The sequence below is a fragment of the Phaseolus vulgaris genome, chromosome 7 (assembly GCF_051622355.1).
Source record: "Phaseolus vulgaris cultivar YP4 chromosome 7, ASM5162235v1, whole genome shotgun sequence".
In the NCBI taxonomy this organism is placed as follows: domain Eukaryota; kingdom Viridiplantae; phylum Streptophyta; class Magnoliopsida; order Fabales; family Fabaceae; genus Phaseolus; species Phaseolus vulgaris.
The window spans coordinates 41476696-41609173 of NC_143504.1; the positions used below are offsets into that span (position 1 = coordinate 41476696).

Consider the following 132478-nt stretch of genomic DNA (forward strand, 5'->3'; position numbering starts at 1 on the left):
CTGTGGGGATTTTTGAGTCTTGAATTTCAAATTGTGTGGAACTTTTATAAGTAAAATTTATATGTTTATGATGTGTATTGAATTGAGTCTTGATTACTTTTCTCTTTCAATATTAAGGGTCAATAGCAAATTTGATCTAGTGATTTTTAAAAAAGTCATTTTCGTTCTAAGTTTTCTTGTAATTGTGTTTGGTATCTTCTGATAAATTGGCATGAACAATGTTAAGTGGTGATGATGTGACACATAGAGTAACATTGTTATACACACATGGACTATAGAGTTAGGTATAGATGGAATGTACACGTAGGTTAGGTAATGGTTAGGTTTTAGGGTGAAATTTGCCCTTTTTATGTATGTTATGCGGTGTTGTTCTCTGCATTGAGCGTTTCTTAAAGGTTGATTTGTGGAGGGGGTGAAAGCTTTGTTTCAGTGCACATGAATGTCTAGGTATCAGTCTTTATCATTGTGTAGCTGTAATAGATGGTGTCTGCAAAAGCACAGTAAATTTGGTCATGGTGGTGCGAGCAGGAGTGTCTTTGTGGCATCCATTTGCCATTGTGAAGATTTTGTTGTTCTAAGAATAAAAACTATAAAAAAAATGTTGGGAATCAATTTTTGGAGTTGTCTTAAGTACGAGGTGAGATTTATTAAACTTTGTTTCTTACAAACATATGCATCTTTTGTCCAAGTTATTGATTCGTTTGGTTTTATGGTTTTGTTGAAAAATAGAGTATGAGTTGCATAGTGTTGCGTTGTAATTTCTTCAAATGGTGCATTGAAGAAATTGGTGATGAAAGGAATGCAATTATTTCTAAACAAAGAAATTAAGATATGTAATTTAGAAAAACGTTTGAAGGTGTCTACAAAATGGATTCAGATGTTGTTAATGGTAGTGTGTTTTATTGTTACAATGTTGTCAATGTTGTTAAAATTTCCATGAGAAATGTTTTTGTCTTTTTTGGTACTATGATGTAATGACTTTATATAATCTTCAGTTCAAGTAATGAATATTTGAGGTTGTTGTCATATTTGATTTTAGCATAATGTAAATTGTATTAATCGACGTTAAGGTTGTTGCCATATTTCATTTCAATATAATGTAAATTGTATTAATTAAAAGGTGGGTTTGTGTTGTGCTAAAAAGCAAAGTAATTTACCATACACTGCAAAACACTAAATATTAATTACAATTGTACTTAAGAAGATATTGTCATAATTAAGTCATTCGTAATTGTACTGAAATAAGACATTGTCATAATTAAAAGAATAATAATTGTACTTCCAAAATACAATCATAATTAAAAATAATAATAATTGTACTTCAAAATACAATGTCATTTGAAATCATTCAGGGTTTCCAAATGTGCCCCTCCTATTTTGCAATTTAAGTCTAGTGTTGGGTTTGGACAAGGTTGAAGTTGATCTTATTGTCCTTTAAATGTTATGAGAAGGTGATTCTTGTCCTGGTTGAGATGTTGGGTGAATGAGGTGGTGTAGCTAGATTAGTTGAGGTTATTGGTTGAGTAAGTGAGGATGGTGGATGTGGTATAGTTGGATTAGCTGAAGTTGTTGCCTGAAGTGGTTGGGTTGGAATGGTTGAGGTTGATGATTAAGAAGATAGTTGAGTTGGAAGTTGAGGAAATCACTTCCTGTTGTGCCCAAGCCTTTGACATATACCACAATTTTTACGTAATCCAAATTGGCCTAATTGGGTCTTGTTCTTCATTAATTCTTGTGATTCCAACCTTATTTTCTTCTTAGGTATTCCATGCAACCTCTTCTTCAATGGTGGGAGTACATCAAGTCATTAGTTGTCTCCCACAAATGTTGACTACTAATGGGAACTAACCACAATAACTAACCCCTCAGACTTTCCTTGGGCTTCGGTACACTTAACCCTAACTTTCCTATTATCATTCTTGATGATTCTTTTTAATTTTTCCCTGAATAGACAACGTATGTTATTATTGTTGAACAAGATGTTTTGATGCCTCCAAATCTGTGTGAAAAGCTTGAAGACCCTACTGCTATGTGTTTGTGTGTGTTGTCTAGTAGTTTTTGACTTGTTAATTCACTCCATGTATTGATTCAAGCTCACATGATTCTTTATCTCTTTTAAAAGAAGTGTTTTTTCAAGAGCTATAAAATTTCAACCTATTGAATTGTCGAAACAACCTATTGTTCACTTAGTGGTTTTCAAAAAGATTTGGAAAAGTTTTGCTTTGTTTTGTCTTTTTCTATCAAACTGAAACAATCGGTTATTTCGATAAAACAACCTAATGTTTTTATGAAATCCTTAACAGAAAATTTATTTCAATCTATTGTTTAGGAAAATAATATGTTGTCTTTATAACAAAATTATTAAGTGTTTGAAACTATTTTTAAATGATTCCAACTTATTTTAATTAATGATCTAACGACTTTGACCACTTGGTTGAGTCTATATAAAGGATTATTGATATTCTTTTCAAGAAACTAAGAAAGAAAGATTATTAAAAACGTTTTTTTAAGAAATCAAGAGCTTTGGATCATCACTTGTGTGTGGAATATGATTGGGTGTTTGTATACTTCTGTACTATAGCTCTGTAAAGCACAGGTGTATCATATTCTCTTCTCTTTGAACATTGTATTTTTGTGTGTTATTGTTTGTATAAGGCAATTTTAGAAAAGTGATTTTGAAAATTGTGGTGTTGTCAAGGAGTGGTGTGTGTTCTTAAAGGGTTCAAGATCATCACTCTTGGTGTGTGTTTTGTAATCTAGGTTTGATTACATAGTGAATTCTCAGTGGTTAGCTGAGAACTAGATGTAGCTCTTGGTTAAGAGTGAACCAATATAAACCTTTGTGTGTGAATCTCTTTATCCCTTCTCTTTTACACTATTTTAATCATTGTTCTTTCTCTACTAGTATAAACAACCTGTTTTTTCGAGAAAACAATCGGTTGAATTTCTGTAAAGAACATTAAAACTAAACTTGTATCTAGTTGAACAGAAAATCAATTGGTTCATTTTTTAGATCCTTTCACTCTACTTCCAAACTTTACGAAAATCTTGTGAAAATAATTTACCCCCTCTTATTTAGGGCGCTAATTCTAACAATTATTGCATCTTTGAAAGCTTCATTGTTTATGAAATAGGTACCTAAGTCCCAAAGGAAATTTGTCATGTTATTAGGCATTGTAAAAGAGGGAAATTGACCACCACTACTTCCTGACCCATCATCACCTTTTTCACTTTCATCCAATTGTCCAATTCCTTTGATTACCATTCATGGCAATCCTCTATCATTCACATGTATATCTTTAGTTGGGTTATCATCATCACCCAATGATTGTAAATCATCTGCAGAATTGGGTTCACAACCTTCCATGGGATTGTTTGCATCCCCTTTACTTTTCTACCTCTTCGTTTTTGAAGTAGCCCTAACTGCATCAACATCTTCAACCTTAACAAACCCATCAACTAATCCCTCACATGTTGCTTTCTCAACCTCACTCTCAACTTCAACTTCCATAAATTCAGCATTGGGCTCCCTTAACGATGAAGAATTGTGTGACACATGGTCAATATCATAATCCACCACATCATCACCCTCCCCAACATCACCCTCCTCAACAAGATAAGCTTCTTCAACATGACCATCTCAATAGAAGCCTCCTCTACATCAACTTCCTAACCATGACCCTCATCAACATGACCTTCTGCCCACTCACCATATGCATCATCACCATCACCCTCATCAACATCAGACTGATCACCTTCGTCCTCTTAACCCTCACCTTCACCCTCATCACCATCATTGTGATAGTTAGGCTTGCTTTGTACCCCTTTATCATTACCACTTTCAACCCTTTATTTTATGAAAATTTCATCCACAACATGGGCCTCTGACACATTGTATACAACAAATAAATGTACTTCACCATATATGTTTGCAATGTTCATAATAACAATTGCACCACTATCATTAAACAATAGGTGCAACTTTTCTTCCAACACACAACACCCTCCACGTGAATACCACAACTCCTTAACTGTTAATTTCCTTTAAAGTATCTTCTTCCTCTTTGGGGTCTATCATAGGCCACTTCTAGCCTTTGGAGTCTCTCCTCCATTTGCCTCATCTCTTCATCCTTTTGTGCTATAGATCTTTTTGCTGCTGCCAATTCACCCATAAGGAATGTCTTTAGAGGAGATTGGGGTTTAAAAGATTCTCCACTTGAAATATGAGCCACAAAAACAAAAAACAAAAACACAAGTGACAAACAATTGGAGAAAAGAAGTTAGTAAAAAACAAATTGAAGGTTGCGTCACTTGTATAAACTCACTCCAACACTCAAAACAAAAAATTTCCTCCCTTAGCAAAGTCTTTCTTGTGGATGAAAAAACTCTCAAATAAAAAGGTCAAAGCCTTCAACACTTGATCTCAAAGGAAAACCACCACAAAACTTGAAGGAAAGAAAAAGAAAAGACAAACAAGAAAAAAGCTAAACCAAAATATTGAGAAAGAGATGTAAGACAAAACTTGAAAAGGAAGACAAACAAGAAAAGACACACAAAAAGACTCTAAGAGACTTACTAAACTTTTAACTATGAAACTTTTTCTTTAGAATTTGTTAAAGCAAAAGGATAAAAAATTCCAGAAGGTTGAAAACAATTTGCCAATCAAGTTGAGTCCATATTTGGAAAATGAATTGTCTTTGCAATTGAAACCTATAGATGCGTTTTCTTTGAAATTTCTTTGCTGTTTTTTTTATACTAATTGTGACCTATGGAAAGAAATGACCATAGTTTGCATCATGCATATTTTTCAAGAACTTTCAATTTGCACAATTTTTTTTTTGGTTCAATTTAAATTGAACACTTGAAATCATGTGGTTGAAACTTTAAATCTACTTCTACTAAAAACAAGTTTCTAATTACTTTGCAAACTTCAAAATTAAAAGCAAGTAAGTAGAATCAAAACAAGGACTCCTAGAACACTAATGAACATAAGACTCAAAGTAAAAGGCAAGATCAACAAAAGACATAACAAGAAACATATTCAAAAGCGAAATAAGCTATGAATATAAAATGGTCGAAGAAAAATATTTGCAAGAATTAAAGGGTTGGAAAATAAAATGCAAGAAAATAAAGAGAAGAATGTAAAGGTACTTGAATTTAAAGACAAGAAAGTAAATGTACTTGAATTTAAAGACAAGAATTAAAGGTGCTAGAATGTAAAGAAATTGTAAAGTGTCAAATCAACTCAAGCAAATTAGACATAAGAACCTAAGCTCTGATAAACACATGATGTGAGTTGATTTTAGGATTGTTCATTTAGGTGACACTTTAGATTTATGATTGAGATTTTTAGGCAATTAAGAGTGAAAACCTAAGGAAAATTTCCACTGGACATTAACTTAACCTAGTGGTTAAGTAGATGTGAAGGTTCATTTCACAAAGGCAAAAGGAAAAAGACAATTATAATGTGAAGATGATGACAAGAATATGGTGCAAAATTTAAGCATGGAAAGTAATGACAAAGACAATAACTGAATGAACAAAAGGAAACCAAAAGAAGAACATATTTATGAATTGAATGGAAGGAAAAGATGAAGGAAAAAGGAAGCTTATGAGAAATGGAGTTTGAGATGATGAGCACGCCACTTGGATGATGAAATAACTCCAAGATAAGTGTTGGAAGTCGCCACTTGAGAGCTCTCAAATTCTCACAAGATAAGACTAAAGACTAAGAGGAACAAGCCTCACTAGCATCTCACACAAAATGTGCAGAATAACTTCTCTATTTCATTCAACTTGTCAATACAGTGAGGGCACATAGGGTCGGTTCACTCATTTTGAGCTAGCTGAAGCACAAGCTTGTTTTCTTTCCAGTTGAAGCCTCACAATACGCCACGTGTAAAACATACTTCTTTATGTAAATTTGATTTTTTGATTTTTTTTTCAAAAAAATCGGGAGAGTGACACGTGGCAAGTATTACTATTTTTGTTCCCTTCAATTGTTATATATATATATGTTGATGGATCATTGAAGATTTCTTACTTAAACCATGCCATGGAAGGTATATTATGCTACATAAAAATTGAAACAAACCAATTTATTAATTTTTAAAACACATATAATATAATTTTATTAGAAAAACTAGCAAATACAAAATTTTCAAATAGTCAAATTTTATTTTTTTAATCAAGTTTTTTATTATTTGTATTTAAATAATAATTTATTTTTCTTTCATTATAATAGCGTTCTTGCTAGTAGAGAAATCCCAGTAAAGAAAATATTAGAATTGGTAAATAAAAATAGCAATATAAGAATGAATTGTTAAAAAATGCAAAATGAGCCAAACCGTGGGTTGATTCAGATTTTATATTACATTCAAATCATATCAATTTGATATCCTTTTAACCTAAAACGAACCCAAATCGTTATGTATCTCATTCTAGAATGTATGTATTTTTTATATTCTAAAATATCCATTTCATATGACTCATTCTGAAATGATAATTGAAAAGGGGACAATAAGAAATCCGCCAGATAAGAAGAATATTAACATTCATGAGATCTTACTAATTTAGAAATAACAGGTAAGAAATGTGTAAGAAAGAGAGAGTTAGAAATAGATGGCATTTAATTTGTATTAACATGTGACAGTGACACCTCGAAAATGGCTTCTTCACTAACCAAAAAAGGAAAACAGTAAAAACTGGAAGAGTATTTTTTGGCATATTTATGGGATGTTGTTGGTTTGATCCATTCTAAAGCTAAGAGAATTGTTTGTTTCACTACTTCAACCATGTCAAGTTAAAACCGAAAGGCCAAGGTTGTCACAGTAATACGTGACTAATCACATTGTTAATAATTTAAGGATATAATATGCCATATTATTATCACGTACCTTAACCTTTGAACAATATAATAATATTATGTTCCTTGGTCCAAATGCCGGCAGGCACAGCTACTTCAAACCTTGTTCAACTTGTATATCGACCATGTACATACGCAAATAGTCTTCTCAGAACTTTCCTCTTGTTCTCGTTGGAGACTTTCTTCCCTACATGGCTTGAACATCTTGGCACATTCCTCATGTCCATCTCACAGACGCTTCTTCTTTCATCAAAACTCAAGTCAAAGCCTATTGTCAAACAGTTTTCGTTTCATCAGAATTTGAGTTGTTATGCAGCCACGCACACGTGCTAACTTCTCTTTGTGCACTGCTGTCACCTGCTAGAGCCTTACCATAACCCCATCTCTGGAAAATTTGCAGTGTGGTTGAAGGAAAGAAGGGAAAGAGGAACTAAGGTCAAAGGTGTAATATTTTGGAAAATTTTAATCTGGGGTTATCGTGATCAGGGTTATGCTTTGATTCTTGTTACCTTTTAGATGTTGACTTGATATGTGGTTATTTATTGAGTGATATTCGAAGTGGTGGGTTAAGTTTGTTGGGTATGTGTACTTTTCTGCCGTTTTCTTAGTTGGTCAACCTACATGCACAAATGTATATTTCTTGATGGGATATTCAGTTGTGTATGACACAACTACTTGATTCAAAAGGATGGTAGAAATGTTAAACTTTTTTCTTAATCATTTTCCGTGAGGGATTCCTCGTTAATCTTTGACCATTCTTATGCTCTAGTTGTGCTTAAAATTATGCATGTATTGATTTAGAAATACCGGTTGAGGTTAAAATTTTAGATTTATTTTGCAAATCGAATCGGTGGTTAGTTAAATCCCAGTGTACCTAAATGATGGCCTATGCTGAATATTGACTTCACCTTGATAGGTTCGTTGTTTTTCCTGCAATTGTTTGGTTGTAAATCTTATCAGACTATTCTTGTACTTTCCAATTGTCAACAGATTATGGTTTTGGTTCCTTATATGTTAAGTTGTATTGCTTCCGATAAAATTCCATTTAAGCTTTCTTTGTTGTGATTGCACCTGACAGATGGCAGGGAACTTCAGATTCACAATGGATCAGAAGGACATTGTTAGATTCTTGACTACAACTATTGATAGTTTCATTCAAGATAGGTTAATCAACAAAGAGCAAAGAGCTCAGCACAAAGAACAGTGTGCAGAGAGGTTAGCAGCTGAAGAAGGAAGTTGTGATAAGGACACTGAGGTGGAATACTCTGATCAAGCAGTATTAGCAAATCTGGATTGGGGTATTGAAGCCCTTGAAGAAGCTATCAATACCTATAACATGGAAACTAAGCTTGCCAGGCTAGATTATGCTGAGAAGATGTTGCAAGTGTGTGCAATGTTGAATCCTAAGCAAAAGACTGCTGGAGTGCCAAACTACTACCTCTCAGCTTGGGCACACCTCAATCTATCCTACTTATGGAAGTTGAGGAGCAACATTCAAAGTTGTGTTCTCCATGCTCTTGAGATGTTCACAGTTGACCCTTTTTTTTCACGGATTGATTTTGCTCCTGAACTCTGGAAAAACCTGTTTCTTCCACACATGAGCTCAATTGTGGGTTGGTATTCTGAAGAGAGGCATAGGCTTATGATGGAAGTGATGCCGGACTCTAGTGATTTGTCCTTTACAGCTGATTTTGATCGATTTTTTAACGAGTCTTTGATATTTTCTATGCGGCCACATGAGTTAGACAAATTGCAAAAGCTGGAGCAGCTTTATGCAGAATCATTGGATGAAAACACACGACTATACGCAAAATATTATAAGGATTGCATGAATTCTGATTCCACTTCATCAGGCAAGAAGGCAGCTCATATGTTGCCCATTGCTGAGCCACCAAGGACTCCTTTGCATGAGTTGAGTCGGTCTGTTCCTGATTTTGTAAAATTTGGTCCTATTTTGCCCAAGAGTGCGGGGTTCTCTTTGACAACAAGATCTAAAGATGGTGTAAATGAAACAATCAGGTTCGATTTCAAACACAGATTTTAATTTCTTTGAATCTGTGTTCACGTGTCTGTTTGTGTTTTACAATTCAGTACCAAAATGTTTGTTATATTGGTCAACTCTTTAGCTAAAGAGAATTCGACTTACAGTTTATATCGTTTGATTTGAGCCTCATAATATCTTTTCTTTCTGGATTTTGAATTTCAGCAGAGAGAACTCAACTTCCAGCCAATCAAAGGTGGAGAAACCATCCATATGGGGTGCTAAGGTGATGCAAAGATATCCATATGCTTGTTGTTAATAATATAGTTCTTGTGTTTAGATTTTAGAGTAGCATAGTGTATAGGCCTTATGATAAATTATTACATGCAGGAGAGTATCAATGAGGAGGATGAGAATGAAGATGATTCAGATTCTGAGTTTGATGATGCTTCTGTGAATTCAGAAAGAAAAAACAATATTTTATCACAAGGAACGAAGACGGTCAAGGATGAGGATATTGAGCCAAAGGTGCCTCTATCAAACCGTAAGAGTCAGATTCATTCTCCTGATATCTTCTCTCCCTTGGATTCTCCAAAAGCAGGTCCAAATAATTCATCCACAAATCCTGATACAAACCGTAAAAGAGAACCCAAATATCTTCGCTTACTGTCTACTCGTTTGAGGGACTCAACTACTTCTGACTCTTTATCATCATCTCTGGAATTGAGCACTGATCACATTCTCAACTCTGATAAAGAAATAATGGTATGCCGGATAAGATCTATACAATCCCGTTTGTTATTTAGTACTTGTATTGCTCTAGTTCAACTATGTAATGGTTCCTTGGAATATAGGGCTTGAAGAATATTAAGAGGAAAAACAATAACCAAACACCAAGTATGAATAATGACAGTGGGAATAGCCTAGGACTAAATGACAGGTAATCACCATTTTTTGCATTTAAGCTATATTCTGTGATGCTCTTGTGCTAATATATTTGGTTTGCTGTTCCCTTTGTGAAAGTGATGACGAGGAAAATCAAAGCTTCACTACGTTGCCTAAGTTAGAGAAGCTGGCAATTGGATCAAAACCACCTAAAGATTTTGTTTGCCCAATCACAGGTCAGATATTTTGTGATCCTGTGACCCTTGAAACAGGGCAGACATATGAAAGAAAAGCAATTCAAGAATGGCTCAGAACAGGTAACACGACATGCCCCATCACACGACAGCCTCTATCAGCAAATATATTGCCCAAAACAAACTATGTTTTGAAGAGATTGATAACATCATGGAAAGAACAGAATCCCGAACTGGCGCAAGAACTCTCGAATTCTAACACTCCAAGGGGTTCTTCCTGTTCTCCATCTGCAAAAGACTTCCAAATGCTCTCCATTACACAGAGAACAACTGATTCACCAGGTCTGAAGAACAAAGAAAATTATATTAGACAAAGGAGCAACAGATTTATGCGAGTTTCTGTTGCAACATCTCCAACTAGTGTGCTATCTCAAGCTGCAGTAGAAACAATTTTGAATTCCTTGAAACCTTACATTTCAAGTCTTTGTACATCAGAAAACTTGCAAGAATGTGAAGAAGCTGTATTGGAAATAGCAAGATTATGGAAAGATTCAAAGACTGATCCTCAGATTCATGCTTATTTATCAAAGCCAACAATCATAAGTGGTTTGGTGGAAATACTTTCAGCTTCTATGAATAGAGAAGTTTTGAGAACATCAATTTATATACTTTCTGAACTGATTTTTTTAGATGAAAGTGTTGGAGAAACACTTAACAGTGTTGATTCTGATTTTGATTGCTTGGCTACTCTGCTTAAGAACGGTTTAGCTGAGGCTGCTCTTCTTATTTACCAACTAAGGCCAGTTTTTGCTCAGCTTTCGGCACATGAACTTGTACCATCTCTTGTGCAAGTGATTCAGAATGAAAACGAGGCATCAGATGATTTTCAGTTAGTTATAGACCCCAAAGATGCAGCGATAGCAATTCTTGAGCAAATTTTAATTGGAGGGGATGAATATGGCAGGTCCCTTAATGCTTTGAGTGTTATTTCTGAAAATGGAATTCCATGCTTAGCGAAGTATCTAGAGAGGATGGAGGGAAGGAGGTGTGTTGTTTCCATACTTTTGTGTTGTATGCAAGCTGAAAAAGGTTGTAAGAGTTTGATAGCCAACACAATTGAATTGTCTCCTGTCCTTGAATTATTTCACGCTGGAAATGATAGTGTGCGAGGCATCTGCGTGGAGTTTCTCTCAGAACTGGTTCAACTGAATAGGTGAGGTAGAAGCTTGTTTATCACAAGCCAAATCTTCTTTTCTCTTCAGCTATTTACTCTCAAACGAAAATGCCATTGTTTTTATCTTGTTCAGTATTTTTATATGCATAACTAGAGTCCAGTCCCTATATTCTATCCCTTACAAAATAATAGAAACATGTATTATAGAAACTAGAGTAATGTTCACTATGCATTTAACGAAAGAGGTTAAAGGACGAAAAAAGACTATTTAACCTATTATTTTTTATGGCATTACAGAAGGACAGTCTGCAACCAGATATTACAGACAATCAAGGATGAAGGAGCATTTAGTACGATGCATACGTTTCTTGTATATCTTCAGATGGCTCCAATGGAGCATCAACTTGCTGTTGCTAGTCTTCTTCTTCAGATTGATCTTCTGGTTAACCTTTTGAGATTACTTCTTGTTACTAAGATGTAATTCTCCTGTTTACTTCCTATATTTATTTTGTTGTCAAATCTTCAGGTTGAGCCACGGAAGATGAGCATTTACAGGGAAGAAGCGATAGAGATACTTATAGAAGCACTATGGCAAAAGGATTTCTCAAATACTCAAATGAAGGCTTTGGATGCTTTACTATTTCTTATTGGACAAGTAACCACCTCTGGAAAGTCGTACACTGAAGCTTGGTTACTCAAGATTGCAGGATTTGATCAACCTTACAATGCTTTACTTAAGCCTGGCCAGTTGGGACAGTATGACAATGAATCAATGGAAACAATGGTTTGGGACTACGTGGCATTGATTGATGTTTGGGTTTTATTGATTATTGATCTCTCTCCATTCTAACAGATTTTTATTATGTAGGAGGATGAAAAAGATGCTATGAACTCTTGGCAGAAAAGGGTAGCTTTTGTACTTTGCAACCATGAAAATGGTTCAATATTTCAAGCTTTGGAAGAATGCCTAAGGAGTAATTCTTTAAAGATGGCAAAATCGTGCCTTGTTCTTGTCGCATGGCTCACACACATGCTCAATACTCTTCCTGATACCGGCATAAAGAATGTTGCTCGCAAATCCTTGCTTGAAGAACTTATGAATGTCCTGCTATCATCTAAGAACCTGGAGGAGATGATATTGGCTAGCCTAGCCTTGAAAACTTTCATTGGTGATCCAAGTAGGTTTATTTACTCTTAGTCGTAGACATTATCTTTTAGTTCTATACAAAGGATTACTAAATGGGAAAACGGTCAATGTTTCAGTTACTCAAGAAGCACTTAGAGCTTATGCTAAAAGAATCTATAGAACCATGAGGAAGCTAAAGAGATATTCAACAGTAGCAGTTGATATTACGAAAGCTTTACTAAACTTAAACTCTATTGATGTGGTGAGTAGAATGGTAATTTGGAATATAGTTCAATTCTTTTAATATAAATCTGTTTAGAAAAATAACTATTTTAATTCTCTATTTTATAGACAGAGTTGTGGAGTTGTAAGGAAGTTGTGGAGTTAGATTTGAGTTCAAATGGAGAGGTGCTTTCTTTGCACTACATGAATGGTCAGGTCTTGAGTGGACACTCTGATGGAACTATCAAGGTAGATTGTCCTAACAATTAGAAACGATGTGGTTGTGTTGTGTGCCTATGTCTCGCTATTTGTCTTAACAATGTCACTTGGTACCGTCTTACTAGGTATGGGATGCAAGAAAGAGAATACCAAGAGTGATTCAAGAAACTCATGAGCACACAAAAGCTGTAACATCTCTATGTTCTTCAGATGATAGACTATACAGTGGTTCCTTAGACAAAACCATCCGGGTAATCTATCTTACTATCACAAGAAAAACTGGTCTGATACTTGGTTACCCAATATTTTATTTTGTTGCACACACGAATTAAAAATGTAGCTAAGATTTGAGGTGATGAGTGGCTCTTTTGTTTGGCATGTTTACATCTTTCAACATTTCTTCACTTCAAATCAAACTTGTTGATAAGCAGCTAAGAGTAAAGTGTACTATCCCAAACTAAGATTGTGAGTGAAGTTTAATAGAATAAGTAAACATAAATGAATGTCCTTGACATAGGAAAAGCCCTGAATTCGTTTGTGTTGAAAACTGTAGAAGAGAGATGCCATTAACATCTTGAATGAACAGATTTTATGATCAACTACATAATGCATCTTTTTGTTGACCCTAGCTTAATTATAGTATCGAATATGCACCACTGAATGATACTGCTGAAGTACAGGTTTGGACAATCAAACCAGATGAGATTAAATGTATAGATGTTCATGACGTAAAGGAGCCGGTGTATGAGCTGACAGCCAATGCCAAATTGGCATGCTATGTATCTCAAGGAAGTGGAGTTAAGGCAAGCCTAATATGTTTCTTGAACAGCTCAAATTGAAATGTAGTTCCATCATAAGATAAAATTAATAAAATTTGAGATGTTACAGGTTTTTAATTGGTCAGAGGCTCCAAAGCTCATCAATTTCAACAAATATGTGAAATGCCTAGCTCTTGCTGGGGACAAACTGTATTGTGGCTGCTCTGGTTACAGCATCCAGGTAAGAATCTTCTTACATTACTTCATATTCTTGTTGTGTCTTTACCTGAAACAAACCAACCGACAAACAAAGAAAGCTTAAGCATTGACATCCATGTGCTGTTTTCGTCTATAAAGCAAGCCACTTTGGCTACACATGAAAAAAACTTCTCTTCAATTTATTGCCCATCTTAAATATTGTGGGGGTGAATAATGGCAGGAGGTTGACTTGTCCAAGAATACGTCAAACTCATTCTTCTCCGGAACAAGAAAGTTGTTGGGAAAACAAACCATATACACCCTTCGAATTCATGATGATTTCCTCTTTGCTTGTGGTTCTTCTGTTGATGCAACTGCTGGAAAGGTAAATGCCAATTCTACAGTTCTGTGTGCCACCAAAGTTGTTGCCATTCATTATAGACATGCATCCTTGCTTGTTTCACTTACTTTTCCATCAATTGATGTCAGATATTTTCACTTTCCTCCAAAATGGTGGTGGGATCACTCTCAACAGGACTTGATATCCATCGTGTAGCTATTAACAGTGACTTCATATTTGCTGGTACAAAATTTGGCACCATCGAGGTTTGGCTAAGAGATAAGCTCACCCGGGTTGCTTCAATCAAAATGGCTGGTGGTCACACAAAGATCACATCATTAGTATCAGATGCAGATGGTATGATGCTTTTTGTTGGTTCTTCTGATGGCAAGATCCAGGTTAGGCCATAATCATTAGAACAATCATGATATCATAAAAAGAAGTTGCTTCTTTTCCACTAACCCATTCCCTCCATGGATTCTTGCTGCAGGTTTGGGCTTTGGATTAAGCACAGTTAATGAACAAGTATAATATCCCTTTCTCCACATGTAAATCAATTGTTGATGAGTTTTTCATATTTGGGATCCTAACAGATTTTATAGGTTGGCTAGTAAAGAAAGAGTTTTTGTTAGATTATATCATCCAAATAAGATGTTCTACTTCCATGGTCCATGTACAAATTGAATTGAATTACAGTAAGTAAAACATCAACTTGCACAACACACAAGCATCTCCTAGTTGTTAACCCAACTATGAAACCAAAAACAGAGACTTTTGAAGTAAAAGTTTAATAGGAGATCTATGGGTTCTAAATATAGGTTAAGGTTACTGCTTCGTTTTTTCTAACTGGGTTCTCATTATTTTATTTTAGTTATTTTGTTTAATCTTTTGTATTGTATTTGTTTGGATGTTTATTTTTCTGCTTTTCATTATTTCTATTTTCTGACTTTTTTAACTTATATAATACGAAAATATTACTTGACTACTCAAAATTTCTAAAACAAAGTGAATTCGACTCCACCAAATTACATTTCATTGGAATGGATTTTAATATAAACAATAACATGTAAAAGAGATAAAGTTCTTCAATTATAACTTTATTCATTTTATAAAAAAAAAACTTTATCCACTAAAGTGTATTTCTAAGTATTATATTTAATATAAATGTTGAAAAATGAGTTGATTTCGTTCGGTTTGATTTATATTCACAAATCTCAAACCAACTTTTATTTATTTTGAAATATTGTCTCAACATGTTTATCAATTTTTCTTAATAAATTTGATCTCAAACTTTAGCTGAATTCTTTAACTCCAAACAAAAAAAAAAGTAAAAAAATTAGTTGTTGATTTTAGTTCATAAAATTGTGATAATCTAGACAAAAAAATTGATTTAGTCCTTAAAAGCACAAATTAATCTATAACCTTTATAAGTCAAGTTAATTACTAGAAAATACAATTTAGTATCAAATTAAACTTTAAACATTACATTATAATGAAAACAATTGTCCAACAAAACATAATAATAGAAAGTAAATATCTTTCTATTTATTCAAAATTTTACAAATTAACCAGAATTTCTTAATTTCTAAAACACTCAAATTGAATTAATTTCTTTTTTTTATATTGTTACATTTTTTAAATATTTTCTTTGAATAAAACAATTCAAATTTACTAAATTTTAATTTTTCTCGTTTAAATAAAATATTTCAATTACTACCAAATACAAAAAATATTTAAATATGTTAATAATTTAAAAATATCAATATTGATAACCATTTTAGTTAATCTTGGTCGATATTAATTTTTTAATCCATATTTGTCGAAAAAATTCAATTGATATTGAAAATTAAAATTTTAATTAATTTCAATGGAAATTATTTTCAGTAGATGTTTAGTCACGAGGGTTAGCTAGGAAGTGAATTAACTAGCAATTCTCATCTTTTTTTCATCTTGTGTTTGCATTTTTTTTTCAATGAAAGTTGTTTCTTCCAGCACCGCCAACAAATTTCTCTGCAACCCCATTAAAATTAATTTTGGAAAAGACTGTTTTACTTATATTAAAAATGACTTCGGAATTATTTTTCCATAATGATTTTAGAACATACTTTCTAGAATTCATGAAATATAATTTTGAAAAACATTTTTCAGAACAAAATTTTCAGAATAAACCTTCCATAACGTATTATATATTATTTATGCTTCAGAATGTGTTTTTAGAATAAACTTTCGAGAGTATACTCTGGAAAGAGCTATCCAAAAAATAGACAAATTAGATGGGACATTTTTATCATTTCACTCAAGTAATGGAGTAGAGGAAGAAATTTGACGGAGTGCAAGAAGAAACACCTAAAAACCAAGGAATAACATTTAATCTCTTAACACACTTTATTTTTCTTTTCTCCACTTCATGTGTTTCCAAAATTTCATATCATATGTAATCAATCATGTTTTTCCTCAACGTTTCTGATAATTCATGGGCTACTTTTTTCTTGTCTGCACTTAGTTTATATGCAATTTGCATTGCTTCTCTGTCTCTCACCGTTGTTTGGTGGACAACAAGTAGTTGAATCCACATGAGTTTATGCTATTTCAGGTGACAAGTTGCTCAAAGAAGTGGACATGACAGAGCCAAAAAAATGTCTGCATATCCATTTTATATCAGGCATGCAGATAATATAATTTGGTTTGAATTTTTACTACACTGTTCAACAATGAATAGTCAAGACCAAAACACCCAACCTTCAATTTTGAAACTTTAGAAAATGAAATGAAATTTTGAATACCTCAAACACTGACTTTGAAATTTCATCTGAAACCTTCATTTTATCTTTCAAAGTTTCAAAATTGAGTGAGGATTAAAAAAATAACTCATAAGAAGCTCACTCACATTAAAACAGACAGTACACATAGGTATTATAATTTAATCCTCCCTTAAAAGAGAGACTTGTAATTTATCCCAAAAAATTATACACTAAGCTAAAAGTTGAAAAGAGTGGGAGATCTGGGTGTTACCCCGTAGGCCGTGATTAGTGAATTTATTATGTAGGAATGAATGGCACTATAAATCAAAATACCATATTAGAAAGAAGAGAGCCCTGCAAATTTCCTAAACTTCTCATAGGAAACCCAGAACACAAATTGCCATGGGCCAAGCCTTGCCCAAGTGGGGAAAAATCCTTTCCACAATGCTCTTGTTCCTTCAACTTTTACTGTCTTTACCAAGCAATCATAAGAGCTATTATATAAAACTTTCCCTTCCTTTTTGGCTGCTTGATTCATCATTCTAGTCTTCACAACATCAGCTGGACAACTTAAAGAAGTTGCAGCTAAACCGGATATGATGGAAGCTAATGTGTGGGCATAAACATTATCATCGGCTATCCTACTTCTAATAACAAATTGTTTAGCATGGTCATAACAGGCAAGTTCTCCCATGTTCACTAGGAAGGCTCTTTGGATATTAGGGAAAACACCCTTCCACAGTCCTCTAAATCCTTCAGCTCGGACAATTTTGTTCAGAGCATCAAATGGCCCCGAATACCGAGGTTGATGACCTTGGTTCATCCTTTGGCCATCAGCTTGCATCCTCACCTTGACAAGATCGGCAGGGCTGGCTATAATCTATAATAATGAGAGCAAACAGCAGAACATTGTAATTTTGAAACAAAAATAGCCTTAAAGGTGAGCAGTTCATTAAACCATGTGGCTAAAATAAGTACTATTCAAAAACTTTTCCACGTTACTGTTGTTGGATAATATCATTGTAAAATGGTAGTTTATCACAATGCTAAGGTGATAATTCTTCGTTTTTATTTGACCTTTTCTCATCCTTTATATCTAATGGTTACTAACCTAACTGATAAAATCATCCTATTTCTTCACTTCTGTCTTTCCTGAATGATAGGGTGGGTAATTCGGAATGCATCTTTCTATTAGTTCAATATGTGAACCCTACACCTTTAAGCTCTTTGGTTGAGTTTGGCTGTGTTATTTGTGTTACATTTGTGTATTGGTACTATTGACAAGCTCTAAAGCTTAGTAAGCTTAAACTTGACTAAGCTTTAAGCTTGAGGAGAGTGTCAATATAAAGGTAAACCCAGAAACACGTAAAAAGTCCCCCTATAGATGGAATGACTTGGACCGGGATCAAGACAAGGCAGATGATGTTATGTATAACACTGAATGCACTACATAATTTCCATTTATGCTAATCCTTCTGGTAACTAAAAAATAAGCATCCATCAGAACAACAAAAGCCATGCAATGCCAAATCAATCATTAATTTAAAACTGAGAAATGGATTACAGGACTATATGTGCTATACTATGTTCATTAAATCTTTCAGATGTTGCTCTTGGAACTTGGAAGCATAATATCTGCTCTTCAATCTCTCAACAACAGAATTCAAAATCAAGAAGCTGAAACTTTTCTACTTTTCCTTCCACACTGACACCTGTATATTATATTCTTTGATTATTATCTCCATGCTCAACATTTTCAAATGAAAAGGTAAAAAAAATCCAATTACAAATATTCACTGAGAGAAATACTAAATCAACAAGAACTATGATGAAATACATAACACATTCCAGACCAAACAGTTCTCACCTGAGCCACGACACCAGAGGCTCCACCGACTACAGCCTTGCCAACAACAGAGAATGAACCATTATCAGCAGAAACCACACTTCTCAGGTGCTCATACCCAACAATTCGAATAGGCGTGTAGAACAGGTGTCTAATAATTGCTGGAGACAGGCCACTGTAAAGGCCAACAACACCTTGTTCACGGACAATGCCCAAGCCTACTCGAAATGCGCTAGCGGGAGAACTCGATGAAAGTGATTCACCATGCAGTTGGAGTCTTGTTTTGATCAAGTCTACGGGGAAAGTCGTGGTTTCAGCCACCATAGCTGAGAATGATGTTACTAAGACCTTTGTTTGAGCACTATCAACTCCAACATTTTGATGGCCTGGTTTCATTTGGGTACATTCAAGAAATACCTAAGTCACCACAAGGCTATTCAAGGAAACCAGTGACTGTTATTAAAAATGGAATCTTTTGACTGCAATGCTTCTTCCTGTACCTATGAAACATAAATTCAGATTGCATTGTCACAACATATGAAACAGTTGTTTTTCTTTCCACCAGTATTCTCCTGTTGACATAATCTTATTCAAATATGAACACCTCTTTCAGAAACAATTCTAACCCTAGTAAAACATATAACCGACCTAAACGCTAAACCAAAGAAGAAGAAAACGTATTAGTAATTCTGTTGATGCCATAGACAATTGGGGAGTAGCAAGAACTATGAAGCCCTGAAATTGTTATCAATTCAGAACTATGAACTAAGAAAGAATGATTTGTTATCAATTCAGAACTAGAAATAACAATACGATCAATGAAAGGTTTTTGAATAAATGACCAAAACGCAGAACAAACGCAACTTACGTAACCTACTCATCAGACATCGACGGTTAGATTCTAATTTTCCTCAGCCATTCGGAGCAGTGGATGATGACACGGTTCTGCTCTATCAGCACCCAGAAAAACCCACAGGTAATTGAAAGAAAATACATGTACATGTACATCAACAATAACCTATACATCTATACGTATTTATGCCCTTATACATCTAGGTACCATACAAATAATCTTTTATATGATTTAGAATGAAGTAATATTAGGGTATAGTTGTGATTGTTCAAAAGCTACAATCTTAATTTGTTGGTAGAAAAACAATGCATACTTATGGAGGTGGGATTTGGATCTTTATTTGTATAGAAACATTTTAATAGCTGTACCGGTCCGCACCGGACGACCGCAGGATATTCATGGTAAAATCATCACAAAACTCTGCGTCTTATACGACTCTTCGTCCTTCCATGACCTCTAGCCGGACGAACGAGTGGTTTATGTCGAATAAATCTAATTTAATCCAGAACGTGGTTACACGTGTAGAAAAGAGCAGTTATAACAACCATTGACGAAGTAAAAACACGTCCTCTAGACCACTCCCCTGGTTTTCAGGAAACCACCAGGCACGACCCAAAGACCACTAAGCATGTCTCTAACCATCAACTGATTGGCCCACATGGCCAAGGCCCAGGTCAACCTACTAAAGGGACTTCTGAAAAGGGGGGAAAGGTACGTTTTCCATACTATCAGAGAATTCTCACTTGAGCACCATCGCTGACTTGAGCGTCGGAGTGCAATCGCAGGTACCCCCGCCGGCCGACCGAAGCACGCAAAGAGAAAGAAGACTTGAAGAATAGGACAACCAAGAGTGAAGAAGACACCTTGTATCGACGTGGATCAACATTACTCAGTCCCCAATATCCATACAGGTACAATTGGCGCCCACCGTGGGGCCCGAGTAATCATTATTCCCAGACCCAAGGATCCCAACGCTTGAAGATGGACTCAACGGCAAACAACAACAATGATATCTCCGAAGAGCATAGGACCATACTCCAAACCCTCCAGATTCAGATGCAGGAGTTACTCCAAAAAGGAGTCATCGATCAACTTCGCCAGGATGAAGAAAGGAAAAGACGAGAAGAAGAGCGTCAACAACACGCAGAGGAGATAGCACAATTGAAAGAACAGAACAAGAGATTGTTGGATACACTTGAGCAATCTGAACGCGAAGGGCATTCACGTGCACCTTCTCCATCACCGTTCCAATCAGGAACAAGAACAATAGCCCAGGCTATACCTCACACGTCACTCGTTCAACACACCCGTCAGAGTGCAAAGCCAGTAACCCCAAACGAGGTAGCAAACCCGAAAGGCCATCCGTTCACTGATGACATCATAGCCACTCCTCTCCCTGACAAGTGGAGGGGCCTAACGATAAACCTTTATGACGGTTCCACAGACCCAGACGAACATCTGAATATATTTAGAACTCAAATGACCCTTTACACAACCGACCGAACGGTATGGTGTAAAGTCTTCCCCACCTCTCTCAGGGAAGGCCCCCTTGGATGGTTTTCGGACCTTCCACCCAATTCCATTGCAAGCTTCGACGCTTTGGAATTGAAGTTCACCACGCAATACGCCACAAGTAGACCTCATCGGACATCCTCCATGTCTCTTCTAAATGTCAAACAAGAAAGGGGAGAATCATTGAGAACATTCATGAACAGATTTAGCAAAGTGTGTATGAACATTCGTAATCTTAATCCAGAAATAGCCATGCATCATTTGGTCTCGGCCATACTACCAGGAAGGTTCACTGAAAGCCTTATCAAACGACCTCCGTGCAATATGGATGAATTAAGAACAAGAGCAACAAAGTTCATGCAGATAGAAGAACATATTGACTACCATCGAAAAACTTATGCTGAGAACACGGACAATAGCAAAGGAATTCGTCCCCCCACAATACCGACCGACCGAGAACGACATCGCCCCAATAGGGGACCCCGTTTCCACAACTACACTCCCTTGATTGTACCAAGGGGTAAGGTTCTCGACGAAGCACTGCAGATTGAATTGATTCCGACATTGAGGCCATCACAAACCCCTCCCAATGCCGACACCAGTAAACGTTGCCAATACCATCGTAACTATGGCCACACGACCGAAGGATGCCAAGCACTGAAAGATAAAATTGAAGAGCTCGTCCAGGCCGGTCATCTGCGCAAGTTCGTGAAAACCACCATCACTGCACCCAGGTCACCCCAGCGTGATCATGATCCCCGCGAACGTTCGGGACGAAGAGACGACCGGACCCGTGACAACCACTATCGTTCAAGCAGAAGAAAAAGAAGCGAAAGTCCGATCAGACGAACGAGGCCTAAAAGCGAAAGCCCTGAACGTAGAAGTCGAACTAAACAAAAAGTTCGCACAGTCATCAATACAATCGCTGGACCGGTGTCGCTCGGTCAGCCCCCTCAAGAAATTAATTACATTGCAGGCGGCTTTGCGGGTGGAGGATGCTCTAATTCGGCAAGGAAAAAACATTTGAGAGCAATTCAATCCGTTCATTCGACTCCCACACAACGCCGACCGCATATACCACCAATCACTTTCACTGACGAAGACTTCACAGCAATCGATCCATCTCAAGATGACCCCATGGTAATAACTGTGGAGATAGATAAATTTGCAATTGCAAAAGTTTTGGTAGATCAGGGTAGCTCGGTCGACATCCTATATTGGGAAACGTTTAAGAAGATGAAGATTCCAGAAGCAGAGATACAACCCTACAACGAGCAGATAGTTGGTTTCTCAGGGGAAAGAGTGGATACGAAAGGATTTATCGATCTATACACCACGTTCGGGGATGATTACCTCAGCAAGACCATCAACATACGATATCTACTCGTTAATGCCAATACATCGTACAATATTTTGCTCGGTCGACCATCTATCAACAGATTGAAAGCCATTGTCTCAACTCCTCATTTAGCTATGAAGTTCCCCTCGGTCAATGGAGACATAGCAACCGTACATATAGACCAGAAGACAGCACGAGAGTGTTATGTAGCTAGCCTGAAGGTGGAGCCGACCCGAAGGCTTTATACCACGTCAGCCGAACGGACCACAGAGCGAAGAGGTCGGTCAACAGAAAGACGCTCCAGAGGAAGAGAATCTAGAAGACACTTGGTCGCTTTAGTCGATCTAGATCCTCGACTGGATGATCCCCGAATGGAAGCAGGAGAAGATCTTCAACCCATATTCCTTCGGGACAAAGACCGGAAAACATACATGGGAACATCCCTCAAACCAGACGACCGAGAGACGATCGGTAAAACATTAACAAAGAACGCTGATCTTTTCGCCTGGACGGCTGCAGACATGCCAGGGGTAAAATCAGATGTGATTACCCATCGATTGTCTGTTTATACAGAGGCCAGGCCGATCGCTCAAAAGAAAAGGAAACTAGGTGAAGAACGGCGGAAAGCCGCACGAGAAGAAACCGACAAGCTAATTCAAGCTGGTTTTATTCAAAAGGCCCACTATACGACATGGCTAGCCAATGTAGTGATGGTAAAAAAGACGAATGGAAAATGGAGAATGTGCGTAGACTACACAGACCTTAACAAAGCGTGCCCAAAGGACTCATATCCTCTACCTACTATCGACCGGCTGGTCGACGGTGCAGCCGGTCATCAAATCCTAAGTTTCCTTGATGCTTATTCAGGTTACAATCAAATACAAATGTACCACCGTGATCGAGAAAAAACCGCGTTTAGAACAGATTCTGATAATTTCTTCTATGAAGTCATGCCGTTCGGCCTCAAGAATGCAGGAGCCACATACCAACGACTCATGGATCACGTATTCCACGACATGATCGGTCGGAATGTAGAAGTATACGTTGACGACATCGTCGTCAAATCAGACTCTTGCGAACAACATGTTTCTGACTTAAAAGAGGTTTTTCAAGCCTTGCGTCAATACCGCATGCGTTTAAACCCGGAGAAGTGCGCGTTCGGCGTAGAAGGGGGGAAGTTCTTAGGCTTCATGCTCACACATCGGGGTATAGAGGCTAATCCAGAAAAATGCAAGGCAATCACCGAAATGCGAAGTCCCAACGGACTCAAAGAGATCCAGAGACTAGTCGGCCGTCTCACTTCGTTGTCTCGATTCGTACCTAAGCTTGCCGAACGAACGAGACCCATCATAAAACTTCTGAAGAAGACAAGTAAATTTGAATGGACAGATGAATGTGAACAAAATTTCCAACAGTTAAAAGCATTTCTGGCATCTCCACCGGTCATCCAGAAACCGAACGCACGGGAACCCATTGTGGTCTACCTCGCCGTCTCCAATGAAGCGGTGAGTTCCGCTCTGGTACAAGAAATTGAAGCGGAAGAACGACCGGTATATTTTGTAAGTCGAGTCTTACATGACGCAGAAACCCGGTACCAAATGGTCGAAAAAGTTGCCTTCGCTTTGGTCATCACCGCACGACGGATGCGGATGTATTTCCAAAATCACAAGGTCATTGTTAGGACTAACTATCCCATTATGAAGATTCTCACCAAACCTGACCTCGCCGGACGAATGATAGGTTGGGCAGTCGAACTGTCAGAATTCCACATCGAATACCAACCCAGGGGAGCCATCAAGTCCCAAGCCCTCGCCGACTTCACAGCAGAACTCACTCCCTATCTGACCGAACGGACTCCCCGATGGACACTATACGTAGATGGGTCATCTAACAGTCGTTCGTCCGGAGCAGGAGTTGTACTTGAAGGACCAGGGGAGATTGTTGTCGAACAAGCCATGAAATTTGAATTTAAAACTTCCAATAATCAAGCCGAATACGAAGCTATAATCGCAGGTTTGCATCTGGCGATTGAATTGGAGGTAACAAATATAACTTGTAAAAGCGACTCCCGTCTAGTCGTCGGACAGCTTACAGGGGAGTATGAGGTAAGAGAAACATTACTCCAACAGTATTTTCATTTCGTAAAAAATCTTCTAAACAGGTTCAAAGAAATCTCCTTCCAACACGTACGGAGGGAAAATAATACTAGGGCGGACGCTCTATCGAGATTGGCTACCCTAAAAAAGAAAGGCGCCCACCGGTCGGCCATACACGTGACCCTGGCTAAACCAAGTGTTGGTACCGAAGAATGCATGGCGACTGACACCCAACCTAACTGGATGACTCCCATAAAACAATATCTTACCGATGGTGTATGCGATCCACATTTGGAGAAAACGATGAAGTTACAAGCCGCCCGATACATACTGATTGGCGAAGATCTTTACAGGAGAGGGTATTCCCGTCCCCTCCTAAAATGCCTTGGTCCAGAACAAGTCACTTATGTAATGACCGAGTTACACGAAGGGATATGCGGAACCCATTCAGGAGCGCGGACTATGTCCGCCAAAATTCTAAGAGCAGGATACTACTGGCCGACCTTACAAGGAGACTGCACTGAATACGTTCAAAAGTGCGTGAAATGTCAAGAGTTCGGCACCCTATTGCACCAAAAACCAGAGCATTTGCACTACATCCTATCCCCTTGGCCGTTCGTGAAATGGGGAATGGATATTATCGGACCTTTCACACCCGGAAAAGGGCAATGCAAGTTCCTACTGGTGGGTATAGATTACTTTACCAAATGGATTGAGGCTGAACCACTAACAGCCATCACCGCCCGGAACGTACAAAGCTTTGTGTGGAAAAACATTGTCTGCAGGTTCGGCCTACCTCAGATCATTATCACAGACAACGGTCGACAGTTCACCGACCGTGGGCTAGCTGAATTCTATGAGAAACTTCACATCAAACATATAACGAGTTCGGTCGAACACCCTCAAACCAACGGTCAGGCGGAAGCCGCCAACAAAGTTATTCTCAATGAGTTAAAGAAGAGACTTGGCCCGTCCAAGGGAAATTGGACTGAAGAATTGTTAGAGGTTCTGTGGGCTTATCGTTGTACTCCCCAGTCAACAACTCAAGAAACACCTTATAGCCTGACGTACGGCACAGAAGCCATGATTCCGGTCGAAATCGGCGAGCCTTCACTACGCCGACAGACGTTAGACCTAGACTTAAACAAGGAAAGTCTACTAGTCGGCCTCGACCTCATCAATGAATTAAGGGACAAATGCAAGATAAGGGAAGAAGCATGCAAGATACGAGCAGCACGAAGGTACAACTCCAAAGTGAAGCCACGAAGCTATCAGAAAGGAGATCTAGTTTGGCGCATGCGCAGCGACGCCCGGAAGGACGGAGGAAAGTTTTCAAGCAATTGGGAAGGTCCGTTCCGCATCTCCGACACAGCAACAGGAGGAGCTTATTACTTAGAATATTTGTCAGGAAAATCTGCACCGAGAACGTGGAATGCCACGCATCTCAAATTTTATTACAGTTGATGAATAAACTTAGTGCACTCTTTCCTCGCTCGGTAGTTTTATCCCTAAGGAGGGTTTTCTACCGAGAAGGTTTTAACGAGGCACTTTAAATCACCAATCTTGGTCAGAAATTCAGTTAATTCACCGTTCATTCGGTCAGAATACATAACGAAAGTTATCCGAATTATAACTTAAACGTTATTCACCAATCTTGGTCAGAAATTCAATTAATTCACCGTTCATTCGGTCGGAATACATAACGAAAGTTATCCGAATTATAACTTAAACGTTATTCACCAACCTTGGTCAGAAATCGAAATTATTTATGCCTCGTTCGGCATCAGAATTATTCAGAATTATTTATGCCTCGTCCGGCATCAGAATTATCTTATTACTTTAATGTAATCAGAATTATTTATGCCTCGTCCGGCATCAGAATTATCTTATTACTTTAAGGTAATCCGAATTATTTATGCCTCGTCCGGCATCCGAATTATCTATTAATTCATTAACCGTGCGTTCGGCCAGAATATATAACGAATTATAACTTCAACGTTATTCACCAACCTTGGTCAGAAATCGAAATTATTTATTAATTAACCGTTCATTCGGTCGAGATTATATAACTACGGCTATCCGAATCATATACTTCTTCAAAACCCGGATCTATGCTCACAACAATCTCTGCAACATAAACACGAAAGTAAGAAACAGATACGCTATTAGCCGAACGACCGCAAGAAGAAGGTGCTCACCTTTTAGTTCCGCCTACTGCTTGGACGACCCATAAAGAGCTATCAGTTCCCACGTAGGGAGCCTACACGGTAGTTGATTCACGACCATCAAAATTTCTTGGTCGATGGGAGACAAAGATTCCCAAAGCCGATGGTCAAGAGAGGTGGGATTCTCCGTCCAATAGAATGGAAATTTTGTGCCTCCAGCAGCATTATAGAATAGATTTCGTGCACCGGACGACCGCAGGGTACTCATGGTAAAATTATCACAAAAACCCCTGCGTCTCATACGACTCTTCGTCCTTCCATGACCTCGAGCCTGAGGGGCAAGTGTACCGGTCCGCACCGGACGACCGCAGGATATTCATGGTAAAATCATCACAAAATCCTGCGTCTTATACGACTCTTCGTCCTTCCATGACCTCTAGCCGGACGAACGAGTGGTTTATGTCGAATAAATCTAATTTAATCCAGAACGTGGTTACACGTGTAGAAAAGAGCAGTTATAACAACCATTGACGAAGTAAAAACACGTCCTCTAGACCACTCCCCTGGTTTTCAGGAAACCACCAGGCACGACCCAAAGACCACTAAGCATGTCTCTAACCATCAACTGATTGGCCCACATGGCCAAGGCCCAGGTCAACCTACTAAAGGGACTTCTGAAAAGGGGGGAAAGGTACGTTTTCCATACTATCAGAGAATTCTCACTTGAGCACCATCGCTGACTTGAGCGTCGGAGTGCAATCGCAGGTACCCCCGCCGGCCGACCGAAGCACGCGAAGAGAAAGAAGACTTGAAGAATAGGACAACCAAGAGTGAAGAAGACACCTTGTATCGACGTGGATCAACATTACTCAGTCCCCAATATCCATACAGGTACAATAGCCATTATCAATTTTTCACGAGAATCATAAAATATACATATATTTTTTTAATTTTATTATAAGTAATTTTTTATTATAATTAAAAAACAGTTATAGAATAAAGAAGATAAAATAATAAAATAAAATATATTAATAAAGATAAAATTGGTATATCAATACGATTTATTTTACTATTTTATCCTCTATTATAATTTTTTAAAATTTAATTAACTATTTACAATAAATAATCACATGTAATAAGATTAGAAAAATATTTATTTTATTTTTTACATTATAAAAGTTTTTTACTTAATAAGTCTACTAAGAATGGATTTTTTTATATTAAAATAAGAAAAAAAGTGGACATATAGCCCATGTGTTGTCAGTAGTTATAGACTAAATAATAATAATAACAATAATTTAATTTGTTTTGAGTTTAAGAAGTATTTGTTCTTGCAATATATACCTGTATATACCTTTTTTTTTCTGTTTCTCTCTCTACCCTTAAAACCCTACTTTCCACTCAGCATTTGCTCCTTGGCTCTCTCATTCCCCAATCCCAAGCCATGGCCACCCAAGAGAAAGATAAGGGATACGAAGGGACAGTAGGAGCAGGAGGCAAGTTTCGCAAACGTCCCTTCCGCGGCAGGACCCAAACGACGCCGTATGATCGCCCCCCAACCTCACTCAGAAACCATAATAGGAACACCACAAACAACAATGGTTGGTTCTCCAAGCTTCTGGATCCCGCTCACAGGTTAATTACTTACAGCGCTCACACTCTCTTCTCCTCCCTTTTCCGCAAGCGCCTTCCTCCTCCACCTCCTCCAGGTTTCCACCATTTCTTCCTTTCTCGGTTGTTAGGGCTTATCGGAAGCTTCACTTGTCGGCATTATGTTAATTACTTGTAAATTTTGTCGTTAGTGCTTCATATTTATGGCAGAAGGCTGGAGTTAGATTGTTTAACTAATATTATTGTTATTTAGATGGAATGCTCAGTGAACCAATTGAGAATTTTTTTATACATGCTATCTTTTTTCTTTGCGAACGAATTACCATTGACATGCATGTTGGATTTTTTTATGTGGGTGCAGAGACGGAACATAAAGTGAAGAAAAGTAATCAGCAAGAGGCTGCCTTTGTAAGTGTGCACATTTACTGTCAATTGTTTACTTGTGGGTTTATACCCTTTTGCATTACTTGTGGATTTATATCCTTGTGGGTGTCATTTTTTATATTTTATGTCAACAAATATATTATGGGTTGATTCATAGTTTGATCCAGATATAATTCCTACATTCATTTGCATTAAAGCATTCAAATTGATGCCTACGCCTCTATTTTTTCCCATTCTTATCTTTATATGTGTTCAATTGTAATCCAGAATGTACGTAGTTAGGAGGAGGATTAACAAATTAGGGCCCCGTTAATGTTTGTTGTCTGATGTTCTCCAAATTGTGGTTGGCAACATGGTAATCGTAGAATAGTACGACGATATGATTCCGAGTGTCCACGATACGAATTGCAAGAATAATCGTTTTTGCTCAGTTGTATCGTGATACGAATCGCATGTATCGTGACTTGCTTTTAAAAAAATCCTAATTTTAGTTTGAATTATTTTATAAAAACCCTAATTTTAAATTAAAAGCTTTTATAAATAAAACCCTAATTTTAATTTACCCACGAAGCCGTGCATCATTTCAAATGTTCTTCTCTGTCCTTCTTCCCTACGTTCTTCTTCGACCAACAACAACCAAGTCGCGACGGCGATGACTGCGACGACGACTGCGACAACAACTACGACTACGACTGCGAACGGAAACTACGACGTCCTTCTTCTCTCAAACAACGACTGAGCTTGAAGGTGTGAACGACAACAACGACAGCGGCAAAACTCACGGCGACAACAACGAACAAAACCAGTTGTCGAAGGCAGAAAAAACCTTAGAGGAGGTTTAGGGGAGGTTTTTTTGCTGCTGTCTTCATTTATTAAGATGAGTAAAACAAAAAAGGGAGTCAGACATTTCATGGAAGTATTGTGAAAGTCTTCCAACAAATAAACTACAAGTAAAATGTAAGTTTTGCTCTCATACTTGTTGGGGTGGAATAGCAAGGATGAAACATCATCTTGTTGGAACAAAGAAAGACGTTATCCCCTGTTGCAGTATTCCATATGAGGTGAAGACAATCTTTTTGAAGTTGCTGGAAGATAAAGGAAAAAAGAAAGAGAAGATGAACTTGGATTGTGGAGAAGTTACAAGAGAAGTAAGAAAGAATGATTTGCACCAAATGACAATCAATGCATCTTACAAGAACATAGAAGATGTAATTCAAGAAATTTGCAATTGTATTTATGGTAATGCATTGCCATTTAATCTTGTTAGGAGCCCTCTTTTCATCTAGATGCTAAAGGCGGTTGGAGACTATGGGAAAGGTTTAAAACCTCCTTATCATGAGGTAAGGGTATCCTATCTGAAAAAAAGTAGTGGATAAGGTACAAAAATGTCTAGAAAAATATACAAGTGATTGGGAGAAATGGGGATGCATACTGATGTGTGATGGTTGGACTGATAGAAAAGGAAGATCACTCACTAATTTTCTTGTTAACCGTCCAAGTGGTACTGTTTTTTTTGAAATCCATTGACACTAGTGATGTGATAAAGGATGGGAAAAAAATGTACAAATTATTGGACAACATAGTGGATGAAATTGGAGAAGAGCATGTTGTCCAAGTAGTTACAGATGGTGTTTCTAACCTTGTGACAACTAGAAGAATATTAATGGAAAAAAGAACCAAATTATTTTGGTCCCCGTATGCAGCTCATTGGCTTGATCTAATTCTTGAGGATATTGGAGATCTTTCGGTATTTTACAATACCATTGGCAATGCAAACAAAGTTACCACTTACATATATAGGCACACACGAGTTCTTAATTTGTATAGGAAGCATTCTAATAGAAGGGAATTAGCAAGACCAATTGTCACACGTTTTGCTACTGCTTATCTTACATTAAATTGTATTAAGCAACAAAAAAATGCTCTTAGATCAATGTTTGCTTTAGAGGAATGGGCTACTTGTCCACATGCTACCAAAAATGAGGCCAAACAAGTCATGAATCTAGTGTTAAGTGATGGAAGATTTTGGAGATCTATCACATATTGCCTTAAATGTGTAAATCCACTCGTAAAAGTGTTGAGGCTTGTAGATGGTGATGCAAAACTAGCCATGCGATATATTTATAAAGCAATGGACAGAGCTAAAGAGAAAATTGCTGAAAATTTCCAAAAGCAAGAAACAAGATATAAAAAAGTTTGGAACTAGGTGGAATTTACAACTACATAGGCCTCTCCATGTAGCTGCCTATTACCTCAATCCTAGGTAAGCTAAATTACTTCTAAACTTCTCCTACTAAGTAACAATATATTCTTTGCTCTCATTAACTTATTTTTCATTGTGTTAGATATCACCATGACAAAAATTTCAATCCGGATAGTGAGGTATTGGTTGGTTTATATGAGACATTTCAAATAATGGTTTTAGATGCAAGAATAAGAGTTGCAATAGATCAACAACTTGAGAAGTCTAAGGGAGCTAAAAGGCTTTTTGGAATGGACATGGCAATAGATTCTAGAAATATGAAACAACCCAGTAATTAAATTACTCATTACAATTCTTATATGATTTATAAACCTTTAATTATATTATAGTTAAATACATGTTTGTTTTGACATCTCTTTGGTGGGAGAGTTATGGGGGAGAAGGTAAAGAGTTACAAAAGGTAGCCATGAAAATTTTGAGCCTCACATGTAGTGCAACATGATGTGAAAGGAATTGGAGCACATTTGACCAAGGGCATACTAAGAGAAGAAATAGATTGGAACAACAAAAATTAAATGCTCTTGTGTATGTGAAGTACAATCCTCAACTTGAGATGAGACAAAAGAGTAGAGAAAGAGAAGGGGGAAACTTATGATCCCATATGCTTGTCAGATATTGAATCAGATGATGAATGAATCACTGAAAAAGAAAATCCTTGTTTGTCTATTGATTCCTCTTGGATGGATATACATGAGTGTTTTGATGTTAAGGAGGGAGCTCCAAGCAAGAAAAGGAAGAGAGGTAATTATATTTTTTAGAACTATAACTTGAAATGAAAGTTCAACTAACTATAACTAATTCAAATTTATTTGTTTTTCTTTTGCTAATATAGGTCCTAGAAATTTAAATACCAAGATCAATAAAAATGGAAAATCCATAGTAGAAGATGAGGAAGAAATTGAAGACTTTCAAGAAGTTTTAATGGAAGATGAAGATGACTTGAGTGATGTACATGTTGATTAAGAGTTCAAAACCTACTTAAAATTAGGTTTTTTTGCCCTATTTTTTGCCCATTTAAAACATTATACTTATTGCAATCCATAATACATATTTTTTTTTATCTCTAGCACATCACCTTTCGCCATAACCCGTTATGGTTTCCGTTATAACTTTATAAAGGATTTATGGGGTCTCCGATATGATCCGTTATCCGATATTGATAACACTGATATATGTAGATACAACACTCAAAATGAAATGAGGTTGTTTTGTTATTAATTGCATCTTTGCATTTCTACATATCTTATATATTTAATTATATCACATTTTTTAATGTTTATGAATCTTACGATTCACGATACGAAACGATACACGATTCAGAAAATCAGCTCTCCAATATACTACTTGTATCTCGATTCAACTAGCATGGTTGGCAATGACATTAGTTATATACCTTGGACATATAAGGACATGTGATTGGTGGCATCACTTGTAGGCTAGAACTAGCAAACCTTTTTCCTGAAAAATAATTTGTCCCTCTTTGACCAAGGTGATGTAGGGAAATGCTTGTTGACATCAATCATTATGCACCTTGCTTCTTAAGGAGTCCATTTCTCGATTGTTTAAACTTAAAAAATGTAATTTTGCAATCCAGGGTGTTTAGAGGTTTTGCCAGAGGCTATTATTTTTAGTTTGTGTGAAAGCAAAAATAAAACAACTATTTTTATTTTTTTCTTTCAGGAACACATAATACAATTACCTTCTAATTGTTAAACACTTTTCCTTTAGAAAAAGCTAAAACAAATGAACACTAAGGTTTTCAGTTGTGCTACTCATGTATTATTCCAGTATGTTGAATGATTTTGTAGTATATCTGATTTTTTATTCCTGTAATGCTTTGTCCGAGAGATTAAGGGAATTTGACTTGTATTTATTTGGAATGATAGAGGTAAAAATCTGATGATGACATGCTTTAAACTTGTTTTATCATGACAACTGTCATTGATATTCGATTATGAATTTAACTAGTTTTATATACTATAGAGTCTATAGAATATTTAAAAAGTTTTAATTATTGGTAGATTTGTGCTCTAGAGAAAATGCTGCATGCTATTTTTTTAACTAACCTGCATGAAAATATATTTGTCCTTTTTGTAAATTTATGCAATTCTGTATTTTGCATAGCTTAGGCAAGTCACACTGGGAAGTTATTTTGAATTTGAAATTTTAAAACTTCTCTTTACTCTGCCAATTTTCTAAATAATTATTAAGATTATCATTAATGAATAGTTATTAAAAGCTTCAAAGAATTCTTTTGATTGCTAAAAATAACAGTGCATGCTGTGATATGATTACTAGTAATCATACATTTTTACCTGATGGGTGATTTATATTATTCACTGCTAGTTCCTGTACTGTTTATTTTATTTGGGGGTAGCACCTTTCTTCTGTGATTGACTGAATCTGTTACTGGTATTTTTATGCTTGATACTCCCCTACTATTACATTTTCCTCGTGTATCGGGGGTGGTTAATTTATTTCATGAAATGATCTACTTTGAGTATGTAGCGGTATGCTTGAAGTGTTTTGTAGAGAATCATTAAAGTAATATTGGTAAAAATTGCCTATTTCATCGAGTTGCTTCCAGTGCCTGATAATCAATTTTCATTTCTATTGACTATAGAGCATTCCAGATGCAATGCTCTGATTTGGTTGGTGAAATAGTTTTCTTATTGTTGTCTCCATTTTGCTTTGTCATCATGTTACTTGACAAACAGGTTGCAAACAATTCCTCTGGCATGCAACAAGTACCTGTTGGTGAAAGTGATACTCAAATTAATTGTTCTGATGAGGATGGATTAACTGAACTTGAGAAACTATTAAAACAGAAGACTTTCAGCAGGTTTGAGTTTGTCATGTGTGTTAGCATAAATAGAAATAAGATATGTAACACTATTAATATCTGTAGGATTTGATTGTGATTGGACTTCGTTTGTATACACTATCATATATTATATAGTTATTAATGCATGTGTTTGTTGTATCAAGACACAATTGTCTTAAGGTTTTGGGTTGTAGATGGTGTCAGGTCTTTTATATGGGTGAACTCATGACTCATTAAATCCAAATCTCCGTAATATTTCTACTTAAAGAACCCAACTCCGGTCTTTTAGGTTAAAATTGGTACTTTTATTGAGTGTTGAGGTACAAAATTGTCTGCTTAATGCTTATAGGTTAGATTATGGTGCAATACAAAATACAGTTGAAGTTGTCAAAGAGAGAAGGACTACTATCAGGTCAATGTTGATATTTTGGATTCTGCTCTTGTAATTACTCCTGATATAATACTTTTTTGCTCAAAGGCAACATTGCAGAGTCCTGTGACAAAAGCAGGAGACTATTAAAACAGAACTGAACTTGAGAAACTATTAAAACACTATTAAAACAGAAGACTTTCAGCAGGTTTGAGTTCGTCATGTGTTTTAGTATGTAGCACTAAATAGAAATAAGACACAATTACCCAAATCATAACATGTTGTGCTACCATTGTCTGATAGATGTTCCACTTCAAGGTATTCTGTGCAGAAGTAAGAAGCATAATATATTTGCTAGATGCAGTGCAGAAGTTGAATGATGAGCAATGGAAGCTGCAATATGTGAAATGAAATGGCTTAAGCAATTACTTAAAATATTTAAAACTAGGAGTTGTTTGGGATGATAAAATTTATTTGTGGCAACCAAGCTGCTCTTCACATTACCTGTAATCCACTTTCTCGTATATTTATTGTTGCTTTGTGATATTTTTCTTAATATGTTAACTTTTATGTTTTGTGAAGTTCATGTTGCTATCAATTTTTATTTTAGTTCTTCCTGTTGTCTGTAACCAGTTCATGTCATTCTGAGTTACTTTGATAATAGTATACCTCCTGTGATATTTTTTTTTTTATCTTTGACTATGTACTGATATTGGCTGTTATTCCACAGATCTGAGATTGATCATTTGACGGCACTTATGCGTTCAAGAACTGTGGATGCACCTGTTAGGGAAGAAGAGAAGGGGACAGACGTGGTTCCCTCAGAATCAATGCTGCTGAGTGGGCAAAAGGAATATCCTAAAACTCCTGCACTAGAAAATGGGATTGAAAATACTGTTATTGTAACCCCACATGATATTTCAAGTGTATGAGAACATGCCTTCATAGTCTTTACATCTATGTTTGGTTGTATTCGTGGATTGGAAATTACTGTTCTCTTTGTGCTCTATCTCACAGATTGTTTTGTATGTCCCTAGTTTCCTATCGAAGATGTTGCTTCACCTGCGGAGCTTGCAAAGTCTTACATGGGTAGCAGGCATTACAAGGTATCCTCTTCAGTTTTAGGTGTGCAAACATCTGCACTTTGGGAGGATCCAACTCTTGTAAACAGGGAAAATTTTCCTCTTAACACCCCTATTATGACCATTGTACCAAGGACAACTAAATATGCTGCAGTTCATGAAAATGGTTTTATTACCTCAAGATCTCGTGGAAGATCTGCAATATATAATATGGCTCGAACACCATATGCCAGAATTTATCCAGCATCCACACTCAAGGTTTGTTCTGAATAACATTTTGGATAATAAGTTTTTGGGATCCATTTTATGACATGGTTTCTGCTTGACAGGGTGGTGAGCATGCTGTTGAAGGTGAGCCATCTTCTTCAAGTCAGTCTGCATTGAATCACGATGTGCTTTCTGGGTCTAATCCTGGGGTATGAGTACTTGTGGATTATATGTCTTGTCTTTCAGTGTTTTTTTAGATATTAATAGATTTTTGTGTTGTGTTTTTCTTATTTTTGCAGGCAGTAAAACGCAGAAGTTCAGTTTTGGATAATGATATAGGATCTGTTGGTCCTGTTCGTCGTATTCGTCAGAAGTCTAATCTTTTATATTCTAAAGGCCCAAGCTCACTTATTTCTGGTAGCTCTTTGTACGCAGATAGGAATCAAATGGTTGTGGATACTTCAAAGCAAGGGTCTTCCATGCAGAAGCCGATTCTACTGAATGAAGTTAAGCATAGCCATGTGAAATTATCCAAAGAAAATGTGGACGACACTATACCTAGTTTGAGCTCCCCCCCTTTGCCCTCAAAATCCAGTGAAATGGCTTCAAAAATACTGCAGCAACTGGATAAGTTGGTTTATCCAAAAGAAAAATCATCTGAATCAAGGGTAACAATTGTGAATGATAATTCACCAACAAAGTTGTCGCCTTCCATGCTACGTGGGCAGGCTCTTCGAAGCATGGAAATTGTAGATTCATCAAAATTGCTGGACAATATGCATGGTAATAACTTAGATGGCCCATTTGGAAATTTGTCAGGTAGTGCCCAGAATCAGAAGTTAAATTCTCAGAGAGACAAGGTAGAAAATGGTCCATTGAAGCTTGTTGCTCCTACTGATGGATTACTTCCACTCGTAACAACTGCAGATGCTACAAACCCACGTAATCAAGCCCTGTGTAGTGCAAAATCTGGGGATTCTTTTATGATAAAATCTGTTTCTGATCTGCCACGAAAGAAGAGGGCATTCCATATGAGTGCCCATGAGGTATGAGACTTTTTTTTAGTTATCCGTTTGACTGGTGTCTGTAGTTATGGTTTACAACGTTATTTTTTGTGTAGTTTTTACATTAGCTAAGCAGGAATAGCCCATGACTAACCTCTTTGCAGGCATGTTGCCTATAGCAATCTGCTGCTTCCATTTACAGCAATTTGTATCCTAGATAATATTTAATTTGTTTCTTTTCTTTTTCTCTTATTATAAAAGGATTTTCTGGATCTGGACGATGATGCTTATCCAAATGGATCTGTCTCTTCTTTTTCTCCTCTTGAGAAAGAAATGATAAGCTCCACTGCTGTGATGGGGGAAACTAATTCTGGTACTGAAGCAAATGTACAGGAGAATCCATCAGCAATATCTCTAATAATGCCACCTAAAACTTCTATAATAGATGGTAAGGCTCACATTGGAACTGCCTATAAATCTAAGGTTGGTGAGAAAGTTGATGCATCTATCTTTACGACATCATCTATCCTTGATCCAACCTACAAGCCAGTTACAGCTACACCAAATGGATCAATTGCTAAACCTCCTTTGTTTATTTCCGGGAATAAAGTGGTTTCATCAAGAGAGTTCACAGCTCCTATTGCTCCACCAAAGGAGATAACCAAATCAGGTCCTACATTTGGGTTGGCAAAGGTTGTTTCATCAAAGGATCTTGTTGCTGATGCTCCATTGGTGGAATTTGGCTCCAATAAAAATGTCAAAAAGGTTTCACCAATTCCCTTCACGGCTTCATCATCAGTTGGTGCTGAACCCTCTTTTCTGAAATTTGGTGCTTCTGACTCAAACCTGGGAAGTTCAATCAGGTTAGTATATAATTTAATGTGCTTTTGAACAAATCTCAACATAATTCTTTACACATCTAGGCTGTTTTTTGGGGTTTGTTTGTTCTTCCTTTACTTTTCTCTCATGGTTTTTTCGGCAAGGGTATCAACAGCTATAGATACTATTACCTTTCGAGTTATAGATATTATTTAAATGGGTTTTTTCCTCAACTTTTTTTCTGCCTTTTGACTTTAGTATAATTTGTATCATATGACTTTTGAATATTGTCAACTCCTTTTGTTTTGACTATGGGGATGACATTTCTATTTTATGATTTTATTCTCGCCAAAATTCTGGATTTCTTTGGTTTCCTTTGAAATAGTAGTCAGGTCAATATACAGAAAAACAGAAAGGGAAAAACTTAGCTTTAGTTCCCAGCCATGTAGAAACTTGTGCGTGTTCCCCTTAGTTGAACCATCCCCCTTTACATTTGAATCATTATATTCTTATTCCTCTCCTTAACTCACTTGCATCACCTCATAAGCCATTCCCCCTTTACAGCCTTTAACCAGTGAGAATGTTCTTGTTTGATTTCTGGGATGTACCATAATTGTTGTTATTGCTCTTTTTTTTGCATTGGACAATTGAAACTGGAGAAATATTTGGTATCATACAGTATTACGGTGGTTAATGTGCAGGACAACTACCGTTGATGGAGCAACTGATTCTATACCAAAAGCTCGTCAATCTGATAATGGTAATGCTGAGACTACTAACGCTACTAGAACTTCTGTTGGGGCATCAGAACTTGCTAATTTATCTCCAGCATCAACATCATTTTTGACATCATCCAAGAGTATATTCAATTTTGGCAACAATTCAAATCAAAATAATGGGTCTCTTGCAAGCCCTTCACTTTCTTCTTTTCCACCCCCTGTAGCTGGTACTTTTACCAGTCAGAATATATTATCCGCTGCCAAAATCAGTGGCATTAGTGCCATCGCAGATTCTAATGGCAGTAGCATGGCAACTATGACGCCTGCCACAATTGCATCAAGTAATAGCAGTTTTTCTTCTACCCCAGTGGTGGCATCTTCATATCCAACAACTTCCATTTTCAAATTTGGATCCTCTCCTGTTCCACCAGCAGGTTTACCTGTATCATCTTCTGGTTTAGAACCGCTGGAAACTAAAAGCAGTCAGGATGCAGGAGTTGGTAGTCTTAGCAGCCCTGCCTTTGGTAATACATCTGCAGGGTATGGTATTTTTGGCTTCAGCTCTTCGGCAACCAAAACTGTAAATAGCCAGTCGAGTTCTGTTGGTGCTTGCAGTGGTTCTGTGCTTGGTGCCCAGGCTTCTACCCCCAGTGGGTTAGAAGCATGTAATCAGACTCAGTCAGTTCCATTTGGTTCATCTGCATCTTCCCTGTCATATGGGTTAACTGGGAACACAACTTTTTCTTTGAGCAGTTTTTCATCTCCTTCATCCAGCCCTGCTTTTTCTTCTGGGAGTTCATTGTTTCCTTCCAGTCCTGCCACTGATGTTTTCAATTCTGGCACAACTTTTGGACTTATCAACTCGGCTTCCTGTTCAGCAGTAAACTCCTTTAGCTCCAATACTAGTACAAGTTCTCCAATTTTTGGGTCTAGTTGGCAGCCCAGCAAGTCTCCATTTGGTTCCATATTTAGTTCGTCGTCTTTATCTTCTTCTGGATCTTCCCTTGGAACATCCACTGCATGTGCCAGTTCACCAGCAATGTTTTTATCTACCTCCAGTGCATCAACTCCTCAATTTTCATTCACTTCAGCTGCAGGATCTACCTCTACGCAGCATGCTTTTGGAAGTCCTACTCCCACCTTTGCATTTGGCTCAGCTCCTGTTAATAATCAGATGAGCATGGAAGTTGGTATGACTGAGGATACAGTTAAAGGAACTCCACCAGCCACTTCTGTATTTGCTCAGCAACCTGCCCCACTTCAATCAAATTTTGTATTTGGAGCATCAACTCCCCCAGGAGCCAGTCCTTTCCAGTTTGGTAGTCAACAGAATATTGCTCCACAGAACCCTTCGTTTCAGACTTCTGCCAGTCTAGGAGGGAGTTTCTCATTGGGCACAGGTGGTGGTGACAAATCTGGTAGAAAAATTGTGAAAGTTAAAAGCAAACAACGAAAGAAGTAGGAACATTGTTTATGAAAATGGTTGCCTTCTATCAGTGCTCGGGGCTACGCATGTTGTGCAAGAAGTAAATTCTGAAAGAGTGATTGCTGGTTATTGCTGCTCAGTTGGCAGTCTGGACAATATTTGCTATTGCTAATCAGCAAATACAAGCTTGTCAGTCTTCTTTGTCCTTCCATACTCAATTTTGTAATACTATATGATATGAAGAAACGTGCTGTACTAGTTATGGCTTTAGATCAGAGTCCATAATTTGGCCAGTTGTGATGATATTCACAGAGATCGCTGTATCCTTGCTACTTGTAATATATAGCCAGAATTAGTCAATGTATAGCTTAGATGGTTGTACATTCACAATTCCAGTGAGCAATCTGTGAAATGATTATTACCGATATTCTGTTTCCTGTTTGCCATATATTTTAATAAAATGTTTTTTTTTTGTTTAGAAACCCATAAAATTCAAGACAGTGAGTGTACTGCTTGTGGCACAAGTAAACAAGATAAAAATCCGTGCTAATGAGAAACATTCAGAAATGCAAGCCGTCTTGTTGCAGAGTTACAGGTGTTTGTGACCAGTGCGACCTTGTGTCGAATCCTGAATGACAGTTTGCAAGCCGTCTTTTTTTTACATATTTTATTTTCATTCTAAAATTTTGCATAAATTGTGAAAAATATGTTTTACTATTTTGTATTTAAAAAAGGTAAATGTAAATATATAATAAAAATAATTTAATCAAACAAACCTTTTATATTTGTTAACAACAATAATAGATGTAGTATAATTTTATTATTTAAGCAGTTTATAAAGTGACACGATGCTTTGCGACTTTTCTTCAGGCCCTCCAAACAATTTATTTTCCTCTTCAATAAAATGTGAATCCTCTGTTATCGTTTGCAGCAACGTTCAGACTTCAAGCTAAAATAAAAGAAAACGGTAATGAAAAAATGCAATGATCTTGTCCAATTGCACATTAAACATTTTCTGAATAATACGAAATCATCTAGTGATGTATAAGTTTACCAATACCAAAACATGTTTTTTGTATGTTAATCTCTAGTTTTTTCGATTTAATCCCTAAATAAAAGAATTTCCAATTTAATCAAATAATTGCTTTCAATTAGGTCCCCATTATCTGTTATTAATTCTGTTGAAATTGAGTCATACAACAGATTATGAATGCTATATTCTTAGTCTCCATACATGGCAGCTACTTGCATGCAATTAGGTCCTCCTCATGTCATTTGTTTTTGTTCTAAGAATTTATTAGTCCCTATACACCATAATAAGTTGCATCCAATCCTCAAGATCTTAAAACAACAATCCCCAGCGGGATAATGTTAAAATCAATTGCATGTACATGGACTAGTTTAAAAGCCTTTTTCATATAGGAATCAAATGAAAATGAATGTTATAATGAATAAGCATGAATTTTAACCTTTTTGCACAATTAGCTACCACAGCAAGGATATTTGATCCTCACTCAAGTGAATGAGGATGGAGTAGGATTAGGAAGTTAGCAGCAGTCTCCAATCCATTAATTAGGTTTAGTTAGTGATACACAGCACTGTTATTGTAAACACGACCAGGGGGCAGAGGAACCTTTGCCTCACCTCCTCGACTTCTCCCTCTTGAAGAACGCAGGGTTCGTTCCCCATCATGCTTATACTCAATAGCACCATGGAACCTACTATCAATTGCTTCTCCATCACACAGTATTGGAGGACATACGTAGCCATAGGCATCTGCCACATTCATGTTGGGGCAGTGGTTTCTTCTACCTTCATGATGTTGATTAACTCTTGCATGTAATTCTTTCCGGAGAAACTCTTCTCGCTGAGTTGCTTGTAGAGCTCCGAGTGAGGATAGCTTTTCCTGGTACTCGGTGTTTATCTCAAGGATTCTCTGCCACAACAATATGCATTAAGTTTGAAATAGTCAGATAATATGCCACCAAGAATTTTCAAACAAGCAAAACAGCAAAGCTTGAGTTGGTTTAATAAAAAAATGGTTTACCTAACTCGATCTATGTTCACTTCATCAACTGATGATATAAACATGACAATCTTTTCATTTCATAGTGTCAAGTGGGATATGTAATAATGTATATAAACAGAATGGCCCTACGAGAAGATTCACAAGTAGTGGTGACATCACCGACAAGATCAGGGAAAAGCCAAAAACTGAAAGCTGACTCATTCAAAATAACACCATAAAAAATGTGAATGACTTTGTTCTTCACCCAATTGTATATCTTTTCTAGCTTACTTGGATTGGATAAAAAATCCATTCTATCCAATTGCTTTTTATGCCTGTTTCTCATTTATAAAATCATCATTCCTTACTAGTTTGTTGATGGTCCTCAATTATACAAATTATAAAAGTATTTTGTTTAATTTTGAATCTTCTTACCCTCCATGGAGATTCACTATGCAAAACTGTTATTCCTAAATCCTACACACAATTCAGTTAAACAAATGTTATAAAGGCAGAAAAACTTTTTAGCTTTTCTGCTCCCTGAAGAATACACATAGGCTCTGTTGCTCCACGCTAAAACGTCTCTAATAAAACTTTGGTCCCAAATTTGTCTATATTGAAATGCAAGGAAATGCTAATTATTTACGCACAAAAGAATGAAACTACTACCTGAATGAAGAAAACTGAACATGGCCTTCTGTATATGATATAATTTTCTAATTTCTAAGTCTGCTTTCTTAAAAGAACAATTTGCCTCCCCCAGAATTATTTTCTATGTTATTTTAAATCATGTGACTTCAAAGTACTGATTACGCCATCATAGTTATGAATCAGACGTTAAAATTAAAAAAAAAAAAAACACACACACACACACACAACATGAAAAATTTAAAATTACCTCCAATGTTTTAAAACTAAACAGGTCATTAAACTGTTAGAAATGACAAGTTCAGTTTAGCCCACCATAGTTGAATTGTACTCGAACTGATAACAATCAAAAATATATTTTTTAACACTATATTAAATAGGAAATTAGCATGAAATTACAATAAATTATGAAAAGCTGTAATATAATAAAATAGAAGCATAATTTGTCACAAAATGAAAAATAGCAAGTTAAATTGATAAATAAATAAATTGACATAATTCTAATATTATTTTAACATAATAAAATCTAAATTTTACAAAGAAAGCATAATGTTTAGTGAAGGCACACAAATAAATTTTATATCTAAACCATAAATTTAATACAAATTATTCCACCCGTAGTGCACACAAATACTAATTCAACTACATTCTGACCTCCTTGTGCCGAGCAAATTCTGCATCCTCAGCGTCACTTCTATCCCTAGTTAATTTCATGATTTCATCAATAAATTTATGTTCAAGACCCTCATAGGTTGCTGGTGATGTGCTTTCTTCATATCCAATTTCCTTGTCTTGCTCATGAGGCTGGTCCATTACTTCATTGGCTTGGTTCATCTGACTGTATTTCCAGTCCCAAATCATTTCATCCGGGATGTAGGATTTTATCCCATTATTCCCTTCATCTGTATCATAGAATTTGAATTGTAAACTTGTAAGACATCTATTTTGCAATCGTTTGTAAGAAATTGCTATAACCATACCACATTGAAACCTAATATAAATAATGAAAATGAATCAGAGACACAGACCCATCAATGAAACCAAGAAATTAAAGCGTCGCAAGATACAAAATATTAAAGAGGACTAGATGATTACAACTATCAAGCCGTAGTTCAAAGCAATTTATTTCTAACAATGTAAGGTAGTACAAAGTCAAGATACAAAGTTAAATTCTATAACCTTGTAATACATTTTTTAACAATGGCTACTAGTAATACTATCCGTAGTGCAAGCTATGCTTTTTGTCACAGGACTTTGCAATGTATTATATTAGGAGTAATTACAAGAGCAGAATCCAAAATATCAACATTGACCCGATAGTAGTACTTCTCTCTTTGATGACTTCAGTTATATATTGCACCTTAATCCAACCTATAAGCAATTACCTCAACTCAATGAAAGTACCAATTTTAAGGACATCTCCACTCAATGCGGACTCTCAGCTCTAAACTTGAATTCGTTACAACTAATCTATTATGTGAGAGAATCTCAGGACTCAAATACCACAAGGAGCTTCTTATTTTACCCAATGTGAAACTCCTAACATGTAACTATTCAAGGAATCTTCCAGTGTTTGTACATAATGCATTAAAAAAATCTTCTGCAAAACACACACTGCACAGTCCATTCATTCATCATAAAATATCTGGTTAGTGCATCATTACACTTCAGAAAATAAAGAAAAAGAGTGTATATTTTGAGAGCTTGAAAAGGTCTCCCTTAAGTAGTCATATTTATATGCAGATTTGTGATACAATGATGAGAAAAGAAAAAGTAAAAGACAAGTAATCTTAGGTACAGGAACAGATAGTTACTACCCAAAACAACTTTTAAATAAATCTTATTTAGCATATTCTAAACCAATTCTAACAATTACAAAACAAGCCGATAACCCTCATTAATTATTCCAGCACTACCAAATGTTTCCTAGCATTAGGTGGCATTGGCACTTACAGTCCATTCTTAAAAAGTCTATTACATCCAAAATCTATTAAACATAGCTACACATCAACAGATATTTCAAGAATCAATGAGAGAAGTTAAACACCCAGTCATAAACTATCATTATACAGAATAAAACTTCATGATCGCAAGGACGTATGGAGTAAATAAGCTGCACCAGTTAGTACTACTTGCCTTCATTATTTGCAAGGATAGGCAAACCATTCACATTTAATCCATATCCATCCCTTGGCAAATGCACCTCGGCCCTTGAAGTCTCATTCTCCGCAGAAAAGAAGTATGGCTGGATTTGGAGATAATTTCTTACAGAAGTATTCTGCATTTTTGGTGAAAATGTCCCGTACTTGAGTGGTATTCTGTATTGGTGAAGATATATTTTTTTTTTAAGTTAAGAAAAAATTGTAAAATTACATAAACAGAGATGCTAATAGCTATATGCATTATTATACTCTATTTTTTCAATTATGAAACAGAGGTTTAATGAGCATGGATCATTGAAAAGTAACAGAAACCAAAAATGGGCATGTGAGATTTGAATAATTGAAGTGGAGAATTAAAAATAGAAAATAGTAGAAGAACCTTAAAATGTTACTAAAATGAAATTGAAGTTCGTCTGGGTCGTAGCTTTTCTCGAATATTCGAATTCCGCAGTGGAATTACAGAGAAATGCGCAACAAAATGTAGAAGCCACACAGAGACAGCCTTCTAGGTTTCTATTCATCTAAGCTTATCAAGAATGGAAAGGAAAGGAAAGGAAACAGAAGAAAAACTCGATAAAATAGAAATAAAATAAAAAAAACTACACTACTGAGTGATGAAACAATTAAAAATTAAGAGCAAAGAATTTTTTATATTAAAATAAATAAACAGATTATAAAAGTATAATAATAAAAAATAATTTCACAGAAATGTTTTGTTTTTTGTATCTTTCTATCAACCTGAAATTAATTATTTATTTAATTTTTTATTATAAAAAATATTTAAAATTAATAAATAAAAATTCCCTTCCATTTCTATTAACTAAGGAGAAAATGTTTGGGTCTTCTAAAAGGAGTACTTTTATCATTACTATACTTTTTTTCTTAAGTAAATAATAAATTGGAGAAATTAAAGATATAACTTTGAAACAAAATATTTTTAGTTTAATCATAAGATTTAATCATTACTATTTATTTTTAAATATTGCATAAAAAGTTATTGTGAAATTAATTATATCTCATAAACACATAAGAGATGTAACTTTTTAAAAGACTAGATTATTTGTATATTTTAATCTTAATTATTTATCATAACAATTAACAGATTTAATTCTAATACTAGGAAAAACAAGTTTGTTACTACATATGCATCTCATATACATTCATACTTGTGTTCTAAAATTTGGACTAAAATATTCTAATCAAAATTTTGGTGAAACGATTAAGTATTTTGATCAATACTTCACCAATTAATCTAAAGAAAAAAAATGATAAAAAAATAACAAATAGTTAAAATCAGCAAAATATTTAATTGCTAATCAATATGTTTGATATCACATCCTTTTTTTAGATGAAAAAATAACTAACAAGATTATCCATTTACCTTTTTATTGTAGAAATAATTTGCAATTGTTAACCAATATCATTGTATTTTTTTTTCTAAATTTTACATCTAAAGTATTATGGTATATAATTGAATTATATTAGTTTCTGTATTATAATATTTTTCACTAAATAAAGTGATCAAACTTTTAATATGTTTTTTTTTTATCTCTATTTCATTGTATAGGAAGATTCTATAAGTATTAACTTCAGTTATATATTTCTTTAAACTAATGAGACAAAAACTATGACAGGTACTTAATCATTCATCATAATTTTAAATAGTTCCATGATTTTATTAATTGTTTATGGTTATATTGAGATTTCTCTTTTATTTTTTACTTTTTTGCAATAATGCACTTAACATGTTGTGGAAATTGAGATGTGTTGACATTAAATACAATATTGATCAACACCCATATTATAGCACCTAAAGAAAAGTTGTTATGTAGTCCATTTTGTATTTTCTTTAGTATGTTCTATTCTTTTCCTGAGTATTTCTTTTGCTATCAAACTTTAAATTTAACAATACATCTCACTTCTTTTGTTTTTGGAAATTATTTTACATTTTCCATGAAATTGATGTATGGATTGAGTGTTAAATAGAGTTGGTCAAAAGTAGTGAACTTGTTGCATTATTCTCTAATAATATTTCCTATAATTCAAGACATGATGGATTATGTGACAATTACTATGTCAAAAGTCTTTATTTAATAATATGAAAACAACATACAGAGTTTCCCAAAATTATGCATACATGTACAAGTATATAATTTAAGTTTTGGCTTGCTGCTTTTGTTTACTATTTTCTACGTGGTTAACATGTATAAGGAAGCTACATGAATATATCATTTTTAAAATTACTTTCTTCATTAGTCTGTCATGAACATTGTATCTAAAAGATTACTAATGCTTTATTTTTGCAGGTATCAAATGAATTAAACATACATATATGAAAATAACATATCCGAGCTCATTTGATTACGAAGAATGTTTAAATAAAAGGTATATTTAGTTCATGTGTTTTTATTACTTTTGTATTTTATAGATCTTATATAACTATTTCATTATTTTGATAATGAAATGATGTTCTTTTCTATGGTTGTTTATACTTATCATTTATAATCCAAAATAGTAATTTATTTAGTATAATTGTAATTTCCAAAAACTTCCATCATTTGAATACAAAGAAAATATGAACATCATTCCTATGGTGTATTTTTAGACATATAATGTGTTCTGCTGGATTGGATTTAGGTGTTGGCTCATAAAAGTTTATCATTTCACAGTAAACGTATATTCTACCTCTAATAAAAATTTAATATTATAATATTACAAATTAAGTTTATAATTTTAAAAATATGATAGTGCGATTAACTATTATTCATTTTATTTTATCGTGTTATAAGTATTTTAAAATATTATTAATCTTCAATTTTTTCTATATTGTGATTTTAATATAATAATTATATATATTTTACATTTATATTGATTCTTAATTCATTTAATTTAAACTTATAAATTATTGTATAACTAATATTATAATTTAAAATATTACATTTTAGAAAAATAAATTTATTTAAATATATGTAATTTATTAATTATTTTAAATTCTAATATTATCATTTAAATAAATATAAAATATTTAAAATATTTCCGTTGCAGAGGTGAAGATACTAGTTTGTATACATTTGGAATGTTAAATTTATAATTAAAATTAGATTTTATTATTTAGTTTTAGTGTTAAAGGTTAAGATTCTTTAATATGATTTCATGCATTATAATATACTTGTTGAACCACAATTGAATTATTGAACTTCTCGATTTAAAAATAACTATTACATAACATAAATAAATTAATTAAATATGTGTATTTTAAATTAAATAAATTTGCGTAAATAATATTTTATTAAAATCTTATTGATAAATTTTTCAAAGGATATTGTTTTTCCTAACACTACCAAAATCGAGTAAGCACTGCACTACCTCTTGAACACTCTCTATACGTAACAGTAAAAAAAAGGTTTGAAAGTGCTAATCCACTCACCTTTCTAAAATCTTCAGTCATGTTCACCACTAATTACATTTACACATGGAAGTTTGGTAGAAAATAAAGACCTGAATACTTATGTGAGAAGCAAGTTTGTCACTAATACCATTTTCAACACTCTAGGTTATGTAATTACTCCACCATTGTTTACTTTGTTAAATTTGTCAGGTATTTCTGTTTTTAACTTTTACGAGTTAGTATAAAATTTAATAGGATATAATTAGGTGAAAATTTCATCTTATAAATTATTTTTATAAGACCAAGTTAGGTTTAAAGTCAAATCTTTTAATATGATATCAGAGTTATATAAATATTAGACAGTTAGAATATGTTTCGTTTACTATAGTTGTAACTATTTCCATATATATATATACCCATGCACTATCTTATATGCAAAATATAATATCATATTTTTAACTGAATCTTTCTTTCTCTAATTCCTTTAACATGTTTTACAGAGCTTTCTCTCTTTCATGACTTTTGTTCTTTCTTCTCCCTCAGTTACCTCTTCCTCTGTTTTTTTGCAACCCAACTCACCCATGGCTTTATCCTCCTTACATCATTTTTCCACCCTGATTACACTCAAACTCACGAATGAAAACTTTTTGATCTGGAAACAACAGATCTTTGCCACCCTCTGAGGTCTAGATCTCATGCATCTTCTTGATGGCACTAATATTCCATCAAAGTTTCTTCCCTCTAACGACCAAGATCAAGAACCCACTGAAAACCCTGTTTTTCTACTTCATCATAAGCAAGACCAGTTACTTGTAACCTAGTTACTTGCCTCAATGTCATCCTCCATTTTAACAGAAATGGTAGGTTTAGACACTTTTGCTGCCATTTGGAACCGCCTGTCAACATATTACGCATCTCACACCAGGGCCACCATCAAAAAGCTGCATCTTCTTCTTCACACACCAAAGAACGACAGAAACATTACCAACTATCTTCTTGATATCAAGAAGACTGTTGACTCCCTTTCTGCTATAGGTGCCTGCATTTCCACTGCGGAACACATTGATGCAATCCTCGATGTCTCTCGGAAGAATATGATGGTTTCATCACCGCTATTCTCTCTCGATCTGAACCATACACTGCTGATGAGCTCGAGTCTCTACTCCTTGCTCAAGAAGAAAGGTTTGAAAAACACAAATTCTTGCAAAACTCCATTATTCAAGCAAAGCACGTTTCTACATCATGGTCTTCTCCTCGTCCGAACAAGAAGCCCAGTTTTCAACACAAAGCCTATCGTGGTGGTCACACACATAATCGTTCTTCACATTCCACCTCGGTGAACTCTTTCCCTGAATCACGACCCATCTTTCGTCCTCCTGCACCATGGAATTCTTCAATACCGCATTGTCAGATCTGACACAAACAAGGCCACACTACTGATACTTGTTGGCGTAGGTATGATCCTCCTATCCATTCTTCTTACACAGCCAACGTATCACAATCTTCGTTCTTAGCAGATGATGACTGTGCTCCATCCATTCTAGGTGCACCTTCCACCATTGAGGATCCTCTTTGGTACCCTGACAGTGGAGCTTCAAATCATATAACAAAAGATTCCTCAGTTTTTCACACCAAATTACCTTATCATGGATCCAAAGCAAGGCCACACTACTGATACTTGTTGGCATAGGTATGATCCTCCTATCCATTCTTCTTACACAGCTAATGTATCACAATCTTCGTTCTTAGCAGATGATGACTGTGCTCCATCCATTCTAGGTGCACCTTCCACCATTGAGGATCCTCTTTGGTACCCTGACAGTGGAGCTTCAAATCATATAACAAAAGATTCCTCAGTTTTTCACACCAAATCACCTTATCATGGATCCAAAACTTTAAAGGTTGGCAACGACCAAGGTATGCACATAATACACACTAGCTCTGCTTTCTATGTTGTACCAAAAACAAACATCAAATTTCTTCTACGTAATCTGCTTCATGTTCCTCATATCACCAAAAATCTCATTAGTGTTGCCCAATTTACAAAAGATAATAATGTTTACTTTGAATTTTACCCTCACTCATGCTTTGTTAAACATCAAGACACACACCAAATCTTACTTCAAAGATTTCTTAAGGATGGTCTATATGTTTTTCCTTCTTCCACTGCTTCATTATCTTACACTGCTCACCATGCTTCCTACAAATCGCATGTTCCTCCTTTACAACTCTAGCATAGTAGAATTGGGCACAGTAGTTTTTCTGTTGTTCAACATGTTTTAAAAACCTGTAATATACAGTATACTTCTAAGAAGCAGTTTTGTAATGCTTGTGTGATTGGTAAGTCACATCAGCTACCTTTCCATGTGTCTACTAGACATTACACTGCACCTTTACAATTGTTTTTCATTGACATTTGGGGACCCTCACCTGTTTGTGTCTCCAATGGCTCAAGATATTATATTCCGTTTCTAGATGCTTATAGTCGTTATACATGGTTGTTTCTTATTTCCCATAAATCTCATGCTTCTATTGCTTTATCCCGTTTTAAGATCTTTGCTGAAAATCAAATTGGATATAAACTAAAAGCTATACAAACTGACAACGCTAAAGAATTTCTAAGTTTCAAACAGTTCACCACTGATTTTGGCATCCATCATCGTTTCATATGCCCTCACACACATGAACAAAATGGATCTATAGAAAGAAAGCATAGAGACATTATTGATATGGGGCTCACTTTTCTCTCTGTTGCTACCTTACCTATCAAGTTCTGGGGTGAAGCTTTCATGACAGTTGCGCACATCATTAACCTTCTCCCCTCCCCTGTTCTGGGTAACAAATCCCCTCATTCTCTTCTTTTCCCCAATGCCTCTGACTATATTCTTTTACGCACCTTTGGTTGTGCTTGCTATCCTCTTCTTCGACCCTATAACAAACACAAACTAGATTTTCGCTCTTCATGTTGTATTTTTCTTAGATATAGCATACACAACCGTGGCTACATCTGTCTTTCTTCATCTGGCAAAATTTACATCTATCGTCATGTTGTTTTTCAGCAAGATTTATTTCCTTATAATCTATCACAATACAATTTTATCCAACCTCCGGTCAATGACATTCCTACTTCTCATCCACCGCCTATTCCTTTAATTCTTTCGCAACCCTCATTTGTTCTTCCTCGTCATTCTACATCTATCTCCACACCTCCACCCACTAATGATATTGATAATAATCTAACTACCATAATAGAATCTCCCTCTTCTACTTCTTCTTCCAATGATCCACACACAAATAATCATCTTATGATAACACGGTCCAAAACAGGTATTTTTAAACCCAAAGCTTTCACCACTAACATTGATATGCACTCTTTTATTCCTACCATTGTCACTGAAGCTCTTCACTCACCACACTGGATTCAAGTTATGCGTGATGAATATAATGCACTTATTCAAAACCAAACTTGGCTTTTCACGACTCTTCCCAACAGATCCAAAGTCGTTGGCTGCAAGTGGGTTTTTAAAATCAAGTATAATGCTGATGGCTCATTCCAGAGGCACAAGGCACGTCTTATTGCCAAAGGATTCAGTCAAACTACAGGTACCGACTACACTGAAATCTATAGCCCCGTTGTCAAGCCAACAACCATATGTGTTGTCCTCTCCCACGTTGTGTCTGTTGCATGGCCCATACATCAAATTGATGTTAACAATGCCTTCTTAAATGGTGATCTTCGCAAAGATGTGTACATGTAGCAGCCCCCAGGATTCGAATCTTCATCTCCCAACCTCGTGTGCAAGTTACAGAAAGCTATATACGGCCTGAAGCAAGCACCACGCTCATGGTTTGAAAAGCTACGTCCCACTTTAGAATCATTTGGTTTTATTTCTACTAAGAGTGATACATCTCTATTTGTTAAGTTTCATCAATCTTTCACTATCTTCATTTTAATTTATGCTGATGACATTGTCGTTACAGGGTCTTCACCTACTCAAATTCAAGCCTTAATACAACGACTTGGCTCCTTCTTTGCACTCAAAGACTTAGGTCATTTCCACTACTTTCTTGGCATCGAAGTTGAACACATTAAAGATGGCAATATTCTTCTTTCTCAAACCAGATATATCAATGATCTTCTTCAGTGCACTCATATGACAGATGCTCACCCTGTACCCACTCCCATGCAATTTGCACTTCGTCTCTCCAAAGATGCATCTCCTGCTGTTCAAGATCCCTCTTTATACCGTTCTGTTGTTGGTGCCCTTTAGTACATCCTCGTCACACGTCCCAAGCTCTCCTATGTTGTAAACAAAGCCTGCCAATTTATGCAAAATCCACAGGAACACCACTAGAAGGCAGTCAAACGTATCCTCAGATACCTTGCTGGAACCACTGCTCATGGGTTGCTTATCAGAAGCAGTCCATCCATGGACATTCTCGCATTCAGTGACACAGATTAGGGAAGCGACGTCGACGATCGCAAATCTACAACTGGGTATTGTGTTTATCTTGGAGCTAATCTTATTACATGACCCTCTCATAAACAGAAAGTTGTCTCAAGGAGCAGTACATAGGTAGAGTATCGAAGCATAGCAATTGTTCTCACTGAAGTCATTTGAATTCATTCTCTTCTTCATGAACTGTTCATATCCACTAGCCAAGCCAAACTGTTCTCTAATAACCTGGGTGATGTTTTACTCAGTGCAAATCCCATTATACACTCTCGTACAAAACACTTGGAACTGGATCGTCACTTTGTCAGATACTACGCTCAAACACAATTTGTCAAACTACTCCATCTTCCTGCTCGTTTTCAGGTTGCGGATGCCTTTACAAAGGCAATCTCTGGGCCTTCTTTTATTAACTTTCATCGTAAAATTATGGTTATTGTGAAACCATAACTTTAAGGGGAGGGTATTAGGCAGTTAGAATATGCTTCGGTTACTATAGTTAACTACTTCCATCTGTATATATATACCCATGCACCAGGCATCTTATATGCATAATATAATATCATATTTTTCACTGTATCTTTCTCTCTCTCTCTCTCTCTCTTTCTCTATTTCCTTTAACAATAAAGTTTCTCATAACGAAAGTTTGTTGGACTTATTCGTTCACTTCGACCACTCATAAATATATGGTTTTACGGACAAGTTAGAAGATTTCAGCTTGTGAAGTGTGTTGGAAATCTTACATGATACTTCATGCTATATATAAGTGAGTGTACACCTCATCTTCTAAACAAGTGTCAAGGTATATAAGTGAGTGCACACCTCATCTTCTAAACCGATGTAAGATTGAGTTAAATTTAAAATCCTACTTCTTAATTATGGCCTTGTCTATTGCATCAACTTTTAATTTTGTTTCAAAAAGCCTTTCTTTCTTCCTTTCTTTTGATTTGATAAAGTGAAATAAAATAGCATTTCACGTACGATATAACAGTTTCAAACTTCCATTAACCCCTCCTTTAAATTTTATTCTGTAAAAAATATGCACTATTTGTTTGTCATTTAAAAATTTAATTTCTTACTCAAGAAGGAGGCCATATGAAAAGCATAGTGTTCTCTTTTCTCCACGTGAGATAAGATTAATAAGTTTTATTTATTTAAAGGCAAAAGGAAGATTCAGTGACGATTCAAGAATCTAGACAAGTTGGATGATACCTAGATAATAATAAAAAGTGGAGAAAGTGAGTCACAGAGCCACATCAGTAGTTTCAATGGGAATCTACCTCCTCGAAATGGAATTATTGGTGTTAAAATGATGATAGAGTACAGATTTTCCACATCAGTACTTTTGTCCCCTGATGGTTTGAAAGGCCAAAAGTGTACTAAGATGGTGGCTAATGGTTGGTTCATTTCTAAATATTCAATAAATCTATGTATGAAGGCATTAAAGGGTTAATAATACATGTTGTGGTGTCGTGTTATTAAGTGGGTTTGTTTGTGTTAGGTATAAAAAAAAGAAGACAAAAGGGTTGCACTGTTCTTGGTGTCCTTCCTTGTGAACAGTGGTCTCTTTTTCCTTTTTGTTGATATATATATTCACCTTGCATTCTTCATCCCATTTTCATCAATGCATTCAGAAATTGAATGCTAACTGGTTGCCATTCTGTTACCAGTTGAAAGAAAATCATGAGTTCATCCAACCAGTCCAATCAGGGCAGCAGATTTTTAGCAGATAAGCCTAAGAATGTGGTTGATGCTAAAGAAAAAATCTTCAGAATTGATGGTAAGAACAATTATAAAGTTAATGCTGTTCCATTTTTTTGGCAACTTAAGTTTTAATGTCAAAAACCTTCTAGGATTTTAATGGAAAACTTACATAGAAATGAGATTAATCCATGATAAAATATAATAATAATGTAATTAGCAAGAATAGTGGTATAGTTAATGATCACTGATAAGATTAACTTATAGAATAGTCAGTACTAAAATATATTTGTATGATATAAGATGTAAAAGATGTAAAGTAACTTTCATTCGAAAATGGAAACTTATGCCTCTTGTGGTGACTTGTATTATTCTTTTGTTCGTTATCTGTTTCCATTATAAGTCGTTGCAGCAATTACAAAACCAACTGAAGTTAAGAATTCCGCAGGAAACACAACATTTGTGACAAATGGACGTTGGTTGGAAAAACATAACAGACTTATTTGTGAGATACGGAGTGCTTTAAATGATGAAGTTGTTGATGACAAACTAGTGTTTCTTATAGACATAGTTATGAAGCACTATTTTGAACTCTCGGAGAAGAAAACAAGTGCTGCAAATTTTGATGTCAGCATTAATGTTGCTTCTGCTGCGACTTGGTGCACAACAGCTGAACGCAGTCTATGGTGGATTGGTGGATTTCGCCCTTCTCAACTGCTTCAGGTAAAGCTTGTCTCGTAAAATTCTCATGCATGGAAAGAAAATGAGAAAAAAATGACCACAATATCTATATGCTTCATAATGTCTGCCTTGGAAACAGGTTATTTTGCCTCAACTTCAACATTCGTGTTCTCAGCAGCAACTTTCTGATATTTGGAATTTTGTACAATCAAGTGAACAAGTAGAATATGCTCTTGCACGAGGCATGGACAAACTTCACCAAATCCTTCATACTGCAACAACAACAGAAGGTGACAAAGGACTCAAACTGACGTGTGCCCCACAACACATGAGATTTCTAAAGCAGGTAATGAATGCATGCATGCATGCATGCATTGAATACAATTTTTCTATATCATAATTGTTTTTGGTATTAGTTTGATTTTAAAAAGTGGTAATAACAATTTGTTTGAAACACTTTAACATTTAACATGGTTTGTTGTTAAACAGGCGAATGATGTTCGACAGGAATTTTTGCGTCAACTATGTGGTCTGCTCACAAATAATCAGTATGCGGAATTCTTACTTGGTGTGGGGGAACGCCTCTGTAACCCTTCCAGCTCCCTTTGAACACTCCATCAAATATGAAAGTGGAAATGTTATTCTTAAGTTTATTACAAAATTATAAATAAATATTGTTGGGCACATTTTATTTGTTACATTTCCTTATTTCCACAGCTTTTATTCTCATGTTTAGAACTCAGTAGTTCATTAGTTTAACTTATAATCCACTAATCTAGTTCATGATTGAGCCAAACTGATCCAATTTTTAAAACATGAATATTAATTAAAAATGACCATAATTCCAATCATCATCTATCATACACAACACACCAAAGAAAAATAAAGCAATTTCTTTTAAAAAAATGAAAACAAATCATAATCATGCATTGTTGAATATGTCTAAATGAAAAGAAAATATATATTGAAATAAAATTTACTACAATTGATAGGTTGAAAGTGAAACTGTGACAGCCCCTCAAGTTTGTGGTTGAGTTTAGTGTTGGGTTCGACCCAACGGAGCTTTTTGAAGAACAAAACGAACCTATGTACCTGAATCAGAAACTGCATCTAAAAAGCTCATACTAATTTAGGACTTTTTTGGAGTTATTTGAAGAAAAAAAAATAGAAGAAAATTGAAATTATTTTCTTAAACATAAAAAAATAAAAAGTAAAATTAGTTTATACATAAGTTAATTTATAAAAAAATATATAATATATAAAGATTAATTATAATTTAAGAAAAAATGAATTAATTTTTTTCTTAAAAATAATTTCATATGAAATCTTAATTGTTTGGGTTTTTAAAAACATTAACTCCACCCTGTAACTCAAAGCTTTAATCCATAAGACACCATAAGCAAACAAGAGCTTGTAATCTTGTAGCTGAATCAGGATAAAAAAATGACTATGCTTAGATATAAAAGTTGAGAAAATGTTCCTACAGATGATAATCAGAAGATGTTAATGAAAACATAAGTTTCAGCAAAGACATTGGGGAAGAAAGAGATTAGAAGATGAGTTTTGTCATTTTGGTTTTGGGGTGTTACAGCAAGAGTGAATTGTAAAATTGGGAAAATGCATATAATGGTAGTTTGCTGGAACATAGGTGGAAAGAGTTTGAGTGGCGGGCCGGCACTGTGTGACTCCACTCACTCCAATTTCCAACTGTGTATGAACAACCTGTCTCTGCTGTCTACCCTTGGATTTTCAGAATCTTGCTGTCACTTTCTCACAAAAACCTTATATATTCTTTTCCAATACCGAATTCTTTGTACCTCCAAAATTTTCACCCTCAAAAAGTTTTCAACCGTTTTTCACAACCATTCCTCCCTCTCTCTCTCATTCTGTTTCAGAACCTTGTGAGTGTGAACTTTACTCAATCACTGACAACCCTTGCTGAAAAGATACAAACTTTTGCTTAACGTGTAACCCCAGAACAGACTTTTCCTTCCCATTAGTCTACACTGCAGTGCTACTCTTATTGTCTTGGTTTGAACATTGAATTTGTCCTCTTATATAATGTATATTTTGTTCATCATTGGTCTTTTTTTAAGCAGTAACAACACTACAGTGCCTTACCTAGTTCTGGTGGTGTTTCATCTCTTGATGTTCTTTGGCTACAATTGAACTTCATTTGGGTTTGGGACTAGATACGCTTGGTAGATGCTAGACTTAGAACATGAAGGAACCATGCTAAAATGCTTTTGACATTCCTTGCCTGCACATTTGTGAAGCATGATTTGAGGAATTTTTTTGAACAATTTTAGCAAAATCGTTCTTTTACTTGCACCCTTTTTGCAGAAATGGTCATTCAAAAGGAAAATGAAAATTAGTCAAAGGTAAAAAAAACCATTTAATCTAGAAGATTTTTTCATCAAGTTTGTATATGAACTTTAATAAATACAGACATAACACCATGGGTTGTCATAGCATATAGGGAAACAAGCATGTATTAGGTATTTTACCCATAATTCATTCAGAAAAATTATGCTCCTAATTAAACTTATTGGAACTAAAATATATGTAATTTTTAAGCTTATGTCATGATGTCCTATATGTTCTATTCCCTTGTACCAAATGCTATCCATTTTTATGATGCTTGGATAGACTGATTAAATAGTAGTAAATTTCAGTTTTGTTATGATAAAATATTTATTTTTATTCATAAAATATTTTATTATGATAATTCTCTATTAAAAAGTTATGGGTCTGATAACTCTTGTTTTTTTTAGAAAAAGTTCATGTCCTCTGTTTCTGTGCTCTTTTTTTACAGTGTTATTACCAATGCTGGTGCATACTCCAGTAGCATTATAGTTTGAATTTTCTCTACTCTTATTTCCACTTAGTTAGGTATCAAAGTTAGGCCCCAAAATTAGGAGCTATGTCGCTGGTGTTACATCAATAAACTTAGCTAAATACGTGCCTGCAGCTGAGGAGGATAAAGACACTAAAATTATAGTTCCTTTGAATATCCCTGGCACCAATGATACCACTAATCTCTCACTTTCTGTAAGTTCTCTTATGTTCCTCTTTTTCTTTTTTGTCATTTTAATTTTCTTTGCAATTAATTATAATATATAAATGAATATAAATTTCACTTTATAAAATTAATTGTGAAGTTGAAACTTAAAAGTCTACTCTTTATAAGATGATCAGAATTTATTTTTATCAAACCACCCGCTGAAATTAATGAAAATTTTGATATTGTATAAGTTTTAAAAGTAATTTTTATTATTTTTTATAAATTTATTGTTATAGTATAAAAAAAACTCAATTGATAATGATATTCCATAATCATATGTGTTTCTTTTCAGTTATCTCTTAGTTTGCTAAAACTGGATGCCCTTCAAGAATATTTGGATGCAGTGCAAAGATCAACAGTGTTTACTCCTTCATTACCTTGTTCTGTAGAACCTCTCTCAACAAATAAAGACGAATATACTACACTCAAAGCAGGTCTGAGAAGAGTAAAAATCTTTGTTGATTATGTATCAGCTGGAAGGGCCAAGAAGGTAAGTTCCAAAGATGAAGGAAGTGATGGTAGGAGTTCCAACAGAAGCGAGGATTTTGAATATAGGTCTACATCTGATGCAGATTCCCTGAATAACGATGCTGCAATTAACTCAGAGGAGGATTCTTGTGAGAGACATTCGTTGACCTATGAGAATCTGGCCTGTGGGAACTATGCAGGAGGATTACCATATTCAAGTTCAATTGTTAATGGTAAAGATGAGTGCTGGATCCACTACAGTAGCCAAAAATCAGATTATAGAGGTGCACGTGTTGACAACTACAATACATGTGATCAGATTGAGTATCACAACTCAAAACATCGAATCCTTTCTTGGAGGAAAAGGAAACTGCACTTTAGATCAGCCAAGGTGAAAGGGGAGCTACTTCTGAAAAAACAATATCGAGAAGAGGGTGGAGATGATATTGATTATGATCGTAAGCTGCTAAGCTCTTCTGATTATTACACTTGTGGAAAGGTATGTATCATAAGCACAACTTGTCTTTCTTGTTCCATTTTTACTTGTCTTGTATTTTAGAACAAGATTTGAAGCAATTGAAGTATACATGTTTCTTGCAGTGCCATAAAATACAAGATAGTATCACTACTAGTCAATCATTTGTTCCTGAATTCGAGGAGAAGAGTTTCAGTGTAGGGGGTTGGGAGCAGAAAGAGGTCATTAGCAGAGATGGACAGATGAAGCTCCATGCCCAAATCTTTTTCACTTCAATATATCAAAGGAGCGAACATGTTGCTGGGGAGAGTGCATGTGCTGTCCTGGTTGCTCTCGTTGCTGATTGGTTGAAAGTGAATCAAGTTTTGTTGCCTATCAAGTGTGAATTTGATACCCTGATTAGAGATGGATCATCAGAATGGAGAACACTATGTGAGAACAAGGACTTCATAAAGAGGTTTCCAGATAAACACTTTGATCTTGAAACTGTTCTACAAGCCAAAATCCGTCAAGTATCTATAGTCCCAGAAAAGTCCTTCGTTGGATTTTTCATTCCAGGGGAACCTGAGAGTGAAGGTTTTGACTTCCTTCATGGTGCAATGTCCTTTGATAGCATATGGGAGGAGATTAGCCATTCTGCATCAGAACTTCACATGGCTGGGAGCCTTTGGTGTACATAGTAAGTTGGAATGACCATTTTTTTGTTCTAAAGGTTGAGAAAGATGCTTACTACATTATTGACACTTTGGGGGAGAGACTACATGAAGGATGCAATCAGGCCTACATCTTGAAATTTGATGCAAGCACAAAAATTGAGAAACTGGCTAAGAAGGAAAAGAAAGCATTGGAGCCAAAACCTCTCAATGTTGCAGTGGAGATAAATGGTTCAGAAGAAAATGCAGTTGATGAATCTTTCATGGTCACACCAAATGAGGGCAATGATAGAAGGGAGGGGATCATATGTAGAGGCAAGGAGTCATGCAAAGAGTACATAAAAAGCTTCTTGGCTGCAATTCCCATAAGAGAGCTTCAGGTTGATGTCAAGAAAGGCTTAAAAGCATCCATGCCACTTCATCATAGACTCCAAATTGAGTTTCACTACACACATCAAGTAACCAATGACACAAGAACTAACAAATCCTGTTTTCTCAACAATGGCAGTTTCTTAATGCAATTATAGAGAGTTACTCTCTTAAGTTTGTTGTACTGTTTAACTAGTTTTAGAAACGTAATTGAAGTGATGAACCTGAGCTGAAGATTCAGTTTTTTACAAGAATTTTCATGGACTTGTTTTCTAATTAATAATGTTCTTAATTATGTTAAAAGACTTTTTTGGATTTTAACACTGATTGTCTAACAGATCACATTATGGGTATCTTTTGTCACTCTCTTCTATTTTCGGTTTTTGTACTGGTATGGACGAGACCGACACGTGGACTCCCCTGACCGAGACCCATTTGGCTGCCCGAGACCGGGTCTACCTGACCGAGACCAGGGGAATCTGGCCGAAGTCTTGGCCGAGGCGACCAATACCTAAGAGACTTGGCCGAAGCCAGGTAAGCTTGGTCGAGACGAGTAGCATCACCACGGCCGGTCGGCCGACCCATACTACTGTTAACGCTCAAACCAAGGTCAATGGAGCTAATCTGCTATTAAGAATTAGATAATACAACCCTAAGCGAGATCCACTCCGCTAATCGGGCCCAATAAGGTAAGCCCGTTAGAATAATATAAATAGCACACATCTCAAGGAGAAAGGTACGTCATTTATTACTGTTCACCTGCCAGAGTGCTGATCACCCGCTTTACTGACTTGAGCATCGGAGTGCCTTCGCAGGTACCCCCACCATCCGATGTTCACCGAGACCGAGTGCCGAAGGAGAAGCAAGAGGACGAGAAGAACCCTAGTTCATCACCCAACAACCTGACCGACTGAAGGAAGAAGTAGAAGACTTCAATAGTTCTCTAGGTCCCATCTCCCTGGTAGGAACAATTGGCGCCCACCGTGGGGCCGAGAGAAACTAGCTGAAGGAAAAAAGTAGATGGTCTCAACCAGAAGCATGGAGAGAATGAGTGAAGCCGACCAGACGATGTTGCTGTTGTCTCTCTAGAGAGAGATGGCCGAGATGAGGAGAAAGACCGAGGAGACTGCCCAGAAGAACGAGCAGGAGCTGCAGGTTCTCCGTAGGGAGAACGAAGAGATGAAAAAGAAGCTAGGGGAGGGAGGACCTTCTGTCATACCGAAGAACGTTGTCGGAAAGTCCTACATCTCTCCCCCCAACCCGGATGTGGCTGAGGGGACGAGAGGCCGACCCCTTCCCCGGGAAACCGAGATGGATGACGAATCATGCCTGATAAGGTCCGCCCGGACGACCGTGACGGCCGACTCGACCCGCCAACATCCTTTCACCAACACCATTATTGAAGTCCCACTGCCTGAGAAGTGGAAGGGTTTCAACCGAGACTGATATGATGGGTCTATTGACCCGGATGAGCATATGGACGCTTACACCATCCATATGAGCCTCTACACCTCGGATGACGCTGTGTTATGTCGAGTGTTTCCTACGTCCTTAAAGGGAGAAACCCTTAGTTGGTTCACCAAGCTCTCACCCAACTCCATTTACAACTTTGCCACACTTGTGACAAAGTTTGAAACCCAGTACGCAACCAGCCGGCCGCACCACCTGACCTCCATCGCCTTGGTAGGCATCCGCTAGGAGAAGGGAGAGTCCCTAAGAACCTTCGTTGATAGGTTCAGCAAGGTGGCAATGAGCATCCGGAACCTGAGTCTGGACGTTGCCATGCACCACATGCCGACAGCCCTATGTCCAGGCCCCTTTGCTGACAACCTCTGCATGCAGCCAGCCGACAACCTCTGCATGCAGCCAGCCGACAACCTGGACGAGCTGAGGAAGAGAGCTGCTAAATACAAGCAGCTGGAAAAACTCAGAGAGTTCCGTAACCAGGCCCGGGCAGAGGCCAGTGGAGATAAGAATAAGGAGGAGAAAGACTGTCAGGGGCGGCCGAGCCAAAGGAATGACCGACACCGAGACAACCGGGACCGACCAATCCGATTCTCGAGATACACACCCCTGATGACCGAGAGGGGAAGGATTCTGGACGAGGCCCTCAACGCCGAGTTAATCCCTCCTCCAAGGAAGGTCGCCAACCCAAACAATGTCGACCGAAGGAAGTAGTGTCAATATCACCAAATCAGCGGGCATTCGACCGAGGAGTGCTAGGCTCTGAAGGATAAGATTGAGGAACTTATCCAAGCCGGACATCTCCGCTGGTTTGTTAGAAACGGCCGAGACACACCCCGCCGGGTGGATCCACCTCGGCGGAGGAGGTCACCACAACGTGGTCGAAATGACCGAGATAACAGAGACGAACGACAGCCTGTAAGGGACGATCCTCCCCGAAGAGACGACCCTCCCAGGGAGGCCGACAGAAGAGGTAATAGGGAGGTTATCAACACCATAGTCGGCGGCTTCGCTAGGGGAGGGAGCACCAACAACGCCCGGAAGAAGCACCTGCGGGCGGTGCACCACGTAAACACGATGGCATTCCGGCCGAGGATGCCACCCATCACCTTTACGAACGAGGACTTTAAGGGCGTGGATTACCGCCAACAGGACGACCCGATGGTAATAGCGGTCGATATAGACCGATTCACCATCCGAAAGACCCTCGTGGACCAAGGAAGTTCGGTAGACATCCTCTACTGGAAAACGTTCAAGGCCATGAAGATAGCCGGAACTGAGATGATGCCCTACGACGACCATGTGGTAGGGTTCTCGAGTGAGAGGGTAGGTACCAAGGGCTACATTGAGCTCTATACCACCTTCGACGAAGGGAAGAATACTAGGACCATCAAAATCCGATACCTGGTCATCGACGCCAACACCTCCTACAATATCCTCCTCGGCCAACCGTCCATCAACCGGCTGATGGCCATCGTATCAACCCCTCACCTGACAATGAAATTCCCTTCGAGGACAGGGGACATTCTCACGGTCCACGTGGACCAGAAAGAAGCACGAGAGTGCTACGCCGAGAGCCTCCGGGTGGAACCCTTAAGGAATGACACCTCTCCCCTCAGGGTGAGAAAGTCCTCCCGAAAGGACTACTCACCCAGGAAGGACTGGTCGAGGACAGTCGAGCCAACCGTAGCGTTGGTGGACCTCGATCCCCGGGCGGCCAAGGATAGACTGGAGGCGAGAGAAGAGCTGTGGAGAGTACCCCTCCTCGATGAAGAGCACAACACCGCTGTAGGAACGGCCATGGCAGCTGTCGAAGCCGAGATCATGCACGTCGGGCTGAAAAAGAATATGGACATGTTCGCCTGGACACCGGCCGACATGCCAGGGGTGAGCCCGGATGTCATCACCCACCGAATGTCAATATTCAAAAAAGCCCGGCCGATCTTCCAGAAAAAGAGGGATCTGAGCGATGAAAAGCGCCTAGCGGCAAAGGAAGAGGTCGAGAAACTCCTATCAGTCGAATTCATAAGGGAGGCCCGATACACGACTTGGTTGCCAATGTCATCATGTTCACCAAGCCGAATGGCAACTAGAGGATGTGCGTCGACTACAGAAACATCAACCGTGCATGTCCGAAGGATACCTATCCCCTTCCAAACATTGACCGCCTGGTAGATGGGACGGCTGGACACAAAATTCTGAGCTTCCTGGACGCTTACTCTGGCTATAACCAGATAAGCATGCACCCCAGGAACAAGGAGAAGACGACCTTCATGACGGCCGAAACCAACTACTATTACGAGGTCATGCCGTTCGGCCTCAAGAATGCGGGGGTGACCTACCAGCGCCTCATGGACAAAATCTTCAAAGGCCTAATCGGCCGAGCGGTAGAGGTATACGTGGACGACATAGTCATAAAGTCTGACTCTTTCGAACAACATCTGAAGGACCTGAACAAGGTCTTCAGAGCCCTTAAAGGGGTCAACATGAAGCTCAATCCCAAAAGGTGCACATTCAGGGTTGAGGGGGGGAAGTTTTTAGGCTTCATGCTTACCCACCGGGGGATAGAGACTAACCCCGACAAATGTCAGGCCATACTTGGCATGAGAAGTCCGAATAGCATCAAGGAGATACAACAACTCCTGGGGCGCCTGACTGCCCTCTCCAGATTCGTCCCACGCCTGGCCGAGAGAACGAGACCGATGGTCCAGCTGCTCCAAAAGGGCACCAAGTTCGTTTGGGATGACCGATGTGAAGAAATCTTCAAACAGCTTAAGGAGTTCCTCACATCCCCCACCGTCATCCAGAAGCCGAGACCCGACCACCCAATCCTGGTGTATTTGGTAGTCTCGGAGGAGGCAGTCAACGCCGCTCTGGTACAGGAGTCCGAGGGCAAGGAATGGCCGGTGTACTTTGTCAGTCGGACCCTCCACTCGGTCGAGATGTGATACCATATGATCGAGAAGGTGCCCTCGCCCTAGTCCTCACGGCGAGATGGATGTGCCCCTACTTCCAAAACCACTAAAAAATTGTAAGGACCGACTATCTCATTTTTAAAATTTTATCTAAGCCGGACCTTGTAGGAAGAATGATAGGTTGGTCGGTCGAATTGTCCGAGTTCGACATACGCTATGAACCGAGGAGCGCCATCAAGTCCCAGTGCCTGGCCGATTTCTCGACCGAACTGACACCACTGCCCACCCTCCCGGGCGGGTGGACGCTATATGTGGAAAGCTCCTCAAATAAAACGGCCTGTGGAGCAGGAGTCGTCCTGGAAGGGTTGGGCGACCTCTTTCTGGAGCAAGCACTCCAATTTGGATTCCGGGCGACCAACAACCAGGCCGAATACGAGGTCTTGCTTGTTGGGCTGAACCTAGCCTACGACATGGGAGCATGCGAAGTCACATGCAAAAGCGACTCCCAGGTGATGGTTGGCTAGGTCAACGGAGAATTCGAAGTAAAGGAACCTCTGCTGCAACGATACTTCCACGCGACCAAAAACAACATTGCCTGTTTCAACAAAGCACCCTTGGAACACATACCGAGGGAAGACAATAAAAGGGCTGACATCTTGTCCAAGCTGTCGATCACCAAGAAGAAGAGCCATCAGAGATCAGTCATACAAATATGGATGAGACACCCCAGTGTGACCGAGGCTGAGGCCGAGACCGACAATTGGATGACACCCGTCATCCAGTACCTAAGGGACGGCACATGCAAACCGGAGCAGGAAAGGCGATGAAGCAACAGTGCGCCCGGTACATCATGATTAACGAAGACTTGTACCGAAGAGGATACTCGACCCCCTTGCTGAAATGCATCACCAATAAACGGGCCGAGTACATTCTGGTCGAGATCCACGAGGGAGTCTGTGTAAATCACTCTGGGGCGAGGACGATGGTCGCTAAGGTCCTGAGGGCCGGCTACTACTGGCCGACCGTCTAGGGCGACTGTGTTGAATACGTGAAGAAATATGCCAAGTGCCAGGAGTTCGGCCCTCTCCACCACACAAGGCCGGAAGAGCTGTACAACATTACCTTCCCATGGTCGTTCGCCATTTGGGGGATGGACATTATCGGCCCATTTTCGCCAGGAAAGGGCAAACCAAGTTCCTCCTGGTGGGAGTCGACTACCTCACCAAGTGGATTGAGGTCGAACCCCTTGCATCCATCTCGGTCAAAAATGTGCAAAACTTCATATAGTGGAGCATTGTCTGCCGATTTGGCGTCCCGCACACAATAATAACTGACAATGGCCAACAGTTTATTGACCGAGGCCTACAGTCCTTTTATGACGACCTGGGCATCAAGTCTGTCATGGCCTCGGTAGAACACCCGCAAACCAATGGGCAGGCCGAGGCTGCCAACAAGGTCATACTCAACGAGCTAAAAAGGGCAACCTCATCTAGAGGATGCGCAGCGATGCGAGAAAAAATGAAGGGAAATTCTCGTCCAACTGGGAGGGACCTTTCCTAGTCCGAGAAGTCGCAAAAGGAGAAGCATATCACTTAGAGTGGCTTTCAGGAAAAATTGTACCGAGGACTTGGAATGCCACGCATCTCAAGTTCTACTACAACTAAAATTAATAAATCACGCACTCTTTCCTCATCATATCAAGGAGGTTTTAATGAGGCGTTTTCATCAAAGCACTAGCACCATTCTACCAACAACCACTCGGCTCGGTCTGGATGAAGCCTTAACCAGCATACCCTGTCGAGACCGACCCATCAGGTTTGGTCTGGATGAAGCCTTAACCGACATACCCTGCCAACACCTCTCTCGACTCGTTCTGGATGAAGCCTTAACTGGCATACCCTGCCGAGACCGACCCATCAGGTTTGGTTTGGATGAAGCCTTAACCGGCACACCCTGCCAACACCTCTCTCGGCTCGGTCTGGATGAAGCCTTAACCGGCATACCCTGTCGAGACCGACCCATCAGGTTTGGTCTGGATGAAGCCTTAACCGCCATACCCTGCCAACACCTCTCTCGGCTCGGCCTGGTCGAAGTCCTAATCGGCATACCCTGCCGAGACCGACCCATCAGGTTTGGTTTGGATGAAGCCTTAACCGGCATACCTTGCCAACACCTTTCTCGGTTCGGTCTGGATGAAGCCTTAACCAGCATACCCTGTAGAGACCGACCCATCAGGTTTGGTCAGGATGAAGCCTTAACCGGCATACCCTGCCAACACCTCTCTCGACTCGGCCTGGTCGAACCCCTAACAAGCATACCCCGGTCGAGACCGATCGAAACACACTGCAGCGACCATCCTAACTTGCGCGACTTAACACTTGTAATTAATGGTCGATCGCCCAATTCAACTTGTTCGATTAAACATTCGCAATTAATGGACGACCGCCCAATTCAACTTGCTCGATTAAACATTCGCAATTAATGGCCGACCGCCCAATTCAACTTGCTCGATTAAACATTCGCAATTAATGGTTGACCGCCCAATTCAACTTACTCGATTAAACATTCGCAATTAATGATCGACCGTCCAATTTAACTCGTGCAATTAAGGCAATCACATAAAAATGGTTGACCGCCCATTTAATTAAAGACCAACTTGTTTAACTTGTGAATTTTTCACACATAACATTACGAAAGAAAAGTTGGACGATACATTAAAACAACAAAAGAAGGAAGCCACACCCCGACCTCGGAGGAAACAAAAAAACAAGAAAAGGCCACAAGCCGTCCAAGGGCAACCTAATCTTGAATCTCAACACATTCCCCCTCCTCGGCCTCCCCCTCCTGGGTCTCGGTTGTTCCAGCCTCTTGAGCAGTCAAGGGAGCCACCTCAAAACTCGGCACCAACCAACCCTGATGAACTTCGCAATCAATGTCAAATTCACCAGAGGCCGGCGGCCCCCCATAAAGAACATGGGCTTGGCGCACGGCTCGGTTGAAGCACTGCTTCAGCAGCTCCTCCGATTCCTCATAGTTCTCGTCAAGCTCAGCTTCAGCCTGATCCTTTGCAGCTTGGAGGGCGGCCAACTCAGTGACCGAGGATGAGAGCTTCTCATCCCTCTCCTCGATCATCTTCCTTACCTCGGCAAGCTCTACGGCCGCCCTCAACTTCTCAACCTCCAAGTGCTGCCTCGCCTCAACAACGTCCTTCTGTGCCAACTCCCTCTCGGCCGCCTCTTGAGCAATCCTGACCGACAGGTCATTATTGGCAGCCAAAGACTGCTTCAAGTCTTCTGTGGCTTCGGCCAGTTGATGCTCTAGCTGCGAGACATCCTCGGCCTGACAGTCTCGCCCTTGAATCCCGTTTTGGACGAGGACGAAGGAGCGGCACATTAGCTCAAAGCCGCCTCTTAGGAGGTCCGAGGGAGAGACATCTCGCAAGGACTCCCGGGTTTCATCTGGGAGCGTCACGCGAACCCTTCGCGTAAACTGATATCCGCTCCCTAAAATGTCGAAGGGTGAGGGTGAAGCCCAGGCATCGGTCTTGGATGGACCAGCCCCACGCTCTACGGGCCTGGGCGAGGGTGGCGCCACCTCGGCCGCCTCCCGACGAGGCGGAGGTGTCGGCATAGACCCGAGCGAGCGGGTGGTAGTTGCCACATTACCACCATCTCTCGGTCGTTTCTTGGACTTGTGGGAAGGCCTGGCCGTTCCTTTGGACTTCTCGGCTCTGTCGGCCTTCGGCGGCAGCACCTCTAGGCTACGACGGCCCTTGCGCTCGGCTACCTTTTGCCTGTGCTTGTCAAGGACACTCACAGCGGTCGGTCGTTCTTGAACCATGACCTCTGCAAAACAACAAAAAATAAACAAGTTAAAGAAAACCCAAAACCGACCGACAAAGCTAGGAGGACCGACCAACAAGGATAAAGCAGAACCCATACCCCTAGCGGTCGCCCATCGCGCCGTCTTGGTGTATGCACCGATCAGCCCCGACATGGAAACTTCCTCGGGAGGGCATCAAAGAGGGAAAAAAACCCCAACTCATCCTCACCCTCTGTCGGCCTTGGCCACACCTTGAAATCACAAGGCTGGTGAGTCCAATACAGAGGAAACCTCGACCGGCCGGCCGAGTCGAAGAAACAGGTCGTCGCCTCGGGCCGAATGATAACCTTCTCAAACTGCTCCTTAAAACGCTTATAGGAGAGGGCGAAGGAATCAAACAACACATTGCCCGACAGACCTTACCAAGGAATGCCAAGCAGCCTTTTTGGCAGGATGAGAAGTATAGTAAGAAAGAAAGCAAGAAAGGGTGGGGTGAAGGCGTATAATGTCGCACAACAGGCGAAAGGCCTGAAGAGACGCCCAGGTATTTGGGTGAACCTGGGTGGGAGCCACATTGAGCGCTTGAAGAACGCCCATTGTGAACTCATCAAATGGAAAGGGGACCTGGAGGTCCGTGAAAAAGCAGGCGTACATATAAAAGAATGGGGGGTCGGTTCCCGACCGCCACAAGCAAACACTCTCGGTCGCCCCGCAAGGCAAAACGCCAAAGTAACTAGAGTACTCGTCCGCCTTCAGAATCGAGTGCTTGGCCAAGAACTTGGTCACAGATGCCACGGTCCTGTAGTTGGACGAGATCTCGACAACCTTAGGGTCCACCCAACTAAGGTCCGAGAGCGGAATGGCCGACGAGGGATCATCTGACCGGTCAACAGCACCGGCCGGGTCGTCCCCCCTTAAGACCTCTATCTGGGGTGGCCCTTCGGCCACCCCAGCCGACACGGAGTCGGCGGTAGACGAAGAAGAAGATGAAGAAGAAGAAGAAGAAGAAGAAGAAGAAGAAGAGGAGGAGAAGGAAGAAGACTGCCCTAAGGGAACAGATGAGCAACCCGGGGGAGACGAAGGATGACCAGAAGAAGAAGATGTCGGCCGGGAGGGCGTCAACATAACTAACCTTGTAAAAAGGGAGAAACCGAATATAAAGAAGTGGGCGAGATGTCACTCGGATCTCAGAGCTAAGGCGAGAGACTGCTCGGCTATCACTTAACTCACAAGGAAATAAAACACAAGATATCGGCATTGTTGAACCCCTATTTATAGGGCCCATGGTCCTCGGATTCAGAAACGACGGATCAATCTCAATTGTTGGATCCAAGAGATCCAACGGTCCACAACACTTCCCACCCGAAAACCCCCCTCATTAATGACAGTCACGTCACGCCGTCTAGGGTCGCGTCACGCCGCCTGGGGTCACGTCATACCTCGAGGAATGGAACAATCGCACGACCAAGGGAGACCGACCGACACCTACCATTAAATACTCATTGGACATATCTGCCCTCGAGCCTGGGGGGCAAGTGTACCGGTGTGGACGAGACCGACACGTGGACTCCCCTGACCGAGACCCACTTGGCTGCCCGAGACCTGGTCTACCCGACCGAGACCAGAGGAATCTGGCCGAAGTCCTGAGAGTCTTGGCTGAGGCGACCGAGACCTAATAGACTTGGCCGAAGCCAGGTAAGCTTGGCCGAGACGAGTAGCATCACCACAGCCGGCCGGCCGACCCATACTACCGTTAACACTCAAAACAAGGTCAGTGGAGCTAATCCGCTATTAAGAATTAGGTAATACAACCCTAAGCGAGATTCACTCTGCTAATCGGGCCCAATAAGGTAAGCCCATTAGAATAATATAAATAGCACACATCCCAAGGAGAAAGGTACGTCATTTATTATTGTTTACCTATCAGAGTGCTGATCACCCGCTTTACTGACTTGAGCGTTGCAGTGCCTTCGCAGGTACCCCCACCATTCGGTGTTCACCCGAGACCGAGTGCCGAAGAAGAAGCAAGAGGACGAGAAGAACCTCAGTTCATCACCCAACAACCTGACCGAAGGAAGAAGAAGAAGACTTCAATAGTTCTCTAAGTCTCTTCTCCTTAGTAGGAACAGTTTTTCCCTTTTCTTTTTCAAGGCTCATAACAAAATGTAACCATTGGGTGTGAACGGGAAGCATTCATAAACAGGTAAATCAAATTGAAAACTGATCGATTGGTCTATATAAGCATAAATTTAATCTGATCAATTAATACATTTTAAGTTAGTATTTTTAAAACGTTAATTTCTAAACAAATTATATTTTATTCACTTTTTATCTTTAAAATAGTTACTAAATTTTCTTATTAAACTGTTTTACTTATTTTAGCATTTTTTTCTCTCCTCTTAGGTTGTTTATTCTGACTTGATCCATTATTCACATTATTTATTATATTGATTTAACATTAGACTTTAATATATCCCAACTGTTATATTAATCAACATTATAAAAGAATCATATCTACTTAAGTGCATGTTATTCGTATTATTTTAAACTTGTTGAAAATATTTTTAGATACAATATAAGATTAATCCGAAAATTGAAACTTAAAACTGTAATTACAAATAAAAATACACTCATCCCAATCCCAAAGTAAAAATTTATACTCATGTCTCCATTCTCATCCTCATCAAGTACAAAATTTGTGTATTATTCCTATCATCGTCGGGCAGGTATACTTGTATTACGCTGATACCCACTTTCACACCATTCCAAATATTAATTAAATAATCACATTAAAGAAAACAATATTAAGTAACAATTACGCATAACTGATATTTTATGATAAGTGCACCATCTATTATTTTTGAAAATTATTGAGAGAGAGAGAATAACATAGGAATTTGAGCAAATTTGGTGAATATCAAATGACTTAACAGTTAAAAGAAATAATGAAAATTTGTGTGACAAAAGAAGAATAGTTCTTTAAATAAAACGAAATTGAGAACGAAAAAGAAAACAAATGATAAGTTTTAACATTGTCTAATAAACTAAGGATTTACAATATTCAATTCGATAAAAAAAAAGTGAGATTTACGTTTCCTAATACATTGTTTGGAAAAATTCAAACACAAAAAAAAAATGTGTAATTGAAATTATAATGAGAGAAAGAACCTTAGAGGTTTGAGTGAATCTTATGAATATCAGATGAGTTGAACAATTGAGAGAGAATGAAAAATTGTGTCGTAAAGGGAAGGTTCTTCAAATGAAATGAAACAAAGAATCAAAGAAATAAATGAAAATAAAACTTTTTTAGGTTACATAATAAACTAATGAGTATTTTAGTAATTTTTAAATGGAGACAAATATGAGAACATGAACGGAGTGTTTATGTACATACTCATCTCTATCTCCATACCTAATTTAAAAGATCAAGTATCATCCATATTCATACTCGTGTACAATTAATATTGGGAGAAGTTTATTCCTAGTTAACATGTTCACACATGCTTAAATAAGCTACTCATACTTAACATATAGTTTTAAAAAAATATTATCCAACCGTGGGATCTTAACAGGAAAGGTTTAAAACAAGAAAAAAAATTGAATTAAGTAACAACCATCAATCAATGGTAGAGTTAAAACTCACTAACACAACACAATGACAATTGTATGCAATTCAAGTGTCCATGCCAAATCTAAGGCTAGAACCACAACTTTCACAAAAAAAAATTGCAAACACATTGACATGCCACTATAATTATTTGCTTTCTTGTTATGCATAGTATAAGACATATGATTGATTCCATGTGGTTTTGATCAATCAGAAATTCTTGGACTTAAGTGAGGGAAATATACTTAAATGCTGGACAAGGGAGAAAGAAAAGAGATTACAGAATAAAATTATTTGAATAAAGAGAGGATGTAAAGTAAAAGAAAAATTAGTGAAAACTTTGTAGTTATTTTAATTAATGTGTCAAAATAAAATAAATTAAATTAATTAGGTAATGTAATAAATTATTAAAATACCTTTGGTTACAATCATGATAGTCAAAATTGCGAGTTGCATCATAAGATTTTACGATATATAGTTATGGTGTCGATCTGTGATCACCAGAATAATATGATTTCGCCAGATCACGTGGGATCGACGTTGCAAATCGCAACTCGCGTGCAGCGCTTCTTACATCGTTGTGACGCCTCGACAACGCTTACAGTGTCGCAACGACGTGCGACACGATGGCTGAAAGGTGGGTGTGGTGTGGCAGCAATAGAAGGGATAGTTGATATTAGGGTTTCTTTCTGTTTAAGATGGAGGCAGCATCAGCAAATGGGCTCAATTAAATAAAAAGTTAAAATAAGTGAAAAGAACTCACTTATTGCACAATGAAACTTTTAATTTTTTAATGAAAATCTAACAACTTCTCCAACAAAATTAACATACATTTCCTTTCAACTTCCCCACTACAGTCATGACTCTCGCTCTTCTCTACCCTTCGCTCATCTATTTAATTTTACTATACAACATTGCATTTCAAAGTGCAATTTTCTTTCTTCCTCTATTTTTCTCACTACAACCAAAGTACAATTTTGTCTCTTCCTTTGTTTTTCTCATTGCAACCAAAGTGCAGTTTTGTTTCTTCCTCTGTTTTTTCTCACTGTAACCAAGTGCAGTTTTTTTCTCTCTATTTTTCTCACTGCAACCAAGTGCAGTTTTCTTTTTTCCTTTATTTTTTTTTTCACTGCAATCCCAAATTCCCATCACTAAAATGACTTCTATACTTGTGACGGTAACTCCCAAAAAATGCTCTAGGAAATAAGAGTGATGTTGTTTGGAAGCATTGTATCTCAATTGTTGGAGAAACTAGAAAAATTCAATGCAAATACTGTCAAAAGGTATTAATATGGGGAGTTTATCGATTGAAGCATCACTTGGCTGGTACTCAAAAGGATGTTGGAGCATGAAAGAATGCTCCCGATGAAGTTAAAAATGAGATGTTGGAAATTGTTGTTGGTTTTCAACAAAAATTAAATAAGAAATCAAGCCTTAGTATAGATGATGAGGAAATGGCAAAAGTTGGTGAGAAAAGAAAAAACAGTGAGGAGGAGTTCACTCAGTCGAGCAACAACCCCAATGGCAGAAATATTTTTAAGAATAGACAAGTTGTCATCAACATGTTTAAGAAAGGTCTTCGAGAGGAGGCATGTCAAGCAATTTTTAGGTTCTTTTATAACAATGCTATACCTTTCAATATGGCAAAGAGTGAAGAATTCACTGCTATGTTTGATTTGGTTTCAAGATATGATCTTGGATTTAAACCTTCATCCTATCATGTGATTATAGTCAAATATTTGAAGGAGGAAGTTACAAATACATCACTTGCTCTACAATCACATATGGAGGAATGGAAGAAAACGAGATGTATGATTATGACTAATGGTTGAACTAATAAGAAAGGAAGGATAATAATAAACTTCTTAGTGAATAGCTCAAAGGGAACTGAATTTCTAAAATCCATAGATCTTTTCTGGAAACATATTACCTTCGTTCATGTCTTTCATAACCCTGTCTATCTCTTTTTTCATCCTTCAAATTGGGCATTCATGTTGAAATCAACCATTAGATATTTTCTCTTTGATCCCTCGATGCAAACATCCTACAAAAGGGACAGATGGAGACACCCCTTGATGTGATCCTAGTTTGCATCTTCATTTGTAGATCTTCTTCTTCATTGTCTTGATTTGAATATCTTCTACAGATGATGAACACTATTGCGGAAGCAAGAAGAATTGTAGAAATTTTGGAAGAGATGAAAATGATAACAGTGAATCTAAGTGAGGTTAGGCCAACACTTAGTTTCTAGAGTGAGGTTGGGCCAACACTACTAGGAGGGGTCTAGAAAATTGTCTAGTATGAAGACAATTCTAGAGAGAACTTTTAACAAGTAAAAGTATCTCAAATTGGACAACATTTTGATGACTTTTTTACGACAAGTGCACCGCGTTGTCAGAAGTAATAATTTGTCCTTAAGGACGGATATCGAACCCACAAGAAACAGTTGAATAATCAAGTAAAATATTCACTGAATATAAAACAAAATAATAAAAGTTTTTTTGGGATTTGTTATGCTGGCAAGGATTAACAAGAAAACAAGTCAAAAAGTTGTTGCTTCAATTGGAAAAATAGGGATTGGGTTTCATCTTTCTCACTCTTTTGTATTTTGATTAGCATAACAATATTGTGTCCTTTGATTGATATTGATGTCCATATAAAAATCATTTATATCAATTCCTCGCATATAAAATTATTAAGATGCTTCCTAATATCGATTCCTTGCATATTTATAAAAACAACTTATCCTTAAGATTAGACGTTGATAGCAATTAACATTTCAAATTTATTCCTAACATTCAAATATGTTAAGTATTATCGTTTAGGTCAGAACCTTGAAAGTACTTTCCAGTCAAATTTAAGATTTTAGATCAGGGTAAACCAAGCATTACAAACAAAACAATAATACTGATCATCAATCAATAACAAAATATTATGTTTAGATATCACCTCAATACATAAGAGTCTGAACAAATTACTCGCTTACTCTCAATCTCAAAGGATAGAATTAGCCACACATGATGGTTGTTACAAACAGAGAGAGCAAGAAAAGAAGAATCTGGATGTTTCTCCTTGACAACTACCTCCTTTAGGATTTCTAACACCTTCTATTATTCCAATTGGATTACAATTTACTCAATGGTGTTTTCTTCTCAATCTTGCACACCTAGGATATCCTCCTATTTAACCTAAATGACTTTGGTTAAGTGGATTCTCACTCAAGTGAGATAGAGCTCGCTTGAGTGAGTAAAGCGTCGAAACACCCAATGTTGTTGGAGCAATCTCACTCAAGCGAGAATGAGGTCATTTGAGCGAGCTGCTCTAATGATGAGTTGGGCTTTTGTGAGCTTGGTGCGCGTCGAGGCTTTCCAACTTTCCTTTTTTCGCTTATATTATTCTCTTTTTGCCCGATCATCTCCATTCTTCCCTAGAATCCTGAAATTAACACAAAATTTAAGAATAAATCATTCTTATTCAAATAAAAATAACCCAATATGTAAAAAGGTATAAATTCATAAATAGGGGTTATTTTATATTTATTTTAACAATTAATACTCATAAGTGCCTATATTTTAATATGAAATATTACTGAAATTTGGAATTTATCACATTTCATCTCAAATTAAAGTTAAAAATCATGTACAAGAGGCTCTTATTTATAGGAGAAAGTCTCTCAAAACCTCTCAAATGAGAGTGTGACAAGTGTCACCACCTTATTGGTGCAAATCCTCTCCATTGGGAGAGTGACAAGTGACATTCCTTCATTGAAGTAAAATCCTCTCCATTAAGGAGAGGACATGTGGAGCCTCATGCCTTCCTTGCCTACATTGCAATTTGCACTCCTCTTTTACTATTTTACACTTTACTTTCTTTTCTATTTAAATTCTTCTCTACTTTGACCCAAAATACAAGACTCAAAACTTCCTAACTACTTTATATAATGTTTACAAGACTAAGAAGAAAAAAAAGACTTTTACAATCTCTTCAGTAAGTCTGGATCTTCGTGTATCTTCTTAGCCGAAAGTTTAAAGGTAAGATGGTTTTCATCACCCGTAAATTGTAGGAGTTGTAGTGGACTATGTTGCATCTCATGACACTTTCTATTGTAGTTTTGTTGCATCTCTTGAAATTTTGCAATGTCATTTAAATCAATACAAAGAAATGACATCAACTCACATCGATCTTCTGCTTTCGGAATGTTGTAGTGACATTACTCGCATGGGACCTAAGGCCTTCATAAAATTATGTCAACTATTAAGAGTTATTGATATGGTGCAAGATGTGTATAGGCCCAAATAGTAAAGAACTTTTACCTATTTTAGGACACTTATCGAGGAGGTGTCTCCATCTGCATCTTCTATAGGAACTTTTTCATCAAGGGAGTCAAATAGAAAAGTTCACATGATTGATTTCAACATGAATGCTCAGTTTTTAAGGATGACAATATGGATATATAAGGTTTTGGAAGCCATAAGATAAGGCATTGATAAAAAAAACTATCATAAGAGAGTAGGTGTCCATTATGAGACGAAACTCAACACTAAAATATTTCGAGTCTGATATTTTTTTTGGCTAGGTATTAACTTCGTTATGGCCTCCAGAACCATGTGTATCTCTTTTGTCATCCTTCAAATTAGCCATTCATGTTGAAATCAACCATGGGAACTGATATAAGTTGATTTGCAATTACACGTGTTTTTATAGATTTCACTTGGACTAGTATTTTTTTATTAGAAGGATAAGGTGATAAATCAGTGAGGATTGTCATTGGACACGAACTTAACCAAGTGGAGTAAGTGTAAAGGTTCTTTTCAAAGAGCAAAAAGAAAAGACACACAATGACTAATGGTACACGGAATTAAGCATAGAAATTGAAAGAGAATTGACGGAATAATGGAAGAGAAATGAAAGAGATAAAGGAAAGGAATCTTATGTAGTTGTAGATGGTAGGAAACTGATAGATATCGTTTTGCTGTCAAATTAAAATGATTCCAGCATAGACATGTCTAACGCTAAATATATGATAGGATAATTATGGTCAGATGACCTCAAGTCGTCTCCCAACGAATCCAATAGTGAAATCAGTAAATCAATATTCAGAATCTATTTGCAAGTAAGAAAAGTTAGCAATAACAATAAAGATAAAAGAGGGTTGAGATAGTTGTGTAGAAAATATAAAAGAGATTAAAATAGAAAATAAAAAAGTGGTTGATCCCCAAGTTCTTCCACCATTGAATTCTTCGCAAGTTCTCTAAAGATTAATCTTTTCTCAATCTTCCAACATAGTTAAACCAGATTGAACATGCACCAATCTTATTCAATTGAAACTCACTATTAAACCATGTGTCTACTGATTTAATCGGTACTCACTTTGTTCCATGTGTATACTTCATGAGAATGATTCTCTCTTGAACCATGCACCTAAGAAATTAATCAGTACAATGTGAACTAACTAAGAAACCAAAGTTTAAGATAAGGAAGACTCTCAATCATGCGTTCAAGTACAACCTCTCACAAAAACCAGTTTTCCAAGAGATTAGAATATTAAAACAACTGTTATAGAGAATTAAAAATTTGAAATTTTATTTATCAAAACCTCAAAAATCAATGGGGAATTACAGAGGAAACAACAAAAAAGGTTTAGTCTTCCATGCGAAGGCAAAAAAAAAGAATTACAAAGAAGAAAAGAAACTAAGAAAACTCTATGAAGCTCCCCATTTCTCCTTGATGCTTGTGTCTTTTTATAGGCTTTTCTACTCTAAGGATCTTGGGAAAATATTGTAGTTTAGATTTTGTTAAAAGTTTCAATCTTTTCATAATTCTTGTATTTTGTAGAAGATTTGCTTCCAATTCTATTTTTGAGATATTGTAGCTTTTATTTCCTCCTTCTTCTCCTCGGAATTTGTTTTTTGTTTTGATTCAAAGAAGCATCTTGGATTTTTACATATTTGGCTCATTCACAAAGGTAGACATTTCCTTCAAACCATTTACTCTAAAAACACAAAATTAACAAAAATAATAGTTAAGACTCAAATAAACCCAATTATATGAATATTAATTAAAACAATAGATTTATTTATTATTATAATCTATAATTAAAGCTATTGAGTGTGAATATGCTCATAAAAAACACACCACTTAGGAGGAAATCTCTAAGATGAGTGAGGAAAGGAGTCGTCACTTACAACATTCTCTACCAAGATAAGACTCAGAGGAAATTTAGAACACTCAGAAATTCACTCAAGCAAAGTTTCTTTACTCAAAATTCAATGTGTTTTACAAGAGAGCAAGACACTTTATTCATAGCCTAAGGTGCCTTATGGAGCAAGCGAAGCACATGGGTGGGGGGCCTGAAATGGTCGTACATGGAGAGTGCATTCTAGAAGTTAGGTTAAACAACGTGGATCACATATGGGAAACTCCTTCTAGAAAATAGGTTAAAATGTGGGCTTGGCACAACCTATTCTACCGAAATACAAAGGAGGGAAAATAACTAGTGCTCAAGGTCCAATAATTTGTGTTGTGCTCCTGGTAACCCTCTGAGATTTAATGGGCTCTGAGTCACTGGCTATAGACTGAGTCTGACCAACCCTAGGTCCTGTGTCATGCTCCTGATCATCCTTCTAGAAGATTGGGCTACCTCAATGAATGCTCTATCACTCAGGGTTTTATCAGGAACTTTGCTCTTTATCCCTCTCGACGAAGACATCCTACAAAAGGAACAAATGGAGACACCCCTAAATTGTATAAGTCTATTTGTAGTGGACTAGGTTGCATCTCATAAAAAATTGGATTATAGTATTGTTGCTTCTCTTCAAATTTTGCAATGCCATTTAAATCAATACGATGATACGACATCAACTCACATTGATCTTCCGCATTTGGAATGGTGTGGTGAGATTATTCGCATGGGACCTAAGGCATTCATACAATTATGTCAACTATTAAGAGTTATTGATATGGTGCAAGATGTGTATAGGCCACATAGTAAAAGAACTTTTACACATTTTAGGCACTTATCGGGGAGGTGTCTCCATCTGCATCTTCTATAGGAACTTTTCATCAAGGGAGTGAAATAGAAAAGTTCACATGATTGATTTCAACATGAATGCTCAGTTTGAAAGGATGACAATATGGATAGATAGGGTTGTGGAAGTCATAAGAGAAGGTAATGCATTGATTAAAAAAACTATCATAACTGAGTAGGTGCCCATTATGAGACGAAGTTCAATACTTCAATATTTCTAGTCTGTTTTTTTTTTTTTTGGCAACGTATTACCTTCGCTCATGGCCTTCATAACCCTATCTATCTCTTTTGTCATCCTTCAAATTGGGCATTCATGTTGAAATCAACCATGTGAACCTTTCTCTTTGATCTTCCTTGATGAAGAAATCCTACAAAAGGGACATATGGAGACACCCCTAAACTGTATGAGTCCATATATGGTGGACTAGGTTTCATTTCATGAAACTTTGGATTATATAGTCTTCTTGCTTCTCCTAAAATTTTGCAATGTCGTTTAGATCAATATGAAGATACGACATCAACTCACATCGATCTTTCGTATTCGAAATGGTATGGTGACATTATTCACATGGGACCTAAGACATTCATACAATTATGTCAACTATTAAGAGTTATTGATATGGTGCAAGATGTGTATAGGCCCACATAGTAAAAGAACTTTTACACATTTTAGGACACTTATCGGGGAGGTGTCTCAATCTGCATTTTCTATAGGAATTTTTCATCAAGGGGTCAAATAGAAAAGTTCACATGATTGATTTCAACATGAATGCCAAGTTTGTAAGGATGACAATATGGATAGATAGGTTGTGGAAGCCATAAGAGAAGGTATATTGATAAAAAAAAACTATCATAAGTGAGTATGTGTCCATGATGAGATGAAATTCCACACTTCAATATTTTGAGTTTGATATTTGGGATATAGTCCAATTGAATTTGTGTGATGAGAACCTTATATTACAATGCTATGGATACTTTTGCAACAACCTGCACATCTGCATAGACCTTTTTAGCATGCTAGATAAGTTACAACTTAACCATTTGATGAAGCATTATCGATGGTGTCTCCTCTTATTTTTTGTGCGTAATTTTATGTTATTTGTTATGTAATTTTATTTTATGATAGTTTATGTATATTCTTACATTGGTTTCTTTCTTTTTTTATGTTATAACTAATATTGAATAATTTAATATCGTTGGGTTTATAATGAATGTTATTTTATATTTGAATTCATGTATGTATCTTTAGAATTGAACATATACATACTATACAAAAAAAAACATTAAATTTAAATGTTTGCAAGTTTTAAGTCATGCCATCATTAAAAGTAATAGGACGAAGACAAAGAGATATCACATAAAAGAATGGTACAAATTTGATATATATTGATAAACCAACATTTCTCATAAACATGTCTTCTTTCGCCACTTAAATCACAATCATTATTTGAATACAAAAAAAAACTAATGATAAAAATCTTATAGTGGCCATGCAAGCAGACCCATTGTTCAATCAAAGGTAATAAATGGCATTTAACTTCTTTGTTATGACTTGATTTCAATTTCTTCAACACTTGTCTTTTTAGGAGTTAGATAAATTTCTATCGTCAGAGTATTTTAAACAAATCTAAAATTATTTGACAAAATATTTTAGTGACGTATGTAAGATTATGATCAAACTAGAAGATTTGGTGACTGTGGCTCATTTGAAATATTATGGCCACAAGTTTGATATTGTTGACATCCTTGAAGACCTTAACTATGACAGGAATGTCGTATTGGTCGAAATGAATAAACTAAGACTACATGGACGTACTTATAGGAATGTCAGTAGCTTGACCATTAAGAACATATTATTACATTATGGATATGTTATGTTCATATTTTGGGTGCTCACGGTGGTAAATATGGATAAGTGTTACATAATTATATTTTCATGATACAATATATGAAACATATCATTCCTATTAATTGGTCCCACCACATATCAGAAAATGCAAGAATAATAATTTTTTTTTTGTTTAATGATCATTTAATAACTTGTATTTTGTTGCATTTAGGAATTAAATTGGTTTTAGAGAGTGAGACTCTCTTGGGGTGGCCAAATTTAGAAAGAGAGATCTTTCAAAAATTTGAATATGGTAAACATTAACGGTGCATAACAACATGATAGAGGTAAGCATGTCCAACAACGTGACCTTAAGGATGAAAATTCTACAAGTAGAGATGAATATGTAGGAGTCCAAGGACAACAAACACATTTTCACCACAATATTAATATGTTAAACCAAATATGAGATATCCAAAGACAACAAACACATCTTCTCCACAATACCTAATACGTTAAACCAAATATGAAATAGTATTATGCACTAAGATATGCAAGGACTCTAACTACGTTTAAACAATTTATTTCTAAATAGGTTTGAACAATTTATTTCTAAATAGGTTTGAACAATTTATTCCTAAATTTTCATCATGGTGTAAATACTATCTAAAGGATAGATAGAGATGAAGAAAAAATTTAGAAACTATAAAACAGTGTTGAGTTTACATGTGATTTATTTTCACATGTTGTTGTTATGTATATTTTGATGCAATTTTTTACTTAGATGACTATAATCTAAATACTTATTTTTTTTATAAATCGTTAAATTTGTAACATAACATTAATTATGTACTCACATTTGATTAAATAATATAAATACCTATGTTTTTCTTTATGATGAAGTTCAAGTTGTTTAGAAACACTTCCTATAATTGATTTAAATATAATACTATTAGAGTGTATATTAGTTAAAAGTTTTGTTTTATTTTTTATATCCGTCAATTAATGTGTAGTTCCTATTTTCTACTTGTAAATTTGTTAATTATTGTTCTCGAACTAGTTTGGGGACAAGGGGAACTACCGACTCCAGATGGTACGCAGTCGATCCTCCTGTGTTTGGCTCTCCTTCAAGATTCCTCGCCGAATGGCTCCTCAGACGGGTGGGGTACCTGCAGATGGCACTCCAACGCTCAAGTCAGTGGGGTATCGTATTCGACTGTCAGAATACTGTAGACAATGACATACCTTTTTCCTTGGAATGCGTGATATTTATATTACCTTGATGAGCCCTGGTTGTTGGGCCGGATTAGGGAGTTGTTTAGTGATTAGGGTTAGATTAGGTCATTCCCTAACTATGGGTTAGCCTTTGCTAATCAGGTCAACCTTTGACTTGAGCATCTTATGTCGGTCAGCCACATATGTCACGTGGTCGACCTCGTAGCTTAGGATGAGGTTTGATCGGCTGGGTGACCGGGTGAAGGGGACCGGTCGGTCATCCCAGTACAACTATACTTTAATTTTTTTAAATTAGTATACAAAAAGAATGTGTACATGATTTGCAATTAATTATTTTAATTAATTAATTTTCAATTTATAAATATTTTTTCAAAATTATTTTCAATTTTATATAATTTCATAATTAATCATCTTTTAAATTTAATCATATTTATTTTCATTAAATTTTAAAATATACTATTTTGATAGTTCTTTATATTATCCAATTAACTTACACTTTTATTTCTATCACATTTGTTAATGAACTACAAATTTTTCACTCTTTTTTTAATTTTTTTACTTTTTTTTATTCAAACAATCTCATTTTTTTTCATCCACTTTTTTCCATCCAATCAAAACATTAGTTGGATTTCTCTTACACTAAGATCACAACACCTCGAATTGGTAAATTGACCAACAAGAATTTTGTGAAAACACTTCTCAAGATTAGAAACGCCATTAATTTAATTACTTAAAATATAAAAATGCAATCTTAATTCTTAAAACAACCAAAGATGAATCACATATTATTGTTGTAATCTTCCCTCACCCCATATTTTTGTCCTACACCCTCATTTCTTTTTAAATGTTCATTTTACTCTTTCTGTTTTACATTATAATTTAACCTCTAAAATATTCATCGTTGTCCTCCGTTGCTGTTTTTACTTTATACATTGAATTGGACAGAATATTGTTGCAGGTGAAGATCTTTTAGGTGTTCTAGTAAACTTTTTTAGGTAAGCTTTTCATTGCACTGTTTTTATTTATTTCTGAAATATATAATCTAAAAATATTCTGCAAAGAACAATTCAAATAATAACTTTATATTCAGTGGAATTATGGATCATACCATTCATAAGTTAATTGTTCATTCTAGTTAGTACAATCTTTAATGATAAAGAATTGACTTCTGGATTACACACCATACTAGAAAATTTTCTTATTTTACAATCTACAATTGAAATTTAGTTTTTAAATTATGGAATCTTAAGTTATTTTTAAAATATCCAAATTTAAAAATATAATTATAAATTTTATTTTAGATTCAAAATCTACAATCCATGATGTCAAAATGTATTTTATACTGCAATAAAAAATGTATTTCACAACACAAATGTATTTAAGATTTTAAAAATAAAAAATGTGTGGCATGGACAATTTAAACTTTTTCACAAGTCGTGGATATTTGGGAAGAACAATCATGGGATTGCATGAACAAGAGTCGATATGCAAGGAGTCAAAAAGTTTGTACTCAGTGCAAATGGTTTAACTATAACTTCATGCACTCTTACATTTTTTTGTCCTGTTTCCCTATATTTTTTTTTTGTCTACACCTCTATGTTTTAAAATTCTAAAACTAGCCTTTCTCCTTTTATTTAAAAAGGCCACCGTCGTGAATGGCTTCCATTGTCAAGTGTTGATCTTCTTTTTTATTGTTAGCACTGTGAAGGTGGATTTAAGTTGCAGGGACTAAGAATGGAGGTGTGGCTTGAGGTGCTGAAGTTTTGGTTGACTTTTACAGTTAGTTTTATTAAAGAGGGAAGGGTGGTTATGAAGTTTTGAAATTCTTGAAAATAGAGTTTCTCTGTAAAGGGATATGGTAAAAATCAAAGAAAATGAATGAAAAGGATAATTTTATTGAAAGGAAGGATTAGTTATTTAATAACCTTACAGCAATTGGAAATAAAAACGTGTAAAAGAAGCTATGCAGTTGCAATAAACTAGAATGAACAAAGGAATAGGTAGGATTATTGACTAACAGAATAATAAATATCTACATAAAACAGAATAATAAATATCTTTAACATTTTCGGGGACGAAGCCATCAGCAAGTGAAAAAATGATGTACGGAATGGTTGTTTCTAAAGTCATGTTTCTGTTTTTTTGTTTGAAAGATGTAACTTATGGATAGGTGAATTCAAAAGCATATTGTGACTTATAGATGGATTGGTGGTGAATGTTTTTACTTATAGATTAGGATATTTAGAAAGATTTTTTAACTTATGAATTTGAGAATTCAGAATACATTTTTTTGACTTAAATTGTGGAATCCCTTATCCAAAACCCTTACAACTGCATTACAGAATTGAAAATCTGTCAAAAAAACATAACAAAAAAACAACCAATCCAAAAAAAAAGTATTACTTACTTTTTTTTCTCTGAACACAGAGTTATTGCAAACACAACTGAACAGGACAATCATCACCGTATCACCACCAAGCCGCTAAAACTGAACCAACGGGAAAATCCAATGCAGTATCGCTCCTTACGTCGTTTGCTGGAATTTTCGTTTGCTCCTTGTACGTGTGCATGCAGAAAGGAAAGAAGGAAAGAGTTACCCTGGTACGTGGGTTTAGGGTTTTTAAAAAATACCAAGGATACTTTTGTAATTGCATAAGCATGAAGAAAAATGTGAAAGTGCAGAAAGAAACACCTGCTATGAGATGGACCATAACAGAAATTAAAAATCTTTGGGCTACAACTTACACCCCCAACATAAAATAAAAAGGACTATTTCTTCCTGCATCTTCGTATGTTCTTCATGTGTGGATTATGTAATCTAGATATGTATTTGAAAAAAGACTTCCGGATTACATAATTTATAAACTAAAAAAGACTTCCAGATTATGTAATCCAAAAACTAATCATGCATATGAAAAAAAAAAAAAATTCGGATTATGTAATCCAGAAACTAATTACGAATTTGAAAAAGGACTTTCAAATTACGTATTCCAAAATATTACAAAAGAATATTTTTGGATATACAAAAATTTAGGGAGGTGTGGGAAGAACATATGGAGCTGCAGGAAGAAACAGTCCACAAAAAGGGATGGTTGTTCCTACACTTCCATGGCTTCTTGTGGCACCCCATAATTCTTAAAAAAAACAAAAATACTCATTATTATTCTATTGATATTTTTCATTTTAAAATTGATGATCTGAAAAAACTCTATGACTACAGAATTTGTAAGTATTTTCATATGCAAGAATACTTTTTGGATTCTGTAATGCAGAATATATTGTTTTAAACAAGAAAAAAAAAATCAGAATTCTACTATTCGAAAAGTGTAAATAGAAAAAAATACATTTCTGAATTGTAAAATCTGAAATGTATTATTTAAAGCACAAATGGTCTTTTCGCCTGATTTATGTGTGAAAGTAGAAACTAGGTACCAAAATGTAAATCTTTACACTCCATTGTCCTCTCAATTTTTATAAAATGGATCATCCTTTTCAAACTAAAAGAAACTTGTTTTATTTCTTTAGGGTGCATTATGAAACACCCAAATCTTCGTAATCTAAGCTCTATATCATTCTATTAATTGTATTAGTGCCAACCTGGTTAGAAGTGCAACTTGTATAATGATGCAACATTATTTTTTTTATTAAAAAATAGGCCAGCAGCATATAAAATCAGTGTTTATCCCAAAGTTGACCTCACTCAATTTCTTAAACCAGATTAAGCATCTTTAACATCATAATTGAAGACATTATTACTACTATGAATCTGAGTAGTTTTTTTTTCTGATAAAATCACTCAAACCATAGTTTAGTTTAGTTACTTTCTTATGCTTATATTATTATAAAGCACCTGTATTGAGAAAAGAACACGAATGCTCATAGATAGTTTATGCAATTAACGTTTTGGTGCTCTAATTTTTTATGGAATCTGCCATATGGCTATGCACACAAAAGCACAGAAAAACCCATGGCATAAAACTGCACTGACCCTCGAAAGAAAAAAAAAATGAACTTTAAGTACCTTACATGTTTACATTATTATTATGCAATATTACGTATATTAACTATGGCCTAGCATAATTAATCATCCACTATCTCTAAGAAGGAGAAAAGTGACAAGCAACAAGTGTGACCAAGGCTTGACTAGAGAAAAATCATAGAGGGAATATATATTTGGCGAAAATGGATCATATGTTCAAAAAAACAGCTGTAGTTCCAGCAGTTACACATCTGATTGATGCCATTCTTTTGACAATATTTATAACATTATTCAGTGAAACAAAACATTTTAATGGTTGAGATTGTGAACAGTTTTCTTAAAACTATAGATAATATGAATTTGATAATGAGGAATCCTAAGATATATCAAGCAAAAAAGAATGAGACTGCTAAGAATATACCATAACTAGAAATAATCATGCACCACCACTCAACACATTTGAGAGACCAATTTGATTACTCCCCACATAGGTGCATCATTCTGCAGGTAATAATTTGCAAAGTTAGCTACCAAGTCATCCTATCCCTTCTGGTATGTTCACTTTAACTGAACATAAATTCTTAGAAATATAATAGTATCACTTAAATGCTATCAGTGAACAACATCAAAACACTGACATAAGTGTAAACAGTATTCACCTATAATCAAATGACATATGAACATACATAAATGCATTAATATAGTTTAATATAATTATATTCCTCACAGTTGCAGAGGCACTTATCAAAGTAAAAAATAACAGGATTGTTCTCATACAAAAGGACCAAAGAATCTAAAGATACTGAAGATATTCCTACCATCAGTCTAATCCACTTACCACAAAAACCACATCAAAAGCTTCTCGATAGCAGCTGAGTGAGTTCTCAATGTTGTGGTTCCTACAATACAACAATAATTTTATACAGTAGAGCATCTGTATTAGTTACACTTTTTTATACTACCTCAAGAACTAGGGATAGAAAGATGTATGTTTTTAGATAAGGCATGAAGAAGTTAAAAACTCGAGATCATGGAAGGATATGAGAGGGACATAAAAATATAATTACCATAACTGGAATACTGCAATGATAATAAGCATCAGTAGTTGCAATTACAATTTTCCAATTCCCTTCTATAGTGTATGCACTTCTTTACTTAATGATAAATTATCAAAATAATTAAAAAATAAATAAAAGCAGACACACACTTACATATGTGCCAGCAAACAGTAGCATACTCAAGTCAACTAATCCTCTTTTCTCACAAGTTCTTCAAGAAGAGAAAAATAAGAAAAAGAATTGAAATGAACTTCTTTCTAAGCTAAAGTTATCCTATGCACTAGTTAATGTGTAGAAATTTTCTAGTAAAACTTCTCTAAATTCTTGTTTTAACTAGTGTATAAGCTAATTATAGCTTATCCACAAGCTCATTTTATTTTTTTTCTTGTTATTTTTGTCTTCTAAAAGTGTTAATGGAGAAGTCTGCTCAAGCCGACCATTAATCACTTCATTGATATCCAATATCTACAAGTTACTAATTAATTTGTATTCAAAATCAAACTTTGGAAAGGACAGTTTGTTAAATTTAACATTTTTCTTGTTACAATGTCATGTCATGACTGAGTTCAACATCATTAATAAATCAATTCAAAAATGAGAAATATGACACACGACAAAATAGAGAACTGCAGAGTCAAAATGCACAACAGAACAAGGTGTGAGGGTAACAAATTTACAAGCAATATCCAATGTTCAAAATTCACCAAGGAGAATTGCTCTTCAACTTTGAACTAAATAGTAGGTGGATGCAACAAGGAAGTAAAAGTGGCAGTTACTATAGAACAAGTAACAAGAGTGAATAAAATGAATTAAACTCGGCTTACAAATGCAACAGATACTCTAGAGAATGAGAGCAAAGAAGCCAAACACCGCAACCTAAAATGCACACTGACACAAACCATGACAAAAAATATATAACAAAAAAGGGGAGCAAAATTATCAAAACCACAACAACCCAAAAATAGCTTGACAGAGAGTAAAATGCAGTGTGCAGTAATATAAAATGTGAAGGACCGAGATGCAAAAGTGGTACGACATGGTTAGAAATTGAAAAGGGCAGTTTCAATTGAGTATATGACATAGTGATATGACACGGGTACAAATGGGGGCTTCAACCCTTCAACCAAAACTGCAGTCCTGGAAAGGAAAGATATTGAGAAGAAAGGGAAATTAGGGTTCAAAATAATTAGACAGATTTTAAAATACAAAATATTTTAAAAACAAAAAACATCTTTTTTTAAACCTAAATAATCATAATTTAAAACAAAATTTTAAATATAGGAAGGAGAAAGGCATTGAACTCAAACTGTACGATCCTAAGATAGCAGGATACTTCATTTATATTGAGAAAGTATAAATCAATACAATGAATAGAGAAGATTTGATATCTTCTAATAATAAAGATATGATACAAAATAAATAAAAAAGGTTCCTATTAATACATATATAATCTAGATATTCTTTCTAATAATAAAGATATGATACGAAAATAAATAAATAAAGGTTCCTATTAATACATTTATAATCTAGATATTCTTGATTATACAGGATTTTTCCCTTATTTTTATAATTATAAATTATAATAAAAAAATAATTTAGTTAGTTAGGGATTCAGTTGCAAAAAGTGAAAATTTCCCAGCTAAATAGTAAATGGTATGACAGGCCTTCATTAAATGGAAACATAATTATTGGTCAAGAAAATAACAGTATCAAAACTCTTAAATTTACCAAATACCATCAAATTTTCTCAAAAGATTAAACAACAATCCCCTTCAAAGATGAAGATTTCCAAAGAACAAAATATGAGAGTAAAATGGGAGAATCCAATTAACAGGAGCACTTTGGTTCACATCTCAAACTTCGGGGGTGGGGGCGATGATGGAATTCCATTTTTCTTCCCCGAGATGTTCCATACAAGATACTTAAATGCAGTTCTTATTCTATTATATGTATGATTTAGTAGTATAAACAGGGGTCTTTGTATCCTATTATATGCAACTAGTGATCAAAATGGTGGATCCTCCTATACAATCTATGCATACATTTTGGTAAAAGAAATTTACTAGAAGATGGATTACAAGAGAGAAAGAGGATAGCACAATAAAAAACATGTTCCCAAAGTAATCAATAGAGAATAGCTTCTACGTAGTATCTAAGAAGCAAAAATAAAAATGAAGAATAATGATCAGTCCAAGTCTAGAAATTTAGCATTCAAAAAACAAAAACAATAGTAGTTTAGATAAGTATTTTGACAGATATTTGTTGAATGTTAAAAAACTGTCAATCTGTCAAGCTACCTAGAGAACTGGCCTCAAAATATCACCATAATATAGTAGAGATAAGTCGCATTCATAAGGACCTTTATAGACATTAGCTGAGCTCAAATTTAAATATTACCAAGACAACTAGAAGATAAGAAATTTGGCAAGGCAGATCCTAAACTTACAGGAATCCCAAGGATATTCGAGTCTCATAATTCAAACCATCAGACATTCCCAAGTCTCCAAGATGATCACCGAGAAGGAGAACATTGGTTCTCTTCTTCAATGAGGCATTGTCATCAGTAGGACCATCCATATCACCAAACCTCTCATGAACAGGAGCTGCCATATCAAGAGCATGCTCATTTTTATTTAAGCTATGAATCAATTTTCCTGTAATAGAATTTACAAGTAAAATGTAAGAACTATATTTATATCTTTAAGTCCCCCAAAATTTTATTTTATCCATAATACTCCAATCTCATTCAACGAGCACTGGAATTTGAAAAAATACTTCCAACATCGCAGCCATACGCTGCAATTGTTCCAAATCAACTCATAAGAAAACACATTCTACGTGAAAGCCAATATAAATATTTGTTTTAAATTTTAAGTTTAAGTAAAAAATAGAATTTTTCAGGACTCAGGGAACAGAGACGTTTATATTTCTGCAAGTATTTTCAGGTTTCTGTTGCTGAATTCCTTGTTAACTTCTGTGAGAGATTTGGATTTGCATAAGATAGATTTATTCGTTTTGTGGTTGTAACTCGCAAGAGCAGTATTTTATTCAATTATAGAAAGTAAATATAGAACTTCCTGATGATAAGTGTCAATTTGACCAACATTTTGAGACACTTTTCATACACTTTTGGATCAGTTACGATTAGGCGGTATCACTGATTTTATGATGAAAAAATCCAGATAGAGACTAGAAATTCTAGAATGTAATTTGCTGCCCTGCAAGAGACCAGTAATCCATGTATCCAAAAAAATTTATAATTTGGGAATCATGGGATTTCAACTACGTTGAAGAGTGTTTTGAAAACCTTTAGCTGACATTGGTATATGCAGGGTTCATATCTAGTTCACACTCAAACTAATGGTCGCATTATTTTGAGCAACCTGCCATCCTACAAATTACAACGCATAAGCTCAGCCAAGTTTTTCTGTTACAATATTAAACTCTATGATACAGCTATGAAGGTACTGAGATAAGATAAATTTCATTAGCTGTCTGTTCCCACGGGCAAGGGAACATTTATTAAAATATGATACAGTGCATATCATACACTTCCACCGAACTCAATTTGCTACGCAGACATGGTAAGAGATGCAATAAATCCTGCGCTGTTATTCTAACCAACCCACTCATCAAGGTGTAAACAGAAACAAATATATTTTCTTTTCTCTAGTGACAATGAAAAGGGCACTTAAGTAATGCCTTGGCCTCAAGAGATACATTTAGATACGAAAAATGAGATGAAAAACCAACAAATTTGTAGCTGATCAATTCAGGAAACATAAAATCACCTTTAAATGATACAAGGCTGCCATTGTCATCAAATACCATTCTGTTGGATACTATCCTCACATTCTTGAAGTATCTGTGAAGTTTCTGCCTTAGGACCTGTTATTATCAAGAAAAAACAATACATTGCAATTGAGAGGCGTCTACAAGACTAGAGAAGAAAACAAAGGGCGTATTTTGCAACCTTGCCATCATAAAACTAAATTGATTTTTCAGACCTCTTCAATGGTATCAGCGAGCCCTGCAGAGAATATTAACACAGGAATGTCTCTTTCCTGAAAATTACAAAATAGAAAATGGGAACCAGGGTGAGCAGTTCAATTTTCACATATCTATATCACATTTCATAAATTCACCTGACATATGAAGATGCAATGTAAGATCTTATATCTGCCAAAGAAGGATGGAAATATACCTCCAGAAACTCAAAAAGTTCAGGAACACCTTCCCTGAAAGCTATGTTGGCATTAGCAACAGATTGCCTTATTGATTCATATGTAAGTCCTCCCTCAACAAGCAGAGCATGTGTTTTTCCCCACCTGATACACCAAATTTAGAGTTTCAGCAAAAAGTAATAATGGCAATACTGGATGCAAATGTTCAACTTAGTGCCTGTACGTCCACCATTAATAAACTCACACACCACTCTTCCATGAGCTTCGTTTTCTCTTCAAGTCCAATAGTCGGTGAAAATTCTAATGGATGGTAATATTCATATAACTGCTGCCTCTTGGCATCATATTCCGGATTACCCTGCTGCAAAAGGCCATGACTGGCTATAGAAGCACAATGACTCTATTAGATATGATCCATAGCAAAATTCCTGATGACATTCATTTCTCTTCTTACAGCAAAGGGACCAAAAGGGGGGAAAAAATGTTGAGGGAACAACATACATTGGCCACGGGTTCCATTAACCGAAAACTTAGTTAACGTGGCATCAAAATCAGCAATCACCTGGTACCATGAATTTGTCAAAACAATCATAAAAACAGAAACACATTGTGCTGGGAAAATCTGAAAAACTAAAAAACAATTTTTCAATGGTACCCATCTATTATGTAACCAAACTACTACAGTAAGTAAATTCAATAAGCAGACAAAGAAAAGATATGCAATACACAATAAAAACACTTAAATTAATTATAAACCAAATGCATGCAGAAACCTGAAGCTTCTGGGGACCACCCAAACGAATTGCTTCAATTTTCGTCTCCATCAAAGCAGGGTCACCCACCAACAAGTCCGAAGCATCCTTCACTTCCTCCATTTCTAAATTTCTCCTGCAACAAAAACTAGAAAATGATACCCTTTAACAAAAAAAGTCAGAATTTTTAAGAAATTAAAACGAAGGAAAATAAAATATGAAAACTTAAAATATAGATATGCAATAGCAGGTTACAAGAGGGTGAAGAAAAAAAAGGGAGAAAAGATGGGGTGGGAAGAAGAAGAACCTTGAGGCTGTGTAACGGAGAAAAGAGGAGAAGTGGCGTTGGCGAAAGGAGGTGTGGACGATGGCTTGAACTTGAAATTGGAAGCTATAATTCATTATAGTGTGAGAGTAACTGAATCAAAAAATTCAATTTAAATAATTTCCAATTTTTAAATCTTAAAAATAACTTTTTATTCTTGTCAAATTTAATAATTTGTTTTTCCACTCACACTTTCTTTCTTTCTTTCTTTCTTTTTTGTTTTGTTTTGCTTTCACATAAATGTTTTTCTTGCATTAGACGCAATTTAGAAATGAATGGTTGCAATTTATTGCAGTGAGTGATTATGGATTGTGTTTTTCTAGAATTTGATGAAAACTGGTGACTGGTGCAGATGCTTTTTTGAATATGAACTGTGCCCTGTGCAGATAAATCCAAGTGGTTCACCAACTTTAAAGTGAGTTTTAATAGAGATTGGAAACTGCACACCCTGCTGGGAATCTCATCTTCTGAGTACAAATTTATAAAAACAACTACCTCTTAATAAAATTATTAATTGTATTTAGTATATATTATTAAATACTATGAAATTGAGATATGATTAGATATTTTTATTGGAATACACTTGCATATCATCTTTGCATTTTTATATTAATGGTAAAAAGTTGTTTTAATTTTTTTAGAAATTTTAAATAAATAAAATATAACCTCATATAAAATATTTGTATGTTCACTCTTTTCTAATCACAATTTTTTAGAAAACAGTTTCATCTTTTGAGATGTATATTTTATTTCATATAAATAATTTTAAACTTAGGTTTAGGTATTTTGTAGTTAGAAGTTTTATTCTCAAGTAACATCACATAAATTTTATTAAGAAAATAATTATTGTTGCATTTGCAATGGTTTCATAAAGTGGATTGTTATTGCAACCTTGAAGAAAATTGTGAACCCTTAGAACCAAAAGTTTTTTCTAAAGTGAAAAGATATTTTTTTTAAGTTTTGTACCCCATTTTTACATCTCGTTGTTTTTTCTGGGTTTTGTGTCTTATGTATTGTATGAACAAAAACACAATCATCACTAGTAAACACACCACAAAACTTACCTCAACTACTAGCCACCACTACCACTTGAAAATGAAAATGAAGGTTTTTTTACCACCATGGGCTTTTTTTCACTTTTTTAGCAAAGTGGGGCTGCTTTTACAAAAATTACAGATTTGAGCAAGTCGTGTCAACTTGGCACTACTTCATATGAAGAATTCAGCCCAACTTTTGGTCACATCGACCTAAATCGTGTCAAGTTGGCACAACTTTATCCACGTCAAAAAACTTTTTTTTTTTTTACTTTTTTTAAAGTTTTGTTGTTTTTAAATATATATTGTTAATTATTTAATTACAATTGAAATTAATTAAAATTGAGTAGTAAGTTATGTAATATTTGAAATTAATTTGATAAATAATTTTTTTAAGGGTGTTAGTTTTTAACGACAAAAAATTGGGTAATCATACATGGATCATATTTGATGGTAATGTAATATATTAATTTGGCTATTTGATTAATAAAAAATATGAAGAAAATTGTTATTGTATTTGGAAAATAAATAGAGAATTGTTGTTGTGGATTTGGAAAATAAATATCTTGGGAAGTAATGGTTTTATAGAACACGTAATGAGGAGAAGAGATTAATTATAACTATACAAATTAGTAAGATTCATTACAAGATATAAAATAAAAATAAAAATTTGAACTATTGAAAATTATTTACAGGAAGACGTGTCACAATGTGGTCTTCATATTTGTTGTTGAGGTCTTTGTGGAGAGTGATGATCAGACGACAGAGGTGGAAGTGGAAGAGGATCTTCAACGATATGTTCGTCATCGTCATTATTGACTTCATTATGAGATCCTAGTGAGGGCATTATGGGTCGATAGTGCATGGATGATGTCAAATTATATGCAGAAGGAAGGGTGAATGTTGAAGTTCCATGGAAAAAGTACCTAAATAAGAAGGTAAAAATTATACGTGTAAGGAATCAGATGGTGTGGAGAATGAAGTGATAGGTGGCGAAGATGATCCATGTGTGTGGATGTGGATGGTTGTTGAAGACCCGAATGATTGATTGACCAACACCAAAACCATGACCATAAGAAGGAAACCTCGAAGGGTGATAAGTCGGATGCGGAGGCGGTTGTGGTTGTGGTTCCATGGGCTCCTATGGTGTGTCATATTGTTCGAAAACAATTGTTAACTTCATTATAAACATGTTGATATTGTTAAAAGTAGAAGGCATGAATATGAATTAACTTACATCATCGCCAGACAATGATTCCTGAGTCGATATGTAACAAACAATATGGTAAATATACCACTGCATGTATGTTGTGGAATCATGCAAATGACCATTACCATTAAACTGAATGTCTTCTATTAGACGATTATGTTTATCAGTCCACATTACTATCCACTGCTGATGGTATTCTAGTCAGTATCTGTCTGTTCTACCCCTCATATCTTCTTTGTGCAACACATCTAAGTTTTGTGGCTCTGATGGAATACCTTGTAGAAAACCAAATTGTCGCATAACCCGGTCAGCTTGGTGAAATTCAACGGTGGCAAAACAAATAAGGGGAATAACTACCCTACTAACTGGAGAAAACTCATCAGTGATAAATACAATGACGTCTGCCTTGCTGTATGGAGTCCATAAGAACTGCAAAATACTTGACATTAGTATGGAACAAAATATATATTTAAACATTGGATTGAGAATACAAATTGATGTTTTTACAAACCTTTTTTTACTGTAAATTATCAATTGTCTTCCTTATCAAACTAATTGTCCTCATAAGTGGGTGGTACCTTTGTGAAGGTACACGAGACAACCTTGAATAAACAACAAATTTGTTAACATTGGACATCAAAGTTCATTTTTATACGTGAATTCATATATCAAAATATACATTTTTGCTAGTGGGAAACCATGTCCGACAGTAATGTCCTCAGGAGTTAATGGCTCAATTATTAGGGAAAGGGTTTTAATCCATTCCCAAGCCCAACACTGCAATAGTAGCGTACAACCTCCTATGTTGTCTTAGTGATAGTCAATTTCATGATCTAATACACGATAAAGAAACGCCAAGACAATTGAACTCCAACTATAAGTGCAGACATGGGTCAAGTCAGCTAATAATAACTGATACATTAGAAGTACTCTACTTGTTGATGTGTCTGGCATCAACAAACTCCCAATTAATGAAAGAATATGTGCTCTAGCATGTTGAGCGATAACATCATTCGTAGCATCAGTTGTTGTTGTTCAACCATGATAAGTTTATGGTATTTCCTTTAATTACATTTGGGGGGAGGGATGAACCCTAACAAGTATTGGCAAGCTTGAACCATGTCCTCACTTGTGAATCCAATGATAGGTTTACCATCAATGGAAAGACTTAACTGCAGAGTCACATCTTGTAATGTGATTGTGGACTCTCCATGTGGAAAATGAAAAGTATGGCTCTCTATTCTCCACGTCTCAACTAGTGCAATAATCAAGTGATGGTTAATGTCGATGGAGGGGATGGTTAGTAGTTGCCCAAACCCAACTACATTTATCATATGGATGATTCGGGGATCTACAAATTGGAGGTGGGTGATAACCCATATGGCATGCCATCTTGGAAGTAGTAATCGATCGTTACCCTTCCAAATGAACTTAGTCACATGCTTATTTTGAAGGCGCAATAAAGACATATTGTGAGGGAGACGATGTCCGAATGCCATAGAAAATGCTTCCATAATTATTGTAATTATTTTGAAATAATTAGTTAATTGTAAATAATTATATATATTATTAATAAGTTAAATAATATAAACATTTTCACTAGTTAATTTTTTTATCTCAACCAATAAAGAAAAATTGTATAACAAACCTCGATTTATTTTAAACCTATATTTGCTTTATTTTTTTAAATCTCATTTATATTAAAGTATAAAAAGGTATAATTATTGTAATTATTTTGAAATAATTAGTTAATTGTAAATATATATATATATATATATATATTATCAATAACTTAAATAATATAAACATTTGCACTGACGTAATTAATCACAAATGGTTAAATTTTTTATCTTAACCAATAATTTTTATTTTATCACAAACCAACTAATGTTATGTGTCATGTGCAAAGATATGACCGAGAAAATTCAGTCGTTGAAGTGCAAGACATAGTGATTACCAAACTTCGACCTACCCAACGACATACACAATTAAATTAAATGAATGGTGGTGTGATTGTGGGGAGTTTCAAGCTATATGTGTGCCTTGTTCACATATAATTGTTGTTTGTTTAATTTTGTCATTTACAACTAACGACATTTGTGGTCCTAGTGCATAGTCTCTAAAATATTTTTCAAGGCTTATGAGGTCCAATTTAATCCAGTTCGAAATCAGGATTATTGGTTTACTTACATAAGACCAAATTTGTTACATGATCCCATGTTGTGTCAACATCAATTAGGAAAACCTAGCACTCAACGTACCCGTAACAAAATTGATGATCCAATTCCAAATAAGCCAAAACAATGTTCATATTGTACAACCGAAGGTCACAATAGAAGCAATTGTCCATGCAGACAAGCTTCATAAAAAAATTCAATCCTAACTTTGATTATTAATTTCCTCATTTCTTTACCTATATATTTATGCCTTCATTTATTTTATTTAACTAACAACCTAAATTAACTAACAACAAATATTCCTCCATAAAAAAAATTATTTATCAAATTAATTTCAAATATTACATAAATTACTACTCACTTAAATAATTTATAATTTAAAAATAAGAAAATTCTAAGTCAAAAAAAGAAAAAAAAATTATGATGTGGACAAAGTTGTGCCAACTTGGCAGGACTTCAGGTTGACGTGGCAGAAGTCGTGTCAACTTGGCACGATTTAGGTGGATGTGGCCAAAATCGTATCAAGTTGGCATGACTTCTTCATATGAAGTAGTGTCAAGTTGGCACAACTTCTTCATATGAAGTAGTGTCAAGTTGGCACGACTTGGCGAAATTTGTAATTTTTTTAAAGCAGCCTCACTTTGATAAAAAGCGAAAAAAAAGAGTCCCGTGGTGGTCAAAAAACCGAAAAAGAAGGCACTACACTCCCCACCATACTCAAAAGGATATTGGCTAAATTAAAAAAAAAGTATGGAGGTGCAAGGAGAATTCGTCTATTTCTATCTATGTAATGGGCTTAACTCATATTTTCTGTATGTTTTTTTTTCTATATAAACATAACCCTATGTGTTCAATATAGGCAAGAGATTTATCCTATTCTTGTTTTCTTTTATTTTAATATTGTATCAAAGTCATATAGAGTCTATCACAACAAGAGTTGTTGGACTTATCAGATTGTTATCGAGCCGCTAATAGACCATCCATTATATAGTCTCATACATGAGTTGGTAACCTCGACGTGACGAGAGTGTTGAAGATCCCACATCGACTAAAGATAAAAACATGTATATAAGGTGAAAAACTAACTTTATAAATCGATTTTATAAAGTTGAGTTAGACTTAAAAATTCAATTTTAATATTTTTAAAAAAATAAGTAAAAAATACATAATAATGTTATAACAAAAAAATTAGAACTAATAAAAATTAAAACATTTTTAAAAATATGATAAATAAAAGAAAAGTTGTTAAAAGTGGAGTCTATGTTTAAAAATTTTGGTATACAATAATTAGGATTACAATTCAATTTAATTTATATTTGAAGGCTGTTAATATAACATAACATTGTCCATACAAGTTTTAAGTTTCACTTTTAAAAAAAAAAAATCATCTATTTTGTCTCCATAAAAAATCCCAACCATGAACCAAAAACACAAAATAATAACAATTCATCCAAAATATTAAAAAATGACATAAAAAAGTCAATCCCATAATAGGAAGGAAACATTGGCAGATCAAGAGTTTTGATTAGAAAAACTAAAAAAACCAAACATGTGAAGTAGATTAGAACAATCTTATGGTTATTATGTTCACATGCACCTCTCATCTTTACTTTTTTTTTTTCAAATATAATAACACAATAGAAGTAGATCTATGTTCAAATTTGATATATAATAAATCAGTTTAATTAAATGAACTCAATTATTAAAAAAATTTATAGAAATTTCAAATTTATTCTTGAAATTAGCAGACATAACAATAGTTAAACTCAAAACTTTAGTATTATAAGCTTGTTAGTTTTTGAACGATAAATATGAGATGAAAACTGAGATAAGGGTGTCATGAATTTATTTACATTATTATTTATAAAAAAACAAACTCGAGTAAGACATGACATAAGAAAATCCAATTAAAAAAATAACGATATTAACCTTAACAACCAAAAAAAATAATTTTTAATGTTTTTCTAACTGAATTTCCTTATTTAATTATTTTTTACTCTTTTTGTTAATTACTATATTTATAATTAAATTTATATTTATAATTAATACTACATTTATAACAAAATAGAGTACTTCCTATTAAATTTTTTAGCTAAATAAATAATAGAAGTCTAGTAAAAACAAAATAAAAAAAGAGTGTGAAAAATGAAAAATCATTAATTATGTGGAAGTATAATTTATTCGGCACAATCATTTCTTGAAAACATTATAAGTGCTACATAATTAATTATAAATATTACATAATAAACTATGTAAATGTCATTTAATTATGAGATCTATAATTTTTTTTCAAATTTTAGTTTATATTACAAAGTGCACTTCGTAATAGTTTACTATATTAATTAATAAAAAATAATTAAAATAATATTATAATAAAGTGTGTTTTATTTAAACACTATTTTTTTCCTTTTTTTTTTGTCTCTTCACCTTCCACCCTATGATGGAAGTCAAAATTGCAGTGATATAAAAAATGTGAACTGAGATATATAGTTAAAAAGAAATTAAATAAATATATCTAAAAGTATGGTATGAGAGAGCCAAATTTAAAAGTTGTTAAGAAAAGTAAACATAAAACTTAAAAAGGTGAGAAAGCAATTATATACTTTCCAAATGCTGGCCCCTCACTTAAGGAACGTTATCACACAAAAAAATAAAAGTTTATTTTTAAATTTATTTTTTTCTCATTTTCACTTTACAACTCTATTTAATAACAAAATATTATATTTAATTAATAAAAATAAATATAAATAAAATTTTAAAATAATATATCTAGTTGTCATATTTTCACTTTACAACTTTATTTAATATTATTTAAATAATAAAAATAAATAAAAATAAATAAAAATAATTTTTAAAATAAAATAATAATATATCTAGTTATCATGTGAAAGTGGAAAAAGATGATGGTGTGAAGTTATGATTACCTAAACTAATTTATTTTTTGTTTAATCAAATAAATGATTAAATGACTTTTTTCTTTTTTTAAAATAATATAATTTTTTAATATTATTTTTATAAACTATATGTATATATATTTTTAAGTTATATTATTTTTTATTAATTATTAAAAATAATAAAATTATATTTTTTAATATAATATAAATGTGAATATATGTGTATGCTTACATAAGTACACCTGATTTCATGATTTCACTAGTAATTTTCAATATTTTTAGAATCACTTAAAAATAAATAAAGATGATAAAAGATTAGTATTATAATGGTTGTTATACAATAATTATCATAATATTAAAAATAAAATCATAAAAGAAAATTTAAAAAGCAGCTATAAAAATTTAATGTTTTTCATTAATTTTTATATTATTAATATTTAAATCATTTGAAAGAAAAATAAAAACACACATGTCACGCATTGACTGGGAAGACATTTTTAAAATGCATTGAACAAAATTTATAGCCGTTGGAACTCAGTCACATCACTCTCTTTCTTACTCTGTTTCAGGAATCCAAGAAGAAGAAAATCATCATTCATTCACTCTGTTTCCACACATTATTATTCTTTAACCCAGTTTAGACAACTACATCCGTCACAATTTTCTCTGGTTACAAACAATAACTCCGTTGCAAAAGCTTACACAAAGGATGAAGGGAGTAAAAGGAAAATTTCTGAAGAAGCTCAAATCCATCAAACCAATCGGGTATCTGAAGCAAGATCGAATTCTCCAACTAAAGGCCTCAGATGGGTACGTCGATTTTCTTCCAAAGATTCCGAGTTTCAACCTGCACGCCCCATTCGTTTTCTGGGAAAACAAGCCCGAGAAAACTGTTCTGAGCTGTGAGGAAATGAAAATGCAGGAGGAACCTGAGGTCATAGACGTGGCAGAGCTGATGAAAGACCTTGAAGAAGAAGAAGAAGAAGAAATGAATTTGGAAGATTACAATAACAATAAAGAGAACATAGGGCCGTGTTTGGTAAAACCCCAGCAACAACCCAACAAGGGTGTTTTGCAGAGTGGGAAGAGAGCAAAATCAGAGTCAAAACAGAGAGGGGTTTTGGAGGAAAAAAAATGTTCACCAGCGAGAGTTGATAGTAACAGCAACAGAAAAACCAAAACCCCTTTGTTAGACTCTGACATTCCATCGTTCCGAAAACCGGACTTGAACTCTGGCAGCCTGTTTGATCCGAATCTGCTGGCGGCATTCGAGCAAGCCGTGAAGGAACATGCTAAGATGACAGAAGAACAGAGGAGAATCCGAATTGAAGAAGAGTCTTCACAGAAAGTGGAAGATGATGACCCTGATACCGACCCTAACCCTTTGATGTTCTTTGAAGAGAACTGTCCACCTGGGGGAGATGGCAATGTAATATTCTACACCACAACACTTAGGGGAATCCGGAAGACATTCGAAGACTGCAACAAAATTCGCTTCCTACTTCAGAGTTTTAAGGTTTTGTATTTTGAGAGGGACATATCAATGCACAAGGAGTTCAGGGATGAGTTGTGGTGCAGTTTGGATGGAAAATTAGTGCCTCCAAGGCTTTTTGTCAAGGGAAGGTACATTGGTGGGGCAGAAGAAGTTCTTAATTTGCATGAGCAAGGAAAGTTGAGGAAAATCTTAGAAGGGGTTCCCATGGATTACTCCAGTGGTCCTTGTGATGCATGTGGAGGGATAAGGTTTGTGCTGTGCTTCAAGTGTAATGGTAGCCATAAGGTTATGGAGGAAAATGGAGAGTGCAATCAGTGCTCTCAGTGTAATGAGAACGGGTTGATTGTGTGCCCTTATTGCTGCTAGCTGAGGAACACTACATCAGTTAACACTTCTGTGTTCTACCTAATGTGATAGAGTTCTATACTTAGTGTGTTCTATCAATTGTAATAGAGTTTGTACGTAAATTTGTGGAACTGCATTATTTTTTCTGTCTTTTTTGTAATGATCATTCTTTCAAATTGTTTTACTGGTTATAGGCGCTTGGCATCACCTGTTGCTGGTTCTTGGACCAATCTTAAAGTCCTTAGAATTTCAGATTCAATGTGCCCTTTGGATGTATTCAGTTTTATACCTTAATAAAAAGGATTCTACCACTTGAATCAGAAATCAATGGATTCTACCACTTGAATCAGAAATCAATGGATTCTACCACTTGAATCAGAAATCAATTGTAATAGAGTAATTCATTGTGTTGATGCTTGATGCTTGGATAAAAGTTGAAAATATGTTTGTAAAAGTACTTTTGTGTTTCTCTGATATTAAAGCATGCTCTTAATTGTTTGAAATACATTAATACTCCCTAATACCTAAGAAGAATTACTATAAACGTTTGATACTGTGTCCAATCTCTAGAATTGAATGAGTGTTAATTCAATTTGCTGAGTTTTATTTTATTATATTATCTTTCTTTTGTGTGGACTAGATGCATACTCAATGTACAAGAAAAAAGATAACTACCATAACATCTTCATTAGCTTAAGAAGCTAAATACGAGTATCAGCATTATTCAGCAGCGTAAGATCATGAGAAGAAACATAACAATGCTGAGGACCTTTGCTTTTTCTTAATTAGGCATTGAAAATGTTGAATCCCAGTTATCATATTAAAAACTGTAACAGAAAGTATCAACACTCGTTACCTGGTTCATTATGTCTTGGGTAGGTTTCATGTTTTGCTGTGCAGTAATCACCATAGTAAATTCATAATTCGTTTTGAAATATTAAAAGACATTAATTCAAGCAATACAGTTAGTCAAATCTCCTCTCTGTAACGTAAAATCATCAATATATATGTTAATACTCCCATCTCAACTTAAATGTGGGGTTACATCTCTGGATGGTTTAATTTGCATGCCAAACATTTCTTAATCATCTCTTTCTGCTCTCCTCGATTTTCACACTTTGTTCAAAACCTCAACATGGTGCTGCATCAAACCCCTTTTTTTCTCTCATTTTTAGCAATGTTTATAGCCTTCTTTTGTCACTGTTCTGCAACGAAATTCACAGTGGGGGATTCAGCAGGCTGGATTATTCCACCATATCCAACATACTACAATAATTGGACACACTCCCATTTCATAAGAGCAGGCGATTCTATTGGTAAAAAAGCCCAATAAGAAATGCTCTTATACTTGAAGAATTGTCTTCTGCTCTTTTTGCTTTGATGTATCTATGCTAGATAGGAACATAATAGGAAAGTTCAATTCCTTCCTTCCATAAGATCTATGATTTATTTCTCATGGCTATAAATATCCATAGCCTTTTGAATCTTTATCCTCTAACTTCATTAACCAGTTCAATGAAAAATGTTCTTTCTAGTTTTATGTATGTCATTTGACTGCTTGCAATGTGAGGATTCCTTTAATAAGCCTATATGATATATTTTGACATTTTTCTAGATATGTGTATTTTACACTTGATAAAATGACAACAAACAAGTACTTTCAAAATTATCTTATCTTTATAAGATGTACATTTGACAGTAAAATTTATTTTGGGCTAGAACACATGGATTTGGATAAATGTACCTCACACTATATAGAATGAAGAATCTGTAATCGATTTTATTGTAAATGGTTTAACAGTTCTTTTTTTTAGTTTTCTTTGTCCTCAATCATTCCAAAGGTTTGGTGGAATGATGATTGCTTGTATATATGCAAAACACGTACACTGCTCATTATTGCTAAATTTAGTATATATATATTTATATGACAGTTCTGATGACTTTTGAAATGTTAACACAGAATTCCAGTTCGATGACAAATTCTACAACCTAATTCAGGTATCACAACAAGAGTACGAGCATTGCACATCACTTCAGCCTCTAAGGATATTTAATAGTAGCCCAGTAATTCTTCCACTGAAGGAGAGAGGTGAGTTGTTCTTCACATGCAGCATCTCAAACTACTGTTGTCTAGGCCAGAAGATTATGATTTCTGTCCATGAAGGTTCTTCACAAAACCCCCCATCACCATCACCTTCACCCTCTCAAGTGCCAATCATAATCTCTCCTCCACAACTATCACCAAATGGGTCTGCTCCTCAACCTCATGGATCTAGTGGCATGAGTAGCCCTCCACCTTCTACTGGAAGCACTTCAGGAGGCAATGTTGGCAACCCTCCTGTGCCACCTTCCACTCAAAATGATGAAAACAATGCAATGGCCTTGGTAGGTGCCAGAAGTTTCACTCTGTCTCTGGGGCAAGTCTTGTCTATTATCGGTGCTTTCTTTGGCTTTTGGGTGATGTAGTAGTGCATAGGGGGTTGCAACATGCATGCAGGGTACGTGCATTTTACGCTAATTAGATTGATTTTCTAGTGGTTTGGTTTTCAATTTAGACTCTCATCATATTGTAGTTTTGTAAGGGGATATTTGGATTTTCTTGCTTGCTTTTTAATATCTCGAGTTTGGGTTCCTTCATTGGAAGTATATTAGTTTCTTTTTCTTAGATGAATATGTGGTTTTATATCGTTTTGTGGAGATACAGTTGAACTTGTTTCCATCAATACCAACGAAGATTGTGACAGTAATTTACATGTACACAGAAATAGCATAACTTAAATGATGATATTAACATATATTTAGAAGACTAAAATAATATTAAGTAATTAAGCAAGATTACTATGCATAAAACATTTTATACAAAGACTGTGGCAGTTTGAGAAGGTAAAATTTCTCATCTCAAGCTTGCTTGGATAACCGATATCATGGACAGGCATTGATCAAATTTAACATTGCAAGCACATCACAACCATTATCTTAAAACATCACATCATTTCTAGTCAAATAAATAAACCATACTTCCAAATTCCATGAAAAATCTTCTGGTTTTCTTTCCCTTCAATTAAAATCAATACTCAACATTCAAGCACCCTATATATTATCATATATAGAGTCAATTAAATAAGAAATACTTCCCTATTATTACAAAGCTTTGCTTACATCTGAGAGGGTTATTGGGGTCCTACAAACTGGACAGGTCAAATTGATTCTCAACCAAGGATCAACACACTTGACATGGAAGAAGTGACCACAGGCAGGCAGCACTCTCAAGGAATCACACTCTTTGTAATCCATCAAGCATATGGAACAGCTTGAAGAGCTACTGCTAGTGCTACTACACAATTTGGCTTTCGAAAATTGGAGACTTGGAAACCTGCAGACACTCTGATCTATGCATGGCTCAGGTGCCTCCACAGTGATTGTGGTGTGGTTGGAATGTGTCACAGCAACAGGAACAGAAGGAACAGTGCGTGGAATATCACTAGAGCACAAATAAGCAGCAAGTGTGACGACTAGGGTCAGAATAATAAAGCTCACAAGCAATAACACAGACTCCTCTGAACTATTCATCATATATGTTCATCACAGATATTGGAAAATGGTTTCTGAGGTTCAGAATGTATGTGCAATATGGATGCATTAATGTATTTATGCATGGTTTTGTTAGTGGCATAATGCTCAGGTAATTTCCGTAATGGAAATCCTGCTAGGGAGTGACCTTGAACGTTAGCTTTTAATTTTCTCATGTTTTTATGGGAAGTCTATTTTGGCATGTACCAAACATTATCATATTTCTAGTTTGTAGCAGATGCGTACCGTTGTATTAATAGTTCAAAACTATCTTCGATGCTTCCTATGATCGATTGTGACATCGATTTAATTCATAGTCAATACCATTTTTTCTCAAAATTTGGATTTTCATTTATTTATTGTGAATGAGTTAGAAGAGCAATCATGGTGGGAAAAGGAAATAGTTTGGCTATGCCAATTCACTTTTTTTACCCTCTCTTATATATCTTTAATCTAAACAATAAAATACTATATATTTAATCTTCGTTTTATCTTTCTTGGGCATTTGGGACGAGTCAACTACGTGTAATTTATGAGATATCACTCGTTTTCCTTCTTCTGAATTCTAAAGAATCTGTTCAATTTATACTTCCATAGACTTTTGGTAAAATAAAATGGTAGTACTTTTAATTGAATACTTTTTTTAATCTATACTCATGAATGTGAATTTATATGATTTTTTATAGAACCTTTAATATTTAAGAGAATCCTGATAAATTTAAACTCCAGTTAAATTATTTGAAATAGTTAAATAATAATCATCGCGACAATAACGAATAATTTGAGATGTTAACATAATTGGAAAAAAGTAAGGCAATAAAATTAAAAAAAAAATACAAGTTGTAGTTATGATTATTATTATTTTTCAATGACCAGTGCTGGATTCTGTCATGAAAGTTACCACAGTAGCTATGAGCAATTGAGCAGAAGTAGATAAGAAAAATTGATAGTATATATTCCAAAGTTTATGATCGACACAACACCCGAATATTAATTGGAGGGAGGTTGAAGAGATGATTTTCTACATATGGGACAAGTTGGATGCAACCTAAGCCATGGATCAAGGCAAGCAAGGTGGAAAACATGGTGACAGTGAGGAAGTAACCTCAACATGTCACCCTCTTTGTAGTCCCCTAAGCAGATGGAGCAGCTAGAAGAACAGATGTTGCTTGAACTTGAACCCTTCTCTACTTGGGAGTATAGAAGTTTGGGATAGCTTTCAAAACTTGTGTCAATATGATGAAGCCTTAGGGCAAGGCCTTGTTCAGCTGAGTCTTCATCTCTTGTGGGAGGAGATTGTGGAATTCCAGCCAAACTATTGAGGATGTTGGGACCTCGAGCTATGAGAAGGCGCACACATGCAAAAGCCACCGTGAGAAGTAAGACCACAGACCCAATTACAAAAGCTACTCCATATGTGAACCCACCATGCTCTTTATTGGTGGTGCTACTGTTCATCTTCAATTAAAAATTGGAATTGGATTTGTGGGATGGAATTGCTTGTTATGCTCCTTTATTTGGTGATTGATGAGGTAGGCTTCATCGTAGTTTTGGGATCAACGTTTGTATCCTTTTCATATTTCGTGTTAATTTTCTTTTAATTTATTGTTGCTCATTTGCTAGTTGGCTTCTCGTTCTGCGAGAAGTTTCCATGTGGCATAATTCGAGACTAGAAGACATAAACTAGTTAACGAGTTCTGCATGTTGACCATAAATGCATGCGTGTGTGCAAATACCAGCATTGCGTGTACGGGATTGAGGGTTACAATTTAAAGCATTCAAAATTGGTTCTGCATTCTTGGCAGCATTTTGATTGAGAATTAATTATGATGGATTCTTTGTTATTCTAAAATCACAACAATATGTAATTTGGATAACGCTTTAAAAAAAAGACCCATGTGTATATGAAATATTTTGCAGAAGATCAATAAACTTTAATCTTTCTGTTATAATTATAGATTTTGGGTATTAAAATCATTACCGGAGATAGTAGATTTGGACAAGGAAGGTGTATATATAATAAAGTAATTCCTTTTTTCCAGTCATGAGTTTCTTACAATCAAAAAGGGCGATTCCACATGGTTTATTACATGGAAAAATAGAGGACAAAGTCTATAATGGCAACATCTTTACAAGGGCCTGCTTGTGGCAGCACCAATAAAAAAGAATCTTTAACCGCGTATGGATGCCCGAGGGACAGCAGGTAAACCCAGTTCATCCTCACTCTGTCAGGGTCAAAGTCATCAATCAAGGTCAGGAATGCTATCATTTAAAACAAAATGGCAGCAAATAGAGTAACTTATTTAGTTCAGATTCTTCTAGTGAATACTGTCAACAGTCACTTCTCAGTAATCAGTTAACCAGACCAATAGATCTTCTGATATGCCTAAGCTACACAACTTTGACATGAATAATGATAAACATAAGGAAACTAAGCAGTAGTGACAGTGAGTGAGGCATGTACTTCGTACAAGTTATATCATCATGCCTAAGAATGCGACCTAACATCCCTAAATTTACCATGCTATATATAGTTGTCGCAAGAAAGGTACTCCCTACTATCGCACCAACATTAACCGAATTACATGGTCCAAAAAAATAAGCAAGTCAAATAATTTTTATGGTACTTACCTATTTTATCCTTAATAGTAAACCATTTAACCTTTGTGTGTGAATTAAAAAATATTAATTTTTATAACAATTGTACATTTTGCTAGGAGCCACGTCTGAAGTGTATTAGAAATTGTAAAACAAAAGAATTATGCCTGAGAACCTCAACGGATAAACCATATATTGAATGAGAAAACGACAGAATAAATGGTGTAATAACATTTCATTGGAAAATCCATGAATTATAGTTCAACTTGTATCTCTCCTTGTTAACGAGAAATCCGAACATAGACACTAAAAACATTTAGTAAGAACAAATATAAATGTATTATTAGAAATATAGAGTGCCTTATAAAAAGAAGCATATAGAATAAGTATGGGCTTCCCATACTACCAATAATAAAGAACCAGGGGATGATGCGTTGAAACTACCACACTAGTTTCCACTTAATGATTCAATTCAATTCAACTATAGGCAGTTGTAACAACTTCAATTTCTAGCAACCCTGCTATGCTAATTTTCAAAATTCTAATTCCAGCTTTTTTATTTCAACCTTTCAAAATTCAAATCTACAGACAAATAAGATTCAATTATCTTGGGCAGTTTTGACCAATAATTAAATAGCTATCATCTTCTAATCTGCTTTAGGAACCCAAAACCCAATCCTTTTACCAAGTCTGTGCCACAGTCAATTTTATATGAAGAAAATATTGTGCCGTCTAGACAGAGATCCTACATGCATTGAATAACAACCATTTTTCCAACATTAAAATTATCCCATGATCTTTCCCCCAATTTGTTAATTACTACACAAGGGAAACAATGCATGCAATCTACCCATAGACAACATATATGCCATGAACAATGTGCCGCCAAATGATATTCTAACAAATGGCAAAAGTCACATGTTTTAACACCAAATACTTCACAATGAGTGCATGATACATAAGGGGCAAAACATTATACCTGGGCATTAGATCTGCCAGGTGGCACTGCTGTTTGTCCTGTTGGAGCTGGTGGTAAATTTAGCTCTGCCTCCAAATCAGGTTCTTTATCAGGTTGGAGGTAGGATGGGACGCCATCAGCTTCAGTCTCATTTCCCATGTCTAATTCCAACGCATCTAGTTCTGTTTTACCGAAAAATAAAATAAGTAAACAGATAATTGAAGCCGCTTAATCATAAAAGAAAATAAAATTGGGGGAGAGGGGTTTATTCCCCTTGAAAATTTGACGGAGTGTAACAACTATCTCAGTGGCCTAACCAAATAATTTACTTACCACCCATAAGTTCATCCTCGTCAATGTCATCAGGCACGTTATAGCTTCTACCCAAAGTCTCCTGGATCTCATTACTTACATCCATGAGGTCCATCATCTCATCTTGCAAGTTCTACACATTGCATGGAGTTAAACCCTAAAATTTTCAATATAAGCTGTAAGAGAAAAGGTAAAGAGAAGAGAATACAAACATCAATGTCTTGGATCTTCACAGTTTTCATCATTCCCTTCAACTCCTTGTTAGCAGACTTCAAAGCTGTCATCTGAAAAAGGGAATGGATAAAAAAGAATAAAGGAATGTAAACAATTGAATATAAATTCTATATCAGCATGAAAAAGAAATCAAGGTCATCTGATTTTTGAAAACCAAACTATAATAGAATTTGTTATAACAAAAGTATAAGGCATAATGTAAAACATCTCTATGAAGAGACCCCTCCCAAATGACAGACGATTCATCCCCTACCTCATGACCTACCTCTCATGAGGTAGGCAGCAGGTTCCAAACAGGGTACAGACAAAGCTCCGCCTCGAACCATGCCCCTTAAAGCGCTACCAAGACAAACGAATGTTTTATAGTGAATATGGGTACCCCAAACAACTACACTTTATATAGGTACAATTGGCATTGTCAAACTTCTAGATATTTACAGATGGTGACAAACATCTAGCTAATTTTGAATTTAAATATTAAGATACAATAAAGCATACAACAAAAGAACAGCTCAGTATTGCACAAGGCTACCATTATTTTGGGGATTAGGTTCAAATAAGAACAGCCTTACCTAAATAGTGGAAAGACTGTTTTCCTGCCTAAAACATGTGACCAATATAGGTCACAAGGTAATAGTTTCCTTTGTGTGCCCGAGTTCACCCTCAGGGTAAATCATAAAACAGAACCATTAGTTTCCCCATTCAGTAAAGATACTGATAATAAGCCTCACTGCCTATAACCTTAGGCAAAGGTGCCATAGTGCAATCAATCACAGCATGGGCTTTCAAAGAGGGAAATATGAAGCTATGTCACAAATGTATTTGATTTAATTTGTAGAATTTTGTTAATTACAACTTCTATTATAAATTAAATCATCCACATATTCTTGCACAGAACAAAGAAATATCATATGCAGATGGATGCAGGATAAAGAGCTCAATATAAGGATCACAAAGAAAACTAAAAGTGCTTTAATACATACAGTTTGTTGGGCATCTTTAATGCCCTCGGAAGCAAATTGAACTTGATCAAGATTGAACGTCTGATTGTAAAGCATGTCACGCTGGCCTTCATACCTGACCAAAGGCATGAAACATTGATATATGAATACAGATACATAATATTCATTCACGGGTATTGTTATATGAATAAAATGAAAAATTATTTCCTTTGCTTAAGTCCAACTTGGGACATATTAAAAGTAAAGATGCCAAGTACTCCTAGTCATTCTTAGTCCAGGTTACAAATAGCCTTTGGAGTTAAGCAAAAACTATTACCATCACGAACATATTGCTGTCACATTCACATATATACAAGGAAGTAAAACAAGACTTCTACAACATAATAACGAAATCCTTAACATCTCACGCATATTACATAGCTATCAAATTGACACGACCCGCAGGAAGCATAACAAAGTAACCTGCAATGATAGTATAATATAACTCAACAATACAAAATACCATAACTTTCTATCTTGCAATGCTTAGTGACTGTAAAGGATAATCAAGCAAGAATTGACTGTGAAGGATAATCTCAAAACATCACTCATCTTTGGTGAGTCTAGCCAACTGAACTTAAGTTAAGATTATGCCAATTTGTATGCCATTTTATTTTTATTGGCATACATCTTTACTTTTCTGCATATATAATTATAATACAGATCATACTAAGAAATCAATCACTATGCTTTGGCGGAGCAGTCATGGATTTGAAACACGCAAAATAAAAATCATTGCTACAGGGAAGTTTACTTTTTCTGCACACATAATTTATACAGATCATACTAAGAAATCAAGCACTACGGTTTAGCAGAAACTAGAAGGGAACAGTCATGGATTTCAAACACGCATAACACAAATCATTGCTACAAGACAATTTGGTGCTACAGCAGGTGCAGCTGCATTTTTGTGGCAGAATCATAGTGGTCGCATGCATAAGTAAACATGATTTCAAGTTCTGGGTTAAATCTTGTCAACACCTAAGCCAATAGAATGCACCTGTTTCAATTTTTAAGTTTTCTTTCTTTTTATTGAAGAGAAACATTCAGTTAACGATTTGGGTATTTTAATTTTTAAACCTTTTTGTTTTCACCCCTATTAACTCTTGTCAACGTCTTTTTCATTTTCCGTTAAGTATTTTACCTAATTGCCCCTACTATGTCTTCTGTTTTCCCATCTTAAGTTCCCCAGTTTAACATGAACATTCAGTAACATTTAGGCCTTTCACCGGTGTACTACTATTAGTCTTTGTCTTCCTACTGTAACTTCCCCTTTAGAACTTCCCACCTCTCTTAATTTTTAACCTTTCTCTTCTCAGTTCTTTTCACAATTATATTTTCAATCTCTCTGACCTCTTTTTCTTTACTCTTTAATTTTGTCTATTTTTCAGTATTTATGTGTATGATATAAAATTATATCATCTATGTGCTTTTCTAGACATCACAATAGTGATCATGCAGCTATAGTGGTTTTGGGAGTGATCTGACTACTTAGATTTCATATACTCCAATTTCCAATATTTGCACATGATGTTATCCACTATATGATATAGCAGAATATCAGCTTTCCACCCTTTTCCAAACACACAATTGATAAAACCTGATTGAAATAGCAGTTTAGCTTTACCAAATTTCTGATCAATCATTCACTAACAAAAAGCTATCCTATCGCTCAGCTATTTCAATATATTCAAACCTTTCAACAAACTCCCATCATTGATCCATACTTTCGGCTCAACCAATTTGATTATTAAAGATGACAAGTAAACTAATAAACAGAAGTGCAAACTCACATTCGTTTTTGCTTAAGAACTCTCATGGCTCTTGCTTTAACAGCTTCCTGGGCCGGGCCAGGTCTAGTTTTCTTGATCTGCTCTTTATATCTACTTAGCTCAGCATCAAGCTTCTTAATCTTGTCTTCCACCGTGTCACCTCGTTTAGTAATCTGGAATATAAACACAGCAATTAGCAACTCACGAAACCAAATCAATTGACTTACCAGAAATAGAAACATCGATGTAAAAATCAATAACTACGAAACAAAGAGAAAACATGGATTCTACTTAAAAGAATTACGAAAGCAAAAATCCGAATTCCGAAATCCAAATAAACGAAAGTCCTCAACTGATAGAATCCTAACTGTAAAAAAAAGGAGTTATAATCTAAATTGTCATTCGTTCCATTTTAGGGTTTGGACCATAATGCCATTCGTTAACTTAGCTTCCAAACACGGATTCTGGTGCGAAAAATGAACAGATCTGCGAATAAAGGAAATTGAAAATTGAGAGGGAGAGAGGAAAAACCCTATCGGAAGCATCCTGAATGGAAGGAGGAGGCTCCTTGTTCTTCTTGACACCGAATACTCTCTTCATCGTTGGCGATCTCACTCTACGCCTTTGAAATTGAATGTGAGAGAGAAGAGAGAGGAAAACAACAAAGTAATGAGGGAAACAACGTAAACGAAGAGACTTTGAATTTTGGGTTTTTGCTTAACGTCATAAACCACCGAATTGTTATAGGAATTTTCTCATCAACTTCCGAGAACTGCAAAAGAAGCTTCTACTGAATATTCCTATTATATAGGGCGAGATTGCGTTTGCGCTAAGTTCATGTTTGGGTAGCAACAGAGACTGTTTCTTCCTGCACCTCCTTAAGTTTCTGCCACGCCATGATTTTTAGTATTCCAAAATTCTACTCCTCTAATATTCTGGATTATGTAATTTGAAAATCTTTTTCCAAATTCGTAATTAGCTTCTAGATTATGTAATCTAATATGTAATTTTAAAATATTTTTCTAAATTCGTAATTAGCTTCTAGATTATGTAATCTAATATGTAATTTGAAAATCTTTTTCCAAATTCGTAATTAACTTTTAAATTATGTAATCTAAAAGTTCTTTTTCAGATGTATGATTAGTTTTCAGATTATATAATCTGAAAGTCTTTTCTAATATAAGATTAGCTTTAAAATTATATAATCTAAAAGTCTTTTTTTTCAATTGTATGATTAGTTTCTGGATTACATAATTCGAAAATCTTTTCTAATGTTAGAATGATTTTCAGATTACATAATCTGAAAGTTGTTTTCAAATTATGTAATCTGAAATACCTTTTTTTAAAATATATTATAGATTACATAATCTAAAAGCTATTTTCGAAATTGAGATTAACTTTCAGATTATGTAATTCATAATATAATTTTTAAAATTTTTATACATCTATAGAGGTGGTACAAGAAGGATACAGAAGTATTTTCATGTTTTTATATGGATTGACACAAGAACATATGGAGGTGCAGGAAGAAGTAATCAGCAACAGAACGTTACAGGCCCAAATCAAATGAGCCCGAGCCCGAGCTCAATTTCGTTAGTGGATTAGTTTAACCCCGTTTTTATTTTCAACCCCATCAAATTTCGTTTCAACAATTTAGCTATATCTGGGATATCATATTTCTTAATCGGTAATATGATTGATATGATCTTAATTAGATATAAATTCAATATGAGATAAATGGGAAAATGGTTATTATATTTTTGTAAGATATTAAATATTTTTTATCTTTTAGTTAGATGAAGATACTTAAAAACTAATGAAATATTGATTGATACAAATTTCTTATTTATATGGTTTTTATTCTTTATAAACTCATAAATTGATGCATGAAGATAAAGATATGATTGTTATTATTTAAATCGGTTGAGCCAAAAGTATGGTTGAAAGGTTGATTATTACAGAGTGGACTTTAAGCCTAACTCAACCACATAAAACCGGCTCATGAGGTTGAGGTTTGCACCCACTTATATACAATGGAAGGCTCTAATCTCCAGTCGATGTGGGATCTCCAACATTGATAAAGATTTTTTATTCAAATCTGTTGTGATATTAAATATTCTTTATCTTTTAGTTACATGGAGATAGTTAAAAACTAATGAAATATTGATTGATAAAGATTTCTTATTTATATGGTTTTTATTCTTTATAAACTTATAAATTGATGCATGAAGATAAATATATGTATGTTATTATTTAAATCTGTTGAGCCGAAAGTATGGTTGAAAGGTTGATAAAGATTTTTTATTCAAATCTGTTGTGATATTAAATATTCTTTATCTTTTAGTTACATGGAGATAGTTAAAAACTAATGAAATATTGATAGATAAAGATTTCTTATTTATATGGTTTTTATTCTTTATAAACTCATAAATTGATGCACGAAGATAAGGATATGACTGTTATTATTTAAATTTGTTGAGCCAAAAGTATGGTTGAAAGGTTGATAAAGATTTTTTTATTCAAATTTGTTGTGATATTAAATATTCTTTATCTTTTAGTTACATGGAGATAGTTAAAAATTAATGAAATATTGATTGATAAAGATTTCTTATTTATATGGTTTTTATTCCTTATAAACTCATAAAGATTTTTTATTCAAAATGGTTTTTATTTCTTATAAACTCATATATTGATGCATGAAGATAAAAAAAATATGATTTTTATTATTTAAATGTGTTGTGATATTATTCTATAGAGAAAAAAATTATAATTGTTATTATTTAAATCTGTTGTGATATTATTTTGAGATAAAAGATATGATTGTTATTATTTAAATTTGATGTGATATTATTTTGATGAAAAACTCTATAAATAGATGATGATCCCCAAAAAGCATGAACAATTATTATATGCAATACATACTACACTGATATTTTATGCTCTCATTTACTTGATCGTCAGAAAATTGTTGATAGGTGGAACTCCTCTCATCTCGGTATAATCTCCAAACATTCAAAATGACAATAACAAAAGAATCATGTCGAAAACCACCTCCAAATTCCCAATCTCCATAAAAATTACAAAAACTAATAAAATATTTACAATATAATTAATTATGACTAACTATACTGTAAATAATTTATTGATATTTACATGTAAATAAGAAATATAATTAATTAAACAGTAAACATAATGTATTAACTATTAGGATTGAATAAAATATTTCTTATTATTATAATCTAATAAATAATTAAAATAAAAAATTCTAACAATAAACTTATTTAGTTAATTTCATTATATTTAATTTTAAAATTAGTATGTGAAAAAATTTATACGTTATTTATAATTAATTATTTGAATAAATTAAACTTTTTTAAATAAGTTTAATATCATTTTTATTTCATAAAATAAATATTTAATAATTAATATTTAATAAAAAAAAATTATACTAATGTTATTAAGTATAGTTTGATAATTTATTATATATATTTTTTTTAATTTTATCATGTTAGTTGGATTGATTATAAAATTTTCATTCTTTTCACTTTTCTTTAATTCAAATAACTTTAATTTTTATATTATTTTTTTTATTTTTATTTTTATTTGTCTCCGTTCTAAGAAAACATAAGAGTATATAATGTGTAACATCATGAAAGCAAACTTGGTTATATTATTTATGTATATTATATAATATATTTAACTATTATCTATACATATATAGAGAGAATTTCTGTTTATAACAACTTATATTTTTTTTCATTTTATTTGATTTAAGAAAGTTTTTAATTCTTTTTTACTTGTTCCATATTGAATCTGGATATCTCCACTGCGCATAACCCCAAGTACCCATACTACTTCTCACTTTCTTTCTGTACCCTACTTTTCATTTTCTTTTTTCTTTCCTTTCCTCTTTCATGTAAAAACATACTTCCATTCTCACTTTTCTTTCTCTTTCTATGTTTTGATTAATCTTTCTGGAACCCTAATTTGACATTTGTCTTATGAAATTGTAATTAAAGTTTGTGACTAGATGTAGGGGAAAAACATAACCAAAGGAGTTGCAAGCACCATCATAACAACCGGTAATTCTCTTTATGTGCATTTTAATTACTAATTTGACATTTTTGTTATGAAATTGTGATTGAAACATGTAACTAAAGGAATAAGAAGGACTCTCAACAAGAGGAGGCAGATGGTACATGATGAAAGTCCTTGATCATAAGACATTTTTTGGGAACAATTTTATGGATTTAAATAAAATCATACAGAACAATGACTAAAATATATTTTCATTTCCTCATGTTTTACAGAAAAGTTACTTCTAATCTGATTTTTTGTCATCACCATTTATTTCTCTACTATCCCTCTATATTTTCTTCTTTTAGGTTTTACTTTTCGATAGTATAATCATCCTAACTTTTAAGAGACCGCCTTCAAAATACAAATTGTGGGTTCTGTCGATAGACAGATAACATTAGGTAGAGAAGGCATGTAATCATGTTCTTAACTTTACTTTTTTTATATGCTATACTTTGTTCTTTATTTGTTAATTCTAGATCATTAAATTATTAAGGAAATAATAATTATCAAATTATATGCAATTATTGTATGCAATATTTGACGATATTGTACCCAATTATATGCAATTTAATAATTATAGAATCTCATGATTAGTATCCTACCTAATTAGATTGTAATTTGGGAGAGAGAAACTCCCTATATATTTTCTACACATGAGTGATGTAATATACACATAAGAGAATAAGAAACTCTCTTCTTCTTACCATTTTTTATCATTTTCTTATATGGTATCAGAGCCATTTTCGAGCCTATCCTAGCGAGTATTTGTTGGGCGCTATCGGGCCGTTATCGGACCACCCATAACATATATCTCCACGCACGAGTTGGTAGCCTCGGTGTGAGGGGGTGTGTTGGAAATCCCATATCGACTAGAGATAAGGACATTTCATAATATATAAATGGGTGCAAACCTCACCCCCATGAGCCGGTTTTATGGGGTTGAGTTAGGCTTAAAGCCCACTTCTTAACATGTGTTGGAAATCCCACATCGACTAGAGATAAGGACATTTCATAATATATAAATGGGTGCAAACCTCACCTCCATGAGCCGGTTTTATGGGGTTGAGTTAGGCTTAAAGCCCACTTCTTAACATGTGTTGGAAATCCCACATCGACTAGAGATAAGGACATTTCATAATATATAAATAGGTGCAAACCTCACCCCCATGAGCCCACTTCTAATTCTGCTTTTACGGGTAAACAACACGCAGGCTTATACTACATGTCTCCTCTTCCAAACCAACCGATCCTGATTTATGGCACAAGCGCCTTGGACATCCTTCTCCAGCGTTTTCCTTTAAGCATAATAAAATCTCGTTCTCCATTTAATCTATTGCATTGTGACATTTGGGGTCCTCATAAAACTCCAACTCATTTTGGAAAACGTTTTTTTCTTACTATAGTCGATGACTATACTAGATGCACTTGGCTATTTATTATGAATCACAAATCTGAAACCCAACATCTCTTAGAGTCATTCATTACATTTGCACAAGATCAATTTCAGGCATCTATTAAAACCATCCACGTTGACAACGGACTGGAATTTATTTCAATGTATGATTTTTTTCTCAAAAAAGGTATTGAAGGTCAACGCACTTGCGTTTACACTCCTCAACAAAATGGAGTAGTAGAACGCAAACATAGACATGTTTTAAACACAGCATGAGCCCTCCTATTTCAGTCCAATTTACCATTAGAATTTTGGGAAGAATGTGTTTTAACCGCCACATATATCATTAATCGCTTGCCATCACCTTTACTAAAAAATAAATCACCTTTTGAGCTACTATATAATCAACCACCTTCACTTTCTCACCTAAAAACTTTTGGTTGCCTCTGTTATGCAACTGTTGTTTCACCTAAGCAAAAATTTGATCCGCGTGCCCGACAATGCATCTTCATTGGTTATCCTCACAGTAAAAAAACATACAAATTATTTGATATAGATGCAGGCATTTTTTTACAAGTCGGGATGTCATTTTCCATGAAAGTGTTTTCCCATTCTGCCAACAGTCACAGACACAATCCTCACCTCCATTACCAGGTATTTTGCCCACTATTGACATTGACTTACCCACTCCTGTCCAACATTCACTCGATCAACCTTCTTCTCTTACTCATCATAATGCACATGAACCTCCATCAAACCAACCTTTTTCTCCTACTCGTCACAATACACATGAACCTCGATCAAACCAACTCTCTTCTCCTACTCGTCACAATGCACCTGAACCTCCACCAAACCAACCTTCTTCACCTACTCATCATAATGCACCTGAACCTCCAGTAGACCAACCTTCTTCTCCCATGCCAAGAAGTTTAGCACCCATTACCAAACCTTCTCTAACCGACCTTCCTGTTCGACGATCCAGTCGCACATCAACCCAACCTTCCTGGCTTCAAGACTACGTAATGGGATCCCAAGCCAATCATTCAACCACTGCCCAAGACCGACCGAATGGAACCAGGTATCCTATGCATCATTTTCTTTCTAATTCACGATTTTCTTATACACATAGTGCATATCTTGCTAACATCACAGCCACCAAAGAACCTCACACTTATGCTCAAGCTATCCTTGATCCAAATTGGCAAAAAGCAATGGACGAAGAGCTTTCCGCCTTGCAGCTAAATCAAACGTGGACCTTGACACCGTTACCCGCTGGACAGAAACCCATCGGATGCAAATGGGTCTATAAAATAAAGTACAACTCAGATGGTAGCGTCGACAGATATAAGGCGCGCCTTGTCGCAAAGGGGTACACTCAGATTGAAGGTGTCGACTATTCTGAAACTTTTTCACCAACAGCAAAATTAACAACTTTGAGGTGTCTCCTCACCATTGCAGCAGTCAGAAATTGGTTTACTCACCAGCTAGATGTGCAAAATGCCTTCTTACATGGCACATTGCATGAAATTATTTACATGGACTTGCCACCCGGACATCATCGACAGGGGAGAACATTGTATGTCGACTCAACAAATCCCTTTATGGTCTCAAACAAGCATCTCGAACATGGTTTTCAACATTTTCTCATGTGATTAAATCTGTAGGATTTCAACAGTCCAAGACAGATTACTCTCTATTCACAAGACAGAATAACTCATCATTTACTGTCTTTTTGATTTAAGTGGATGATATTCTTTTGACAGGAAATGATTTGACAGAAATTCAGTGTGTTAAAGATTGTTTATTACAACAATTTCGCATTAAAGATCTTGGAGACCTAAAATATTTTATAGGGATTGAATTTTCCTGTTCCAAAGCTGGTATTTACATGTCCCAAAGAAAATATGCGCTTGATATTTTGCAGGATACGGGACTCACAGGTGCTCGTCCAGACAAATTTCCAATGGAACAATACCTAAAACTCACACCAGACGATGGAGAGTTATTAAAAGATCCAGTCAAATACAGGCGACTCGTGGGACGACTGATATACCTCACGGTTACTCGGCCTGACCTAGCATTTTCGGTTCGGACCCTAAGTCAATATATACAGGATCCACGGAAACCTCATTGGGATGCCGCAATTCGAGTCCTAAAGTACATAAAAGGATCACCAGGACAAGGATTGCTATTGCCATCCGAAAATAATCTGACATTGACAGCTTATTGCGACTCAGACTGGGGAGGTTGTCAGACAACTCGGAGATCAGTATCTGGATATTGCATTTTTCTTGGTTCCTCTATTATCTCATGGAAGTAAAAAAAAATAGACAAACGTATCAAGATCATCAGCGGAAGCAGAATATCGCGCAATGGCCAATACTTGTTTGGAGATAGTTTGGTTGCGATATCTGTTGCAGGATTTAAAGGTGCCATGTAACTTGCCAGCTCAACTTTTCTGTGACAATCAAGCGGCATTACATATAGCAGCAAACCCAGTATTTCATGAATGCACAAAACACATTGAGATAGACTGTCACATTGTGCGAGAAAAATTACAAGCTGAGATAATCAGTCCTTCATATGTACCGACATAGTATCAGCTCGCAGATATTTTTACGAAGGCATTGGACAAGGAACGATTTTTGACGCTACGACACAAGTTGGGGTTCTTGATCTTCACCTACCAACTTGAGGGGAGTATTAAGGAAATAATAATTATCAAATTATATGCAATTATTGTATGCAATATTTGACGATATTGTACCCAATTATATGCAATTAATTTAATAATTATAGAATCTCATAATTAGTATCCTACCTAATTAAATTGTAATTTGGGAGAGAGAAACTCCCTATATATTTTCTATACATGAATAAAGGAAGAACAGAAGGTAAAACTTCATAAGGTAACATGAGTTTGTCTTCTCCCCATTTTTTTTTAATTTTTTTCTTCATTTATTATTACTTATTCACAATCTTCAATTAGGAGAACGTAAAAAGAGGAAGACACTGAACCTTAAGGCACTAATTTCTCGTGCGTGTTCCTGGCGTGCTTACTCCTAGAGGTTCCAATGCTGCGAAGGAACAATGTTAAGAGCGGTGTGTAATCTGTTGCATTCTCGAAAAAAAGTTGCATGCGCTTAGGGAAATGTTGGTAGTTTTATTTGTGAATAAAAAAAATTGTTCGTTTTTAGATTTGATTTGATTATGAGGGTTAAGAATAATGTGAGTAGTTTGTTGGATACACATGGTGAACAATATTATTTCTTATAAATCTCATTCGATATTTTTTTATTGAATAATATTGTGAAATCTAATTTTATAATTCATATTTATATACCAAAGTGTGTCGCATAAAATTAAACAAATGTGAATGTTTCACTAAATAGAATTGAAAGTTTGTATCAATAAGACTCTTTTGAATGTAAGATATCATTTGAGATTTTTTCTATTAGACTCACAGTATTTCTTATTTTCCAAAAGCAATGCATAATTTTAAAGCTTATAATTTTTTAAAATATTTAACATAATATTTTAAATTGTTTTTGTACGCTTTTATATGTAAAAAGACGTTTCTCTCAAAGTTAGCAATATAAAACTAATATATTAAAAAATTTATATGACTATTTGATCTTCTCATTTAGTGAAATTCACATCACCATTTGATTTTATAGTCAAACATTACACCACAAACTTTTAGAGAACAATAAAAATAATCTCTAAAATCCTTATTATTTTTATAAATAGTGACACTGTTTCATCTTTTTTATACTAATAACATATAATCACTTTTAACCAACTTATAGATCCTATCTTTAATATTATATTAAATAACCATTTAATGCTATGAATCTTCTAGCTCATTACAAAATATTAATTTTTAAGTTTTAAATATTAGAATATTTAATTTTAATATTATTTCCTAAACATGTGACTTAAGCACACGCTGCAAGCAATATTAAAATAGACTGAAAAGTCAAGTCAACATTGTCAACATTTATCTATTTGGGACATAAAACATAAAACTAGATGGTCTTATAACACAACTATGACTTTTATTTTCTGCTTACACGTCTTGTTAAAGTATTCCACCATATGAAATAACAACTATAAACTTTTGAGATTCTAAAAATATAAATGGAATATAATTGGTCCAAGGACTTCAATGCAATCTTTCTTGACTAAAAAACTGTAAAAAAGTGAGTTGTAAGATTGTAGTGGAAAACTTTCTGAATATTGATTTTAGATTTTGACCTATATTTATTTATGTTATTTTAAATAAAAAACATTGACACTTTTATCAAAATATTTATAAAGTCAAATCGCATAATGCGACAACTTCTTAATAATAAAAATTAAATAATAATAATAAATAATAATAAAAATAATAATAAATTAAAAGGTTGGAGCTCCATCATGCGTTCCCACAATCGATTCCAACAAGATACAGTTTCAATTCAAAGGACAGTTGAATTGAGTTTTATTGGATAAATTTGCAGATTGAGTTTAATCCCAAATTTATCTTTATTTAAAATTTTAAAATTTTAACTTCTTTCACTCACAGTTCACCTTTTATTGTCAAATTCAATATGTACGTGAATCTAATATAGATACTGAATTGTACATTCTAATATTTATTTTTTTAATAACATCAAATTATATAATTCAATATTTATTTTTTAGTGATATAAAAAATTGAACAATTCATTATTTATAATCCAAATCCAGTAATTCGATAGGTAAATTTAAAATACATATCAATTTATATAATTCAGTATAAGAAAAAAAAGAAGAAAAAAGTAAAAAAAACATGAACTGAAACCATGAAAAAAAAACATAAAGTAACCTTAACTAACTTTGATCTTATGTTTGAATAGTGTAGACTTTCTCCTTCCTTCTTCTCTTCCTTCAAATGTAGTTGGATTGGATCACCATGTCAGACCTACATCTCACAACACGGAACCAGAAAACGGCGCACACCATTATCAGTTCACTCCCACACACCCACCTACCCACTTGTATTTTAGTTTCATTATTAGTATTTCAATCACATTTGTACAACCAAACCAAATATTTTGCAAGTGGAAAAAATTAATTCCTTGACTTGAACCAAGCCAAAGATAACCAGATAGATACCACTAGGCTCCAACTTGCAAACCAAAATGATTTCTCAGTTTCAGCTTCAACCTTTTCTCTTTCTTCATGTGCATAAATTCTCATATCCCACCTTTCTTCTTTTATACTGAGTGAATTCTTTTCCAGGCAATTTCAGTTCCCCCTAACAAAGCCTAAGGCCCAAAACATCACCATTCTTTGCTCTTCTTGCACGCTGCAAGAAGGTAAGTTTTTTATTCCCTCTTAAACCTTTGCCACCGCACTGTCATACTTGTCTTCGTCGTACCTTGTTGTGCTTCCTTCTTGCTTCTTTCAGTTCTTTCTATGGGGTGTCTCTTGCTGCTTCTATGTTTTTCTAGCTTTTTATATGCTGCTTCAGCCTTAAACTCTGATGGGCTGGCTTTGTTGTCCCTCTCCCGGGACTGGACTGTTGAGTCTGGTGACATAAACTCCACATGGAAGTTGTCTGATTCCACTCCATGCTCGTGGGCAGGAGTGCATTGTGATCATGCCAATAATGTGAATTCTCTAAACCTCACTAGATATTCTATTTTTGGTCAATTAGGACCTGATATTGGACGCTTGATCCACTTGCAATCCATAGACTTATCATATAATAACATGTTTGAAAAAATTCCCCCAGAATTAAACAACTGCAGCATGCTTGAGTACATAGACATTTCTTCAAACAACTTTAGTGGAGGAATACCAGAGAGCTTTAGAAACTTGCAAGATTTGAAGTATGTTGATCTCTCAATTAATCTGCTGAGTGGTGAAATTCCTAAATCCTTGTTGGAAATTCCTCTCCTTGAAGAAGTGTATCTTAGTAACAACAGTTTAAGTGGTTCCATTCCCTCAAGTATTGGAAATATCACTAACCTTGTCACACTGGATCTTGCTTTTAATCAGCTGTCAGGGACTATTCCCATGTCCATTGGAAATTGTAGTAAATTAGAGTATCTGTATCTGGAAGGTAATGAATTGCGGGGAGTTATTCCGGAGAGTATAAATAATCTTGAAAATCTTCTTGAGTTATATCTGGATAGTAATAGTATTGGAGGTACTATTCAACTGGGATCTGGAAATTGCAAAAAGTTATCTATTCTGAGTCTTTCTTTCAATAACTTTAGTGGGGGTATACCATCAAGCTTGGGGAATTGTAGTGGCCTAACACTGTTTTATGCTGTAGGCAGTAACTTAGTTGGCAGTATACCGTCAACCTTAGGCCTCCTGCACAGTCTTTCTATTCTATTCATTCCACAGAACCAATTGGATGGGAAAATACCTCCACAGATTGGTAATTGCAAATCACTGGAAGAGCTGCATTTGAATTCCAATTTACTCGAAGGAGAAATTCCTAGTGAATTAGGAAACTTGAGTAAATTACGCGATCTTAGATTGTATGAAAACCTTTTGACGGGAAAAATTCCACTTGGAATATGGAAAATTCAAACACTTGAGCAGGTCCACTTATACAATAATAACCTTTCAGGAGAGCTACCTCTTGAGATGGCAGAGCTTAAACATCTTAAGAATATCTCCTTGTTTAATAATCAGTTCTCTGGAGTCATTCCTGAAAGCTTAGGAATCAACAGCAGTTTGGTTGTGTTAGATTTCACGTACAATAATTTCACCGGTGCCCTCCCACCAAATCTTTGCTTTGGAAAGCAATTGGTCAGGCTGAATACGGGTGGCAATCAATTTTATGGCAGCATACCTCCTGATATTGGAAGGTGCACAACTCTTACAAGGCTGAGACTTGAAGAAAACAATTTCACTGGGCCACTTCCTGATTTTGAAACTAATCCAAATCTCTTTCACTTGAGCATCAACAACAACAATATCAGTGGAGCAATTCCATCAAGTTTTGGAAACTGCACAAATCTCTCTCTTTTAGATTTATCCATGAACAGCTTGACAGGTCTTGTACCCTCAGAGCTAGGAAACCTTGTAAATCTCCGGAATTTGGTTCTTTCTCACAATACTTTGAAAGGTCCTTTGCCGCATCAACTGTCAAACTGTAACAAAATGATCAAGTTTGATGTTGGATACAATTTCTTGAATGGTTCGTTTCCATCAATTTTTCAGAACTGGACTGAATTAACAACTTTAATGCTCTCGGAGAATAATTTTGATGGTGGTATTCCAGCTTTCTTGTCAGACTTTAAAAGGCTCAATGATTTACAACTTGGAGGAAACAAGTTTGGAGGAAACATTCCTAAATCAATTGGAGAACTGGTGGATTTGATGTATGATCTAAATCTAAGTGCTAATGGGCTGATAGGTGAGCTTCCGAGGGAGATTGAGAACCTGAAGAATCTGGTAAAACTGGATCTATCTCGGAACAATTTGACAGGAAGTATACAAGTTCTCGATGAGCTCAGTTCATTATCTGAGTTCAACATTTCATATAATTCTTTTGAAGGTCCTGTGCCACTACAGCTAACAAATTTACCAAATTCTTCTTTATCGTTTTTGGGCAATCCTGGCTTATGTATCTCAATTTTCACTGAAAGAAGCTATTTAAGGCCATGTGATACAAATTCAAAAAAGTCAAAAAAGCTCAGTGAAGTTGCAATTGCGATGATAGCACTTGGATCCTCAATATCTGTTGTTCTGCTGCTGGGGTTAATTTATATATTCTTTATCAGAAAAATTAAGCAGGAAGCCACAATCAATGAGGAAGATAGTTCTCCATCCCTTCTCAATATGGTTATGGAAGCAACAGAAAATCTAAATGATCAGTATATTATTGGTAGAGGAGCTCAAGGAGTTGTTTATAAAGCAGCACTTGGTCCAGACAAAATTTTGGCCATAAAGAAGTTTGTATTTGCCAGTGATGAAGCGAAAAGCTCAAGCATGACCAGAGAAATTCAAATCCTTGGAACGATTAGGCATCGAAATTTGGCCAAATTGGAAGGCTGCTGGTTGAGAGAAAACTATGGTCTAATTGCATACAAATATATGCCAAATGGAAGTCTGCATGATGCTTTGCATGAGAAGAATCGATCACTCTCCTTAGAGTGGAATATCCGGAATAAGATAGCTATTGGAATTGCTCATGGATTGGCTTATCTCCATCATGACTGTGATCCTGTCATAGTGCACAGAGATATCAAAACAACCAATATACTTCTAGATTCTGAGATGGAGCCTCATATTGCAGATTTTGGTATTGCCAAGCTTTTGGATCAGCCTTCTACCTCCACACAGTCAATATATGTCAGTGGTACACTTGGTTATATAGCACCAGGTAATTCCTCTACACTATCCACATGATAACTGCACCTTTTTGTTGTTGTTGTTGTGTAACAACATCTTTTCTTTCTTGATGCTCCTATCATAGTAAAATATTAAATGATTTTTTATGACAGAGAATGCTTATACAACAACAAAGGGTAAAGAGTCCGATGTATACAGTTATGGGGTAGTATTGCTGGAGCTGATATCCAGAAAGAAGGCATTGGATCCATCATTTATGGAGGGAACAGATATAGTTAATTGGGCTAGATCTTCCTGGGAGGAAGCAGGAGTTGTTGATGAAATTGTTGATTCAGAGTTAGCTGATGAAATTTCAAATTCTGATGTGATGAAACAAGTTACAGAGGTGCTTTTGGTGGCTTTGAGATGTACCCTAAAGGATCCACGCAGCAGACCTACGATGAGGGATGTTATCAAGCATTTGAATGCTGATGCTAAAAAGTCCACATAAGAAATTTCTTTAGCCTTACTTACAATTTGTTCTATAATCAGAAAAATTATGTTATACTTAAAGTGGAGATTCCATTCTATATTTATTAGGACATATTTGTTAGTGATTTTATTTTATTTGATTTGTAAAGCTTTAAACACCCATTTTTTTTCTTTCATTATCTATTATTTCTTTTCTTAATTAAGTTGTATATCAGTCTATAAATAGAGACTGTAATAACATTTGTAAAATATCTTAGAAATATATCTATTTCTTTCAACTTGGTATCAGAGTTCCTGATCTGGGAGACTCTGCTTCTGCAATCTTTTTTTTAGCAGCCTTCATTGCTTTAGGCTTTGTTTGGATTGAGGAGGGGATTTGTGAGGAGGGGAGGGAGTGGATTTGTGAGGATTGAAGAAGATGTGTGAGGATATGTGAGATTGTTTGGATTAAGGGATGATAGAGTGGATTTGTGAGGATGATTTATTGTAAGTTTACAAAATTATCCTTCTTATTAAAAAATATTTAAATAATGAATTATGATTTTTTTTTTGTAAGTTTGAATTAATTAAATATTTTTAATATATAATATCCATAATTATTTATATTTTTAATAAAAAATTAAAAAATATAATATACAATATTTTGGTGTTAAATTGAAATAAATTTATTAAATACATTAAAATTTATGAAAATAATATTCATTTGTTAATTTATATAACTATATATATTGTTGATATTATAATTTTATTATTTATAATTATATGTTGTTATTAATAGTACAATTAAATATTTTTAAAATTAAAAATAATAAATAAATTTATGTTATATTTAATTTTATATATTAAAATAAAATGCATGCACAATGGTATTTTGGTAAAATGTAATAATCCTACTAAATCTCCACAAATCTCTTCATTTTGTGAAGAAAGAAAAAAGCCCTCCACACTCTCCCCCATCCTCTCCCCCACTCTCAAAACCATGGAAACAAACACAAAAAACACCCCCTCCCTCCTCCCACTTGGAAGCAAACACACCCTTAATCATTTTCCTTGCCAGCCTTCATTGCTGCAATTTTTGTTTTGAATAGCCTTAATTGCTGTAACTTTTTATTTTCCTTATCTTTTCTCCATTGACCACCACCACCACCACCTTGCACCATTGACCGTTACTGCCACCACCATTGACCGCCGACCGCCGCTCGCCGAAAACTGTTGCCGGCTCCGGAAACCACCACCGAAAATTTTTTCCAGAGGATTTTTTGTGTGAACAGGATCAAATTTTGCCAATATGAAAAACTCAGGTTTTGAGCTCTCATGGACTCCCCTAGTAAGCCATCTAGCTATTGTTCCTTCACTATGAGTGGTAAGAGTTCTAGTTTTTTTAATCTTTTAATGCTTCTAGTACTGAAAATATCTGGATTAAAGAATCTGGTGCTACTGATCATATGACGCCTCATTCCTCTTCTTTTTCATCCTACACTACTTTATCTGGGTGTTTCAGGTGGATACCAGGATGGGTGGAAAGGTGTGGCTTTTGAAACACAACACCTTTCTCTACCTTGGCTGAAAATAAGTGTAGTAGGAACCCTTGAGGATGGCATGGATTTTGGCATGTTAGGAGAGGAGATTATGAAGGGAGGAATGTCAATGATAAGAGCGAGATCCTTAGGTGATAATCTTGTCCTGATAACCCCAAAAGAGGGGGAGGTGATGGAGGTTATTTTGAAGAAAAACAAAGAGTGGTTCGACGCTGTGTTTACAAATGTCAAACCATGGTCGTTGGATAGCGGTGCAAGTCATAAATCTGTCTGGGTGAAATGTTATGGGGTGCCACTACCGTTCTGGAATAAGGTTTGCTTTTCCAAAGTGGTCGGAGAGATTTCAAAGGCGGCTAAGCTAGTGTCCATCGACAACTCTACGTTAACATGGGAGGTCCTTGAATACGCAAGGCTGAAAGTCCGGGTTCAGAATCTTGGTAGTGTCAGGCTAGTGAGGAAAATGCGGATTAATAAACATATATGTAGTATTTTCATTGAAGAGGAGGTCAATGGATGTGAAGGACGAGGGTATAATGGCAATCCATATGTGGAAGACTACATTGATAGTGTGTCCTCCATGGATACATATGTAGATGATACCAACTTCTTTGAGGTGAATGGCGAGAAGAAGGGTAGTATGAGGTTCAGGGATGATCACTGGCCAGAAGGGGGAGAAGGCAGAGAGAAGATTGGGGGAGACGATGAACAGTACCAGGGAAAGTCAAACTTCCGTTTTGAGGGGTCTATTTCGAAAAGTAAGGGCTATCAGGGCAAAGGTGGTATGTCTTACATGAATGGAGAAAGTGTGGGTCAGGCGGCAAATGAAAATAATCTCTGTGTCAGTTTACCTGCCCCAGACTGTGCATGGACCAGCTATAGCAACCCTACTCTAGCTGACTTGGCTAAAGTGGTGGTTGAAATAGAATGTTTAAGTAACCAAAACGAATTTTCTGAAGGCTTGGGCCGGGTATGCAGGAGCGAGGCCCAATTGAGTGGCGGTGGGCCCCGTGGATCAGCCCAAAAGAACGTAAGGACTGAGGAGTTAGTGGTCCAGTCAATGTCTGAGGGTTCTGTGATAGGGGAATCACATAAGGAAGGAGATAACATGCAAACAACGCAGGTAGAGAGATCGGAAGTGAGAGATAGTTTAGAAGAATGGCAGACTAATAGCAAAAGGCTAAGTTCCAAAAAAGCAAATGAAATTCTAAACGATGCGAGTAGTGGGGAAAGGGGACTGCAAATCTGCATCGAGAAGCAAGGAGGTAGCGAACATGATGAAGTTGCAGGTGCAATGGGTTCGGTGGAGCGGATTTCTAACCTGGAAGACGGCGAAGCTGGAATCGCCGAGAGGAGCAAATCAAGCTCTCCACCCCGCCATCGTAAGAAGAAAGGGCTATCGGAATTGGGGGACTCTTGCCCTTTTCCGAGGCGGTCTGGAAGGATTAAAGCAAGAATGCCTCAAGCAAGGGCGATGGCTCACACTATAGACGAAATCTCATCATCCTCAATTTCCGAAAAAAGCATCTATATGTGTAATTCGCGATTAGATGAACCCGTTGATCGGGCGGGACCATCCAAGCTATGGGAAGTGGGAAAACAAGTCGGGATTAGGTGCCGCAAGGAAGAAGATGAGGTTGTAAGAGAGTATGGGAATATGGAAGTCAGAGATTCAGAGGTCGTTTCACACTCTGAGACGGGTAATAAAATCTTGTCTTAATGATTATTGTGAACTTAAATATTAGAGGTGTGGGGGGAAGTTCAAAAGCGAGGTATTTGAGACAAGTTATTGCTAGTGAGGGGGCGGAGTTTGTGTGTCTGCAAGAAACAAAGGCTAAGGAGTTCTTGGCAGCAAGGTTCTATTCTCTGTGGGGGGATAACAAAGTAGGATGGGTTCATTATGAAGGCGTCAACGGTAGTGGCAGTCTGTTGTCCATGTGGCACGAAGAAGCGTTTAGCTATGCAAACCACGTCATGGGGAAGGGATTCATTGCAGTTTTCGGCAACCATGTTAAAACCAACACTAGCTGTGTAGTGATCAATGTTTATGCTGCTTGTTCCTTGAGTGAGAAGAAGACCCTTTGGGAGGATCTGTCTAACCTTAAAGCGGATTCACAAGAGTTGGTATGGTGCATGTGTGGTGATTTCAACGCCATCAGAAGTCGGAATGAGAGGAAAGGTATAAGGGAGAGGGCTAGTCAATCAGGTGAGATTACTGGTTTTAACAGTTTCATTGATACCAACTCTCTCTTCGAATTGCCTTTAGTAGGTAAGAAATTCACTTGGTTTAAGGCTAATGGATCGGCAAAGAGCATATTAGACCGAGTTCTTGTTTCGGAAGCGTGGATGGAGATATGGCCTATGTGTAAACAGTATGTGCAGAGAAGGGAAGTCTCGGACCACTGTGCAATAGTGGTAAAGAATGTGGAAAAGAATTGGGGGCCCAAACCTTTCCGATCCATCAATGCGTGGTTTATGGGAAAGGGGTTTAGTGAGATGGTCAAGAATAACTGGTCATCATACCCTGTGCAAAGGAATGCTTTCATAAACATCAAGGAGAAATTGAAGGCTTTGAAAGGTGATCTAAAAGTATGGAATAGGGATGAGTTTGGTAACATCCAAACAAATAAGATGAGGATTTTGCAGGAATTGGAGGCCTTATATTTCCATGATTGCATCAACGACCTTGGGGAAGATGATAGGCTGAAAAGGTATGAGTTGGTAGGTCGCTTGAAGGAAACTGAAAAGTGATCCTGCCTGTTGACCAAAAGCGCTGGAGCTTTGCCTCGTCAAACTTGGATCGACGTATGCGCCGTGTCAGCCTCCGTCCTTTACCGCGATCCACCTCAAGAACCTGCAAAAGACGAAACGACGCCGCTGCGGCCGATCGCGCTCCGACGCCCAAGTCAGCGACTGAACCACCAATTACTTAAGAGTAAAACTCAAGAACTCTAAGGAACCGTGACCAGTTCTCTCTCAGTATACTCAAGACTCGCAAGCGTAAAGAAGACAATTTGAACGTGCGTACCTCAGAAGTTCGTTGGAAACTCTTATATACCTGGACACTTTCTCTCTCCTGGCAGTTACACATCTGGACACGTGGCTCGCATCCAGCTGTACACGTGCCATCATCTGGAGCATCCTTGACTTGGGCGCTACTTCTGACTCTCCTTTGGCTAAGTTACTTATGCATGGTATACTCAGTGCATAGTTGCCTTGGAGCGTGATCTCTTCTGGGTGGCGAGTTCGGGTGCCTTCGTACACACCTTCCCTATGGTCTCGTCGGCCGCCTTCATGATCTGCACCGCCTGTTTCACCGTATATGCTCAAGTAAGCTGTCCCCCGACCTCATCCTCTGGCCAGCTGGGAAGTGTCTATTTGCCTTCATCTTCGGCGATGTCCTTGTTTCGGCGATCTCTAATCACTTGGTCGCCTGGGTTCACATCTGGCGACTTCATCTTCAACTTGGTGACCGCCGGTTTAGGCATAATGGAGATCGGAGCACGCCAACTTAATAACTGGCGACCACGCGAACCCCCCGACTTCCTCCCCTTCCGCCAGCCAGGTGCCCCATCCAACACGCCTATATAATAGTTCGACGCCACGTCATTACTCCCGACTACCAGGGCGGTACACAAGCCCCCCAGTCTTAAGCGAAGACTTGTCCAGCAAAAAGACTAAAGGAGTCACGTCACTGCCGATCTACGTGGCGCTGGCGCAGAATTCCAAACGTTTGTACTTTCTGCTTTCCTGACGCTCCACCAGACACTCTTCCAATCGCTCGACACGTGGCTCCATCAACGGTTACCTTTAACTGCCGTTTGCGCTTCCAAAACCCATTCGAAAAACCCTTAAACCCATTTCACTTCTATTGTTCCATCACTTCTTCGCTTTCTCAAACGCTTCAACCTTCTTCTGCAAAAACCCACTACGCTCTTCAACCTTCTAGATTCTCAACTTCCTTCGTCGTTCTTCCGATCATAAAAAGGTACTCCCTTTACTTCTTCTGCTGATTTTTCCTGCATTTTAACCGATTCGCATCATCCATTAACTGTCTGGTGCATACGCTGTGGGCTGTTTCTTCTATTTCTTTCTCGTAACTTAGGGCTTCGTCTTCGTTACAACGAACCTTCGTTCGTTCGTTTTTCACCCTTCTTTCACGATCGAGTCAGCCTCTGCGAACCCTGCTCACCTTTCCTTTTCTTTTTCCTTTGCAGTTTCCGCGATGGCTCGAACAAAGACCACCGCGAATCCTCCTCCCTCGTCACGAAACCCTCCATCTCAAGCTCACAACCCACCACGAGCACCCGGTGCTTCTTCTTCCCAGGCTGAGAGGCCTGCAACCTCCCGCCCTAACCTGGCTCAGGCTACTCCACCGGTCGCCGGAGGAGCCTCCATTCCTTCCCCAGACTTCAAAAAGCTATACCCATGGGCCAGCTCGGCACTGCTGAAAGAAACTTCTTCGATAAACTTTGAAACGGCGGTACTCCGACTAAGGAAAGGGGACCAGCCGGATCTTTCCTTTCACAAGGAGCACGATAGCAAGGTGACCGTGCTGCCTTGCCACCCTGAGGAGCCGATCTGTGCTGACGACAAAGCGAGCGGTGGCGAGTCGTTCTGCTTCCTCTACACAACGTTTTTCAAGAAGGTGAAGCTCCGACTTCCTTTCACTCGTTTCGAGAGAGAGCTGCTAACCGAGCTCGATATCGCCCCCGCCCAGCTTCACCCCAACAGCTGGGCGTTCGTAAGGGCGTTCCAGGTCATTTGTGCACATCTGGGACTGCCAGCGTCAGTGGATGTTTTCCTCTTCCTTTTTGAAGCCAAACACCCAGGAGATCGCCTTTGGGTGAGTCTGAACGGGATTGCTGGGAGGTCGATCCTTTCTATCTTCCAGCAATCTTATAAGGATTGGAAGGGGAAGTTCATTCAAATACGCCAAAACGACCAGGATGCCTCGATGCTCGACGGGTTTCCCTTGTACTGGGTAAACAAGGGAAACAAAGACGCCAAGGGAAGCTTCAGGAGGCCAAGAAGTCCTGACAGCATGGGTGCTTTGGACAAGGATCTGTGCTTCTTCTGGAAGAGCGTGGCAGACGCCAATATCACCTTCCTCACCACTGCGCTCATCTCCTTCGAGTTCTTCGAAGATCAACTCGAGGTTCGCATAGGTTAGAGCTCACCTCAGTGTCTAAGTCATTACTCTTGGCGATACTTCTGCTAACTGTTTCTGGGCGTCTTGTCTGTTGTGCACAAGACTTTGGTTTTATTTTTTGTACCACTTATCTGCTTTTGTTGCATACTGACTTATGTGTTTGTCTTTCTCTCTGAGCTAACCCATGTACCTTTGTATTATGCAGATCGTATGTTGGGCAAGGGAAAACTGGCTGAATTGAGGGCGCTCGCCCGAGCCCATGGGTTGGCGTCGGGTTCCCAGACCGTGCCAAATTCAGTGGTGGAGATCGCCGCTGCCCAGGGCAGATCGCCCCCCAAAGGCCCAGCTCCTTCCGAGGCCCAGCCCGCCCAACAACGCAAAAAACTCGTCCTCAGGAAACCAAAGAGGAAAACCCC

At 36.0% G+C, this 132478-nt stretch overlaps 15 protein-coding genes, 1 non-coding gene and 1 pseudogene across 44 annotated transcripts; 11 read left to right on the plus strand and 6 right to left on the minus strand.

Annotated features, from left to right (window-relative positions):
- Positions 1-6968: 6968 nt before the first annotated feature.
- LOC137828523 (putative E3 ubiquitin-protein ligase LIN-1) lies at positions 6969-14777 on the plus strand. Of its 5 annotated transcripts, none has more exons than XM_090305296.1 (17): positions 6969-7307; positions 7944-8884; positions 9072-9132; positions 9237-9611; positions 9701-9786; positions 9870-11138; positions 11397-11541; positions 11626-11883; positions 11968-12277; positions 12363-12487; positions 12577-12696; positions 12792-12917; positions 13347-13469; positions 13555-13665; positions 13864-14007; positions 14112-14360; positions 14453-14777. In XM_090305296.1, the coding sequence occupies exons 2-17, from the start codon at positions 7944-7946 to the stop codon at positions 14468-14470; spliced, it is 4461 nt and encodes a 1486-aa protein (XP_090161422.1). In that variant the 5' UTR covers positions 6969-7307; the 3' UTR covers positions 14471-14777. The 5 variants fall into 5 exon arrangements, with proteins under 5 accessions (XP_090161422.1, XP_090161418.1, XP_090161420.1 ...); XM_090305292.1 differs by having other exon boundaries at positions 9701-9785; positions 9854-11138; XM_090305294.1 differs by having other exon boundaries at positions 9075-9132; positions 9701-9785; positions 9854-11138.
- A 2073-nt stretch (positions 14778-16850) lies between these two features.
- On the minus strand, positions 16851-19689 carry UCP3 (Mitochondrial substrate carrier family protein). 5 transcript variants are annotated; one of them, XM_090305394.1, is made up of 3 exons: positions 19427-19689; positions 18571-18935; positions 16851-17583 (listed from the first exon to the last, which is right to left on the minus strand). In XM_090305394.1, exons 1-3 carry the CDS (start codon positions 19428-19430, stop codon positions 17041-17043), a joined length of 912 nt encoding a protein of 303 aa, XP_090161520.1. In that variant the 5' UTR covers positions 19431-19689; the 3' UTR covers positions 16851-17040. The 5 variants fall into 5 exon arrangements, with proteins under 5 accessions (XP_090161520.1, XP_090161519.1, XP_090161521.1 ...); XM_090305393.1 differs by having other exon boundaries at positions 19418-19689; XM_090305395.1 differs by having other exon boundaries at positions 19050-19688.
- Positions 19690-20383: 694 nt separating this feature from the next.
- LOC137829242 (uncharacterized) lies at positions 20384-25813 on the plus strand. The gene has a single exon (XM_068636041.2). The coding sequence runs from the start codon at positions 20384-20386 to the stop codon at positions 25811-25813; it is 5430 nt and encodes a 1809-aa protein (XP_068492142.2).
- Positions 25814-27880: 2067 nt separating this feature from the next.
- LOC137828468 (nuclear pore complex protein NUP1) lies at positions 27881-39657 on the plus strand. 2 transcript variants are annotated; one of them, XM_068635067.2, is made up of 9 exons: positions 27884-28223; positions 28487-28533; positions 33490-33614; positions 34697-34892; positions 35004-35306; positions 35378-35464; positions 35555-36301; positions 36521-37122; positions 37780-39657. In XM_068635067.2, the coding sequence occupies exons 1-9, from the start codon at positions 27959-27961 to the stop codon at positions 39257-39259; spliced, it is 3852 nt and encodes a 1283-aa protein (XP_068491168.1). In that variant the 5' UTR covers positions 27884-27958; the 3' UTR covers positions 39260-39657. The 2 variants fall into 2 exon arrangements, with proteins under 2 accessions (XP_068491167.1, XP_068491168.1); XM_068635066.1 differs by lacking the exon at positions 33490-33614 and having other exon boundaries at positions 27881-28223.
- On the plus strand, positions 29391-31854 carry LOC150025910 (uncharacterized; annotated as a pseudogene).
- Positions 39658-40544: 887 nt separating the features above from the next.
- Positions 40545-44662, minus strand: LOC137828642 (uncharacterized). Of its 2 annotated transcripts, none has more exons than XM_068635297.2 (4): positions 44421-44662; positions 44016-44197; positions 42534-42781; positions 40545-41159 (listed from the first exon to the last, which is right to left on the minus strand). In XM_068635297.2, exons 2-4 carry the CDS (start codon positions 44161-44163, stop codon positions 40806-40808), a joined length of 750 nt encoding a protein of 249 aa, XP_068491398.1. In that variant the 5' UTR covers positions 44164-44197; positions 44421-44662; the 3' UTR covers positions 40545-40805. The 2 variants fall into 2 exon arrangements, with proteins under 2 accessions (XP_068491398.1, XP_090161000.1); XM_090304874.1 differs by having other exon boundaries at positions 44016-44157; positions 44421-44588.
- An 8695-nt stretch (positions 44663-53357) lies between these two features.
- Positions 53358-54963, plus strand: LOC137828268 (transcription factor TGA4). 3 transcript variants are annotated; one of them, XM_068634759.2, is made up of 4 exons: positions 53358-53663; positions 54033-54307; positions 54405-54611; positions 54755-54963. In XM_068634759.2, exons 1-4 carry the CDS (start codon positions 53567-53569, stop codon positions 54872-54874), a joined length of 699 nt encoding a protein of 232 aa, XP_068490860.1. In that variant the 5' UTR covers positions 53358-53566; the 3' UTR covers positions 54875-54963. The 3 variants fall into 3 exon arrangements, with proteins under 3 accessions (XP_068490860.1, XP_068490859.1, XP_090161234.1); XM_068634758.2 differs by having other exon boundaries at positions 53491-53663; positions 53988-54307; XM_090305108.1 differs by having other exon boundaries at positions 53493-53663; positions 54150-54307.
- A 2047-nt stretch (positions 54964-57010) lies between these two features.
- On the plus strand, positions 57011-59615 carry LOC137829243 (uncharacterized). Its single transcript, XR_016523199.1, has 4 exons — positions 57011-57028; positions 57122-57316; positions 57622-58296; positions 58398-59615. It is a non-coding gene; the product is annotated as an uncharacterized LOC137829243 (transcript).
- A 2220-nt stretch (positions 59616-61835) lies between these two features.
- On the plus strand, positions 61836-63706 carry LOC137829244 (uncharacterized). The gene is made up of 2 exons (XM_068636043.2): positions 61836-62645; positions 62993-63706. Exons 1-2 carry the CDS (start codon positions 61836-61838, stop codon positions 63704-63706), a joined length of 1524 nt encoding a protein of 507 aa, XP_068492144.2.
- Positions 63707-85337: 21631 nt separating this feature from the next.
- On the minus strand, positions 85338-91829 carry LOC137828478 (5'-nucleotidase / magnesium ion binding protein). 16 transcript variants are annotated; one of them, XR_011083894.2, is made up of 10 exons: positions 91474-91829; positions 91188-91314; positions 90916-90976; positions 90663-90795; positions 90435-90558; positions 90238-90294; positions 90022-90118; positions 88677-88884; positions 86011-87367; positions 85338-85673 (listed from the first exon to the last, which is right to left on the minus strand). XR_011083894.2 is itself a non-coding variant. In XM_068635086.2 (10 exons), exons 1-10 carry the CDS (start codon positions 91566-91568, stop codon positions 85623-85625), a joined length of 951 nt encoding a protein of 316 aa, XP_068491187.1. In that variant the 5' UTR covers positions 91569-91822; the 3' UTR covers positions 85338-85622. The 16 variants fall into 16 exon arrangements, 8 of the variants coding, with proteins under 8 accessions (XP_068491187.1, XP_068491183.1, XP_068491184.1 ...); XR_016522876.1 differs by having other exon boundaries at positions 90204-90294; positions 91474-91699; XR_016522875.1 differs by having other exon boundaries at positions 86011-86071; positions 90204-90294; positions 91474-91697.
- Positions 91830-99342: 7513 nt separating this feature from the next.
- LOC137829503 (uncharacterized) lies at positions 99343-100970 on the plus strand. Its single transcript, XM_068636310.2, has one exon. The coding sequence runs from the start codon at positions 99516-99518 to the stop codon at positions 100665-100667; it is 1152 nt and encodes a 383-aa protein (XP_068492411.1). The 5' UTR covers positions 99343-99515; the 3' UTR covers positions 100668-100970.
- An 811-nt stretch (positions 100971-101781) lies between these two features.
- Positions 101782-103112, plus strand: LOC137829245 (early nodulin-like protein 5). Its single transcript, XM_068636045.1, has 2 exons — positions 101782-101962; positions 102607-103112. Exons 1-2 carry the CDS (start codon positions 101782-101784, stop codon positions 103110-103112), a joined length of 687 nt encoding a protein of 228 aa, XP_068492146.1.
- Positions 103113-103787: 675 nt separating this feature from the next.
- LOC150025911 (RING-H2 finger protein ATL67-like) lies at positions 103788-104216 on the minus strand. Its single transcript, XM_090304815.1, has one exon. The coding sequence runs from the start codon at positions 104214-104216 to the stop codon at positions 103788-103790; it is 429 nt and encodes a 142-aa protein (XP_090160941.1).
- Positions 104217-105146: 930 nt separating this feature from the next.
- On the minus strand, positions 105147-106004 carry LOC150025912 (putative RING-H2 finger protein ATL71). Its single transcript, XM_090304244.1, has one exon. It carries the CDS (start codon positions 105672-105674, stop codon positions 105207-105209), a length of 468 nt encoding a protein of 155 aa, XP_090160370.1. The 5' UTR covers positions 105675-106004; the 3' UTR covers positions 105147-105206.
- A 206-nt stretch (positions 106005-106210) lies between these two features.
- LOC137828479 (vacuolar protein sorting-associated protein 60.2) lies at positions 106211-112056 on the minus strand. Of its 2 annotated transcripts, XM_090304243.1 has the most exons (8): positions 111623-111944; positions 111113-111264; positions 109302-109395; positions 108572-108657; positions 108297-108368; positions 108106-108217; positions 107794-107954; positions 106211-106441 (listed from the first exon to the last, which is right to left on the minus strand). In XM_090304243.1, the coding sequence occupies exons 5-8, from the start codon at positions 108366-108368 to the stop codon at positions 106388-106390; spliced, it is 399 nt and encodes a 132-aa protein (XP_090160369.1). In that variant the 5' UTR covers positions 108572-108657; positions 109302-109395; positions 111113-111264; positions 111623-111944; the 3' UTR covers positions 106211-106387. The 2 variants fall into 2 exon arrangements, with proteins under 2 accessions (XP_090160369.1, XP_068491188.1); XM_068635087.2 differs by lacking the exon at positions 108572-108657 and having other exon boundaries at positions 111623-112056.
- A 9449-nt stretch (positions 112057-121505) lies between these two features.
- Positions 121506-125653, plus strand: LOC137828833 (uncharacterized). Its single transcript, XM_068635565.2, has 2 exons — positions 121506-124935; positions 125057-125653. Exons 1-2 carry the CDS (start codon positions 122007-122009, stop codon positions 125392-125394), a joined length of 3267 nt encoding a protein of 1088 aa, XP_068491666.1. The 5' UTR covers positions 121506-122006; the 3' UTR covers positions 125395-125653.
- A 2976-nt stretch (positions 125654-128629) lies between these two features.
- On the plus strand, positions 128630-129661 carry LOC137829246 (uncharacterized). The gene has a single exon (XM_068636046.1). The coding sequence runs from the start codon at positions 128630-128632 to the stop codon at positions 129659-129661; it is 1032 nt and encodes a 343-aa protein (XP_068492147.1).
- Positions 129662-132478: the final 2817 nt, after the last annotated feature.

What these genes read in the sequence shown, in the direction of transcription:
- LOC137828523 (XM_090305292.1), top strand. Translation starts at nt 7,944, where the DNA reads ATGGCAGGGAACTTCAGATTCACAATGGATCAGAAGGACATTGTTAGA. An exon ending in ACTCTGATGGAACTATCAAG is followed by an intron (nt 12,697 to 12,791) that starts GTAGATTGTCCT and finishes CCGTCTTACTAG; the next exon opens with GTATGGGATGCAAGAAAGAG. An exon ending in GCTCTGGTTACAGCATCCAG is followed by an intron (nt 13,666 to 13,863) that starts GTAAGAATCTTC and finishes GAATAATGGCAG; the next exon opens with GAGGTTGACTTGTCCAAGAA.
- UCP3 (XM_090305393.1), bottom strand. An exon ending in CCTCTGGTGTCGTGGCTCAG is followed by an intron (nt 17,584 to 18,570) that starts GTGAGAACTGTT and finishes TCATTATTATAG; the next exon opens with ATTATAGCCAGCCCTGCCGA.
- LOC137829242 (XM_068636041.2), top strand. Translation starts at nt 20,384, where the DNA reads ATGGACTCAACGGCAAACAACAACAATGATATCTCCGAAGAGCATAGG.
- LOC137828468 (XM_068635067.2), top strand. Translation starts at nt 27,959, where the DNA reads ATGGCCACCCAAGAGAAAGATAAGGGATACGAAGGGACAGTAGGAGCA. An exon ending in ATCCAGCATCCACACTCAAG is followed by an intron (nt 35,307 to 35,377) that starts GTTTGTTCTGAA and finishes TCTGCTTGACAG; the next exon opens with GGTGGTGAGCATGCTGTTGA. An exon ending in TTTCTGGGTCTAATCCTGGG is followed by an intron (nt 35,465 to 35,554) that starts GTATGAGTACTT and finishes TTATTTTTGCAG; the next exon opens with GCAGTAAAACGCAGAAGTTC.
- LOC137828642 (XM_068635297.2), bottom strand. Translation starts at nt 44,163, where the DNA reads ATGCAGAATACTTCTGTAAGAAATTATCTCCAAATCCAGCCATACTTC. An exon ending in TATCCTTGCAAATAATGAAG is followed by an intron (nt 42,782 to 44,015) that starts GCAAGTAGTACT and finishes TCTATGATACAG; the next exon opens with ATGAAGGGAATAATGGGATA. An exon ending in AATTTGCTCGGCACAAGGAG is followed by an intron (nt 41,160 to 42,533) that starts GTCAGAATGTAG and finishes TTGTTGTGGCAG; the next exon opens with AGAATCCTTGAGATAAACAC.
- LOC137828268 (XM_068634758.2), top strand. Translation starts at nt 53,567, where the DNA reads ATGAGTTCATCCAACCAGTCCAATCAGGGCAGCAGATTTTTAGCAGAT. An exon ending in GCCCTTCTCAACTGCTTCAG is followed by an intron (nt 54,308 to 54,404) that starts GTAAAGCTTGTC and finishes CCTTGGAAACAG; the next exon opens with GTTATTTTGCCTCAACTTCA. An exon ending in ACATGAGATTTCTAAAGCAG is followed by an intron (nt 54,612 to 54,754) that starts GTAATGAATGCA and finishes GTTGTTAAACAG; the next exon opens with GCGAATGATGTTCGACAGGA.
- LOC137829244 (XM_068636043.2), top strand. Translation starts at nt 61,836, where the DNA reads ATGGCATTCCGGCCGAGGATGCCACCCATCACCTTTACGAACGAGGAC. An exon ending in CACCGGCCGACATGCCAGGG is followed by an intron (nt 62,646 to 62,992) that starts GTGAGCCCGGAT and finishes GGCTATAACCAG; the next exon opens with ATAAGCATGCACCCCAGGAA.
- LOC137828478 (XM_068635081.2), bottom strand. Translation starts at nt 91,568, where the DNA reads ATGAATTATAGCTTCCAATTTCAAGTTCAAGCCATCGTCCACACCTCC. An exon ending in TAATGGAACCCGTGGCCAAT is followed by an intron (nt 90,796 to 90,915) that starts GTATGTTGTTCC and finishes GTGCTTCTATAG; the next exon opens with CCAGTCATGGCCTTTTGCAG. An exon ending in CGAATATCCTTGGGATTCCT is followed by an intron (nt 86,072 to 88,676) that starts GTAAGTTTAGGA and finishes GTTGTATTGTAG; the next exon opens with GAACCACAACATTGAGAACT.
- LOC137829503 (XM_068636310.2), top strand. Translation starts at nt 99,516, where the DNA reads ATGAAGGGAGTAAAAGGAAAATTTCTGAAGAAGCTCAAATCCATCAAA.
- LOC137829245 (XM_068636045.1), top strand. Translation starts at nt 101,782, where the DNA reads ATGGTGCTGCATCAAACCCCTTTTTTTCTCTCATTTTTAGCAATGTTT. An exon ending in AAGAGCAGGCGATTCTATTG is followed by an intron (nt 101,963 to 102,606) that starts GTAAAAAAGCCC and finishes ATGTTAACACAG; the next exon opens with AATTCCAGTTCGATGACAAA.
- LOC150025911 (XM_090304815.1), bottom strand. Translation starts at nt 104,216, where the DNA reads ATGAATAGTTCAGAGGAGTCTGTGTTATTGCTTGTGAGCTTTATTATT.
- LOC150025912 (XM_090304244.1), bottom strand. Translation starts at nt 105,674, where the DNA reads ATGAACAGTAGCACCACCAATAAAGAGCATGGTGGGTTCACATATGGA.
- LOC137828479 (XM_068635087.2), bottom strand. Translation starts at nt 111,691, where the DNA reads ATGAAGAGAGTATTCGGTGTCAAGAAGAACAAGGAGCCTCCTCCTTCC. An exon ending in GTTCTTAAGCAAAAACGAAT is followed by an intron (nt 109,396 to 111,112) that starts GTGAGTTTGCAC and finishes GCCTTTGGTCAG; the next exon opens with GTATGAAGGCCAGCGTGACA. An exon ending in TTAAAGATGCCCAACAAACT is followed by an intron (nt 108,369 to 109,301) that starts GTATGTATTAAA and finishes TCCCTTTTTCAG; the next exon opens with ATGACAGCTTTGAAGTCTGC.
- LOC137828833 (XM_068635565.2), top strand. Translation starts at nt 122,007, where the DNA reads ATGGGGTGTCTCTTGCTGCTTCTATGTTTTTCTAGCTTTTTATATGCT. An exon ending in ACTTGGTTATATAGCACCAG is followed by an intron (nt 124,936 to 125,056) that starts GTAATTCCTCTA and finishes TTTTTATGACAG; the next exon opens with AGAATGCTTATACAACAACA.
- LOC137829246 (XM_068636046.1), top strand. Translation starts at nt 128,630, where the DNA reads ATGATTATTGTGAACTTAAATATTAGAGGTGTGGGGGGAAGTTCAAAA.